General features: G+C 42.4%; 2 protein-coding genes across 2 annotated transcripts; one reads left to right on the top strand and one right to left on the bottom strand.

Moving 5' to 3' along the window:
• Positions 1-12,640: 12,640 nt before the first annotated feature.
• Positions 12,641-46,189, top strand: LOC136395499 (solute carrier family 5 member 4). Its single transcript, XM_066370411.1, has 15 exons — positions 12,641-12,796; positions 13,491-13,562; positions 14,869-14,973; positions 17,624-17,683; positions 19,425-19,529; positions 22,988-23,093; positions 31,079-31,159; positions 33,779-33,999; positions 35,604-35,743; positions 37,290-37,393; positions 38,826-38,976; positions 41,380-41,548; positions 43,611-43,826; positions 45,313-45,415; positions 45,797-46,189. The coding sequence occupies exons 1-15, from the start codon at positions 12,662-12,664 to the stop codon at positions 46,009-46,011; spliced, it is 1,983 nt and encodes a 660-aa protein (XP_066226508.1). The 5' UTR covers positions 12,641-12,661; the 3' UTR covers positions 46,012-46,189.
• A 6,386-nt stretch (positions 46,190-52,575) lies between these two features.
• On the bottom strand, positions 52,576-115,429 carry SLC5A1 (solute carrier family 5 member 1). Its single transcript, XM_066370413.1, has 15 exons — positions 115,144-115,429; positions 108,271-108,342; positions 86,358-86,462; positions 84,967-85,026; positions 83,685-83,789; positions 73,389-73,494; positions 72,179-72,259; positions 70,319-70,539; positions 69,950-70,085; positions 68,368-68,475; positions 65,255-65,405; positions 63,639-63,807; positions 59,711-59,926; positions 57,325-57,427; positions 52,576-53,204 (listed from the first exon to the last, which is right to left on the bottom strand). Exons 1-15 carry the CDS (start codon positions 115,276-115,278, stop codon positions 52,987-52,989), a joined length of 1,986 nt encoding a protein of 661 aa, XP_066226510.1. The 5' UTR covers positions 115,279-115,429; the 3' UTR covers positions 52,576-52,986.
• Positions 115,430-144,179: the final 28,750 nt, after the last annotated feature.

Genomic DNA, 144,179 nt, shown 5'->3' on the forward strand with positions numbered 1-144,179 from the left:
ATGTTTCACAGGTGATAACAATTAAATATATGCTACTGAATAAAATGGAAAAGCATATCTGTTACCTCCATAGACATCTACTCCGTGTTCACTGTCCAACACAGAAGTCAATGTTATCTATTTTATTATTTTTGTAGGTGCAGCGCCCATTTTCTGATCCTCATCCCTATAGCAGTCAGAATGGGCTATGTTGTGCTGCTATGACAGTTCACACCAATCTCAGTGACGTACAAAAACAAAACTTTACTGCTCACTATGCACCATGACCACCCCTGGCTGGTCATGGCTCTGCTCCACGTAATTGTCATCCCAGGATGGAGCTGACAAAGAAGATTCTACAGAAACACTGCTGCCCTCACAGCAGAGAGACCAGAGAACTTGGCAAAGCTCATGCTAGTTCTTCATCTCCTGCTCATTAATGACATTGGTCACTTGTGCTCATGTCATTGGCCAATGCTAGTCACACATCAACCTGAGTTCAGTGTGGTGGGGAGGTACAATATAATACCCCCACAGAGAGATGTGATAGAGATTGTGAAGAGTGGTGGAGTTTTACATGTTTGCATTTTACAGGTGGGGAAACAGAGTAAAGAAAATGGTAAGTGATTGTCCAAGTCAACACTGTCCAGTGCACTTCCTGCCATGGTGGGAAAGTTCTACTGCTGCACTTTCAAATATGGCTGCTACGAGGCACAGAAAGTCATTAGGCAGTTGAAGCGCAACTAATGTTAGTGAGAAATAGAATTTTAATTTTACTCAATTTAAATCAACTTAAATTTAAGCATAAATACCTACATTCTGCTAATGGAGACTATACTGAACGGTGGAGGTCTAAGGACCAAAATTTGAACAGAGCCAAATAAAGGCACAGCTAAAATTTGAACCTGGCACACTGGTGAAAGAAAGGACATTATTATGCATTCGTCTATGCTGCTGTTCTTGGGTCTCAATCCCATCTAGTCTGGCCACAAATTGTATTCCACACTCTGGTGGAGAGATTCCATGTGACTGGGTCACAGGCTCTCTGACCTTAGGTAACTGTCTATGTGTAACCGTCCTGTCAGATGGGAACGCGGAAGCACAGAGAGATGACACATCTAGTTTCTAACCAGCTGAATGGCATAAGCAGGACTGAAAGTCCAAGGTGTCCAAGAGCTGAGAACATGTCCTTTTAAACCAGCAGTTCTCAAACTGGAGTAGTTACCCACCGCCAGGAGATATTTGGAAATATCTGAAGGTGCTTTGTTGGTAATGACTTAGAGAGCAGGGTGCTACTGGCCTGTGATGTATGGAGCCCAAAGGATGTTTCTAAATGCCCAACATGCACAGAACAGCCCCCTCCACAGACAGTGACCCTGCCCTCATAGTCAGTACTGTCAAGCCTCAGAAACCTGTTCTGAACTAAATCACCTCCATGAAGTGATTTCAAAGAGATTAAGAGATTGTTCACCAAGATGCGGAATGAACTCCTCTTTACTTTTTGGAAGAGTTTGAGAAAGATTCACACTAATTATCCTTTAAATATTGGGTAGAATTTACCCATTAAATTCTAATGTCACTATATCTTTTGAATTTCCTTTTGACTCCTTCATTGACCCATTAGATTTTCAAGAATGTGTTTTTTAATTTCCATATATTTATAAAATTAAAATTTTTTCTCTTGATTTTAATTTCTAGTTTCATAATATTGTGGTCAGAAAGATACTTGATAAGATTTCAATCTTATTAAATTTGTTAAGACTTGTTTTGTGTCCCTGATACAATATATTATGCAGAATGTCCTGTGTGCAGTTGAGAAGAATGTGTATTCTTTTGGATGAAATGTTCTGTGTATGCCTGTTATGTTTATCTGGTCTATATGTTGCTCAGTCTGTTTATTCCTTATGATTTTCAGCCTGGATCTATTCATTGTTATGGAAGTATTAAAGTCTCCTAATCTTAGTGTATTGCTATTTCTCCCATAAGTTCTGTTAATATTTGCTTTATATATTTAGATATTCTGGTGTTAGGTTCCTGTATGTTTATAATTGTTATATCCCATGATAAATTGAGTACCTTTATCATTATATAGTGACTTTCTTCATCCCTTGTGATGGATTTTGACTGAAAGTATATTTTGTCTGCTAGAAGTTTAGCCACCCCCACTCTCTTTTAGTTACAATTTGTGTGGAATAATTTCCCTATCCCTTCACTTTCAGTTTATATGTCTTTAAATCCATTAAGCTTAAAGCGAGCCTCTTGTAGGCACTAGTATTTTGCTGGATCTTGTGGAGGGTCTTTTTCTTTTCTTTCTTTCTGTTTTTTTTTTTTTGTTTGTTTGTTTTTGTTCAATCAGTTCCGCTACTCTATGTTTTTTGTTTGTTTTTTGTTTTTTTGTGTGTGTGTTCTTTGTATTTTTCTGAAGTTGGAAACAGGGAGGCAGTCAGACAGACTCCTGCATGCACCCAACCAGGATCCACCCAGAACGCCCACCAGGAGGTGATGCTCTGCCCATCTGGGGATTTGCTCTGTTGCAACCAGAGCCATTCTAGCCCCTGAGGCAGAGGCCACAGGGGCTATCCTCAGCGCTCGGGCCAACTTTTGCTCCAGTAGAGCCTCGGCTGCGGGAGGGGAAGAAAGAGACAGAGAGGAAGGAGAGGGGGAGGGATGGAGAAGCAGATGGGCACTTCTCCTGTGTGCCCTGGCCAGGAATCAAACCCTGGACTCCTGCACGCCAGGCCGACGCTCTACCACTGAGCAACCGGCCAGGGCCTGATTGTTTTTTGTTTGTTTCATTTAATTTAATTGGTAGAATTACTAATTATTTCAAATGACTTGTCTTTGAGTTCACTGACTTTTTCTTCAGTATAATTAAGCCTGCTGTTGATTATTTTTTTCTTTTCTGGCCTTTGAATTTTTCAATTCAGTAATTATATTCTTTAGCTCCAGGAATCCTGCTTGGTTCTTTTTTAAGATTTCTATTTCATTGTTAAATTTCTTATTTTGTTCATGTACTATTTTCCTGGTTTTGTTTAGTTGTCTATCATTGTTCTCTTGTTGCTTATGAAGCTGATTATTTTGAACTAGAAAGCCTGGCGGTCATACGAAATGACTGCTGTTCTAGATATTATAAATTGTAATTAAAATGATTTGTGCAAAGGTGTCTGCTAATTCAAACTGAATTACCCAGGGCAGGCGACGAGGACGCCCCTTTGCTTAGTGCCCCACGGGGTTTCCCCCTTCTACTTGCTTAATTGCTTAAAGTAGAGTGCAATGAAGGAAACCACTGGCGGTACATTTCTTAAGAGCCACCGCTAGCTCAATAAATAAAGGTGATTTAAATAATAAAATGTTAATTCACATGTCAAAGATCTCTTTGTACACAACATTTCTTGTGTAGATCTTTCCATCATTTTTAAGCTCGCCTTACAGAGGACCATCAATTATTTTTAATTTTACGTCCATTCTTTCACACGCAAAAGCAAACAAACTATTAATGGATCAAATGCTATCCATGTACTGTTTGCTATTTGGATGCTGATTAGTCAATAATTTATTCAAGAGTGGTGGATAATTCTCAATTAGTGGAACTACAATGTTTCCGTACTTGCAACATTGAGAAAATCCTTTCTTGCCATGGTCAAATCGATTAGTTTCTAACTTGAAGTTTAAGGACTAACAGTGTTCACATTTCATATTCATGTCACCAGAGGAATGCTCAAAAATTAAAGTTTCTCCATTTGAAACTGTTTTAATCCTTTTTGCGTTTCGGTCAGCATTACTCTGTCGTTTTTTTGCATTTCTCTCCTGTCTTTGTTCAAGGGACTCATTTTGTTGAGGCAGGCTTTTTTGTCTTGCATCTGAGGCAAGCCTTGTTTCTCTATGCTCATCAGTCTCATTTTGCCAAGAAAGACGCATTTGCTCTGCGACTGAAGCAAGCCTTGTCTTTCTCTGCTCAGTGGTTTCTTTTTGTCGAGAAAGCCGTTTTTGTGCAGCTTTAGCTCCTTTTCTCTCCTCTTCAGTGCTGTATTTTCTAGGAGGCATTCTTAAAAGAAATTACGTTAAGACATAGTTTTTATGTAAAACAGATGATTGCCAATGCAAACAAATGTTCACCTTCCCCCTGACACGCTCAATTTGCGTTCAGCCTTAAATTGTTTCAAAAGCAGATAATTGCCAATGCAAACAAATGTTCACCTTCCCTCTGACCTGCTCAATTTGCATTCAGCCGTGGCAACTTCACCCCATTGGCTAGTATAGTTATGCAAGCAACCAATAAGCTATCGGCGACAAACAGACACTTAAGCCGCATATAATAAAGATTCTTAGTCAAGCAGTTCATGGATTTCCTTTTCTTTAGGAATAGTTACTGGAGCTTTTTTATTTTTATTTTTATTTTTTTGGTGGTGTCGTCTTTGCCTGATATTTTTCAATCCATGGAATGCTGCATTGGTTTCTATGCATTTAAAAGAGCAGCTGCCCCTCTCAGTTGATATGACTACTTTTGGCAGGTAAAGACCTGTTATCCCAAGTCCTTAATCTGATGGGACCATCTCCAGGATTTCAGTCAAGCAGGGCTGAAGCCCAGACTCACAGCTATTTCTGATTCCACATTTGGGGTCATGAATGACAGGCTTATTCCCAAAGGTGCAGTCAGGTGTGCCTCATACCAGGTCTCTGAGAGTGTTCCTATCAGGTCACTGGGCTAGTTCCTTGTTAGACAGGACTGCCTCTGGACCACAGCAGAGCAGGGCTGGAGCTGGGTCATGGGACTGGTTCAGGGACCACGCAGTTGGGGTCAAGGTTGGTAAGGCTGTTACCAACCGTGTCAAAGTGTGTGGCTTCTGCCAATTCCCCTGAGCAGTCCCCAGGGAAGACAAAACCACCTCAACCACATTACAGCAGGGCTGAGCCAGGTCCTAGTACAGCTTCACGGACCGCAGTCAGGTCCAAGCTCAGTGGGACTGTTAACCAGTGGCACTCGGAGGCAGGGCTCCTTCCAGGTCCCCTGATGAAAGGGGCCAGAGACACAGTACTGCAGACAGCCAGGCTGAATCTGAGTCTCAATTCTCCAGCAGGGACAACAGATAGCAGCCTGCCTCTGATGCATGAGTCTGCTTTCCAAACTGACCCTCCCCAGTCTCAGGGTCCACTAGGGCTTTCAACCTTTTACCAGGATTCCAAAGCTCCCACCAAAGCACTTTTCTCTGTAGATGACTGCCCAATACCTGTTTCTGTGGGGCAGTGTGGGTTGTAGATTTCCCATCCACCATCTTGCTTATGACACTCTCCTTTTTCCAAAATTTAGAATAAAAAATTCTGGGAAGCTGAGATAATGTCCACCGAGGAAATTTGAAGTACTTGCTATATTTCTTTAAAAATCCATGCTCAAGAAAAAGGTGAAGGGATTAAGCAAAGAAAAAAAAAAGCACTTATAGACACAAACCACAGTGTGGGGTTGGAGAAGGGAAAGGGGGTGGGAGGAGCTGGAGGAGGGGAGAGGGGGTCGATGGTGATGGAGGGAGACTTGACTTGGGGTGGTGATCGCACAGTGCACTATACAGATGATGTGTTGTAGAACCATGCACCTGAAACCTGTATCATTTTATTAACCAATGTCACCCCAAGAAATTCAAATTAAAAATTTTTAATACGTGCTCAATAAAAAAAAAGAGGACAAATGAAACTACACATCACCCACATTCCCACTAAAACAATAAGAAAATGTTCAGACTTCAAATTACATGTAAGGAAAATGCATTCATAAGTAAGTGGATACACAGATACCAAATGCCTGCAGGCTCTCTTTCACTCTTCCACCATCAGCCACAGTCGAAGCAGAAAGCAAGGTCAGTCAAGAAATCTGTGGAAGATGAAGGGGAAAGCTAGCTGTGAGCAAGTCTAATATTAATTCAAAACCACCACTGAAAGGGGGAGATACAGAAAAAGAAGGTGGGGAAGCCAGAGCGCCGACATTACAGTAAAGGACGGTAGGACACGTAATGCTTTAGGTGAAGAGATAATTAAAAGGAAAGCGAGAGAGCTCTGTGGGAACCATCAAAATGAAGCAAAGGGGAAATTTTTAGAGTTCTTCTCAATACAAGATTTTAAAAAAACAAGTGAGAAACAACCATCTCCCCATCACAATAAAAACAACAGTTTATGGGGTAGAGGCTAGGAAAACATTAGATCAAACTGACACATCAAAATTCTTTTTTAAATGATAGAATACAAAAATTATTTACTAACTTATTCAGTGAAAATGGATAATGCAAATATATGAAAAATATTGAAAAATGAAAAAAATCCAAATGTTAACTTCTGTTCTTAAAAAACTACTGGATGAAATGCATACTTTTTTTTTTTTTTGGAAAAAGTAAAACTGGTTTTATTAAAGGTAAAAAAATTTAAGCAGATCAATATCTTCAGGAAAAAAAGAAGGTGTTATCATTGAACTACTCTACAGAAAGACATGCGACTCAGGTAATTTAACAGGACATTTCTGACCAATCTTCAAAGATCAGATGATTCCAATCTGTTTGCTTCATAATTTTTTGCAAAGCACTAAAAAATGAGAGGAAATTTTCTCATTCTCATTAAAAAAATAAACATATAGCATATACTTAAGCAAAACAAAGAAATATATAAAAAGTACATTTTAAGACCAAGTCAATAAATATTGATATAAAATTTCTAAATAAAAAATTAACAAATAAAATTCAATACCAAAATAGTAATACGACTACCAAGTGGGATTTATTTCAGAAATGCAAGTTTGGCTCAATATTAAGATATATTTGATTATAAAACACCATATTAATAGATCAAAAGATAAAATCTTATTGTCTCAACAGATTCAGAAAGAGATACTTATTAAACTTAACAACTATTCCTAATAAAAAACAGTTAAGAAAATAGAAACAGACAGATGCACTTTTAATATGGTAATATATGTTCTCACACACACACATATAATTTGGTCCTAAAGTCAGCATCTCTGTTAATGAGGGATATTCTCATTAAGATTGGGAAAAGGGAAAACTGTCCATTACCTTCATTATTATTCAATATTGTTGGTAACTATTATTAGACAATGCAAACAAAAGTTATCAATGGTCAGGTCTAGGCCTTGAGGGGACCGCACAAGTAGACATTGCTAAAGACCTAAGATGCCTTATATCTTCAGGTGCTGGTGGCAGAAGTAACAGCAAACATACCCCCAGTGACCCAGTGTTGCTCATAAGTTGTGACAGGGGAGCAAATGGCTAGGCAAAGGATGCCAGGGGAGGGCTTAACCCACCTCCTGGGGCCAAGATCACAGTATAAGCTCTGAAGCTATTATTTAAGATCTACGCTAATAATTAGTCTCCCTCTCGGGCTGAAGTTCAGGGAACAACAATCGCCTCATTTATAGTGCTTCTTGATGCCCGACTGCATCAAAATTACCTATGTTTCTAAGGCTTCCATTGCAGAAAGCAGTGGCCTTCTAACCAAGTGACCAATACAGTGAGACAGAGGCTTGTGAGTCTAATATCACAGCCCACCTGCTTCCTGGGGGCCAGAGGAGAAGACAGATCCTGTGTGCTCCCAGGGACCCCTTTACTTTAACCCCTTGCAAATGCCCCGTTTATGAAGGACTGAGGGTGGGAGCTCTAGAGAATGTTAAGGATGCCTCAGAGCTCTGCCTCCAGAAACCTGACTGTGGGGATAATGCCCACCAGCTGTGCCTTACAGACCACCCCCACCCCCAGCAGCCAACTTACTCTACCCACATGTATTCTGGATCCTCACTATCTATCAGCCCTTCCTGGACCCGATATGGGCATATAAAAAAAGATGACCCAAATCTGCAACCAGACCCAGGAGCTCATGGGTGATGAGGGTGAGGGTATCACAGGCGAGGAAAGTCACACACCAGTGAGGATACAGTTTGCCCAAATCCCCTAGAGCCCCTGAGTGGTTTACCAGCTGTCACAAACCTGCACTCTCAGAACATCACACAGTGCCCCCTGCTGGCCACAGGACCCACATTGTCCAGCCACTTGTGATAACACTAAGCACATGGGTAGAGCGTCTTTTCTGAACTGTAATTATTCCTGATGTCACTGCCCAAGACCACGGAGTGAGAAGAAGCCTCATTAGATGCACCATTGTAACAGTGATACGCTCACACCTGGGTTTTTATCTTATAGGAAAACTATCTTTTCTTTTCAAAATGTCAATCTCTGTCAACTGTAACCCTGCAGCCCCAACTTTGCCTGCTGTTTCCAGATGCTGCACATGTATGTAACAAGACAGTTAAGGAGTGCAACAAGAGCACGCCTATGGGGAAATGGCCCTGTGTGCATATTGAGGGGTGCAGGGAAGTTGGGCCAGAGATTTCAAAAAGACTGATGCATAGGTTTGGATTTGTAGGGTGAGTCAAGTGATCTCCTTGGCAAAGAGGAAGAGCAAGCCCTTGGATCAGAGTTCAAGGCAGGTGCCAAGACCAAGAAAGGCGTGGAGGTCAGATGCCAGTGACCTTGGTGATTGGTTAACCAAGTCAGAGAGGTGGGCCCTCACAGCGTGTGAAACCAGCACCTTCAACTGGAATAGAAAAAAAAATCTGGAAAAATATATATTCCCTTAGTTAACTCTATATTCCTTTTCACCTTTTTTATGAGTATACATATTTTAATCACCACAAATATATTTGCAATGGTGTTAGCTATATACATTTGCCGATTATGTGGTTCCAGACGTTTTAATATATTGTTTTTAATATTCCTGAATAGCATACATCATTGTCATTTGAAACCCAGCCCTTGTCCTTCCATGAGCCAGTTAAATGGTGCTCTGTGAGGTCCCCACATGCTAGGTGAGGCCAGGGGAGCTCAGGGTTTGTGTCTCACTTCCCCACCAGCCTGGAGCACTGTGTGAGTCCTGACTGGTGAGCAGTGGTCATCAGCCTCCACCTCAGGCTGGAGCCCAGAGATGGTCAGAGAGGCCATACTCTGACCCAAATGATATCGTATTATGTCATATCATATCATATCATCATATCATATCATATCATCATATCATATCAAGTAATACATTAATGATGCATTTGGGAACCCAAAGAAAGAGAATTCTGAACCACAGAAAACCACAGAACCAAGTTGCTTATTTTAGAACCAGTAAAATCTCGAGAAAAATTGAGTAGAGCTCCCAGACTTCTGCTGGAATTCAGGCTTCTGTTATCCAATTCGAAAAATACCACCTATGATTCCATTGATGCCCCTCCTCAGGGGACACAGCTGCAAAGCCCCCAACAGTGAACAAAAGTCTCTGCTTGCCACTGTCTTGGAATTGATCCAACTGGGAGTGGCCACTAGCCAACTCTCCATGGTTAGTCCCACAGCGCCCCCTGCTGGTTCCATTAGAGCTGTCTTTCCTCAAAAACTCTTACTCCTGGGACTTTCCTGGTTTTAACTGGGTTACCAGAGTTTGCAATGCACATTATTTTTATGATTCCAATGTGCCCACCACTATCTTAGGCCTTAATGTTATGATGATCAACACAGCCTTTTACTACGTGACTCTTAATATTTGGGTCTTCCAAAGGAGGTGGAACTTGATCTAGCTCTAAAGGAATAGCAGAAAAATCATTGTATGAAGAAGAAACAGAAGGCATAAAACCCCTGTAACATTTAAGATCAAGGGACATCCAAGAGGTGGCAGAAGTCCTCTGTGCATGCCACCTGTAGAAGGTGGTGAAGTGGGAAAGACTAGGAAAAAAGGAAAAGAACAAGAGAGAGTGCAGCTGAGAGGGGGAAGGATGCTTTATATGCCCCTTGGGATCTGGGGCTTCATATACTTGAAAGACATTGAACACTTTAAACATAGCAGTGACATTCTCAGGTTTCTGTATTTAAATATTCTTTTAATAACGTAATTTTTAAAAATAACATAAATTGGAGAAACTCAGCAAGGAGAGGGTGTAGTTGTGTGCATTGGTCCATGGCAGGGAAACCACGAGGACATGAGCTTGAAATGTGATTAGGAGTAGAATCTAGCAGGCTGGTGAGCACACGAATCTGACAAGTAAGGGGAAAAAAAGGTGCTCAACATCACTAATCATCAGGGAAATGCATATCAAAACCAAAATGAGATATCACCTTATGCCTGTTAAGATGGCTATTATCAAAAAGGCAAGAGGTAACAAGTGTTTGCAAGAATGTGGAAGGTACACTGTTAGTAAGAATGTGAACTGATTCTGTCATTATGGAAAATACTATGGAGCTTACCCAAAAACTTTAAAGTATCGATAGATCTAACATGTGATCCAGCAATCCCATGTCAGGGGGTGCATTTAAAGGAAACAAAATCAGTATCTTACAGAGTTATCTGCAGTACCATGTTCATCACAGTATTATTCACAATAGCTAATATGTGAAAATTATCTAAGTGTCTGATGACAGTCAAGTGGATAAAGAAAATGTGACATACACAATGGAATATTATTTGGCCTTAAAAATAAGAAAACCCTCCCATTGTAATAACATGGATAAAATTAAAGAACATTCTGTTAAGTAAAATAAGCCAGACACAGAGCTACAAATACTATATGATCTCACTTAACATATGGAATCTAAAAAAGTCAAACTCAAGTAACATCATTAAAATCTCCATATTACCCAAAGCAATCTATAGATTCAACACAATTCTTATCAAGATACCAATGGTATAATTCACAGAACAAGGCCAACTATTCAAAAAACTTATATGGAACCAAAAAAGACCCCAAGTAGCCACAACAATCTTGAAAAAGAAGAACAAAGTTGGAGAAATCACATTTCCAGATATCAAACTATGCTACAATGCCATAGTAACCAAAACAACATGGTACTGGCATAAAAACAGACATATAAATCAATGGGACAGAATAGAGAGCCCAGAAATCAACCCACACCTTTATGTTCAATCAATATTTGACAAAGGAGGCAAGAACTTACAATGGAGTAAAAATAGTCTATTCAATAAGTGGTGTTGGGAAAATTGAACAGATACATGCAAAAAAAAAATGAAAGTAGGCCATCTTCTTACACCCATACACAAGAATAAACCCAAATGGATTAAAGACTTAAATATAAAACATGAAACTATAAAAATTCTAGAAAAAAGACATAGGCAGTAAAATCTTGGACCTTTCTCATAGAAATATTTTTCAGATATATGTCCTCAGGCAAGGGAAATAAGAAGAAAAGATAAACAAATGGGACTATATCAAACTAAAAGTTTTTGCACAGCAAAGGAAACCATCAACAAAATGAAAAAACAATCCACTGAATGGGAGAACATATTCACCAATACATCTGATAAGTGCTTAATAGTTAAGATTTATAAAGAACTTATAAAACAACATCAAAAAACAAACAATCTGATTAAAAGATGGGCAAAGGACTTGAATAGACATTTTTCTAAAGAGGACATACAGATGGCCAATAGACATAAAAAGATGCTCAACATCACTAATCATCAAAGAAATGCAAATTAAAACCACAATGAGATATCACTTCACACCTATCAAAATGACTATTATCAATAAATTAACAAACAACAAGTGTTGGCAAGGATGTAGAGAAAAGGGAACCCTCATGCCCTCTTGATGGGAATGCAGATTGATACAGGTACTATGGAAAGCAGTATGGAGTTATCTCAAAAAATTTAAAATGGAGCTTCCTTTTGACCTAGCAATCCCACTTCTAGGAATATATCCTAAGAATCCCAAAACACTAATTTGAGAAAATATATGCACCCCTATATTCATTGCAGTATTATTTACAATAGCCAAGATCTGGAAACAGCCCAAGTGTCCATCAGTAGATGAGTGGATAAAAAAGCTGTGGTATATTTACACAATGAAATACCTTGCAACCATATAAAAGAAGAAAATCTTATCTTTTGTGACAGCTTGGATGGACCTGGAGAATATTATGCTAAATGGAATAAGCCAGTTAAAGAAAGACAAGTACCTTATGATTTCACTCATATGTGGAATCTAATGAACAATATTAACTAACAAGCAAAGTAGAGACAGACTCACACATGGAGAGCAGGCGGACAGTTGTTGGGGGTAGGGGATTGGGTGAGGGAGGTGGAGGGATAGAACAAAAAAGGACCAAAAGAAGGAAAAACTCATGGACACAAACAACAGTGTCGTGATTGCCAGAGGTGTAGTGGACAAAGACTTGACTTGGGAAAGAGAGATAGGTAAACACACAATATTGTGTACAGAGATATGTTGTATTTTGCACCTCAAAACTGTATAATTATGTCAACCAGTGTCACCTCAGTAAATTTAATCTAAAAAATAAATTTAAAAAGTCAAGCTCTAAGAAACAGAGACTAGAATTATGGTTTGCCAGGGGGTGGTCAAATCCTCATAAAGACTCTGTATTTCCACCCAGTGAAAACCCCATTCTCCACCTCCAATTGTCACCTTACTTCTTGTCTCTCTCCTTTCATTCTCACACTGCACTTAGCCCAACACTGACTGCTGGAGGCCAGGGTCTCCGAGCTCTGGATAATAGGTTTAAAGGTCCCATGCCCAGGAGCTAGTTCTGATAGTGTGCCTCACGTGCTCAAGGCTGATCATTAACCCAGATCCTATACAAGGAAAGAGCCATTCCTGGGCATGGGGATAGCACCACCTGCAATCATGGCCAGCACAGTAAGCCCCAGCACCGTGAATGGGACTCCTGGCCCTCCTGAGATGTCAGAGCGCCTCAGAAATGCCGCCGACATCTCCGTCATTGTCATCTACTTCGTGGTAGTGATGGTTGTTGGACTGTGGGTATGTAGAAGTCCAATGGGGATTTAGGGTGGGCACACGGCTTGAGGGTAAGCATCTAAGGGAGGCAAAAGTGTGGTGTGACAAAACTCAGATAACAGTAACTACTGTCACAGATTTTATTGTCTTTCTCAGAATCATTTTCTTGTGTGTTGCATCAATAACGCTTACACTGACTTAATTTATTCTCCCTAACAGCTCCATTGTATGAATGGGGCCAGCACTAGGTACATTAGACTTAATCTGTTCAGCATCTCCAACATGTGGAATAATGAATAAGGACATTATTTTTCTTCTCTCACTTCTTTTCCTTTGTTATTTGCTCACTTTCTAACTTAGTTGAGTTGGATACTTAATTCACTGATGCTAACTCTTTCTTTTAGTAATGAATGAATTTGGGGCTACAGATCTTCTTCCACCAAGTTTCAGTAATACCTCACATTGTTTTCATAAATGAAAGTGAATAGAGCAATTAGGACAAACATTGAGAAATATAATTTCCTGAAGTTCCTGGGTTTCTATGAAACTATGATTTGGAAGTTCTTTAAAAATTGATGCTATATCACAGTTTCCAGGAAAATGTTTCTCTCTTCAGGAGAGCTGGAAAAGATCACTTTCGTAAGCACCATGACCACAGTATTTGGGGCGTCTTGGGTACATTGGATGTGGTCTGTCACGTGTCTTCCCTTCTGCCCAGGCTATGCTGAAAACCAACCGGAGTACTGTCGGAGGCTTCTTCCTGGCTGGTCGAGATATAGCCTGGTGGCCGGTGAGTGGTCAGAGTTTCTAAGAGATGAATTTCCTGTGTGTGTGTCTAAGAGTAAATGAAGAAAACATTGGGAGGCCCTGGCTGGTTGGCTCAGTGGTAGAGGATCGGCCCAGTGTGTGGAAGTCCTGGGTTCAATTCCTGGCCAGGTCACACAGGAGAAGAAATCATCTGCTTCTCCACCCTTCCCCCTCTCCGTTTTTCCTCTATCTCTCTTTTCCCTTCCTACAGCCAAGGCTCCATTGGAACAAAGTTGGCCTTGGTGCTGAGGATGGCTCCATGGCCTCCACCTCAGGTACTAGAATGGGTCCAGTTGCAATGGAGCAACGCCCCCTGGTGGGCATGCCAGGTGGATCCTGGTCAAGCATGAGCAGGAGTCTGTCTCTCTGCCTCCCCCCTTTCACTTCAGAAAAATACAAAAATAAATAAATAAATAAAACTGGGTGAAGAAAACGTTGGTTATGTTGATCATTTCTGATATGTGTTGGTTGCCTACTTGCTAGTGTCTCTTTTCCTGAATCCCTCACCTTGGGGCTTTACCCCATCATTCCATTAGATGACAGTGTGTCACCAATTATGTGAGCAGGTATAGTGTGGCATTGGAATATATTAGAATTTATGGGCCGATATGCAACTCCACCACTAAAGCACAGAAGCAGCCCTAGTCAATACATAAAAACAAAGAGCATGGTTGGGCTCCAATAAAACTATTTATGGGCACAGAAATGTGAATTTCATATAACTTTCCATATGACAAAATAATATTCTTTCGATTTTTTTTTTTTTACAGAGACAGAGAGTGAGTCAGAGAGAAGGAGAGATAGGGACAGACAGACAGACAGGACCAGAGAGAGATGAGAAGCATCAATCATCAGTTTTTCTTTGTGACACCTTAGTTGTTCATTGATTGCTTTCTCATATGTGCCTTGACCGTGGGCCTTCAGCAGATGGAGTGACCCTTTGCTGGAGCCAGCGACCTTGGGTCCAAGCTGGTGAGCTTTGCTCAAACCAGATGAGCCCGCACTCAAGCTGGCGACCTCAGGTTCTCGGACCTCTGCATCCCAGTCCGACGCTGTATTCACTGCACCACCACCTGGTCAGGCTTGATTTTTTTTTTAACTACTGTATTCAAAAATATAAAAGATGTTTTCAGTTTACCAACCCAGAAGCTGGATTCAGCTCACAGCTTATAGTTTGCTGGCTCCTGCCCTAAGCAGTAGTGAAGGAAACATCTCAGCATTTACTTGCTTTTAAGAAGTCTGATTTGAGGCTCATAACTCTGATCCTAGTCTCTTCTCTTGGATTCCAGATGGGCGCCTCTCTCTTCGCCAGTAACATCGGCAGTGGCCATTTTGTGGGTCTGGCTGGGACCGGAGCCGCTTCAGGAATCGCCATTGCAACATTTGAATGGAATGTAAGTGACATCATAAGCTTTTTGCTTAAATAAAAAGAAAATCTAAATAATTTATAAACCTCTATCCAATGTTTTCCTAGGAGTCTGCATGAGATAAACTCCTCTTGGGTGTGATTTCTATACTTTTCTCTTTGAGCACATTCCGTGTTTGAACTTCCTGCCTGGGCCACTCCATTCACGCTCCTGCCTCTGAGATTTCGCTGAAGTAGTTATTCCCACCAGGAATGTAACTTCTATATGAGTCGGTTCCCACTTTCACTTGACTCCCTTGATCATTTTAGCTCTCACCTGTTTCTCTTCTCCTCGAGCTGTTACACTATTTGTCCGGCTCTGATTTGGATGCAGGCAACAAAAAAAAAATTGTAAAAGCAACAGTCCCTTCTTTTGAGAACTTACACCCTCGTGGGAGAGACAGGTATGCATTTACTACAGTGTAGTAAGTACACGGAGAGCAGCATGTGTGAGAGATCTCACACAGGACAGTGTCCATCCCAGATAATGGGTAGGGCTGGGCACCTGAGGAGGGAGCTTCCGGGTGCTGATGCCAGAAGGACACCTAGAAACTGACCAGGGGGGCCTGACTAAGGAAATGACAGCAACAGTAGGGTGATTCTACAAGACTTTTGGTAATTGAGTTCTTAATCATTCTACTGCCATTTATTTCATCAGTAGGAGCTGTGTCCCCTTAATTAGACCTTAAGTGTTTTAAGGACAGGGACCACCTCCTCTCATGTCACTTATAGCACCCCATCATCTAACACTTGGCTGAACACATGCCCTAAATATTTCTTGAGCTGCGTGAGATTTTTCTGTTCTTCTCTCTTATCCTTTCTAGTGTGTGCATGTTCATGTGTCTGTGTATCAGTCAGAGGAAGGTGCTTATGTGGAAGAAAGTTGGATCATAGTAGTAGTGTGGACAGACAATCTCTGGATGAACTCTGGAAGTGACCTTGAGTCCTTCCAAATACCAGTGCCCCTCCTTTGTTGCAGATTTAGCCCCTACTTTTACTCCAGCAGTATCAGGGACTCCAGAATGGAGCCAGTCTCCAGAGATAAGAACAAAAGGCACTATGGCCCCAGCAGGTGTGATTATAAGGCTGCCAATAACCTGGCTCTTTTAGCCTGTGACCTTGGGCTTTTATAACCTCTTTGAGGCTCATATTTCCCTTCCATAGGACAGGATTAGTTGTGCTTGTCATATCTGCCTTACCTGGTTGTTTCACGAGCAGCATGAGTGATATCTGTGAAGACTTTGTAAACATTAATATTAATGTGAGATTATGCCACTATCATTATTATAAGGGAAAAGACTTGGGAATCACCGGAATATCCTGTATCTTCACATTTCTTTCTTATTGTGTTGTCACACTATATGTAATTCCTGCCATTCAATAATAATTCCTTTTGACAAAGATGGTATGACCTCCCAGTGGTCTCTTACCTTCTGTTTATTTTTCACTTTGCATCTTTTGTCACATCCTGAGCCCCAGGAAATGGCCTCTGGGTCATGAAAACAGAGATGGGCTCTGTCTGGTTGGCTCAGTGGTAAAGCATCAACCCAGCAAGTGGATATCCCGGGTTTGATTCCTGGTCAAGGCACACAGGAGAAGTGCCCAACTGCCTCTCCATCTCTTCCCCTCTTCCTTCTCTCTTTCTAGCTCTCTCTTCTCCTTCCGCAGCCATGGCTTGGTTGGAACAAGTTGGCCTTGGTGCTAAGGATGGCTCCATGGCCTCGCCTCGGGCACTAAAATCGCTCCATTGCCAAACAACATAGCAATGCCCCAGATGGGCAGAGCATCTCCCAATAGGGGGATTGCTGGGTGGATCCCAGTCGGGGTGCATGCGGAAGTCTGTCTATCCATCTCCCTGCTTCTCACTTAAGAAAAACTTTTTAAAAGAAAAAGAAAACAGAGATGAATCATAATTGGTTGAGTGGGATTGGATCTGAGCAAACTTATAGCAATTTGTTGAATAACATCATTTTATTCAATGTTGCTTCATTGTGTTAATGAAAAAAAATTGATTCCCGGCAGAGGTTACTGTCTGTGTAGAATTTGCATATTCTCCTCACATCTGTGTGGGCATTCTTGGGGCACTCCTGTTTCCTCCTATGTCCCAAAGATTTGAGGTGAATTGCTGTGTTTACGTTGTCCCAGTCTAAATGAATAGGGATGGGTGTGAGTGCACCCTGTGACAGAAAGGCATTCTGTCTAGGGTGGCGGTCCCTCTCAGCACCCCAAGCTGCTGGGACAGGCTCTGGCCACCTGTAACTCTGAACTGGAATAAGTGGTTTGGAAAATGCTGATCTTACTCATGTTTATTCATTTTTCTTAAATATACGTATAGCTCACATTTATTTTAATGTTTAATATTAGAAGTATTTGGAATCTTTATTTAGAAGCTTGGTGGTGTTTTTGTGACTAAAAATATGCCATAGGAACTTAACTCTTGTGTATATCAGTTAGCCTGTGGGAAACTTGATACACATCAAGTTATATATCATTTTGTTTAAAGTCGCAGTTCCAAGAATCTACCTGTGACATCAAGTAAGAACTTAGCATATTTTATTTTCAGACTCAGAGGTCATGAAGTGACAAGGTCCACAAGCCAAACCTCTCTAAGTTCACACTCTTTTGTTGGTTTCTTGTAGGCCCTGCTGCTGTTGCTGGTCCTAGGGTGGGTCTTCGTCCCCATATACATCAAGTCAGGGGTGAGTGTCCACAGGTGTTCTCAGCACATCCGTCAGGAGTTCATTTATTTGTTCATTCCTTCTACTCCTTTATGAAACCTGAGTAATGCCATTTGTACCAGGTGTCTGGGCTTACCTATACAAAAATCCACTAAGTACTGCTGCTGCCAGCAGTGCCCTGGCCATCCCTACTGTAATGGTACCCTTTTTCCCACAGCCGCACCAACACATGGCATTTGGACATTTGTAAAGAGGTTTCTTTTTTAATGATGGGCGGGAGAGACCACAGCTATGGTGGCTCCCCTTCAATCTGGGTGTCTCTGTCTCCGTGAGCCTCACTCCTGCACTTATTCCTTCTGCTCCGGTGCTCAGACCATGGGTGCTCTAGCCTGAAATAAATCCCGAGTTTGAGGGTATTGGTGGGCAAGCCTTCTGGCTAGTCTCCTGCAGGAACCCGAATATTCCCTATTTGCTCATCCCGAGTCTCTTCTGGCTCCAGGCTTAAACAAGCTTTGTTTGATGGTGCTGTCCTTGGTGCAAGGACCTATAAAAATAATCATGACTGGCGCCACCTTAAAGTGGAGTTGGGGCTGCCATCCCAGAGGAACCGCCTTGCCCATCTTATGCTTCAAACCTTTGGGATATTCAAACAGGGCAAAATAACCATTGGACTGGGCCTAAAGCAACTTTGCATCCCAAAGAACTGATTGCAAAGATAACAAGAAAGCAGATATTCTGACTACTGGACTGATGACTATAGGACTGAAAACTAAAAACATTGTTTAGAATTAGTATCACTGTTATATTAACAGCAGCACCAATAGAAATGCATTCCTTCTATTTATGCAATCGTTCCCATTCCCTTTCTCATAAATACCTATTGCCTTTGTCTCTTAATCAGAATACTGTTTGGGCTTCTGCCTGTATCAGTGCTTCCCAAGTAGCTTTTCTTTGATTAAAAATAAATGCTTATTGCCTCTCACTTCACAGAACTCCTGCATGTGTTATTGGCTTACCACCTTTTAGGGGTTCCTCACAGTTTTGAGCCACCAAGGATTCCCTTTCTTGTTTTTGGTGATATTGTATAAATATTTATTTAACGTCCTTTTATACTGGGGAAGATGATGATATCATGAGCTCAGTCTGCTGTGATGCAACCAGAAAGCTGTGCCTTTTCTGCTACCCAGTCACAGTCGCTCTCATATTTCAGTATTGACAACCACAGGCTTTTCTCTAAGAGAGAATTTAATGTAAATCTCTTCCTGCCAATAAAAAAAATCACAAAAATATATAGCCAAATGTATATTGGCAATTTGTTCGATTATCAATTTACTGTGTAACCATAATTGTGGCTTATTATTTACAAGTAATGTTTTTACTAAACCGTCACATTATTGGTGAAAATAATAAAAGTTATTTGTTGCATGTTTACTATGCATTTGGCAGTGGTATGGATATTTTACATTACTGTCATATGAAAACCCTACTTTACAGATGAGATAGTGGAAATTCAGAGAGAGAGTCATTTGGCAAATGTTATACTTCTAGTGAATGTCGGCCCTGGAAATATATCCCAAGAAGTCTGATTCCAATGTCTATGTTCATTCTAGGCTTGCAGCTCTCTCAAGACATTGTACCTTTTTATATTGATTTCCCACGATGCCACACTCAGGCTTACCTGCCCAAAGGTGCTTTCTAAATGCTGAATAATCTGAATGTGCTTGAATCTGCAGGTAAATCCCAGTGATGTCTGTCTCTGCAGGTGGTGACCATGCCAGAATATCTAAGGAAGCGATTTGGTGGGAAGCGACTCCAGGTCTACTTCTCTATCCTCTCCCTCTTCAACTGTGTGGCTTTGAACATCTCAGTGAGTTCAATGCTCCTGGCCTTTTAACTTCATGAGATTGAGGTGATGGGATCAGAGTGCTAAAATCACAAAGCTGGGTGTGTGTGTGGTCTATCAACTATAGACAGGGTTAAGCAAAGTGAATGTCTTAAACTACCTGTGGTGTCTCTACCAGGTTTTTATGGGGGGGAAATAGCTTCAGAGATCCTGCATACATAGAGTAAAAGACTTATGATTCATGAAAGGTTGCAGAGTGTAAAGCCATCCTTTTATTAAGGATATGAAAAACTGGATGTACAGAAAGAACAATTGTCTCATTCAAGTAGCACAGCTATTTAGCACAAAAGAAGAGGATCCCCTGGTCCCCTGCTCCTCCACTGCACATGAACTTCTTTGCTTTCTTTGTCTATGTTTTCATTTTCAGCTTGATTTCTGACATGTGAGAGAAAGTGCTTTGTATTATTATACTGACTTTTCTTACATTTATTTTATCTAAGACTGCCTTTGTACAAAACATGCATCACAAATAAGTGTTAAAAGAATTCTAAAATTCATTTAAATTAAATTTCTTGAAGATAATCATTGAGGAAAGAAAGGGAATCTAAAGATTCAGCAGCACGTGAGAAAACAAAGAGTAACTCATTCGCTTTCATATGTCAGTGACTAATGGAATAATCTCCTCAAGTTCATAGTCTATGCAGCTCATGAAAGAAGCTGACCCTCACTATTGCTGTTGATCTGAATCGTTGGAAATAAACCAGCTGCTTAGATTAGATGGCATGAACCTTCCTAATGCAGAGTGAGCATTTCCCAGCGCTTATCGCATATTGTTGAGCTCCATGCCAGGGGTATCAAAGATTCCTTTGCACGAGGAGTTCACAGTGTGGCTAAGGAGATAAGAATTTAACCATGAAATTGTTAGCGCTTTGTGACAGTATCTGAAAATATTTCAAATGTGAGCTTGAGTAGAGTGTGGACAAGTGTAAGAGATATGCTATGGATACCCAGGAAAGGGGTAGGAATGGAAGTCATCCTCGTGGAGTACTGGTGGGGGGGGGGGGGCATTACACAATTGCCCAGCAAAGGAAAGAGGAGAGGCCAAGGGAAGCAGAGAAGCTTGTACTCTTCCACAAGTGGGTGAGAATCAGTGATCTACCAGTTTTCTCTGGCTTGGACCTCAACAGCTTTGTGGTCCTAAAGGTCATGAACAAGGTGCTAGAACAGGATGAAGCCCTGGGGATGCAGCCTCTTGTGGCAGAAGAATCCTGGTGGGAGGGAGAGATGCAATGACAGGGAGCTGAATGGAGGAGCAGGGAAGGCCAGGGGCATATGTGTGACTGACTGTGCAGGCCCTGTGGTCAGCTAAAGAGATACAATAGCAGGAGTCCATTCTTACCTACAAGGTTATGCTTTAAGTGATATTAATAATAATTAATCTTATGTACAACCTTTTGTGTACTATTACACTCTGATACAGATTCTGTCCTGGTTACTGATTAAACAGATCATTATAAGGAGTTAAGACAGGTCAGTTGTCACAGTCCTCCCCTACCCCAGGTTCAAAAAAGATCATCTGGTTCATTGGTTCTCAACCTCCAATAATACATATATTGAGAATTTATTGCATACAGATATTCTTTCAAAAAACCACACTGCAAATTTTAAAATCCAGGAAATTAACTTTAATACTAATTATTATGTATCTTACAAACTTTGTTCAGAAATTGACAATTGTCCCAATGTCTTTTTAAAAAAAAAGAAAATCCTGGATTAAAAATGGTCCTTTTTATTAAAAATATTTTATAATCATAGTGAATATAATTAATTCCATCAAATTGCACAGGATAAAATGGCTACAATAGCAAGTTATGTATAACCAAAAATTTTTTTAAATCATTGGTAATATAAGCTACTTACATATAATTTCAAAACCATAAATTTAATGCCTTAATTATATTATATAAAGAAACAAATTTTAAGAAATACATAATAAGATAATGTTTGTTAGTATGTAAATGATTAGACATGAATACACAAGTCCTAATGCTGTGGTTAAATAGTTGCCTCACCCCCACTGCCAACTAGATCATTATAAATGCATATAGATGCAGGTACATTTCATGGTAGCTCAAATACAATGAGTGACATCTCAGTAGGTGATATCTTTTCTAAAAAGGGAAATAATTTTTTTGGTAAATATCCAATTTTGTAAAAATTTTTTCTCTGTTTACACAGTCATTTCATTTCTTGAAAACCCAGAGATAACAAAGTTGTAGGAAGTTCTTTGTGTATGTAACACAGAGTTAGGTTCTAAGCACAGATCATCAAGAACAGACTTTTCACCAACACGAACATCCGGTGAGATGATAAAAAGACAGATTTTATTTCAAATCTAAGAGAAGAAAAAAATCTACCATCTCCTCTGACACCCTTTCCAAACCCAAGTTCTACAAGGAAACCTGCCTCTAATTCTGATTCTGAATCCTGCCACCTTATTCCTGTCCCTCACCTCACTCATGTTTTCCTGCTCCTTAGATTCGATGGTCCATCAGCACATCGTTTCTCTCTCCTTCCATTGAACTCCCCAAGCAGAACTCTAACCCTGGCTAAACCTAGTTTCCCACGTACTCTGTGCCTGCACCCAGGGATGTTACTTCTGTGTTTCTAGCTAACACGCTTATATGCTACTTCTCAGGTTTTGCTTTGGTTTGGTTTTTGATATAGAACCTGCGAGGATCAGAGTTGAAGGGACAAATCCAAGTGCCACCATCACAAGTTGCTGAAGAAAGATCAGGGAAACTGGGGAGGACACTTTGGGGACCCAAGGGTCCAGACAAAGCTGGGTGGACATTACCTTTCAGCTTAGTACTCTTCTGTAGAACTTTCTACCACTCTTTAAACCTCAACCAATAATCCTTTTGTCTGTGTTTTTTAATGATATTCCTCCCAACACATACTCCATCCTCTCAATGACCATCTCAAACTCTCCACATTTTTAGCTCTAGATCTTTGGCCTCTTATCAAAAAGCCTTGTCTCTTGCTTTACTTAGAAAATTTAAGCATGAATCACTCATCCCCTCCCACATCCTGTTTAAATAATCTACATTTGCCTCATTCTTTTCTTCTTCTACTACCCTAAACATGCTCAAATATTTACTGAACAATAACCATTGTTTACTCTGTGACTCCTCTGTCTATTACCCTAGTTCTAATCGGTGTTTCTCTGCTGACATTCATAAATAGTAGTCTGTACAAGCTGGGGTGTAGACGTTTCTCACTTTCCATTCACTCACTCATTGTTCCTCTCTATGGTCAGTCCTACAATGATCCTCTGAGGATAAGATCTGGTTACCAAGGAGTTCATAACTAGACTTTAGTAAGAACATGCATGGCTACAGTAAATGTTAGTGGGAGGTCATCAGTGAAGAGTTAAGTGATGCAGTGTGTTTTTTTTCCATTGCCGCCTATTCCCTTAATAGTCAAACATATTTTCTGGAGCCATATTCATTAAACTGGCCCTGGGCTTGGATCTTTACCTGGCGATCTTCATCCTCTTGGCTATCACCGCCATCTACACGATCACTGGTGAGTTCACCACATATTTAGCTCAGTCATGCTATCCTCCGCTCATGTAACCCAACCTGCAATTAGCAACCTCAGCCTTAGCCTTTTCACTGCCAAAGTATGGATACCCCTTTATTCCCACTCTGAGAGTCAGGCACAGCCTAGAAACACAACTAGAGCAAAAGAAACAGAATCCTCAGTATTAGGTATGAACACCTTGGTCGAGGATAATGATGTGGTAGGTAAGTCAGGGAAACACTAATTTGGTTCAATTATGTGTTCACTACCCAGATTGGCATTTGGAGTCCAGTATATCTTACCAATGGGGGAGGGGGGTCAAGATGAAATAGCAGCTCAAACATGTGACTAACAAATCCAAGGCAGGGCCCAAATGAGTACAGGATACCTGGGCAAGGTGGTGGGCTCTGAATGGCAGAATCAGAAAAGGAGAACTGGAACCGTGGGCTGGTTGTGGGGAGCTGTGTGGCAACAGTCCAAGCAGGTTTTCATGAACCAGATACACTGGGGTAGTGACCCATGCATACTAATTTATGAAAATTAAACTATCCCAGTTCATTTGGGAAAAAAGAAAGAAAACTTGAACAATAAGACAGTTCTGGGGCTATTTTCATGGATTGAGCATATGTTTCAGAATAAGTGAGAGATGAGGGCATGAACCTCCTGTTTCCAGGATCGATCATGTTTCCCCATGACCCTCTCCTAAAGGAAATGTCTGGTTGATTAAGAGTCTAGCGCAGGCAAGGCCAACATACGGCCCGTGGGCCACATCCGGTCCGCATAATGAGTTTATGCGGCCCGCGATTAAATTTTTAATATTCTTCGCTAATTTAAAATCTCAGCTACTCAGAAGCAGAAGCGTCTTTGATTATTGGAAATCGAGATATTTGAGAAGATAGTGATATGCAGAAAAGAATTCCGCATGTGCCTAATCTAGGGTTAACTTCCAATAATTGGTCGAATGGATTCGCGATACTTCTATATTTCTTTTAAAAATTCCATTATAAAGATTTGCGACTTTTGTACTCATCTGTACTTGATATGAACTGTTTGACGTTTAGCAGCGATGTGAAACCCACATTCTTTTAGGTGGAGTTTGCCAGTGCGCACCCAAGGTCAAACAATTCGTTATTTTTGTGGTAAAGTGTGCTGAATCAAGTGGCATTGTAGCATAGACAATAGCTGCAGTTGATAAATGAAAATGTGTCCAGGCTGTTTGTAAAACGAAATAATTGTTTTATTTGTGATATAACCCCTTCAAGCTCATTCTATTAATTAAATATTGTTTTGATTGATTGCAATACAGTTTGGATATTTATACAGTATGTAATTATATTTTTATTAAAATGATATTATATATTAAAATTTTTTTCACTCACATTTATTCATAAACAAATTACATAATAAAATTTTGTTTACTTAAATGAATCGTTTTTTGTATTTAACATTTAAAAAAATTTTTCTTATTAAATTTAATGCAGTGACATTGATAAATCAGGGTACATATGTTGAGAGAAAACATCTCCAGATTATTTTGACATTTGATTGTGCTGTATACCCCTCCCCCAAAGTCAAACTGTCTTCTGTCACCTTCTATCTGGTTTTCTTTGTGCCCCTCCCCTCCTCCACCCCTTCTCTCCTTCCTCGCCCCATCCCTCTTCCCCCCAACCCCCCACCCCCGTTGTCATCACATTCTTGTTCATGTCTCTGAGTCTCATTTTTATGTCCCATTTATGTATGGATTCATATAGTTCTTAGTTTTTTCTGATTTACTTATTTCACTCTGTATAATGTTATCAAGGTCCATCCATGTTATTGCAAATGATCCGATGTCATCATTTCTTATGGCTGAGTAGTATTCCATAGTATATATGGACCAAAGCTTTTTAATCCACTCGTCCTCTGATGGACAATTGGGCTGTTTCCAGATCTTCGCTATTGTGAACAATGCTGCCACAAACACGAGGGTGCATTTCTCCATTTGGAGTCGTTCTATGGTGTTCTTGGGGTATATTCCTAAAAGTGGGATAGCTGGGTCAAAAGGCAGTTCGATTTTCAGTTTTTTGAGGAATCTCCATACTGTTTTCCACAGTGGCTGCACCAGTCTGCATTCCCACCAGCAATGCAGGAGGGTTCCCTTTTCTCCACATCCTCGCCAACACTTATTCTGTGTTGTTTTGTTGATGAGCTCCATTCTAACCTGTGTGAGGTGATATCTCATTGTGATTTTAATTTGCATTTCTCTAATGATTAGTGATGTTGAGCATTTTTCATATGCCTATTGGCCATCTGTATGTCCTCTTTGGAGAAGTCTCTATTCATTTCTTTTTCCCATTTTTTGATTGGATTGTTTGTCTTCCTGGTGTTGAGATTTACAAGTTCTTTATAAATTTTGGTTATTAACCCCTTATCAGACATATTGTCAAATATGTTCTCCCATTGTGTAGTTTGTCTTTTTATTCTGTTCTTATTGTCTTTAGCTGTGCAAAAGCTATTTAGTTTGATATAGTCCCATTTGTTTATCCTGTCTTTTATTTCACTTCCCCATGGAGATAAATCAGCAAATATATTGCTCCGAGAGATGTCGGAGAGCTTACTGCCTATGTTTTCTTCTAAGATGCTTATGGTTTCACGGCCTACATTTAAGTCTTTTATCCATTTTGAATTTATTTTTGTGAGTGGTTTAAGCTGGTGATCTAGTTTCATTTTTTTGCAGGTAGCTGTCCAATTTTTCCAACACCATTTGTTAAAGAGGCTGTCTTTACTCCATTGTATTTCCTTACCTCCTTTGTCAAATATCAGTTGTCCATAGAGCTGTGGGTTTATTTCTGGGTTCTCTGTTCTGTTCCATTGATCTATATGCCTGTTTTTATGCCAGTACAAGGCTGTTCTGAATACAATGGCCTTGTAGTATAACTTGATATCAGGAAGTGTGATACCTCCCACTTTATTCTTCTTTTTTAAGATTGCTGAGGCTATTCGTGTTCTTTTTTGGTTCCATATAAATTTTTGGAATATGTGATCTATATCTTTGAAGCATGTCATTGGTATTTTAATTGGTATTGCATTGAATTTATAGATTGCTTTGGGTAATATAGACATTTTAATGATGTTTGTTCTTCCTAACCATGAACACGGTATATGCTTCCACTTGTTTGTATCTTCTTTGATTTCTTTTATCAATGCTTTGTAATTTTCCAAGTATAAGTCTTTAGTCTCCTTGGTTAAGTTTACTCTAGGTACTTTATTTTTTTGGTTGTAATAGTGAAGGGGATTGTTTCCTTAATTTCTCTTTCTGACTGTTCATTGTTGGTGTATAAAAATGCCTCTGATTTCTGAGTATTGATTTTATATCCTGCCACTTTGCTGAATTCATTTATCAGGTCCAGTAGTTTTTTGACTGAGACTTTAGGGTTTTCTATATACAGTATTATATCATCTGCAAATAATGATAGTTTTACTTCTTCTTTTCCAACTTGAATGCCTTTTATTTCTTCTTCTTGTCTGATTGCTGTGGCTAGGACTTCCAGGACTATGTTAAATAACAGTGGTGAAAGAGGGCACCCCTGCCTTGTTCCTGATCTTAAGGGGATTGCTTTTAATTTTTGCCCATTAAGTATGATGTTGGCTGTGGGTTTTTCATAGATGGCTTTTATCATGTTGAGGTATGTTCCCTGTATTCCCATTTTGCTGAGAGTTTTGATCATGAATGAGTGCTGGATTTTATCAAATGCTTTTTCTGCATCTATTGAAATTATCATATGGTTTTTCTCCTTCTTTTTGTCTATGTGATGAATCACATTGATTGATTTAAGAATGTTGTACCAGCCTTGCCTCCCTAGAATAAATCCCACTTGATCATGGTGTATGATTTTTTTCCATATATTGTTGGATCCGGTTTGCTAATATTTTGTTGAGGATTTTAGCATCTATATTCATTGGAGATATTGGCCTATAATTTTCTTTCTTTGTGTTGTCTTTGCCTGGTTTTGGAATTAGAATTATGCTCGCCTCATAAAAGGAGCTTGGAAGTCTTCCTTCCTCTTGAATTTTTTGAAATAGTTTGAGAAGGATAGGAGTTAGAATATTTGGGAGTTTTCTTTGTTGGGAGTTTTTTGATAACTCTTTTGATCTCATTTGGTATAATCGGTCTATTTAGGTTTTCTGATTCTTCCAGATTGATTTTTGAAAGATTGTATGTTTCAAGGAATTTGTCCATTTCATCTAGGTTGTCTAGTTTTTTGGCATACAGTTCTTCATAGTATTTTCTTACAATATTTTGTATTTCTGTTGTGTCAGTTGTTATTTCTCCACTCTCATTTCTAATTTTATTTGAGTCCTCTCTCTCTTTTTCTTGGTGATTCTAGTTAAAGGTTCGTCAATCTTGTTTACCTTTTCAAAGAACCAGCTCCTAGTTTCATTGATCCTCTGTATTGTTTCTTTAGCCTCTATGTCATTTATTTCTGCTCTGATCTTTATTATTTCCTTCCTTCTACTACATTCGGGCTTTACTTGCTGGTTTTTTTCTAGTTCTTTTAGATGCAGGGTTAAGTTGTTTATTTGAGCTCTTTCTAGCTTCTTCAAGTGTACCTGTAGTGCTATGAACTTCCCTCTCAGTACTGCTTTTGCTGTGTCCCATAAATTTTCAGTTGTTGTAGGCTCATTGTCATTCGTTTCTAGGAATTTTTTTATTTCTTCTTTGACTCATTCTTAATCCATTCGTTATTTAACAATCTGCTATTTAGTTTCCATGTGTTTGAGAATTTTTGAGCTTTTCTGTTGTAGTTCATTTCTAGTTTCATGCCGTTGTGATCAGAGAAAGTGCTATGATTTCAATCTTCTTAAACTTGTTGAGAGCACTTTTGTGCCCTAACATGTGGTCTATCCTAGAGAATGTACCATGAGCACTTGAAAAGAATGTATATTCTGCTGCTTTAGGGTGATAGGTTCTGAAGATATCTATTAAATCGAGTTGATCTAGTGTGTCCCATAAGTCTGCTGTGTCTTTGTTAATTTTCTTTCTTGAGGATCTATCTAGTGATGTTAGTGGGGTATTGAAATCTCCTTCTATTATAGTATTGCTGTTGATCTCGTCCTTTAAATCCATCAAAGTCTGCTTTATATATTTAGGTGCTCCTATATTAGGTGCATAGATATTTATAATAGTTATATCTTTCTGTTGGATTACTCCCTTTATCATTATGTAGTGGCCTTCTTTATCTCTTACCATATCCTTTGTTTTAAAGTCCACTTTGTCTGATATAAGTATTGCTACCCCAGCTTTTTTTTCATTTCCATTTGCATGAAATGTTTTTTTCCATCCTTTTACCTTCAATCTGTGTGTATCTTTTGTTCTAAGGTGTGTCTCTTATAGACAGCATATGTATGGGTCCTGTTTTCTTATCCATGCAGCTACCCTATGTCTTTTGATTGGATCATTTAATCCATTTACATTTAAGATTATTATTGATATGTAATTGTTTATTGCCATTTTATTCTTTAAAGCTGTATTCCTTTTTTGCTATATTCTTTTCCCCCTTTGATCTGTTTACAACAGGCCCCTTAACATTTCCTGCAGCATTGGTTTAGTTGTAATGAACTCCTTGAGTTGTTTTTTGTCTGGGAAGCTTTTTATTTCTCCTTCAATTTTAAATGATAGCCTTGCTGGATAAAGTAGTCTTGGTTGTAGGTTCTTGTTCTGCATTACTTTGACTATTTCTTGCCATTCCCTTCTGGCCTCAAGTGTTTCTGTTGAGAAGTCAGATGTCATCCGTATGGGAGCTCCTTTGTATGTAATATCTTTTTTTTCTTGCAGCTTTTAATATTTTCCTTTATTGCTTAGCTTTGGTGTTTTAATTATGATGTGTCTTGGTGTAGGTTTCTTTGGGTTTCTCTTTAATGGAGTCCTCTGTGCTTCTTAAACTTGTGAGAGTTTCTCCTGCATTAATTTAGGGAAGTTTTCAGCTATGATATGATTGAACAAAGTCTCTATCCCTTGTTCTTTTTCTTCTTCTTCAGGAACCCCTATGATGTGGATGTTATTTCTCTTCATGTTGTCACAGAGCTCTCTAAGAGTTTCCTCAGACTTTTTGAGTCTCTTTTCTTTTTTCTTCTTTGCTTTCATGTCTTCATTCCAGTTGTCCTCCAACTCGCTGATTTGATCCTCAGTTCTACCTATCCTGTTTTTAATTCCTTCCATTGTGGTCTTTATTTCTGATATTGTATTTTTCATCTCTGACTGATTCTTTTTTATACTTGCTATTTCTTTGTTTAGGTGTTCATCATGACCATCCATTGTTGTTCTATGATTCCTAAGCATTCTTACAATCATTATTTTGAACTCCGCATCTGGAAGTTTGATTATTTCCATATCACTCAGTTCATCTCCTGAAGGTCTCTCTTGTGGTTTCATTTGGATTGCACTTTTTTGTCTTCTCATTATGTCTATGTTTGGGTGTTTTGCTTATAGAGCTGGTTGAATCTAGGCTTGGTGTTGTCTGCCTCCAGTTTTCAGTTGTGTTATTTCTAGGTCTTCTTGGGTTGGTATCAGCTATTATTTGTAATCCACTTCCAGATTTGGGCAGCTTTGAAGACTTGATTTGTTTGTTTTCTTAACAGGTGATAGTCTTGTTTACTGATCTCAGCAGGGGGCTTCCTTGAAACTGTATCCAGGAATGCGATGGGTGTAACCTGAGACTCTGAAGGCCTCTTTCGCCAACTAATCTCTCTGGGGGCAGGGCGTTTTCTCAGCTTCAGTAGGGGGGGTTGTATCTCAGATCTCCATGAAGACCTGAGTTACTGTCCCTCCTCCCCACTTCTTGTTTTCAGCTGTGTCTTGTTGCACTGATTGGAGCTGGAGAGATGTCTGGAGATCTCTGATCCGGAAGCAATTCAGTACTGTTTTGTGGGGAAGGATCAGTCCCTCCCCCAGCTATGGCATGAATGATTCAGCTTTTTTTAGATTATCTCCTGCATTCCTTAGCCCCTCACAGTCTGTCCCTCTCTCTTTCCTTTCCACTTGGGAGATAAGCTGGTCTTTTCAACACACCTCGCTCCCTGGTCACCAGGCAAGTAGCTGTGAGCAGTATTTTCTGCTCTTTTCCCTGAAATGAGATCCCCTCTGGGCTCTCAGCCTCACCCCTCCCCTCCATTCCTGTAAGCAGGGGAGATTCAGGCGTTCCCTACCAGGTTTGTTGTGGCTTCTTCTTTGCTCTTTGGTTTTTGAGAGCTGTTCTTGTAGTCCAGAGTTGGTTTTTCATGCTGATTTTTCCTAAATTGATTTGTATTCCAGTTTGGTGGTGAGAGCTGGGCATCTGTGCATCAGCCTACTCCGCTACCATCTTCTAGAGACCAACATTTTAAAATTTTAATATTTCGTCCAGCCCATGAAAAAAGTTTTCTTTCTAATCTGGCCCGGGGGCAAAAACTGTTGGCCATGCCTGGTTTAGCGAGTATACAGTTGAAAAAGAAGTTGTGGTCAGTGCTGAAAGTTGTACAGCATTGCAGCAAAACACAAGTCAACAATAGTATCTGATATTTAACTAATGAAACAATGATATGTCCCAACACTAGAGCAAAAATGGCTTCACCCAATATTTAGAGAGCAGGTATGCTGCGTGAAGTAGAGCAAACTGAGGGATTTTTATGGGAAACTTTCAGAATATTAAAACATTGCCTTTTCCCCTACTTAATATCCAAAACTCACACAAAGGTAGAACTCCTCTATCAAGTCATACCAGCAAGTATCGTTGGTGAATCTAATATACAGCTTGAGCCAGAGTTAGGCTGGGAAGACAGAAGAATCAACAAGAGACAACACTTCTAAGGAAATAGTGATGCCAAGAGGAACTTGGTAGCCCAGCCAGGAGCTTTTGGTGTGTTCTCTGTTGAATCATTTCCAGGGTTTGGGAAACGGAGGACCTAGGGGTGAAGGCAAGTAGGTGATGGCACATGAATAAAACATTCTGGTTCTTTTGTGCTCTCCACAGGGGGCTTGGCCTCAGTTATTTACACAGACACCCTCCAGACCTTCATCATGCTGATTGGTTCATTTATTCTCATGACGTTTGGTAAGTGAATGACAGTGTGCCTCAGCAGCCAGAAATCATGGGACTTGTATCTGTTCAGTCTGTCTGTTCATTATTGCTGCCTTCTGGTTCTATCTGGTCACATTTTCCCTTCATTTATATAATTCACATGATTGAAATGTCTATTAATTTCTTTCTTGCTGTTCTAGGGCAACATGAAGAAGTGAGGGAAAAGAACTGAGTTTCCTTTAAAAAAATTGCTCAGGTTAATGATCTTGTTTAATCTTACTACCTTTGTGTTCAGAATAAACAAAATTAGTATGACTGAGTTGATAATTTTACACAATATTGGTGCATTGAACTCATGAACAGAAACCCTTCATTCACATAAAATTTTCATAAAATAAAGGCTTAATTAAATATTAGAAAAATTAGATAACTGAATATGAACTTCATTAAGACTATTTTGTTTTAAGTGGAAAATTTTAAAAGATATTGCTAGAGTCTGTAAATACAGGTTGGATTTTTCTCTGTGACTCTCACGTATTTAGTGTCATCAGTTTATTCTCATGAGAAAGTCATACCAGCAAGTATCGTTGGTGAATCTAATATACAGCTTGCTAGTTTTTATTTACTTTATTATGGTATTTGTTTATCCTTGCAAAGCAAATACATGCATGAAGTAAAAAGGTTATGGGGTAAAAAATGTCTTTTCATCCCTCCCCTGTCTTGCAGTGATCATATTCCACACACTCAAGCTCCTCTGTGTACAATTCTGCATATGCATGCACCTAATCACAAAGCTTGAAAACATATGAGGCAGCCCTGGCTGGTTGGCTCAGTGGTAGAGAGTCGGCCGGGCGTGTGAATGTCCCAGGTTCAATTCCCAGTCAGAGCACACAGAAGTGCCCATCTGCTTCTCCACCCTTCTCCTCTTGCTTTTTTTTTTCTCTCTCTCTCTCTCTCTTTCTTATCCTCCTGCAGTCATGGCTCAATTGGAGCGAGTTGGCCTTGGGTACTGAGAGTGGCTCCATGGCCTCCACCTCAGGTGCTAAGAAGAACTCAGTTGCTGAGCAACAGAGCTATGCCCCAGATGGGTAGAGCATTGCTCACTAGTGGGCATTGCTCACCAGGTGGATCCTGGTCAGGGTGCATGTGGGAGTCTGTCTTTTCCTTCCCTCCTCTTACTGAAAAAAAAGAAAAGAAAACACATGATGCAAAAGCTGATAGATTAGGTGGTGGGCACATAATGCAATATACCGATCATATATCATAGATATGTACACTTGAAATCTATATGATCCTATTAACCAATGTCACCCCATTAAATTTAATTTTAAAAAGCTGAGAGGATTGCAAAGACAAATTCATAATGATAGTTGGTTTTGACATAACATGGGTACCATTAGTCACATATGGCTACTTATATTCAAATTAACTAAATAAATTTTAGTTTTTCATCTGCATAGCCATATTTTAAGTGCCCAACATATGGCTGGTGGTTTCCATATTAGACAGCACAGATACAGAGTAGATCATTGCAGAAAGTTCTGTGACCCAGTTCTGTCCCAGAGGCAACTGTTAGTACCAATTCCTTGTTTCTATGTAGTCAGCCAGAACTTCTATGCTAGGCTTGCTCATAGTTCTTTGGGTTCTGGCCCCAGTGATGCAATACTTAGCACCAACCTCTCGAAGTCTCATGTCTTTCATCCTTAGGATGAGCAGGGAAGAGTCTCTCACATCCTAGGGTCCCTCATGTGTTTTTGTTACAAACCATATTCCCCTCATCAGAACAATTTCTTTGCATTGTCTGTATCCTCCACTATGTTGAGTTCCTGCCTTACACATTCGTTTTGCACAGAATCCCAGCACCATGTTTGGTACATACAAACATACTGTACTCAAATACATGAAATAAATTAATGTCAGCCTTAACTCTACAGCAATGATACTCCAATGAATTTTGCACAATTTGAACTTATACTAAGTGGCCCTAGATGCCTGGGCTCATCTTTCTAGGATTTCCATCCATTTCGGTTCTTTTCTATACCGCTCTAGCTTTTCTAGACCCTCAGTGGCTGAGTCTCACCATTTCCCCTCACCACACATAATCTGCTTCCTCCAATTTCTGCTCCTCTTTTCAATTTTTTATTATAACATAGGTAGAATACAGTATTACTCCAGAAAATCTGACTAGGCATAAGGTCAGACTAGCCAGGCTCTGTGTCAGAAAGAGAGGCCATTGCTTCCTGGCCCTTTCAGAGGCATTGGGACTTTCCAGTGACTGATTTTGGTAGGCTCACTCTGTTAGTTCACCTTCAGGTTTATTTCTGCTCTGATGGTTATGAAACATCAACATCTGGCTGGTGGCTTGCAGTTATGTTTTTGTTATAAGGTGAGGTACTAAATCAAATTTTTCAAAAGCACCATAACAAAAAAAGTTAAAAGGTGGTTTGCTTTCTGAACTTTGTGAAAGGAAATCTGATAGCATAGTTGGTACCAATGGAGGTACTGGAAAAACATAGATCCTGAGAGAAGGATAATGAGACTATGACCAGGCTGATCAGAGGTGCTGAGTATCTCCACCACAAAGGAATAATTACAAAAACTGGGTATTGCATTTTTTTGTAAAACATTTTATTTCATCGAATGCTCTTTCAGCATTTGAAAAAGTTGGAGGTTATGAGAGTTTTACCGAGAAGTATATGAATGCCATCCCATCCATCATCGAAGGGGACAACCTGACCATCAGCCCTAGGTGCTACACTCCTCAGGCAGACTCCTTCCACATTTACCAAGATGCTGTCACTGGGGATATTCCATGGCCAGGAATGATAGTTGGAATGACCCTCACAGCTCTATGGTACTGGTGTACAGATCAGGTAAAGTGTGTGTGTGTGTGTGTGGTGTGGATATGTTATGTTGTTCTTTTTCTTCTCCTAGAAAATCATATAGTTTCTATTTTGTATACACACACACACACACACACACACACACCATTTAAAAAGTCAAACAGTTCTACAAACCTTGTGCAAAATAATTTTCTGATGTCCCTCTTTCTACCATATTTCTTGCCCTTCAAAGGTAAACACTTTTGGCTCCTTCAGTCACTTGTTTTGGGGTCTATTTCTCTTCCCTAAATCCTGGTACTCATTGTATGATCTGTGAACCATTGGCATGAATGACACACCTTGGAGCTCATTAGAAATAGATACTCTCAGATGCTACCTAGACCCATTAGATCAGAATTTGATCATAAACTTGACCCCCAGGTTGTTCAAATAAATATTTTTATTGCTACATCTTAATTTTCCAGTGTTAGGATTTTTCTATTGGCTTCCCATAATGAGAGCTGAAGATTTAGCTTTTCTAATGTTCCATCTTCAACCTCACACAAGCAGACCTCTTATCCTCCCATCCTCCCAATAAATCTAATTTGCAATTTTGGTGAGATCAGTTACCAGGTTAATCAGGTATGCAGTGACTCATCACAATGGACAAAAATAGCTCCACACACAACAGTACTTTTTAGTGAATGCTGAGGACAATAGAAAAACAGGTCACACCCAAAGGTTCAAGAATAACTTCCAGCTTCTCAACAGTACTAGTTGAAGTCAGAAGACAATAAATCCACGACTTTGGGGAAATTATTTCCAACTTATATATGTGTTTCGGGAAATTGGAGCGTTTTACCAAATATTCAGGATGCCCTACAAAAGATACCCTTATTTAGAGGTGAGAAACCTGAAATTCACAGGAGTCAGGTACTCATTTAAGAGGAGTACGGGCCCTGGCCAGTTGGCTCAGCAATAGAGCATCAGCTTGGTGTGTGGAAGTCCCGGGTTTGATTCCCAGCCAGGCACACAGGAGAAGTACCCATCTGCTTCTCCACCTTTCCCCCTCTCCTTTCTCTCTATCTCTCTCTCTTCCCTTCCCACAGCCAAGGCTCCATTGGAGCAAAGTTGGCCCAGGCGCTGAGGATGGCTCCATGGTCTCTGCCTCAGGCACTTGAATGTCTCTAGTTGCAATGGAGCAATGCCCAGATGGGCAGAGCATCGCCCCCTCGTGGGCATGCCAGGTGGATCCAGGTCGAGCGCACACAGGAGTCTGTCTTTCTACCTCCCTGCTTCTACTTCAGAAAAATACAAAAAAAAGAGAAGTAGGGATTCAAGTCCAGCTTTTACTCCAAAGCTCATTATTCACTAGTCATCATCCCATTTCTTTTTTTTTTTTTTTTTTTTTCAAGCAAGAATAATCTTTATTCCTTGGGAACACATTTGTAAAAATGTATCAATAAGATGAAAAGCTTCAGAACACACTTATTTGTACACTGCACATACACTGAGCATCAGGACATCTGCTGAAATGGAATATTCCTGTAAACAGGAATATTTCTTATTGTAACATTAATCCCTGGAAAGAGGCACACCCCTTCTTTAAAGTCATCCTCTGGTTGTTTCATGACAAGATCGTATTTTCTTGGCAGGTCATTGTACAGCGTTGCCTGTCAGGCAAGGACATGTCTCACGTGAAGGCAGCCTGTGTCATGTGTGGGTACCTGAAGCTGCTGCCCATGTTCCTCATGGTGATGCCAGGGATGATCAGCCGCATCTTGTTTACAGGCAAGTCCTGAATCCACAAATGTTCGTTTGCTCGTTTTTTATGCTTGAGTTACAAATAGTGGTTTCAATGTATGAAAAACCTTAGTAACTAGAAAACACATTATGTTTGGAAGTAAACACAAAATTCCAAGAGGATATTAACACATTGTGCAGAAGGTCAGAGCAAAAAAGTTTTCTGTATCGGACATTCTATTCTCTTATCTATTTTATACAGCATGCCTGTCTCTTTGTAGACATTTGAGTTTGTTTTGTCTTGCTTCCATGAGTAGCTAGGATTTAAGCAAGTCTAGAGGATAATGCAGGAGCATGAGGTAGAACTGGGAAAATGGGAGTTATAGGTGAGTTGAGGTGGTTCAGTCCGGGACGTCACTGACTGAGAGGGTCTTGGAGATGCACTGTCACTTCTTGGTCCCTCTAAGCTGATTGGAGAACTGTACCCACCTTCACTACTTTGGAATTGGGTTATTGGGAATGTTTTAATTTCTGAGTCAGCTGAGAGTAACTACTAATGTTGAAAATTTTCCTTAAAAACGTTTATTATGAAGAGTTAAGGAAATATGGCAGAATATTTCTTAGCTAATCCAGATTTCTGATTTCTTTTGGGGCAATCTATCAGTTAACAATGAATTCACTTCATGTTTTCTCAACTGGGCATCAGTTTATTTAGCTGAAGACTTGTTAAGATGAACATCAAGTGACCAATATCCCTTCCTACTGCAACATTGTAGTAAATACTGGGTGGATATCCAACAAATAGGGAGTAGCCAAAGATATTATTGTATACTATCTCAAAACTCAGTAAAAAAACAAAAACAAAACAAAAAAACTTGGTGGAATGCTGAAGTTATTATGTTAGATGTAAAAAGCAGACTGTAAACTATTATTTCAACAATTACTATAGTTATGCAAAAAGGACATTTCTCTCCAGAAGAAGATTAGAAAGGAATAAAAAAAATCTAAAAGAAGCTAATGTGCTAAGGTATTAGTATTATGGGTGATTTTTTTATATCAATTTTTGCTATCTGTTTTCATAATGTCCTTTAAGCAAAAATATCACCAAGGTACTATGCAACTACCACAATGAATGAGACATCGTCCCACATGGACAGTCACCCCAACAACATCACAAGTGACACCTCTTCTTAGATATGGGAGAAAAACACTAGGCTAAATGATTAGACGAAGGATTAACTTCCTGAGTGGTGGTGCTGTTGCTTTATCACTGGAGTTCTGTGCTCCTGGGAGGATTTATGCTCTTGTACTTCATCCGAAGTATGGAATCAGCTCCTTCTGTTTGCTCCTAATGCTCTATCTGGGCCACATCCCAAGACAGAGCTCTGCCCCATAGGTCAGTGCAAGGAGAGCTACATCTGTGAGACACTTAGAAAGTTGTGTTCCTGGCAAAGGGGAACCAGACTGGTTGTATAAAGTTTAATGCCAAACCTTCAATTTCCAGACCCATGATCTTACAACTTGCCTCTGTGTTGGTAGATGTTATGTGTTTGGGCCCCACTCACTGAACCCACTTATCTGAATTTCTTTTCAGATAGGGTAGCCTGTGTTGTACCTTCTGAATGTGTGAAACACTGTGGCACTGAAGTTGGCTGCAGTAACTATGCCTACCCAATACTGGTGATGGAACTAATGCCTGACGGTAAGAAAATGTTCATGCTCAGATAAATGGATAAGGGAAGTGTGATGATAAATAAATAGGTAGGTAGGTATGTGATAGATAGATAGATAGATAGATAGATAGATAGATAGATAGATAGATAGATAATAGATAGATAGTGAAACTTTTTTCATCCTTAATAAGGAAGGAAATCCTGCCATTTATGACAACATAAATGAACCTGGAGGACATTACAGTATGTGAAATAAGCCAGACACAGAAAGGCATGATGTCCCTTGTATATACAGAATCTAAAGAAACAGAGAAATTGAATGGTGGTTTCCAGGGGCTTTGGGATAGGGGAAATAGGAAGATGTTGGTCAAAGGGTACAACCTTTCAGTTATAATATGAATAAATCTGGAAATCTACAGTATAGCATGGGGACTATAGTTGATGTGTTGTATACTTGAAATTTGCTAAAAGAATAGATCCTAATCATTCTCACAACAAAACAAGATAGTAATGACTATATGAGATGATGAATATTTTAATTAGCTTGACTGTGATAATCATTTCAGTGTATATATACATCAAAGCATCATGTCATACACCATAAATACATACAGTTGTTATTCATCAATTATACCTCAGTATAATTGTGCCTACTATGTGCCAGAAACTTCCCTGGTGCTTAGAAAACATTAGTGAGGTAGGCACAAGGTCACCTACCCCTTGGAACTCACATTCTAGTTTCATGAAATAGGAGATCAAACACACACATGAAGCAAGTGAATTACTAGGATGCAGAAGGTGATCTGCTGTGATTAGAAACAGCAGGTCATGTGGTTCAGAAATGACCAAGTGATGTTGTACCTTAGGCCCATCAAAAGATAGCTAACCTTTCTATAACATTTCTTCTCCCTGACACACATGCACATTGTCAGAAAGAAGGGAGCATAACCCACAAGGTACATCACCCATCCACCTATTCAACGCTTCATCCTAGGATGTTCAGTGGCATTATTCTAGGCAGAGGAACCTGGAGGATGAAGTTGCCGTAATATCTCAAAACTTTTTGCTTGTCCTACTAAAAATTTCTTCAACAGAACCACCTACTAGGCTTTTCCTTCTTCAGTTCCCTAAGTCTCCAAGAATCTAGCAGTTCTTCCACATAAAAGGAAAAAAGACAGTATAACACTGTTTCCTTTCTTCCAAACACAGGTCCCAGCCAATGATCTCTAAATTTATATTTAGAATTAAAATTCTATACTGGATTATTATCAAATCACCCCAAGAAATATACAGAAAATGCTACATGATGGCATGTGTTGATAAGCACATCAGTTAATAAATGTTCCAGGTGACACTTTCATCTTTGAATGACTCTAGTTTGGCAAGGTAACCATAGATCATGGCAGCCAGTTTGCATGTGATTGCATCCTAACCAGTGATTGCATCCTCTTCTGGCCCCAGGACTGCGAGGCCTGATGCTGTCAGTCATGTTGGCCTCTCTCATGAGCTCCCTGACCTCCATCTTCAACAGTGCCAGCACTCTCTTCACCATGGACCTCTACACCAAGATACGGAAGCGGGCATCAGAGAAGGAGCTCCTTATAGCTGGACGGTGAGAGAATCCTGGCTTCCATCTAAAATTTTTCTGAAAAAGTAGAAATATGGAAGTGAAACAGAGCTTCCTCATCTTTGGGTTTCCAGAAACTAACCGTAGAGTTCTAGAGTGGGTAAAGGAACATTAGAGGTCATTTGATCCAACTTTATCTCCTTCTAGATACAAAATTTAGGATCATACTTTTAAGTGAAATAGTTATTTTGCAGACTTCCAAATAGCTCTGATTGTCTCTTATTCTTCCCTTCACACCCTCTCCCAACCACATCTTCATGAAATTCCATCAATGTTTTTCCTGGGGTATAAAGTTTCTACCTATTCTCATAGGTTAATGCATCATTTCTAGAAGTTTCCATGCATATTACGTGAAGAAAATAACAGATTAAAGGGCATCCACACTGTACTGCAGAGGAGTTTACCAACTGTTTTTATTTTAAAATGAAATGTTGAGAGAAACTAACCACCTATTTAAAAGACTGTGCTTTGTTGAATATAGCAACAATTGTTTTTGGTAAATTAAGCACTTGGAGAAATTCCAAGGGTTCAGTTAATCCAAATCTTGACTTTGGATAAATGCTCCAGGAGAGGAAGACCAGTAAGCATCTGTGTTTCTGTGATAGAGAAAGTATTGGACTAGAGGTCAGTAGGCCAAAGATGCAATAGCCCACTAATAGGTATACAATCTTGTATATAAATCCCTTTTAATTCTCAATGATCAATTAATGAGTTTTTCTTTTTCTCTCTTTCATATTAAATGTCTACTATTTCCCAACATCCAAATATAAAAAAATGACATATATATGGAAAATAATTTTATGCTGCATAGGACTTATGCCTTTGTGGAGAAGATAGACAATAAATATATTCTATATCCAGTGGTAAAAAATTCTAGGAAGAAAATTAAAGCAGGATTAAAGGATCAGGTTCCTTATGACAGATGCTCAGAGAGGCTTCCCCGAAGAAATGATATTTGAGCGGAGCCCTGGGAAAGTGTGCCGGGAACCCCAAGGCTCAGTAGGGAGGAACAGTAAGTGCTACATTCCTCCACAGTCACGTGGGGTGCGTGTGAGAACAACAGGAGATGAACTTGGCCCATGACGAGAGTGATAAGAAACAAGGTCAGAAACGTAGTGAGAGGGGAAGTGATGCAGGCCATTTCAGCTATAACAGGACTTTGGATTTTATTGTACACGTGAGTGAAAACAACTGGATGTAAAAGAGCAAAAGAGGCACCTAATTTGCTTTCCAGTGATGATGACAATAACGATAGTAGGTGTTATTTATTGACTCTTTACTGAGCTCTAGTGTGCTTGGACTTTGCGTGGTTTATCACATATAGTTATCGAAAGGGTTACAGAGGTTTTGTAAAGCTTAAATGAGACATGGGCCTCAGTCTTCTGCCCAAATGTTTGTTCCCGGTTCTCCCTACTCCCACCTCTCTGTTTCAGGTGGGCACAGACAAGCAATGAGCTTTCACAGAGAGTCCAGTAAACTGTTATTATTGGTTTATTCACATGACAAGTACAAAAGAATATTGCAAAGCTTTAAAAAGTGACTCAGTCATGGTCCCTGGACCCCGGGAGCCTCTAATAGATTTGTACTGCATATCAATATTTTAACCCATTCTTTCTACTTGCCAAAGGACTCAAGTAGTAAAATGCACAAATTAGCATTTCTGGTCAATTCACTCAGCATTCTAGGAGAGAAGATATTTTTATTCTAAAGTGTGCAAACTGACTCAGTTTCTCTCAAGCTAGAAAAAAAGAGCAAAATAGGAGTTTAATTTTTTTAAGATTTTATTTATTGATTTTATAGAGGGCAGGATGGAGCAAGAAGTATCAACTCATAATTGTTTCACTTTAATTGTTCATTGATTGCTTGCTGTATGTACAATCAGCCTGGGGTTTCAAACCAGCGACCTCAGCATTCCAGGTCGACGCTTTAGCCACTGCGCCACTACAGGCCAGGCTGGAGTCTAATTTCTTTATCATTCAAATAATTATTTAGAAATGGTGTTGTGTTTTTCCTAATTGATACAATGTATAAACTACATTAGAGAATTATTAACCACATGCTGATATTTAAACTGTTTTTATAAATGGATTTTTAATCTCACAGTTGAAGCTATTATATACATATGTAGGTAAACTATTGCTTTATTGACATTTTACTAATGAACAGTCATTAAGCATGATATGGCCTGATGTCAAGAAGCTTGACTTTCTATGGAAAAATCAATGAATGGCCACAAGAATGAATTCAAGAACTATACTGCTCACAAAAATTAAAGGATATTTTATCACTTCATATTCATTTTGAAATATCCCTTAATTTTTGTGAGCAGTATAAACAAAACCAGCAATGCTTTTGATTAACACTGAAATTATTCTGTTTTCTTCCCAGGTTGTTTATCATTTTTTTAATTGTTATCAGCATTTTGTGGGTCCCTTTAGTACAAGTATCTCAAAATGGACAACTGTTTCATTACGTGGAATCAATTTCTAGCTACCTTGCACCTCCAGTCAGTGCTGTCTTCCTGCTTGCCATCTTCTGTAAAAGAGTCAATGAACAGGTAAGTGAAAATGAGGGAGCATTTCCTTCCTGCTGGAGGGAGAAAAAATGTCTTTCACTAGTAGAAAAATGCCTTCTTTCCACCAAATTTATACAACTCAAGGCACATCTCCATTTTTAACTGTGATCAGCCACAATTCCGGACTCTCATCCAAGTGTGAAAATAGGTACTGCACACTCATAGTGGTTTTTGTATTTCTTACAAAATATATACATACATGGCACAGTGCCAAAGAATACAAGAGTTGGAGTAAGACTGCCAGGATCTAATCCTGCCTCTACCACTTAATATCATTGTGACCTTTTTATTATTATTATTATTATTATTATTATTATTCAGTGAGAGAAGGGAAGGCAGAGACCGACTCCCGCATGTGCCCCAACCAGGATCCACTCGGCAAACCCACTAGAGGGCAAAGCTCTACCCATCTGGGACATTGCTCCGTTGCTCAGCAACTGAACTCTTCTTAGTGCCTGAAGAGGAGGCCATGGAGCCATCCTCAGCACCCTGGGCCAACTCTCTCCAATCGAGCCATGACTGTAGGAGGTGAAGAGAGAGAAAAGCAAGAGCAGGAAGGGTGGAGAAGCAGATGGGCACATCTCCTATGTGCCCTGACTGTGAATCGAACCTGGGACACCCATATGCCAGTCTGATGCTCTACCACTGAGCCAACCAGCCAGGGCCTATCATTGTGATATTAAAAAAACCATTTGACTCTGTAAAATGAAGATAATCACAGTGCCTGTCTTATAGGATTGCTGTAAGGATTTAAAAAGATTTCTTTAAACATGAAATGCTTAGAAGAAAACCTACCTCACTATAATAGTTTGAAATACATTAATGTATAATTGCATAAAGAAACAATTATTATGGACCACGTACATTTCACACCTTAATTGTCCCCAGGTGTTAGCCTTATTGTCATAATTTTCAGATGAGGATCAGATACAGGAAATTAATATCTATGTGTTCTCCACATGTTACTTTGTATTAGTAAGTGGGATCTTGGGATTCAGACTCACGTCTTCCTCCATCCAAAGCATATACTCTTAATCTCTATGTAAGACAGTATCCACTAAACATAACATCTTAATCAAGGGAACAGGGCACACATCTCTCCACCCCCACCACTTCACAGAGAAAATGAATGCTTTTAATTGTCAAAGGCTTAATAGAAGTATCATAACTAATGTCAACTCTGTAAATTGTGTAACATAAGGCATAGTTCTTTTTATTCTACAAAATGTTGCCAGTTTTTAAATCTATATATAAAATAAAAGTCAAGGTAAACATAAACTTGGGTTAGAGTAGACAGTACAGGTTTCCCCTGCTATCCACAAGGATAATATTTTTATGAAACTTTACCTAAGCCTAAAAAGCATAAAGTGAAGAAGTTTACCACTAATTTATACGGAAAATTTTTTGAGCATTTTCAAACCCAAATAATAACCTCTCTTAGGCTTTTCTGATACATTGGGACTTATCTTGCTAATGGACGCATGAGACAAATCAAGATAAAGCACGATACTCACAAACACAGTTCAAATCCAGGGCATCCTGATGCTGAGAAATGGAGTGTGGTTCCAGGGAAAAAGCTTGGTGGGGTCACTCTCATTGCTCCGGTCAGTGCACGCCACCTCTATAAGGGTGCACTGAAAAACAAGTGTTAAAAAACTATTTCCACATTTTGCCTTTTTTTGTAAAAGTGAAAATCCTCTTTGAATTTTTTTCAGTTAGCGGAAACGAGTCCTAATAATGTAGATTTTTCACAAATGCAAAGTGACACATAGTGTAAACTTGAAAAGTGGGGGATACCTGTAGTGTCCTGGAAGTTGGAGAATTAATAGTGCAAGGATGGTTCAAGACCACGGAGAGCAACAGCCCACTAGTAAACACATGCACTGGCGAGTTTTCCCTACTTTCTGGTGACCTTGTGTTCAGGGTTAGCCATGTGTTGGTTCTAGGCGGAAAAAGCAAGTAGGATGATAATTGTGACCTACTAAATAAAATGAGCTTCTCCTCTTTTCTAAATATCCTGATTTTGTTCTTGCTTCTTTTGCAGGGAGCCTTCTGGGGTCTAATCATTGGACTTGTGATCGGCCTTATACGTATGATTACAGAATTTGCCTATGGAACAGGGAGCTGCGTGGCTGCCAGTGACTGTCCCAAGATCATCTGTGGAGTGCACTATCTGTACTTTGCCATGATTCTATTTGTAATTTCCGTACTTGTCATCCTGGGAGTCTCCCTGTTAACAAAACCCATTCCTGAGATACATGTGAGTAATGACTAATAGATAGATGCTCATTTTAAAATAAGAGTTCTTTGCCTTCTAAAGTTTCAATTGGTGTATAAGTCCCAGGCAACAGAATCATAACACCATTAGACCTAGAAGGAACCTAAGAGATTATCATGCAATTATTCAACTAAACAATAATTTGCACCTGATATATTAAAAGCATAGTGAATTAAGAAATGTGTAATTAGCCCTGGCCAGTTGGCTCAGTGGTAGAGCGTCGGCCTGGCGTGCAGGAGTCCGGGTTCGATTCCCAGCCAAGGCACACAGGAGAAGCACCCATCTGCTTCTCCACCCCTCCTCCTCTCCTTCCTCTCTGTCTCTCTCTTCCCCTCCTGTAGCCAAGGCTCCATTGGAGCAAAGTTGGCCTGGGCGCTGAGGATGGCTCTGTGGCCTCTGCCTCAGGCACTAGAATGGCTCTGGTTGCAACAGAGCAACGCCCCAGATGGGCAGAGCATCGCCTCCTGGTGGGCATGCCAGGTGGATCCTGGTCAGGTGCATGCGGGAGTCTGTCTGACTGCCTCTCCATTTCCTACTTCAGAAAAATAAAAAATAAAAAGAAATGTGGAATTAGGATATGGGCTTCATCCTCTAATAACTCCAGAATGCATTTAGGAGGTAAATCTGAACACTCACTAAACTGAGCAATGAGTGTTGCCTAAGAGACTGAAAACTACTTCGTAGGAGGGCTACCATCTGGGCTGGACCTGTTTGGGGGTAAGTAGAATTTCATAGACAAGTGGATTATATTTTTAAAAACCTATTTGACACTAGAAACAATTTTCTTAAAATGACCTAGAGCTGGTTGGTATTTATTCATTGCATCCAATCACAGATTTTAGATCTATGGGACCAAAAAAGTTGTGTCATAGCATAAATGTTATTTATTTTCAAATTTTTTAATCAACATACAGACTAAGCATGTAAATCTTAATTATATTTACAGAAAACAATTAAAATTCTACAAATTTTGACAGTTTTAAAATCATGGTCAAGTTGACAAAAGTTTGGATGTGGTCAGGAAAACTGGCGTGTAAGGGTATAAATTTCTATCAGAACTTAATAAGAGTACCTAGATACTATCTAAACATGATGGATCCAGAAATGAAACTTAAGAATAAATTTAAAAGTTATCAAAGTAATAATGTCTAACCAGACAAAGTAATAATGCTTTAGCTAAGAGCAGTTGAGTAACAGAACAGTGAGTAAAGCCAGGTTATAGTGTGTCAGATAAATCTTTGACTTTTATGAAATTATAAACCCAGCAGTAGGAGTTTTAAATATATTAGAGAAATAGTTAAAAATAGTGTGTTTTGGTGAATGAGTGTATAAGACCTTCTCTTGGTTATCTATATTTTCCTGTGCTGTTTGATGTTTTGGGGTTTTTTGCACTGAACAATATATGTGCCATTGTATTAATGTAAACATTTGCTCATCACTAATGTGCTTGTCTGTGTCCCCGGGGCAGCTGTATCGCCTATGCTGGGCTCTTCGGAACAGTACAGAGGAACGAATCGATTTAGATGCAGAAGACAAACGACATGAAGAAGCTGATGACGACGTTGATGAAGGTAATATCTGGTTCACATTTGATTTCAGAACTACCATTCTTCTTTGAACTGTTTATTCATCTCTCTGGTCCATTTACCTGGAGTTGTTTGTAGGATTTTCTCTATTTCAAGAAATTCATTCATACTAAGGATATTAAGCCCTGTTTTATATAAAATGTGAATGTTTTCCTCCAGTTTGTCACTGGTTTAGCTTGGTTTTTTGGACTTTGTGTTATGCAAAAGTGTTCTATTTTTATATAACCGGAGTTATCTGTATTTTCTCAGGACATTCTCTAACACATAGAGGTAGCTGTGATTATTCTTCACAGTCATCTGTACCACCTTGACGAGAGTTTTATTTCCCGTGTTTTGTGATCATTTGTTTATCTTTCTTTGTTGCAGACAATCCTGAGGAAACTCGCGGATGTTTCAAGAAAGCTTATGACATATTCTGTGGTTTTCAGAAGAAAGGCCCCAAGCTGAGCAAAGAGGAGGAAGAAGCCCTGAGGAAGAAGCTGACGGACACATCTGAGAAGCCATTATGGAGGACTGTAGTGAACATCAATGCCATCCTCCTCCTGACTGTGGCCATCTTTGTCCACGGCTACTTTGCCTGAACTCATCTGAGCCACTAGAATACTTATTAAGCAAAGGATATTTTTTATTTTTCATCTCTAGATTTTGTTGTGTTGAAAAAGGAAAATAAACAGTTTGTAATTTTATAACTATAGACCTGACTTTTAGCTTTTGCTGTTCCTTTGTGTTAATAAATAAAGAGAAAGAGTTGGTAATTCAGAAAGCCAGTGAAATGACTGCATCTGCGTGTGTAAACTAGGAGAATTTGGATCTCAATCTTTGATTTTTATAGTTCACCAGAAGATTGTCCTATGTTAAACTTGTTTTCTGTTATTTCCAGAGGTTTCCTCTTGGAAAGCAATGCTTCTCCCAACTCTGCCTCCCTTAGTAACCTCCTCATCTGAAAAACAGTGACATTTTCCTCCCATCTTTACCTCACTGATCTCAATGATTTGACAAATAGAAATATTTCCTGGCCCTGGACAGTTGGCTCAGCGGTAGAGCGTACCGGCATGTGGAAGTCCCAGGTTCAATTCCCAGTCAGGGCACACAGGGCACACAGGAGAAGCGACCATCTGCTTCTCCACTTCTCCCCCTTCTCTCTCCTCCCCCTTCTCCTCCTGCAGCAGTGGCTCAAATGGTTTTGAGCAAGTTGGTTCTGGGCGCTGAGAATGTCTCCATGGCCTCGTCTCAGGCACTAAGATAGCTCAGTTACTGAGCAATGGAGCAGTGGCCCTAGATCAGCAGACCATCGCCAAGTAGGGGACTTGCCAGGTGGATCCAGTCAGGGCGCATGTGAGAGCCTCTCTGTCTGGACTTCCCCCCCACCCGCCTCTAATTTAATTTTTTAAAAAAACCAAAAAATAAAGATTTCCTAATTGTTGAGGGGAAGTGAGTGAGAAATGCCTGTTGTAAATATTCTCATAAACTTATTAGAAATTATTAGCTTCTGCCTTAAAATAAGTCATCCCCCACTAAAAGTTAGCATATCAAGCCATGGATTTTTTTAAACTGCTTTATTAAAATATAAATTACATATCATAAAATGTACTTTTTAAGGGTACATTTCAGTGTATTTTAAAATAGTCTTAGTTGTGCCTATTACCACAATCTAATTTTAGATATTAACAATTTATTTATTGGCATTGTTACTTAAATATATATCTTTCTCTGCCTATTTCTGTGTTGGGTTTTTTTTTGACATTGTAGATGTTAATTAACTCTATGTAAGACTATATACAGATTTAAAACACACTGTTGTAAAAGGAAATCAACAAATATAAATGTTTTTATAAATTACACAAAAAATACCTACCTAGGATATTGTTATGAAAATTTAAACAATGCTTTGGTCTATAGAATTAAATATAATACTTTCCACTGACAACTCATCTCTCCCGTCTGCCCCATTACTTTCAAAATAGTTGTTAGTTTAAAGCTAATATTAATTTTTCTAGTCGTTTGTATGTATGTCTAAATATACTCATATTTATACATAATGCAATCTGACTTTGTGTGTTGATCCATGACTAACTTTTTTATATATAATTTATCTTGGCGTTCTTTGCCTATTAGTAGGTATAGGTATCCCTCCTTTTTAATAGTCACATGTTATCCCATAAAATCGTTTACCATAATTTGACCATTTTTTCACTGAGAAACTTTCAAGTTGTTTTCAATTATTTTCACCAAGAATATTTGACCACCATAATGTATATTCACCTTTAGCACATTGGAGAAGTTGTTTTTCTTTTAATGATTGATTCTTACAAATAAAATACTGGGTCAAGCGGTATAAACATTTACTTTTCTGATAAAATTTTAAAATTTGTGTTCCAAAAAGGATTCACCAATTTATCCTCTCATCATTACTGTATGAAAGGCACTATTACTCACACACTCACACCCTTAATTACAGAGTGTATTATAAGTCTAATTTAATACTTGTCAATTTGATGACTAGAAAATAATTTTATTTTTTGTGGACTTATTTATAATTTTTATAATTTATTTTTGGTATGTTATGTTTCCATTTTTGTTTCAAGATATTTTTAAGTCTCCTTGATTGTTTCATAATAATTGATTCCTCCCCAGATAATATTTCCTCTTACGTATTATCCACAGAAGGTGACAGATACCTCTCTTACTGCTATTCTATCATAAAATTGAAATTTTGCCAGCCTGAGTTTTGTTTCAAGATACTTTTTTTACTTCTCTTTGATTTCATCTTTGACCCATTGGTTGTTCAGAAGTGTATGGTTTGATTTCCACATATTTGTGACTTTTCTAATTTTATTCCTGTCACTAATTTTTAGTTTCATGCCATTGTGGTTGGAAAAGATACTTGGTAAACCTTTAAATTTGCTGAAACTTGTTTGGGACTTAACATGATGTGTCCTAGAGAATGTTCCATATGCATTTGAAAAGAATGTGTACCCTGCTGTTGCTAGATGGAATGTTCTGTATATCTCTGTCAAGTCCACTTGGTCTGAAGTGTTACTTAAGTCCAATATTTCCTAATTGGTTTCTGACCTAGGTGATCTATTTATTATTGAAAATGCATCATTGTACTTCTTTATTATTGTTGTATTTTTATCTATTACCCCATTCAGATCTGTTTGTATTTGTTTAATATATTTAGGTCCTCCAATGTCCAATGCATATATACTTACCGTTGTTATATCCTCTTAATGAATTGACCCTTTTATTATTATATAATGACCTTCTTTGTTTCTTGTTCCAGTTTTTAACTTAAAGTCTATTTATCTCATGGCAAATATAGCATGATTTTCACTTTGATGGAAAATTTTGAGACTATATGTGTCCTTGAAGCTGAAGTGAATGTCTTGTAAGTAGCACGTAGTTGGGTCTTGTTTTTTATCCATTCAGCTACTCTATGCCTTTTGATCAGAGGTGTAAAGTGGCTGAATGGATAAAATACAGGGGCATAAATTTAATGTTAATTTAATCCATTTACTTTAAAAGTAAAAACTGCAGGCACACTAGCAGTTGTGAGGGCTCTGGCTACCAGTGTAGTCTACCATGGCCACTGCGTCTTGCCACAGTTGCAAGGAGGTGGAAGCCAGCGCCAGTTGGGACAAGGTGGTACACAGCTGCAGAGGCTAGCTAGAGATGAGCCCAGCGGTGCAGTCCAGGGGCAGAAGACAGGGCCAAATCCAACCCACAATCAGCTGCGGGAGCCCTAGCTGTCAACATGCACTTCTGTGGCTTCAGGCTCTTGACACAGGTGTGTGCATGGCGATGGATGCTGGTGGTGGGCATCAGGCCAGCAGCACACGAGTGCATAGCTAGAGGAGACAGCTCTAAATGCACACATGGTGGTGGGGACCAGCTTCCTAGGCTGGTGTCCTGTACTCTTGCACAGCCACAGAAGACTGAGTTGGCTGCTAGTGCAGATCTTGAGTCCTGGCAGTGACAGGCAGGGGCTGGGTGTTCAGGGAGCCAGCAGGGATTCAGGTAGCTGTCATCAGTGAATGTGAATATCTGTGAGGCAAAAACTGGTGGAATCTGCAGGAGCCAGTGGCAGCTAAGCTGATCATCAGTTTCTTCAGTGTGTAAAGCTGCTGGGATCCTCTGCAGAGAAGGTCACTGGGAACTACAGTTGCTCTCTTTCAGTGTGGCTGAAACTGGTAGCCTCTGCTTTTCTTCTTCGATCTGAAATGTCATGCTTTTGCACGTCTCTGGATGGAATAAAACTAAAGCACTTCCTTTGTGCAGTGCCTTAAAGACTGAAGAAGATGATCCCTCACTCCACTCTCCCTTTCCCAGGAAGAAAGCTCTTTCTAGTTGTGGAGTTCCCTTTTGCCACTGAGTAGTGCCAACTTCGGGGAATGGGATGATGCAGGCAAAATGAAGCTGATCCTTCATCCTTTTTATGCAGTTCTCCAAGTATTGAGATGAATTGCATCAAATCTCCTGTTCTTTGAGTTGTTCTTAAGACTACAAAAACTGGCTGGGTCAGGGATGCAATGTGGGGCTTTCAGAATGAACAACATTCTCCTGTATCCTGCAGAACCATTCAATAATGCTGCCCAATTAACCTCACCCACCCCTCCCTAGTCCCATTCCCACCAACCAACCAAGGCAATGGTGCCTCATTCAAACAGTTCGATTTACTTAAATTCAATATGAAGATTTGAAGGTGGGGTTTTTTTTTGGGGGGGGGGGCAGAGGTAATATTAGGAAACCTCTCTCCTCCAACTAAGCATATAGGTGTTTTTCTCCCAAGGTTTGCTTTTGTGACATAGAACAGGCTGCAGAGCACGTTTAGGAAATGATGACTCCAGCACTAGCAAAGAATGAGTTCCAATGAGTTTCAAAGGCAGAAATCTCTCTAAGTAAACCCCAATGCCTGGCTCAGCTACACAAGTAATCCATGCTCCCAAACAGGTCAAGGGCTCCAGGGCCAACTTTACTTTGCAAGGTAGGAGGTCTGTCTCTTCATTTTGGGAGTCATCCATATTTAAAGAAGCTTGTTTTGCTTGATAGGGCATGGTTTTTTAGCTCTATAAACTGAATATTAATAAGCAATCACTCTGCCCCCTAACACCCATCTTCTATTTGAAGAAAAGAATAGATCTTCCCTGTACCCTGAAATTATTCTAGTACAGTTTATCACTTACTGGTCCCTGGTTACCCAAATGGCTCAGTCTGTTCTAACAGGATATTGTGCATTGCAGGTAGAACTACTCACTTCGTGCTTACTAGAGAGTTTGAAATTGAAATCATTCCCAGACTTTGCTACATTTTGTTCTAGTTGCTATGTTCTATCCTCAGTTGTCTTGATGCCTGCTTCTTAATCCGTATCTTACACCAACTAAAGACACAGTCAGTATTTGTCTAGAATATCTAGAAAACAGGAAATCAGGATGTCGTGGTTTTTAAATGTTTATTTTTATCAAAGTAATACATTATAATTATGGAACCAAATGCAGCCTAATATAATATCTGTATGGAATCTTTTATGTATGTTTCTTCCATCCCCTCTTCCAAGCATCAAACCCAGAGAAGGTAGGTAGCTACTATAAGCACCAAGGTTCCCTTTTAATTTTTTTAAGAAAAAAATTACACAGTTGAGACAAAATAATTTACCTCAATATACATGATGAATCATTGGCAAAGCCAGACACAGAATCCAGGACAATCGAGATACGAGATACTTTGTACCCACTCCACACACCAGCTCTCAATCTTCTCCCTTTATCCTCTCAAAATGCAAAAATACTACACAAACTCCACACAAAACTGAGTACGCTGAGCAACGCTAGCCATGTCAAATTCTCCACTTTCCCCTCTTCTCTTCCTAGCTCAAGGGGAATATAAAGTTCTCATCAGCTAGTGATCTCTGGGTTTCCTTCCACAAGAAGAACAAGCCACTCCTTCACCTGTTGAACCATTTTTACACCCAGGAACCACTCTTAGCTCCCTAGCTCCTCAGAGCCCAGCTGTTTTCCAAGCTAGCCTGAAATCAGTCAGTACTAACATCGTGACCTTTTCTTCACTTTAATGAGATTATATCACAATATAATTGAGATTTCTCAGGTAGAATTAAAAGAATGATAGGTAACTCATTAAATTTAAGTTAAATTTTAAAAATTTCTTCCCCAGTAAACAAACAAGTTCAACAAGAAATACACTCTACTCAGCTAAAAGTGTTGATCACCACCACCCAGAACAGAGACCACCAACCCTAACCTTGATCAATAGATGACCGCCAATCTAGACAACTGGAAATAGCAAGGGCTGTGGTCATGTGAACTCGTGGGGAGGAGGATCTCGGGCTAATTGTTTCAGTATTTCAGGAGAGTGTGGCTGCTTTAAGATGACGGAAGCCCCCAAGAGGCACATTTGCTCTGTAATGTGATAGAGAGTCAACTCCTAAACCCATATGTCAGCATCCATACCATGAGGAAGAGTGGCCTTTTGAAAATGCATTCCAAGTCATGACAGCCACCACAGGTTATATTTTGTGCAGCCACAGAAAAGGTTAACCAAAAACAAAGCATCTGTTTACAAATAATGCCCATATTATTCATTCAGTCCACAAATACTGCTGAGTGGCTAAAACATTCCAGGCACAGAAAATGCCAAAATGAGTGAAATCCCAAATACAAGGAATCCCCAATAGATATTTTTTAAGAAGACCAGAAAATGTTCTCAACCCAAGGGTATCTTTTATCCCCACTGACCTTGACATTTGTTGACAGTTTGCTCAATATTATTACTTTTGACTAACCACCTTTGAAAGATTGTCTTGTTGGTGGTAGCTAGCATGTTGTCTTTTCTCTGACCTCCCTAAGTAGTAAAATGCCTATCTTGTGATAGCAGTTTTCCATCTGGCTTTGTGTTGCTTTAGGGTAAGCACGACTGTCAGGTCCCAGTTCTCTCCTTCATTCAAAGAGCAAACACTCAGGATAGGAACCCTTAAAGCACCCATACTCAGCTTCAAGTGTTCATCAGTTTATCAGATTGATATTTTTCTTGTGAAAAAAAAATTGACAAGGATATAATGAGGTGTGAAATTTTTCTTTAAAAAAAAAGATGAGAATCACTTCTCGGCCTTTTGGCTAAGATCAAGTGTAAAAAAAAAAAAAGATGAGGGGGATCAGATAGGGAAAGTGGCAGGAACTAGGGAGGCCACAACTCTGAAAAATATTGAAAGACCACAATGTTGGCAAGCTGCATCCACCTGAGACAAACATGCATCAGATTTCACAGGGCTTCTGTTTCTTAGTCTGCTTTTTTATGAATGAGTGGATTTTTCTTCTGCAGCTTTAATATGTACAGCTAACTATATCACACTGGCCTTAAATACATAAGTTAGCAGCAAATTAGTTCCTTTTATCCAGTTATCCTATAATTATACACGTACACATTTATCAACCGGGAAAATTTACAACTGGATGGTTTCCCTTCAACCTCCCAGAATGGGAGTCAAGGGAGGTGAAGTAAATAGTCTGGCCTTTATGAGAACAGCCTGCAGCAAAAAGTAAGACTCAGGCAAAATATGCATGGCAGAAGACGGCCACAGCCAGCAGGATGATGCCATTGATGTTCACCACTGTCCTCCACAAAGGCTTCTCAGAGGTGTCTGTCATCTTCAGTTTCATGGCTTCCTCCTCTTCCTTTGTCATCTTGGGGCCCTTCTGCTGATCCAGGCCACAAAACAGGTCATAGGCCTTCCTGCAGCATCCTTTTTTCTCCTCAGGAGCTTCTGTGTTTGGGGAAAGAAATAAAATAATTCTTGGATACAGAAGCTGGAAGAACTGTGAAAGGTTTTCGGGGGGGTGGGGTTACACAATGGAACATCTGCCAGATGTTCTACAGACATTTCTCGATGGTCATATTCACAGGAATGGAAATGGTACAAATGTTCGAGTGATGAAGTCTACATCCTTATGATCATTTAGCATACATTTTATCTTTGTCAGACCAAATACATGTACACTTTGATTTAGAACCATCAGAAGGGAATAACAGGTATTGGGAGACATGTGTTAACAATGAGCTGGGGAGCTGTGACACTTCTGAAATATAAAAATGTATCTGTTTGCTAAATCACTGAAAAACAATGAAAATTTCATGACTCAGGAGTTCATTGGTTACACCTGGAAATTCACAGGCTTCACAACAGATCTAGCCATGCAGTAAGAACTGGTCTAAACAGGGCAGCGGTAAGCAACACTTCCAGGGATTAAGATCTAATATTGTACATCAACACTGCTGACTCATACCATCCAACTGTCCTGTCAGTCAAAGTGGGTGCTCACCAAGGTAACTGATTCTCTCCTCTGACTCCACATATGGTATTAAAGATAAACAAATTGGCCTGACCAGGCAGTGGCACAGTGGATAGAGCATCGGACTGGGATGTGGAAGACCCAGGTTCGAGACCCCAAGATCACCAGCTTGAGCATGGGCTCATCTGGCTTGAGCAAAAAGCTTACCAGCTTGGACCCAAGGTCGCTGGCTCGAGCAAGGGGTTACTCAGTCTGCTGAAGCCCCGTAGTCAAGGCACATATGAGAAAGCAATCAATGAACAACTAAGGTCTTGCAATGAAAAACTGATGATTGATGCTTCTCATCTCTCTCTGTTCTTGTCTGTCTGTCCCTATCTATCCCTCTCTCTGACTCTCTCTCTGTTCCTGTTTAAAAAATTAATTAACTTTAAAAATGATAGACAAATTGGAGTTAGAATGCCAGGTTTATAACTCACCAGATATGAAATGAAGCCAACTGTGCTTTTAGCACCAATGTCAGGGACCATGGCTTTCAATGCTACCATTTTTAAGTTACAGAATTTTAGAACTGAAAAGAAACTTCATAGTGATGAAACTTCATACATATGTCAGAACTGGGACCAAAACTCAATTTTATAACCTTATTACTTTGCCTCTCCTCTTCTGTATCTGTAAAACTGGACAATATAATGTCTTCTTCATTATAAGATTGAGTGAGCCTGACCAGGCATGGTGCAGTGGATAGAACATTGGACTGGGACAAGGAGGCCCCAGGTTTGAAACTCCGAGGTCACCAGTTTGAGTGCGGGCTCATCTGGCTTGGGCACAGGCTCACCAGCTTGAGCATGTGATAATGGACATGACCCCATGGTCTCTGGCTTGAGCCCAAAGGTCGCTGGTTTGAAGCCCAAGTTCACTGGCTTGAGCTCAAGGTTGTGGCTTCAACAAGGGGTCACTTGCTCTTCTGTAGTCCCCTGGTTAAGGCACATATGAGAAAGCAGTCAATGAACTAAGAAGCCTCAATGAAGAATTGATGCTTCTCATCTCTCTCCCTTCCTATCTGTCTGTCCCCATCTGTCCCTCTCTCTGACTCTCTCTCTGTCAAAATAAAAAAAAAATCTGAATGAGAGAGCACCCAGTATGTAGTAGGTGTTAAGAAGTGTTAGAATGTCCCCCCAATAAAGTCAATTAAAAAGAGAAATGGGCCCTGGCCGGTTAGCTAAGTGGTAGAGCATCGGCCTAGCATGCAGGAGTCCTGGGTTCAATTCCCGGCCAGGGAACACAGGAGAAGCGCCCATCTGCTTCTCCACCCCTTCCCCTCTCCTTCCACTCTGTCTCTGTCTTCCCTTCCCGCAGCCAAGGCTCCATTGGAGCAAAGTTGGCCCGGGGACTGAGGATGGCTCCATGGTCTCGCCTCAGGCGCTAGAATGGCTCTGGTCACAACAGAGCAACACCCCAGATGGACAGAGCATCGCCCCCTGGTGGGCGTGCCGGATGGATCCCAGTCGGGCACATGCGGGAGTCTGTCTGACTGCCTCCCCGTTTCCAACTTCAGAAAAATGAAAAAAAAAAAAGAGAGAGAGAGAAATGTTGGTCTCCTTCTAGTTTCTCTTTTCACTTTCATATACATAAGAAAGAAGGAAAAGCCTCCTTGTACCCTTATCTTTGGTCTATTTGACCAAAATAGGAGAATGGGAAGGTTCCTTGACCAGTCCAAGTGAAAAACTCATGGTTGTTTGGGCCATTAAAATGTTGGTGGCCTTGAGAAATTTTCTATGTCTCATTTTACTCATTTCTAAAATTAGAAGAAATATACTTGACTATTAGTAGAGTATTTGTAATTAAAATACATTATGATCACATCATTATCTGTCATGATGATGGTAGTGGTGGTGGATAATGATATAAGGGTGAATTCTCATACTGCTGTTTCTTAGTGAATGATGAGGATGACACCCATTGTCTATAAAAACCCTCTAGAGATCTTAGCTTGCTATACTTTAAGGGCAGGGTGTTCAGTATGGTTTCACCATGAGTTAATCAGGAAACAATAGAATTCAAGTACTGCAATGAACCTTAGAAGTCACTAAGCCAATTCTCTAGCTGGTGTGGGAGTCCCCTCTAGGCATCCTTGATAGATGTATACTTGCTCATCACCTCTTTCCAGAAAAACTCAGAAAATTTTTCTTTAGTTGCATTCATGATGGTATAATTACAGCCAGTTCTATTGTGGGTATTACTTAATTCAATGTTTCCAACAGTGCTAAGATATATGCTATCATTTAGAATACTTTTATGTGATGAGCCCGAGCTTTAGAAAAATTAAATCACTTGCACAGGATAGTAAATAGAGAAGTCAGGATTTAATCTCAGTTCTTCCTGAATCCAAACTCCACATTCTATCTCTATACTATCTTGCCTCTTTACTTTGAATTAAAATTGGATGAGTTCTTTCCAACCATGTCTTAACCCCACCCTCTGGTGCAAAATAATAATAATAATAATCTCTGCTTCCACATGAAAACATTCAAAATACTCCTCATGCATGCCCCTTTAAATCTGTGATATTCACACTCAATGTGGGGACATTTTTGGAGGTGGGAAAAGTATGGGGCATGTTCATTCCTGCTTGCTCCAGGAAAGCTGGAAGGGGCTGCCATTTTCAGCACCAGGGTCAGCTGCCTATGGCTCCAGCCTCCTTCAGTTCAGCACTTGTGGAGGCACAAGTTTCAGAATCAAAAGCTCTTTAAAGATCAAAAGCAGACTATATCAGAGCTGGGACTACCAGCAAAGCCTCTCCATCCCAGGCCCTCAATTTACATGTACTCAAAATGAGGCAATAAGATCTTACGGCCCTTTCCAGAGCTAGGAGTCTACGATAGTCTTAATGGCCGATTCAGAACTCATTCTGCTCTATTTGTGCACCCTTCAGATGGAGAGGTGAGATCTTTGGCCCAACGCCAGGTTGAGAACATATGACCTTGCTCTGCCACACCTCTCTACACCACACATCTCCACAACCACTCTCCAGGCAAGGAAGAAAAGATGCAACATAGAAGTTGAGGAAAGCATTTCTCTATGATCAGGATGAGTCTCTGAGCACTAAGATTTATCTCACTGGACTTCCAGAAAATTTTTTCTAAACCTGATGCTGTAAGTTAGTAAAACATAAGACCTCTGAGCCTCTATCCCATCCCCCTGGTGTCATTAGAACTAACTATAGCTTTGATCCTGTCTGCTTTCAGGCCACAGGCTGTCAGAAGAGTTCTGACTCTTCCCTTGTCCCTGGTCATGCCCCAAACCAAGTCAGAGTGGCAAATTCCTCACCACCCTTAAGCACTGAGCACTGTAAACTAGGAGGGGTCATGGAGCTAGAATGATTCTGGACCTCCCTCCTCCTTTTGACTGAGCTTCAGAGTGAATGTCCCAAACCCATTTACTTATCTCACACACACCCCACCTCACTCCCCATGCTACTGTAGGAGAAAATCTGAGCTTTGATGAAGGCACTTAGTGAAGGCTTTGGTAAAATGGCCTTGCTGTTGTAGGAGTAACTTTTTAGGGCTTGGGGATAGCCTCTGAGTCATATGTCACCTATTTCCATGGTCTCCTCTGGGGCTTCAGGGATGTGCTCTTCTGCATCCAGGTCAATACGCTCCTCTTTGCTGTTGCGCAGGCTCCAGCACAGGCGGTAGAGCTGTGGAGAGAGCAGAACAGGTTAGCAAAGAGCCAAACGGTGTCTTGGGCCAAGAAGTTGGGAGAACAAAGATATATTCATCAAGAGAAAAAAAAGGAACGTGGCCTCTCATAACAATAAAAATATAGATAACTGTTTCCATCCATAGCATTATATCTAAACACATCAGAAACTTATATGTAAATCACACATATGTTAACACTATCCCCTGTGACATATGCACACTCTGAGGCTAAGAGGCTGCCTTGAATACAGATATGTTTTAAATGAATGAACTCTTGCTACATATGACAAATGAATTGTTCCTCTTAGCACTGGTTCTGGGAAGCAAGACTAGTCACCCATCTGTCCACACCAGCACTATAAGATCATATTTTATTTATTTATTTATTTATTTATTTATTTAGGCAGAGAGAGAGAGACAGAAGAAGAACAGACAGACTGGAAGGGAGAGAGATGAGAAGCATCAATTCTTTGTTGTGGCACCTTAGTTTCTCAGTGATTGCTTTCTCATATGCCTTGACTGGGGAGCTACAGCAGAGAGAGTGACCCCTTGCTCAAGTCAGCGACCTTGGGTTCAAGCTAGTGAGCCTTGCTCAAACCAGAGGGGCCCGGGCATTCAAACTGGCGACCTCAGGGTCTCTAACCTGGGTCCCTCCACATCCCAGTCCAACGCTCTATTCACTGCGCCACCACCTGGTCAGGCAAGATCATATATATTTTTTTTTTATATATATCATAAATATATATTTTTTTTTAACCAAGACAGAGAGACAGTCAGAGAGAGGGATAGATAGGGACAGACAGACAGGAGTGAAGAGAGATGAGAAACATGAATCATCAGTTTTTTGTTGCAACATCTTAGTTTTTCATTGCTTGCTTTCTCATATGTGCCTTGACCATGGGCCTTCAGCAGACCGAGTAACCCCTTGCTCGAGCCAGCGACCTTGGGTCCAAGCTGGTGAACTTTGCTCAAACCAGATGAGCCCACGCTCAAGCTGGCGACCTCGGGGTCTTGAACCTGGGTCATCTGCATCCCAGTCCAACACTCTATCCACTGCACCACCGCCTGGTCAGGCCAAGATCATATTTTTGTAGTATGTGTTTGTCATATTATGGGGAGTAAATCTGTAGAGTCATGAGCCATTTAGAATAGGGAAGTCTCTGTTGACAAGAAACCAGAAACTTGAAGAAGTCTGAAGATCAATGAGTGTGTTCATCCCAATTATGCCCTCTTTGATGACTACCTTGCTTCCTCTACTGCAAGAGGAAGCATAAAGCCTAAATGTGTTTGGGGCTGCAATGCTTCCAAAGACTGAAATGTCAGGAAGAATTAATATGACAGAAAGCTTGTGACAGATTCAGCAAATAAGCTTGGTGGTTGTGCTTCTATACGAGCAGTTTTTGTTTAACATTAGGGTTACTCACAGCTTTGAAAATCTGATAATGAAGTTGAAGGTCTCTTACAGATTTCTTCAGTTTGTGTATTTATGTACGTCTAATGGGTTAGTTAACAAAACCTATTGTCTTTCTCTATGGACACATATGATCTTGGCTTAACTCTAGCTCTGTTACTTGGAAACCTAAAAAAGGTAAAAGGCCAGCTATATTGGGTTACCAGACTATATCGCTTATGGTAAAAATGGCCTATAATTGGTACTCTTCATCTGCATTGAGAGGGCTATGAATATGCCTTAAACCAAGGGCGACAAATAGAGCAAAAGAAGAAAATTGCTATTTTTGAAGTCTTGAATCAATTGAATTTTAGTATTGTTTGAAATTTCTTGAATTCTATGGGCAACTGTCTAGAGGCTTCATTGGGAAAAAAAATAATCAAGGGTGAATCATACTTCAGATTTCCATTACTGCGATTTTGTAACTAAGTACGTCCCTTGCTGGGAACCTTGGAAGTTCTGACCATGAGACTGCTACAAGAAATATAAATTCCATTTTGGGACATGAGCCTCTAAGCCAGGGTGGCCCCTGCACCTGCCCATGTGATCTCATACCCTTGAATTCAAGCTGTCACTTGGGGAATGTGACTCAGAGAATATCCCCTGGATGGAAACATAGAGTGCTTGAGGACTACTGCTGAAGACACGTGCCTGATATCCCACTGGCACACCAAGCTATCCTGTGTCCTTCTGCAAGACACCAATGGCAAGTATGGGCTATTCAGTCACATGAGTGTAAGATGTCTAACTGAGCTGAGGACAACCAAAATGGAGATTGCAGCATGAATGTGAAACATGAGCAGGACAGGTCTCCCAAGTGAATACTCACATGAACATCTGGAATGGGCTTGGTGAAGAGGGAGATGACCACAATGATGATGATAGAAATGACAAAGAGGATGATGGCAAAGTAAAGGTAGTGCACACCACAGATAATTGTGGGACAGTCGCTAGGCTCCATGCAGCTCCCAGTTCCATAAGCAAACTCGGCAATCATACGGGATACCCCAATCAAGAATCCTATGATCAGTCCCCAAAAGGCTCCCTGTGGAAACAAACCTTGGGTTACCAAATGCTGAACACACTTCTGAGGGACAGACACAAAAGAGTAAAGGTAAGAGAAACAGTAGCTCCAGGCCACGTGAAGCCAAAACACTGGAATGGTGAGGAGTGTTAGGTCAGGCTGTCACGGGGTGTCGTGTTATCATGTCTTAGTGATGTGAGTGACCCCCATGTCTTTTACCTGGGTCGTAAGACAAGGACTCTTAATATAATTGGATAAAGTGTCTAACAACTGGTTAGAATATCAGCCTTGAAGTTTTCCTTCTGAAAATACCCTTTAACTTTAAGAATAATTTGAATATATCTGCCTGCAGCTCCTATTCCATCAATCTCCAGATTTAGACCCATTTAAATATACAGGGCGGCCCTGGCCGGTTGGCTCAGCGGTAGAGCGTCGGCCTGGTGTGCGGGGGACCCGGGTTCGATTCCCGGCCAGGGCACATAGGAGAAGCACCCATTTGCTTCTCCACCTCCCCCCTTCTTCCTCTCTGTCTCTCTCTTCCCCTCCCGCAGCCAAGGCTCCATTGGAGCAAAGATGGCCCGGGCTCTGGGGATGGCTCCTTGGCCTCTGCCCCAGGCGCTAGAGTGGCTCTGGTCACGACAGAGCGACGCCCCGGAGGGGCAGAGCATCGCCCCCTGGTGGGCAGAGCGTCGCCCCTGGTGGGCGTGCCGGGTGGATTCCGGTCAGGTGCATGCGGGAGTCTGTCTGACTGTCTCTCCCCGTTTCCAGCTTCAGAAAAATATAAATAAATAAATAAATAAATAAATAAATAAATAAATAAATAAATAAATATACAGGGGGTCCTTGAATTGCTACAGTCTCAACATATAACATTTCAAGTTTATAATGCCCACTTCCATAAAAACTTGTAAAAATTGAAATTTAAGTGTTTAGGCTTACCGTTAGCGGCATACTTACAGGTTACGTGGGCAAACTAGTTTGGTTGTGCACTGTGGAAGAATATGCAGTATTCTTTTTCTGTGGCTTAGTTGTGTTTTTATGTTATAGATTATGATTTTACAACTGTGTTCGGATAGGTAAGTGACTTAGGCTAGGGTGTGTTTTGACTTACACCAAAATTTGGGTTATGTCACTGTCATAGGAACAGAACTGTGTCCTAACCCAAGGACCCCCATACTTACTTGTAAAAAAGATTGTATTCCTCAAAGATATAGGGAAAAAAACGGTCTTTCGGGGAGAGAGGAGAAAGGAAATTTTTCATCAGCCCCTTTCATAAATTCAAAGTCACTGTTTTTAACTTGAGAACATAAAATTATATTATGTGTTTATACATTAAATTTGGGGTTTGCATATTAGAAAAAAATGGAAGCCTTTAAGAGACTAGGAAGGTTGGGGGGGTCATTTTTCAAGTATTTTAACCCATTTTTTTCGTCCCTTCCTTCTTTCTCTCTTGTGAGGCTTTAGCTATAAAACTAGGTAGGTCTGAATCTAGAGGACACGCTTTAAAGGAACTAGTGACAAAGTAGAGTTCATAGAAGGGTGGCCTAAAAGAGCCTTCATGAGTTTGTCAAGGGTTGATCTGAACAGCACCTTTGTTAGCCATCGGTGCCCCTACACTTTACATTCCAGGTACACTAAATTTTTTAAACATGTCATGTATGTCTATGTCCCAGGTCTTTGCACAGGTCATTCCTTCTACCAGGGGAAGCATGGGCTTTTCTCTTTCTGGTAACCTTGTTCTAGCTTGAATGTCCACTCTTCTCCCCAGACAGAAGTAAGTGGGCACATTCTTCTTGCTGAGGCTGTAGCACTGTGTGTGGACACCCCCAGCTAGCACTGACCATACGTTCATGTCTTAGTCTTCTCATCTTTCCCAGGGAAGGAACCAGTATTCTCTCCCTTTGTGCTGCTAGTGCCCAGCCCTATGTCTGGCATCAGGAAGTGTCTGCTAAATGAATGTATGAACAAGGAGAAAGGAAAAGATGTTCCCCATTCATTCTCTATACATTTATGCGGTCAAAAAAGATTTCTTGACTTCAATTTGTATGAATAATATTAATAAAACTTATTAAGGCTTTCCTTCACTTCTAGCAATTAGCCTCTTCCTATATGTTTAGTCTTTGTTCTCAAGAAGTGCTTGAAAAGTCTGAGAGCCTTTGACATTTTCCTCAAGACTTAGAGTCACCCCTCAGCAAACACAGTGTCAGACCAGTCCTGAGAATCGCTTTGTAGTCTCTATGTGCTACACTCTGAAGCCTCTAGGTCAGGGTTTCTCACCCTCGTCTCTGTGACATTTGCACTAGATAATTTGTTGTTGAGGGGGGCTGTCTTGCATATTATAGAATCTTTAGCAACATCCCTGGGCTTCATCACTAGATACCAGTAGCATTCCCCAAATCATAACAATCAAAAACATTCCCAGACATCACCAAATATCCCCTGGGGAAGAGCAAAATAAATCCCCCCAATTGAGAAGGTCTACAGCCTTATTTTTTTTTAAGTCTTGGTCCATTGTTGAATTAAATCTGCTTGTGACCCACTGTAATACCCAGCTGAGATAGCCACATGTTCCTAACTTGTACTTTAGAAATCTCCCACAGTGAACCAGCCTCTGCCAACCCCTACTGAAACTTATCTCATTGTGTGCCCATTTCTCTAATTTGTCAAGATCACTTTCTGGTTCAGTTCTGTTCTCTCAGGGGTCTTTATCTGTGCACCGGGTTTTGTGTCACAATCAAATCTAGACTATATTCCTAATGGCAAATGGCAAATGAAGAGAGACACATATGGTGATTTATGCACTTCAAAGCTCTCCTGTGAGATATTTCCCTGGTATGTATTTGTTTCTCTCCTAGTGGGAGAAAGGGGTTGTCTCCAACCAAACATAGGTCACCATTTCCATTGTTTCAGACAGTGGGCTACACTGTCAGCATCCCCATCACTTCCCAACCCTCCACAGGTATATAGATGGTTGGATACAGACATTTATGCTACCCTTGTCAGACGGCATGTCCAAAGAAATCCTTTCCATGATGCTACAAAGCCTGCAAAGGCACCCCACTGATGATCCAACTCTTTGCCTAATCTAACCTTAATCTGCCTCTCCAATTGCGTCTTCTATTGTTTGTGCACACAAACTCAACCTAAAGACAGGTGAGATTCCTGTAAGTCGTTCACCCTCTGCCCTACCCTCCCACTTCCATCTCCAAGTTCTGGTCAATGTTTTCTCTGCCTTGAATGCCCTCTCTTCTCTCTCAGTTTCAGCCCATGTTGATGCAGTCTTTCTAAGAATCCCTCCTTATTACCATTTTGTGCCATGTTTTACCCCTCAGTTGTCATCTACCTTCTTGATCATGGGCACCTTTATTGGACTCTGGTAAGTGCTGGCTGGAAAGTAGAGCTCACTGAAGAACCACTGGAGATGGCCTGTGCTAGGACTTCCTCTGGAGCTGCTTGCCCAGGAAATGCCATGTGGTTGGGGGAAATCACCAAGAGTGGATGAAAAATGTACATCATTAGGTGGGAATCAGTTTGTAATCTGCAGTAAGGAGCAGAGGGGTGCCCAAGATAATGTGAACCCATGATAGAAGCATTCCCATACAAATCCTCAGCAACACATCCACTCCAGTGAGGTCTCTGGGAAATACAATCCCTTCCACTAAGAATAGGCACATCCAGGTGGAAATTTCTGCATCAGAATGGGTTTTTCAGTTTATGCATGGATGATACCTACCTGCTCATTGACTCTCTTGCAGAAAATGGCAAGCAGGAAGACAGCTGCAATGGGTGGTCCCAAGTAACTGGTGATGGACTGGATGTAATCGAAAAGCTGCCCACTTTGTGCTGACTGTACAACGGGCACCCAGGCGATGCTGATGCCAATCAGCACCAGGATGAACAATCTGAAATCAAAGCCCCACAAGAGAATGTCAATAATTGGGAATCCATTTGTAATCTGCAGTAAGGAGCAGAGGGGAGCCCAAGATAATGTGAACCCATATAGTCCATGGTCCCTGGAAGCATTCCCATAAACTAGTCCTCTATTTAAACTATCTGATTCATGGATAATCATGATAATGAGTACACTGACCCATGTAGCAATGCTTTGTGCTTTCCATATCCTGTTGTGTCTACTAGTCAATAAGTATATATAGTTATATATCTAATATATATAACATAACTAGCATACACACACTTTGTATGACCACAGCAAGGAAACATATTTTGAAAATTTATTCTTGAGGCTTTTTTCTTTCATATTCTGCCTCCTCTGGAAAGTCATCTGTACCTTTGAGTAAGTGCAATACACGAAATGCACAAAAATGTGCCTCAATACAATCTCAGGGTCAAGGGTCTGTCCCAGAGCAAAGCAATAAAATGGCTCTCTTCCCATGTTCCATCCTGAGCCTTATAAAGAACAGAAAAATCCAGTAAACCCCTATCTGAGAAAAAATTAGTCAGGATAAGTGTTGCTTCCTGTGAAGCCAACCAGTAGACTCTTGCCTGGTCAAGCTGCTCCTGGACACATCTCATCACCTAAGAGTGACCTGTTACTTTTCCTTGACTTCCTTTGCCCTAATCTTGATCATGAGACCAATGAGGTAGAGCCCTTACCCTTTCTGCACTCATGAGGAACCTCTCCCTTGACTGACATTGCAAAAACTTGCTCCACCTGCCCAGAAGAGGTTGACCTGCCACAGCCCCATGGAGAGACATAGAACTCCTGCTAGTCCTCTATTTAAACTATCTGATTCATGGATAATCATGATAATGAGTACACTGGCCCATGTAGCAATGCTTTGTGTTTTCCATATCCTGTTGTGTCTACTAGTCCACTGACAATAACAAATGTGCACAAGATTGGTGTTTTCAATTTTACAGAGTATGTTCCTCTGAATAATATCACTTGATCCTGCAAACTGTTGCAGCAAAGGGTCAAGGCATCAGAGGCACCAGGACCTCAAAGATGGCCAGTAAGAAGAGCTGCAATGTGGAGGGCTGAGGAAGGCAGCATAGGGCAGTATAAAGGAACTTGGACAAGGACTCAGTTGGCCGTAACTCATTCCTAACTCCACCATTGTCCCAGCTGCCTAGATTTAGGCAGGACAAGCTTCATTTTGCTCATTAAGAAATTGAAGGTTAGATGAGATAATCCCTGATGTCACTTCCCACTCCAAAGGGGTATTGTTTGATAATCTCCAATTTAAAGTAGATGTCATTGGAGGGCAGATATAACTAGCTACAGAGGTCTCTCCCGTTCTACCCAGGCTTCTATTTGTCTTCCCTATCTTCAGGGACCTCTGAGATTATTCAAGCTTCTGGTGCATGGCAGAGTGAAGCTGCACTGACCTTCCTGCAATCATGAGCTCTTTCTCGGTTGCTCTCTTCCGGATCTTGGTGTAGATGTCCATGGTGAAGAGAGTGCTGGCGCTGTTGAAGATGGAGGTCAGGGAGCTCATGAGAGAGGCCAACATGACTGACAGCATTAGGCCTCGCAGCCCTGGAAGAGAAGGAGGTTCTGAGTGGCACACGCAGCATCTTAGCTCTTTCTCACTTGGAATGTGTGAGGACTCATTGTTTGCCTTCTGAAATCATGCCGTGGTTGGCCTTTATTTATCTTTCCAGGAAGACTAGACATTTTAAGAAATGGACTGTGGTTTTTTATTATTTTGTAAACTCATAGCAATCAACAAAGAGGTCGAGACGAAATATATCTGAGGTTAACACATTGCAGTTGGATGATGATGGTGATGGTGATGATGATGATGATGTATATGTGTGTATGTTTTCATCTGAGGTAAATTTAAAAGATCTCTCACCCAAAATATTTATGATATAGCAGAAATATTTAAACTAAGATTCAAGAAAGTAAAAAGACAATCTATAGAATTGAAGAAAATTTTTGCGAGTCATATATCTAATATAAATCTAGTATACAGAATATATAAAGAACTCCTACAACTCAATAATAAAAAGGCAATTCATTTGCAAATTGTCAAAGGATCAGAATAGACACTTCTCCAAAAAGATAAACAGATAGTTAATAATCACATTTAAAAATGCTCAACATTACAGAAATTCAAATCAAAACTACAATGAGATACCACTTTGCACCCACCAGGGTAGCTATAATAACAATAATAATAAAGACAGATAATAACAAGAGTGAGTGGGTATGTGTGGAAATAGAAACCTTCAGACATTGCTGGCAGTAATGGAAATTGGTAGAGCTACCACAGAAAATAGTTGAACATTGAGTTACCTTATGGCCCATCAATGCCACGCTTAGGTATCTAGCCAAAAGAAATGAAAGCATGTGTCCATACCAAAATTTGTACATAAATGTTTATACCAGTATTATTTATAATAGCCAAAAAGTCAATAGAAACAACACAATGTCCATCAACTGATAAACGGACAAAGAAAATGTAGTATATCCAAACAATAGAATATTATTCATCAACAGAAAGAAATGAAGTACTGATACCTGCTACAACCTGGATGAACTTTGAAAACATTATGCAGAGTGAAAGAAGCCAGACACAAAAGGACAAATATTGTATGATCTCATTTATATGAAATGTCCAGAATAAGCCAATCCATAGGGACAGAAAGGAGATTAGTGGTGGCCTAGGGCCGAGGGGACTGGGGTGAAATATGGAGTGACCGCCAAAAGATACAAGATTTCTCTGGAGGATGACAAAAAAATTTTTTAATTGATAGTGATGATGAATACTCAACTCTGTGAATATACTAAAAACCAGTAACTCTATACCTTAAGTAAATCATATGGTATATGAATTATAGCTCAGTAAAGTTATCTGGAAAAAGAACAGAAGGCTCTATTTCCAACTGGCCTTAGGCAAGTCATGCCAACCCATAGGTCTCATTTCTTGATGTGTTAAATGGGTATAATGTGTTAAATGCCCAAATCAGAATAAGGGATTATTGGTTTAAACTTTTCTAGTCATGAGAAGCATAGTTGGCTATAATCTCTACTACTCTTTTCATAACAAGGAGAGCACAAGTGTGTCCCTGATGAGGCTGGAAGACCAGGCCATGCTGAAAACCTACCATGGAGAGCCCAGTCTCAGAATTAAAAGTAAACTTAGGGTTCACTAGGTCCTAGGCCTACCATTTGTCTGATACATGAATCCCAGCCACATTTCCTTCCTAAACCCTCCAGCAACAGGGGAGCCACTACCCCCACAGGGAGTCTGTTCCCTCTTGGACTGTCCTGACTAGTCTGATATCTGCCTCTTGGACTGTCCTGACTAGTCTGATATCTGCCTCTTGATGGCCTCAGACATAGTCCTGTGTGCCACACCTCTTTCTACCATGACAGTTTGCTCCAGCACCGTGTGCAGAGCCACAGTCCTCACCCAGGGTCTGTCTGCTAATCTACCGAAATAGCATAAACACCATACTGAGGCCGGTGTAATCTGAGCCAGCACTCTGAAAGAGCCATGTGACTCTTCCTAATTGCAACCTTAATTAATAAGCAGCCCAGCTAAATGGAATAGTTAACTATTACTCCCATGTTTATAGAATTTGAATCTAAATGGTTTGCCCAAGGTCATGCATCCAGTCTGTGGTTAAAAATATATAAATTTTTTTAAAAGACCATCCCAAATTCCTCAATTCCAGCCTTGAGCAGAGTTACACAAGCCAGACACTGAGTTGCCGGGTGGCTTGCAAAGTCACTGTCTTTCTGTAGGCCTCAGTTTTCCCAACTGTAAAACGAAGAGGTTTGACTCAGATCTCTGTTTTCTTTTAGTAATAACATCTTATAGAAGTTTATTCTAAATTTTCCTGATCCAAATACCTGGGAATTTGTGATATCCTGAAACCTCCTACCCTACCTAAATCAGAATGTCTTGAGCCAGAATTAGATTTTTCTTCAATATGAAATATAAAAAGTAACCCCAGAGGTCTATACCAAAACTCTAATCTGGGCTCTATATCCTCAAGCTTCTAGGATAACACATTCTCTATAGTGAAACCCCCTGTGTCCCATTCATCGACTGCCTTAAACATCCTCATTCTAGAGCTAAAATCACTCCTTGCCTTTCTCTCCATGTTTTTCCTTGGGACAGTCTAGAGTCAATTCATTCTCTGGGTAAAACTCCTCTTAGTTCAAGCTATCATGTTCATGTCAATTGGAGAGCTTGCAAAGACTGTCCAGAGGAGCGTGGAAAAGTCGTGTTTTTCCCTAATACATTTTCAGATCACCTCCTTTCCTGATTAACAAACAAGTGCCCCATCTAAGAGCCCAACCAAGTCCTACATCTCCTTCCCACTAAGGGAAGACATATTCAGAAACTGGGGACACCTGAAAGGAGGCTTCCCCTACCAACCTCCAGGCTTGGAACGGCTTGGCCCAGGAGGCCCACAGAACCCACGGACAGCCTAAACCCAGCCAGGCTCCCAAGAAAGAGCCCACCAGTGAGGACGAATCTCACCGTTGGGCATGAGCTCCACCACCAGAGTCGGGTAGGCGATGTTGGTACAGCCAACCTTGGTTCCACAATATTTCTCACATTCGGAGGGAACGGTGCAGGCAACTTTTTCTGCAGAGAGATCAGAGCTGTGTCAGCAAGTAGACGTCAGGGTAATACTTCCAAACAAGGCTTCAGACAAGACATTTCTATATCTAAGGTGCAAAAATGGATCCACAAAGAGTGCAGCTCCTGGCTGGATCCCTTGATGATAAACTCTTGCCCTGCTGATCCTGACTATCTCCAGGCTCTGACTGGGAAGAAAAGACAGTTTCTAGGCAGAGGAGAAGGAAGCAAAGAAGTGCTCAGAGTGGGAAGGGACAGGCACATCCTTAGACGTCAGCTAGCTACCCTGTGGCTCAGGAGTAACAACTGTCTTATTTGCCTGAAGATTAGGTGGCTCCTGATTTTGAAGCTTATTTTAAGCAGCTCTCTCAAGTAGGGTTGAATGCCCAGACAATTGAGGGCTGCCGGGTCATACTTCCAAGATGTGGAAAATCTAGGATAAAGATAGAAAGGAAGTGATCCGGAAGGGGACAGGAACATGATCTAGAGACTTGGAGAAAATTCTAGAAACTTTTATAGAATTTAGCTCAACAAATATTAGGTACCTGTTATAGGTGTATCATTTAGGGCTGCCCCTTAGAACACTGATTCACCTCAAATATTTTTGTGTATTATAACCAGTATAATGTAAACTAGGAGCATGCAGCAGCCAAAGGAAGCAACTCCTCTGGACTGTCTCATCTTCATTTTGAAGGATTCTCACCAAACTTTCACTTCATGGTGCTCTCTCTCTCTCTCCCTTGTTTTTAAATTTCCCATTATGTCATACTCCAGCAAAGTTTTTTCTTTAATGAATGATTGATTTTTAGAAAGAGACAAAGGTGGAGAGAGAAAGAGAGACATCAATTTATTTATTGTTCCACTTATTTATGCATTCATTGGTTGATTCCTCCTTGTGCCCTGACCAGGGATTGAATCTGCAACCTTGGCAAATCAGGACTATGTTCTAACCATCTGAGCTACTCAGCCAGGGATATTCCAAGGAAGTTTTTACCTACAATGGCTGACCCCCTCCAAAAAAAAAAAGCAATAGCAATGCTGGAGAGACCACAAAAGAGCCAAAACATAATCTGTCACCCTAAAAAGCAAAGTGCTCCTTCAAGGAAATGGTCCAGGAAACAAGGATCGAAGCAGCAGATAATTAGAGACCCGCTGGAGTCCCCTGGCATTAAGGATACCGTACACACTACTATAGTCCACGTGGAACTGAGCAAGAAGTGAGCAAATATTAGCTGGAAGAAGCTACAACTAGAGGCATATCAGGACTTCAGAGAATTTGCAAAGAACAGAGAAGGCAACTCCGTGGGTTCTGTGACCTCAAGTTGCTCACTGACTAGGGGGAGATTGATAATGTTTGGTAATGCATGGCATAAAGGAAGAAAGTGGCAGAAAGGAAAGAATTGGGAGCTTCAGGACTTTTGAAGTGACTCAGAGCCAGGAATGGGAGAGAGTGAACACTGAGTCCAGCAGAAGATATCACCTGTGTAGAGGATGCGGCTAATCATTCCAGGCATCACCATGAGAAACATGGGTAACAGCTTCAGGTACCCACACATCACGCAGCCGGCCTTCACGTGGGACATGTTTTTGGCTGAGAGGCAGCGCTGCACAATGACCTGCCAGGGAGAGCGTGGTGAGGGAGGGGTGCAGGTCATGACACTTTCTGGCTGCCCCAGCTCCCCTCCCCCGCATCCTGCTTCCTTGGCCCAGCACTCCCATGTTACCAAGGCTCCGTGACACCCCCCCAGACCACGTGAGCCTTGCCTCACCTTTCCCAACCCCACAAGCAGACAGGAGACCCGGCCGTGCCCTGGGAAGCCCGTCCTCCCCGCCCGTCCAGTGTGGGTACCTGGTCCGTGCACCAGTACCACAGGGCGAGGATGGACAGCCCGAAGATGAGCCCAGGCCACGGCAGGTCTCCCTTGAGGGGATCTCGGAAGATGTGGAAGGAGTCGGCCCTGGGGGTGTAGCATTCCTCCTTGATGGTGGTGTTTCCATCAGAAACCACGGTTGGAATGGCATTCATGTACTTATCCACGAACGCTTCATACCCTCCCACTTTCTGAAAAGCTGGAAAACATCAGTAACAAAAATCAACATCCCAAAACTCTCCACTTTTCACAGCAGTTTCCTCCTGTGGCCGCCTGACACACTGCAGGGACCTGACGACCGGCAGCCAGAGCCCTTGCTGTGTGGTCTTGGCAAGTCACTCTCCCATTCTGGGCCCCAGCTTTCTCACTCATACAGGGGATTATTAACCCAGCCCGGCCCCCTCCGGGGCAACTGTGAGGCTCCAAAGCAAGAACCTGTGAAAGGAGACTCCAACCGTGAACATCTTTACAAAGGGAAAGTGTTTGAATTACTAACAGAAAGACCTTGGTTTTGAACCATGTACAAAAACTCTGGGTTTTTTTCCTTCACCCACCCCCTACTGTCAGCAGTGGCCTTTGGGACCTCAGACACAGACCTAGAGACATGTAGACTGGGCTCTACTGCCCCTGGTCCCAGCCATGCCGTGGGATGTACAGAGAATGGGTGAGGAGTCTCGAGCCCTGTGGCCTATTGACTGTGTCCTTGAATAAGGTATCCCAGTCCTTGCCCTGGAGACCACCCCCCCCAAAAAAAAAAACCCAATGGAAGCTCTTAGATAACAGAGTATAGAAAGCGGATAAGAGGCTTCACAGGACTCACAGAGAATCCAGGCCCCATTAAAAATAAAATGAATTTTATATCCTCCCAAACTCTAGATCTAGGGTTTCTAGTCTCATCTTTAGGATTTTTTTTTTTTTTTTTTTTTTTTTTTTGGTATTTTTCCAAAGCTGGAAATGGGGAGAGACAGTCAGACAGACTCCCGCATGCGCCTGACCGGGATCCACCCGGCACGCCCACCAGGGGCCGACACTCTGCCCACCAGGGGGCAATGCTCTGCCCCTCCGGGGCGTCGCTCTGTCGTGACCAGAGCCACTCTAGCGCCTGGGGCAGAGGCCAAGGAGCCATCCCCAGAGCCTGGGCCATCTTTGCTCCAATGGAGCCTCGCTGCGGGAGGGGAAGAGAGAGACAGAGAGGAAGGAGAGGGGGAGGGGTGGAGAAGCAGATGGGTGCTTCTCCTGTGTGCCCTGGCCGAGAATCGAACCCGGGACCCCTTGCACGCCAGGCCGACGCTCTACCACTGAGCCAACCGGCCAGGGCCTCATCTTTAGGATTTTATAGGCAAATAAAATTTTACAAAATTAGAGGGTCTAACATAGACTGGCTGATTTTTCAAGTTTTGTCAAATAAGGACATAAAGAAGAAAATGATCACTTATCATCATCAATTCATAAAAGAAAAGATATTGAATGTCAATATGTAGACAAAATATAATCTGAAATTTAAGACATAACTTTCGAATATATTCAGCCTGATGGTTATTTAGTCTTATCCTTTTTTTTTTTTTTTTTTTTTTTTTGTCCAGTTTTTCTGTGGGGAGAAGACCATGTCATCACAGGCCTACAATGGGGACCACTGCCCAGACCATCTAGCAGGGAACGTAGGTGTTATCTGGGCCAGGCCCACGCTGAGTCCTCCAAGGCTGAGGAAGGTGCTGCCTGCACAGCCACAGTGATGGCCAGTCAGGACTGGACCACTCCCCTGGGGAAGGCAGGCAGAGAAGCTGGACTCGATTTTCTCTCCCTGGACCTCTACCTCAGCCTGCCCCAGCCCCACTTACCAAACCCGGTCAGAATAAAAGATCCCACCAGCATGATCGCGGTCTGCAAGGTGTCTGTGTAAATCACAGCCGCCAGGCCCCCTAAGCAAACAAAGAGACAATATATCTGATCTCACGTAGGAGAGCAACCAGTCAGCCTGCCTCCTGTCTCCACTGCTGCCTCTCTCCCTCTGCACACCTGCAGAGCACGCCCCTCGGTCACCCGCCTGCCCTTCCTTCCCTCCTTCTCTGGTCCTGTTACAGCAGTCTGCCAGCCATCATGATCCAACAACTCTACCCTTCACAGAAATACTGGGAAGGCCTTGAGGAAAAGAGAAATGTTCCTCCCTATTTGAGGAGGAGGAGCTTAAACCAGGAGATGGCTCTTCTGAGGTAAGAAAAAGCATCTTCCACAAGTGAAGGCAGGGAAGAGCAAAGAGCTGACATCTCTACAAGATGCCTGGGAACATTACCAAATCAACACATTTAAAGGGCTACTTGTATGTTGACTCTATTCTCAGACCATGTGGCTCCAGCTGAAAAGCAAGTTCTATCATAGACCCTGGGCCCTGACCGGGGCAGAGTCACACCTCTGCACAGGTGTCCCCATTGTTACTCATGTCATCAGCTTTGCCAGTCACCTCTTAATCTCCTCTAAAATCTCTTTGCTTGTGTTACTTCCTCCCTTCTTCCCCACAGTACCTCTCAGTCCCTGTCACATCAAATCCAAGACCTCTGTCTGGCTTCCAAGGCCCCTGCCCTGTGACCTCATTTGAATTATTTGCCTTTATCACCCATACACACACCCTCAACTACATCCCGTAGACCACCCTCCTCCTAAACACATCTGCTGCTCACACCCTGCCCTGACTGCACGTCATGCTCATTTCTGCCTCCTTTCTTTGCTCTCACCTGTCCCTACGCCGGGCACTCCCTCCTCAATTCTCCCAACTTAGCCAAGTTCTCTTAACAACCTGCAAGGCCACGCCCTGCCTGCCTCCTGGAAGGAGCTGTCTTGACTATTCCAGCCAACACTGGAGGTTTCTGGGGCAACCTCCATAACTTGTTAGGTTCTGTGATTTGGGACCAAGCAAATGCCCCACCCTTGGACTGTTTCCTGGGCATATCTCTCCTCCTTGAGAGAAGAAGCCTTGTTTCCTACTTTCATTCAATCCTGCCCAACTGCCTAACCCCGGGCTGGGCTTGAGCCGAGTCATGTGAATGGACTCACCTGTGATTGTGTAGATGGCAGTGATTGCCAACAGGAGAAAGATGGCCAAGTACAGATTCAGGCCCAAGGCCAAGTTGATGAATATGGCCCCAGAGAAGATGTCTGCCTGGAAGGAGAGGAAAGGTGAGTTAGGGGTGAGAGATACCAGTGGCTACAGGGCCAGGAGAAAAACTTGAAGAGTTTAGAAGCTGTCTCCTGGATAGTGTCAATGCTTGTGATTTCTAGGGTCCAGTGTTAGCCCATATCCCCTGAAATAGCACAATTAAAGATTCATATTTTTATCCCCAGTTAAGAACATAAAAGACAAATACTACACAATTCCATGTATATAAGTACTGAAAGAGCCAAATTAATAAAATAAAAGACTGGAATGTTGGTTACCAGGTACTGGGGTGAGGGGGAAATGGGGAGTTATTAGTCGATAAGCACAGAGTTTCAGATAAATAATATAAACAGGTTCTAGACATGTGCTGTACAGCAATAGGCCTAAAGGTCAACAGTAATGTACACTTAAAATCCATCAAGAGGATAGGTCACTTGCTAAATGTTCCTCTCACAATAAAATAATATTAGAAGGATACAAATACCTGAGAGTCATACTCTATTCCTACATTTTCCAATAAGCTTTATATAAGATCACAGCAGTTATTCCATAGAAAGGAAAGGATTCTATGGTCAAAGAGGTCTGTGAAATACTGGATTAAACAAAGTTAAGGCAGTTTCTTTACCACGCAACTCCTCTGAGCCTCTAATGCACTGCGTGTGCTGTGAATCCCCAGGAGGGAAGCATGGTAAATGACCCCTCACAAACTATTTAACTATGGAACTCTGTTTGCCAAGGAATAACTATTAATACTTTGAGGTTCCTCCCAACACACCTGTAGATTCCTGCTGTAAGCTATTATTTGCTGTTTACACCTTAGTATGCAGAGTTTTATCAGATCTATTCCAAACAGCAAGTTTGAGCACTAGACAGTCTTGGGGAGGGAAACTCCAGCCCTACCCTGGAGTGGAGAGAAATTTTAACATCATCATAATTTTATCTCTCCTGTCCAGATGGAGTCTACCTTGACCCTAACACAACCAGAACATCACCATGAACCTCTTGCATGACCGGCTTGGTGCTAGGTGTTTTTATCTAGATTAGCTCATAGAACTTGAGGGAGAACTGCTCCCTGTTCACCCCTGAATTCACCATTTCTTGCTACAGTTCTTGTTCTTCACCTTGCTTCATTTAGTCCCATGGAAAATCTTCTATGTGGCTGGATGGTGCAGTTGCTAACTTAAGCCAAGAGAGAGCGTTGGAGTTGCCCAAAATGAGTTTTCATGGCACCTCCAAAATACTACCAGGAAGGGTAGGATTAAGGGAAAAAGAAGTGACTCATTTTTGTTTTCAAATCTCTGGGTAGGAAAGAAACTAGACTTCCCCTAGATGCAATGCACAAGTTGCTTTATTGCATAAAACCAAATATATTTCAAGACATGCACCAACCAAATCTCCTATTCCCTGCCTCTTCATTGTCTGAGAGTTTGTCTCACAGACCAATTCCAAGCCTATGTATTCATGCATGACCACCTCCCCCAAGATGGACCTCCTGAGGACCCTGTGCCTTGGAGTCTCCTACAGATTCTCTAGCCCTTGGAAACCTAATGTCATTGTGTTGCTTGGTGAAGGAGAAGAGGCAGAAATAGGAACTAGGGAGACATGTGGTTACTAAGAGATGGACCCGCCTCCAGCCTCAGGGCTAGTGGTGAAAGGACTTGGATGTTAACCCCAGCACTGCCACTATAGGGCTGAGTGAATAGATAAAACACCGTGCCTCTCCATGTCTCAGTGTTCTCGTCTTTAAAGTGGGGTTGTGACCATCAGTGGCCGGAAGTAGGAAGGTCCTGCCATGGAGAAGAGAATTTTCTTCCCAGGTCCCAGACCTGTCCCACCCTGCCCTCCGCAGCAGCTGAAAGAGAGGAGAGGCTCCAGCTGCACCTTAGACTTGCTGAGGGTGAAATGGCCGCTCCTCCCTGATTGTCCGCACTGGGCCACTTGAAATTGTGATGAATAATCCTAACACCTGTCCCTCCCCTCACATGCCTTGTACCATCTCATAAAGTAACTTTAATTTAAGGGCCCCATTCACTGATTATTACAGTAAAATGCTATTAAGTATGCACTTTTTCTGATTCAGTAGATTAGCAAATAAGCACAGTAAGCAAAATACATACGTATTCCAAGGCTCCTACTGCCTTTAAAATGCCCTTGATTGGTTTATTTTCCAGAGAAGTTAATTTGTAATGCTTTATAATAACATGTCATAGTAGACTGTGATAGCTTCATTAATATTTGCCTTGCTGTTATTAGTCACAAATAGATAACACATAACTCTTAAGGTAAGCTATAAACAAAGTCTATAAACACTTATGAGAAGTACTGGGTTAATAGAAGTCTTGTTTTTATAATGCTCTATTTCTGGCTAACAGGGCAGATAAAGAATGCTAAGAAAAACCTTCTCATGAATAGAAAAAAACCTGAGATAAATTCTTCTTCCCATGAGTCACTCTTGATTTCAGGGATGAATTCCTTCTGCCCTTGGAACCTCGAAAGCCACCAGGTATGCTTGGGGATACCATAGGAAAGCCCATGTTAGCCTGGGTGCTCTGGCATTGGTCTTTGGATCTGCGAGGTGCCCAAACTTTATCCTGCTTCAGAGGGTATTGTTTCCTTCCACATCCAGGTGACTTTACAGTTTACCAGGAGCTTTTAGACATATGCATTGTTTGGATGCTCAAAATAAGGCGATAGAACAGGTAATTTGGCTCCACTTTTCAGGTGAGAGAAACAAAGTCAACGACTTGCTCAAGGGCTAAAATCCAGATTTCATGTCTCGAAGTCCAGTGACCTTCTCACAACTCTGAAAGGTAAGGACCCTCCTTTCTAGAATAGAGGGCCAGGTCTTTTTTTAATCCAAAAAGAACTTTTTTGTTTTAAAATAAAATCATTTATATATGGTTTAAAAACAAATAGCACAGAAAATTACACATTGAAAAGTAAAAGTGGCCTCTTCCTTGACTAGGCCCAAATGTGACCACCATCGAGAGCTTTTATCCACCAGAGAATTTTGTAGATGGCTTGATGAAAATTACACATCACCAATTCTGTTCCACAGCCTCTAAAAATAGTAATTCTGAAGATGAAACGTGGGAGAACGTTTATAGTTTGATGCTAAGAGAGGGGAAAAAAGACCACAAGATGGTGTGTATATTCTGTTTGCAACTTGTGGAAGCATGCACTCATGCAGGCAAGGCCAGACTATGAAAATGTCTGTATTAGAGAGACAATTATAGGTGCTTGCCCCTCCAGATTTTCTTAAATACCGTTGTTACAATATTTTTACAGTTTTAAAGGTGAGGGGAGCAGACGTTTTAAAACACGATATATTCTTGATGGATGTATGGATATACATATAGGTTAAAAAATGCAAAAATGTGGACCAGAAAAATACAAACCAAGTTCAAGACAGTGTTTACCTTTTAAGAAAGAAAGAAATAGGTCAAGAAGGGTACGGGTAAACATTTGGTCATATTTCTAATGTTTCATTTCTTTTTTAAAAGATGGTAAACTCTTTAGATCTCTAGAATCTGGGTAGTGGCATTTTCTATATTGTAATTTTCTATATGTTTAAAGCATGTCATTACTTGTTATTTATAAGAATAGGGAACTGGATAGGGCATATCCCACCAGCTTTGATATAGAACTCTCCTATAATTTTATGAGACTGTTTCAAAGCTCATCCCAGATTGCTCCTTCTCTAAACTATTAGCCTTAATAAAGGAAGAAAAAATAAAAGGGAGAGATGGAAGAAAGAAAGGAATTTTCCCAATGTTGCTAAGCAAAAACAACTTGAAGTGAAATAGAAAATTATGGTCCTCTAGTTTAGGAGTCAGCAAACTTTTTCTGCAAAGGGTCGGATAATAAATGTTTCAGGCTTTGCAGACCATAGAGTCTCTGTCCAACCTGCTCAACGCTGCCACTGAAGCATGAAAGCAGCCATAGAGTGTGCCTGTGTTCCAATAAAACTTTATTTACAAAAACAGGAAGTTGGATTTAGCCCAAGAGCTTTCTTTTCATCATTTTGAAAATTTGAACAATTTCCATGGGACTCATAGGAAACAATAAAAACACAGACCCAGCTGTATTTTCGAGAAAAAACCTCTTAGAGTAACGGAGTCTCTGACTGTTAGCCTTCAGTAAGTTGATCTGTGTCAACTCTGATGCTTTGAGATCCTGTGATTTTATGTGTGCTCGCTGCCCATTCTGGTCCTGGTCATGCCTGAGCACTCAATAAATCCTATTTGGCACTGGGGTTTGAGATGGGAAGCCCCACTGCTCAAACTTCTCTTTTCATTTGTGAAAGTAAATGGCCCAGGTGATGAGCAATTAAACCTTGAGCAAAAGCCAAAGCTCTTATTTTCACCCAGTGATTCAAATGGACAGTGAAGCTGTAAAAGTTTATTGCAGTCATGATGTGTGATAATAGGAGCCCAGGAAACATAAACAGGGACATCGGTCATCACGCATAATTCATAAAATATGAGACTTTATCACAAGTGATTGTGCACATTTGAATAATATAAATAATGCCAGGAAATTTTACAGAACAGAATGATTGTCAGAACTCAATAGGACAGGGTGCTCAGGCAGAGCCAAAAATATTCAGAGGAGTGCATGGAGGAATAAAGTCTGGGCCTCAGAGTCATGACCCCACGGGACCACAGCTCAGTAGCCTGGGTCACATCTGAGTCTGAGCCTGCAATACATTTCAATTTTCTCTCCCATCAGTTACATACCCACCAGATCCCTTCATCCTTCCCAAGTCTTCCTATTAGGTCCTTGGTTGTTCTCTGTCTTGAAACACGGGGCCACCCTTCTCACCCATCACAAATTATCCAAGCCTCTCCACGCACACACAACAAAACTGATTAATATCTGTGTGCAAGGTAAATACCTGACTTTCTTGTTTTGTTGACTAGCAATTTTTTCCTTTTGACCATGAACCCTGAACTCCTGTGTATCAATGGAAGTGCCTAGCAGGTATGGTCGACATCAGCATAAACCTTTTCAAGATTTCGAGCTCTGTGACTCATGACAAACCAAGAGCCAGCTAAGTTTATAAAGACAAAGCCTCACTGTCTGACTCTTCTCTTCCCTTTCCTAATGCTGAAGGTCCCTCCTTCAGCTGCTTCATTTACCCAGTACACAGCTTGTGTTCTCTTCTCACGTCCTCTCAAATCCCACTCTCAGGAGCTCATTTATATTGTAAGCTCATTTAACTGCCTATCTTAATTTTTCCCAAGGTCTTGAATTTTGACCTACTCTGTACTAAAGAACAGAAAGACTTAGAACGTGGGGTGGGGGGAGGAGTCACATACTGTCCAAAGCTTTGGATTCAGTCTCAGGGACCCTGCTTCTCATCCTAGTATTGCTATTTTTTAACCCCCCAATCAGGACCTCAGTTTCCCTATCTGTCAAATGAGAACTTAGGACATAGGACTAGATGACCTATCCCATTCTTTCATCCTATGCATTTGTCCCATCCAAGCACAGAGCAGAACTGTGCAGAGAATACAGACCTTGGGATGAGAGACACCCAAGATTCAATCCTGGCTTTGCCATACACCAGCTGTGTGACTTGGGACAAATTACCTAATGTTTCTAAGACTCAGTTTTCTCTTCCAGGAAATGGAAAATAAAATGAAAATCCCTACGCATGCAATACTCTTATGAGAACTGGAAACAGAATAAGCAAAGCCCCTACTGGAGACTAAGTAGAGAGTGGCACTGAACAAGGAGCAGCTGTCATCCTTCTTGTGCATTATTCAAGGGATCGCCGGCTCTGGGAAGCAGGTAGAGCAGGCAGGTCATTGGGCAAGGCCTCCAGTGAGGAGCCGCAGAAATCACGTGGAGAGGGAGCAGCCTGCACCAAGTTCTACTTCAAAGCAAAAGTCCAAAACAGCTGACTGCCAGGGGCTGGGCTCCACCAGGACCCGTGCTGAGGGCGACTGCCCCTCAGCTGCCTGGGCGCTCCCATGTCCAGGGAGGTTTAATCAGTAACCTAACAATAGGTGAGGCAATTTGGAAGGCAAGGAGTGAAGTTGGGCACTTCATTTATAATGACCACCCTTATACTAGCTTTGAGGGCAAAAAGTGCCCTTTCCATGGCAACTACAGTCCACAGACTTTCACCCAGTTGAACTGTGGACTTGGAGCAAGTCTTGCTTCTGAGAAGGGGAGTCCAAGTGCCGTCCGCTACGTGTTCATTAAACAGGTGCACCTCACCTACAAGCTGAACTGGGGAACTGTTCCCTTACCAACTTCCAGCAAGTTCCAGGGTGATCTCCCCACCCTCCCTGCTTACATTTCGTTTTCTTCTCTTACATTGCTGCCCTTCCCCCCTCAACCCCCCCCCAGGAAGACAGGCTTCTCCACCTCTCCCTGCCCTTCCCCCCTCAACCCTCCCCCAAGGAAGACAGGCTTCTCCACCCCTCCCGTCCTTCCCCCCTCAACCCCCCCCCAGGAAGACAGGCTTCTCCACCCCTCCCTGCCCTTTCCCCCTCAACCCCCCCCAAGAAGACAGGCTTCTCCACCCCTCCCTGCCCTTCCCCCCTCACCCCCCCCCAGGAAGACAGGCTTCTCCACCCCTCCCTGCCCTTCCCCCCTTACCCCCCCCAAGAAGACAGGCTTCTCCACCCCTCCCTGCCCTTCCCCCCTCAACCCCCCCCCAGGAAGACAGGCTTCTCCACCCCTCCCTGCCCTTCCCCTTTCACCCCCCCCCAGGAAGACAGGCTTCTCCACCCCTCCCATCCTTCCCAGTGCAGTCTCTGCACAGGGATCACTAATGAAACAAGATTGTAACTAAAAACTACCCCTGAAGGAGGGAAGGCAAAAGTGAAGGAGGCAGAATCATCACACTGGCAGGCAAGCACAGAGATGCCAACCAGGGCTGTAGCAGTTTGAGGCAGAAAGCAGGGGCAGGGGAGGAGCAATAATCCTGCCCGGCAGTCCCAACTCTAAGACAAAGCTCTATCGGCCCTGTGGGCAAGAGCAGGTTTCCACTGAGTTGTGTAAAAAACACATGTGCAAGACTGATCAGTGGGGAAATGCTAGTCTCTTCAAAAATGGTGCTAGTAGAACTGGATAGCCACATGCAAAAGAATACAGTTGGGCCTGACCTGTGGTGATGCAGTGGATAAAGCATTGACCTGGAATGCTGAGGTCACTGGTTCAAAACCCTGGGCTTGCCCGGTCAAGGAACATTTGGAAAACCACTACTATGAGTTGATTCTTCCCACTTCGCACCTCTCTTTCTCTCTCTCTCTCTCTCAAAAATCAATTAAAAAATAAAAAATAAAGAATACAGTTGGACCCCTATCTCATATTATACACAAAAATTAATTCAAAATGGCCTGACCAGGCGGTGGCGCAGTGGATAGAGCGTCGGACTGGGATGTGGAAGGACCCAGGTTCGAGACCCCGAGGTCGCCAGCTTGAGTGCGGGCTCATCTGGTTTGAGCAAAGCTCACCAGCTTGGACCCAAGGTTGCTGGCTCCAGCAAGGGGTTACTCGGTCTGCTGAAGGCCTGCGGTCAAGGCACATATGAGAAAGCAATCAATGAACAACTAAGGTGTCGCAATGCGCAGTGAGAAACTAATGATTGATGCTTCTCATCTCTCCATTCCTGTCTGTCTGTTCCTGTCTGTCCCTTTCTCTGACTCTCTCTCTGTCTCTGTAAAAAAAAAATAATAATAATAATAATTCAAAATGGATCAAAGACCTAAATGTAAGAGCTAAGACTTTAGAAATCTAAGGATCAAATATAGGAGTTAATGGAAATTTTTTTTTTTTTTTTGGTGTCACAGAATCGGTGAATTCAATGATAACACAAGCATGAGCAACACAAATAAAAGTAGAAAAAATGAACTTCATCAAGATTCCAAACTTTTGTGCATCAAACAGCACTATCAGGAAGTAAAAAGACAAACTACAGAATGAGAGAACATATTTGCAAATCATGCATCTGATTGGGGTCTCCTATCTAGAATATATAAAAACTCTTTCAACTCAACAGCAAAAAAACAAACAACCATAAAGAAAAAGGAACCCTGTGCACTGTTGGTGGGAATACAGATTGGTGGCTCCACTATGTAAACAGTATGGGGGTTTCTCAAAAAATTAAAAATAGAAATGCATTATGATCCAGCAATTCCACCTCTGGGTATATATTTGAAGAAACCCAAAACACTATTGCAAAAGAACATATGTTCACTGCAGCATTACTCATAATAGCCAAGATATGGAAACAACCTAAGTGCCCATCAAGAGACAACTGGATAGAGAAGATGTGGTACATATACACAATGGAATATTATTCCACCATGAAAAAATAATGCCATTTCTCATCTGAGCTTTAGGTAATCATGAAAATAAAAACACTAGCAGCTATTTTTTCAGCACCCTTCCTAGCAACAACAGAAGGCTCAATTCAGATTCAGCCTGACTCAGGATTCAGCCAGGAAAAACCTCTGACAGGATGGGGACTGGAAGGAGGCAGACAAGAAAAAGGAGGAAAACTGACCGTAGCCAGTGAGTGACCCCCTGCTGGCTGAGGGGGGGGGAAGCTGGAGCCACTCCCTGTGAGTTCTCAGAAAATGTCACTTCTCTCTCTGTCCTTGGATTTGGCAATGGAGTCTTAGACATGATACTAAGAGCATCAGCAACAAAAGAAAACAAGATAAACTGAACTTCATCACCATTTAAAACTTTTGTGCGTCAAAGGAATTACCAAGAAAGCGAAAAGACATATTTGCAAGTCACATATCTGACAAGGGTCTAGTATCCAAGATACACAGCCTTCTTCTCTAGCGAGGTTAGGGTGCTGAAGCCATCCAGGGAGCAAGGGTGCTCATGTTGGCCATCATCTTATCTTACATTCCAATGACACTCCATGTTTTTAAATAAATCCATTTGAATGTCCCCACCACCCAGGGAGGTAGGCAAGGCAGCACTTGTTAACCCCACCTTACCCACGAAGAAGCTAAGCTTTGGGGAGGTGAAGCAACATGCCACTTGCCCCAGGTCCCTGCTGGTGAGCAGTGGAGCAGACAAGGAGCCCAGGCTTTTCCACAACTGCGTACTTCCTCTAATTATTCTCCTTGGTGGCTTTCTTACCAAGGTCCTATTTTCTTTCTGTTATCCTTTATCATTAACAATATCCTTTCTTTTCACTGCTATTTTAACCTTTATCAGACTGACAATCAACTAGGGGATTAAAAAAAAAAAGAAAAGGAAAAGGCTAGGCCAAACTTTTCTCTTCCCATCATCCTTTGGGGAAGGAAAGGAATACCTTAGAATTTCATTGGTTCCTTGGATCTTTTGCTTTTTGTTTTGTTTTGTTTTACCATCAAAAGAAGTGTTGATTTGCACACTTTTAAGGTAAGAAAGGTGAAGTAAAGAAAGAATACAGTCTTGCTCCAGTGGGTCGGCCCAGCTCTGCACAGTTCTCAGGTAGACCCCTCATGGCCAGACAGTCCCTGAGAAATCTCAGCTGTGCACAGTGGATCCTGCAGCTCCAGGTTGGTAGGGAGACGGGCTAGATGATGGGGGAACAACCCCGATAGTTGGGTTCAGAGAGAGTAGAAATACCCCAGAGAGTGAATGACCAAAGGTCCTGGGAGCTGATTCCAAGCAAACATAAGTCTTCTGCACTGAAAAAGACAGTCAGCTGGAGCCAGAGGTCAAGGTTCTATTTCTGATTCAGGATCATGAGCAGGGACTTTCCAACCCCAGCATTTTTGTTTCTTCATCCATAAAAGAACAGGGAGAATCTCTGAAGTACTTTCAAGAGTTGTCTTGTCACTGACTGCTCAAGTTTAAGTGCATCAGAAATGTCACCTGGAACCAGAATCTGACCCTGAGAAAGCACAAAGACCACAGCAACCTCTGAGTTTGGGACCAGCCTTCAGACATCCTAATTCCCATTTAATCTTCTATTACAAACAGCTTCCACTGAACCTTCTTGAACCTGTTTACGTGTTCAACCTTCTCCATGGTGGCAGATAAGAAGTTCCATGTGTTGGCTCTTTGAAACATGAACTAGGGCTTTACTTTAAGGAGCAAGACTACTTAAGGAACCAAGTTAATAGAAATGTACAGCGCTGCCCCTTGGTAGACCAGCACATGCTGAAGATTGAGAGTGGGAAGGTTTTGAGACATCTAGTGCCCACCTTGCCATGCGGTGGACTCACCGAGATCTTGGTGAAAATGTAGAGCAACAGCGACAAAATGGAGAGGTAGACCTGGATCCGCTTGCCTCCAAATCGCTTCCTCAAGTACTCTGGCATCGTCACCACCTACATGGGATGGAAGTGGGGTCACTGCCAGCCAGAGTGACCAGAAGGCCCAGAGCCAGCAGAGCAGTGGCATCCACCATGGTGGCAGAGGTGTGATCAAGGCTTCACCCTTGTTGGTCAGAGAAGTCTGCACTGTGGCCAGATGGCTGTCCTCAGCCATTTGCTCATCTCAGTCCCACATGCCTCACTACAAAGGTAGCTGCATTGATCCCAGGATATAGAAAGTGCCCCATAAACGCTTTTTTAAATTAATACATGACTATATATAACCAAGAAGGTAGATCCTTGCCCTGGAGGAGGCGGGGATAGGTAAACAGATATTCCTATGCAAAGTGCCTACTGTGAACAAGACATCATAACAACAGCAGCATCTTCTTAATGCATCAAACCAGGTGGCCAGGCTGGATGTTTGTCACCCAGCTCTGCACACAGGCCTTACCAAGGATTGTGGCTGCAGGCCCGCTCAACTGTTCTCCCAGTTCCTTTCTGCCAATTCCAACCACGTTCTATCTTGTTCCCTCAGCCCTGAGCCTGCTGTCTCCTGGGATCAGACAGCTGTCACCAACAGCCTCCCATTGCCAAGCCTGCTCTGCGTTTCTTCCATATTGCTTTCAACAGACTCACACATAGTAGGTGTTCGTTAAATCTCACTGAATAGATGATGCTACAGCTGCCTCAGGTAAAATGTCAGAGAGTTTTCTTCAAGAGTCTGGCATGCATTTGATAGTTAAGTACCAGTTGCGTACTCAGCAAACCAATCTGCTGATGTATGTTTGTTTTTTCACATGCTGCTTCCCTTCCTGGGCAGAGGCAGTTACAGATCAGGGGCAAATGTGGGGCAATGCCTGTAAATACATGGCCAGTGCAAGGGGATGATGCTCCAGAGGGCTCGGAGCAGAGTGAGATTAAGAGGGCAGAGAGAAGCCTTAAGAGGGCTTCCTAGAGGACAAGTCATGGCTTAGTGGAGCTAATGTCCTCAAAAGCCGTCAGGAACTTTATAACCTGGGAAAGAAAGGCAAGGCCCAGGCTTTCTCTGCCATTCATTCTGTAAAGTCTCCTCTGCCTTCCAGGATGACAGAGGTGTGTGTGTGTGCATGCGTGCATGCGTGTGTGTGCACGCACACGTGCACGCACACACATGCACACATGGACAGTAGATGGAATAACCAATACTTACCCCAGCCTTGATGTAAATAGGGACAAACACCCAGCCCAGGACAACCACCAAAATCAGGGCCTAAAACAAAAACAAAAATGGAGTCAGATCGTGATGCTTGGAGACCCCCCAACTATTGCAGAACAATCACCCAGCGTTTTCTCTTTGGGCTCTGAGGACAACTCCCTGTGTGGCCATCAGAGCTGGAGGATCTTTGCTGCCTGACTGGCCCGTAGGAATGGTAGTAAAGCAACAGTGGAGGGGACCCCTGGTGACTTTCTGGTGACATCATAACTCCTTTTTCCTCTTCCCTAGTTTACAAGGAGTAAAGTACCATTTAGAGACCTTTTTAAAAATAAGTAAATGATCATAATAATAATAATGGAAATCTGGTGAAGAGCTTTTCCAAACCTCCAGTATGGCTGAAAATGTAGAGGAGTTTCTTGGCCTTTCAAAAGAAAAAATAATATTTTCATCATTTCAGTGGTTTTTCATGCTACTCTTGTGGAAGGAGAGCAGGCCATGGGGCTCCTGGAACTGGGCCCTGCCTTCATCCACATCACAAGGTAGCTGAGAGAGGTCCGCTAACATCTACAAGTCAACCTGGTCCCTACCACCCACTAGTGGGCATTTCAGCTTTCATGGTGGGTGGTAGCGGAGCAACCAAAGTATAAATAAAAAGATAGATTTAACTATAGTAAGTTGTTTCATAAAGATTTATTCTGGCCCTGGCTGGTTGGCTCAGTGGTAGAGCGTCGGCCTGGCGTGCAGGAGTCCAGAGTTCGATTCCTGGCCAGAGCACACAGGAGAAGCACCCATCTGCTTCTCCACCCCTCCCCCTCTCCTTCCTCTCTGTCTCTTTCTTCCCCTCCCACAGCCAAGGCTCCACTGGAGCAAAGTTGGCCCGAGCGCTGAGGATGGCTCTGTGGCCTCTGCCTCAGGTGCTAGAATGGCTCTGGTTGCAACAGAGCGACACCCCAGATGGGCAGAGCATCTCCCCCTGGTGGGCATGCCGGGTGGATCCCAGTCGGGCACATGCGGGAGTCTGTCTGACTGCCTCCCTGTTTCCAACTTCAGAAAGAAAAAAAAAAGATTTATTCTGCCAAACTTAGCGAAAATCCAAAATAAAGTACTTGGTAAGTAATTATTATTATATGCTTTAACTTGCTATAACTCTGCTTTATGAAGTTTATAAAGTAAAGTTATTTCCCTACTTTATAAATCACCATTACTGTGGAACCGGTGGGAAGTTAGAAAATTTTACTACTAACAGAGATACAAAAGTGGGTGGTAGGTATAAAAAAGTTGACTACCCCTGATCTACAACATCTACCTTTGAGTGTGGATTGAACTAGTTGAAAGCTAAAGCCCCTTCCAGCACCAGGACATGGTGTCTCAGATGTGTGACTCACATTCCATTCAAAGCCCCCGGTGGCAATGCCTGCAGCTGCTCCGGTCCCGGCCAGCCCCACAAAGTGGCCACTTCCGATGTTACTGGCGAAGAGAGAAGCTCCAATCTGGAAACAGAAAGATAAAGTAGGGTGAGGACTCTACGCTCCATCAGGACACTCAGGGGTGAGCCAAGGAGAGAAGAGATGTCAGCCAAGAGGACACAAAAGAGCAGAGGTGGGCCAGGAACAGGGCTTAGAGTCTGTCAGGACTGCTGGTCCTAAAGGTGCTCGTGGGGACTTGGGTAATAATAGTGAAGATAAAAGAAAAGGAGTAAGGAGCGGCCAGTAGGCTGCATCCCCCCATCAGACTGTCTGTGAGTCCTTTGTGGGCTCAATGTACACAGTAAAGAAGACGGGCAAAGCCCCACAGCCCACCAGGCCTCCCATAGAAGTCTCCCAAGAGGCTGTGGGCCCAGGAGCAGGGCCTATGTCAATCATCTCTGCATCCTTGCCACTCCTGGCTCAGGACTTTGATCAACATAAGTTCTCAGTAAGTGGGGACATTTTGATAAAGGAACCATTTTAAAGGAAGCCTCTTGGCCTCAGTCCTGTCACTTTTCAGAGAGAGAAGGCATTGGAGCCAATGATTTCCAAGGGACTTCTACCTGTTCAATTCTGTGATTTCATGTGCTCTCAAGTAACAAAAGATGATATGAATAACAACTCTTTAAATTGGTATAGTATTTTTTTTTTTTTCATTTTTCTGAAGCTGGAAACAGAGAGAGACAGTCAGACAGACTCCCGCATGCGCCCGACCGGGATCCACCCGGCACGCCCACCAGGGGGCGACGCTCTGCCCACCAGGGGGCGATGCTCTGCCCCTCTGGGGCGTCACCATGTTGCAACCAGAGCCACTCTAGCGCCTGAGGCAGAGGCCACAGAGCCATCCCCAGCGCCCGGGCCATCTTTGCTCCAATGGAGCCTTAGCTGCGGGAGGGGAAGAGAGAGACAGAGAGGAAGGAGAGGGGGAGGGGTGGAGAAGCAAATGGGCGCTTCTCCTGTGTGCCCTGGCCGGGAATCGAACCCGGGTCCTCCTCACGCTAGGCCGACGCTCTACCGCTGAGCCAACCGGCCAGGGCCTGGTATAGTATTTTTATTTTCCCAAAGGTCCCAGAGACCCGGCAGATGTATGCACAAAATACTACATTTTTCATTGTCTCGTATGTCTCAATACATAGGTCAGAAGGCAGATGGGAAGAATGTATATTAAATACCCAAGAGTAAAAACATGGTGGGGAAAATAGCAGGTGAAACAAGATAAGGCTCTCACACTGACCAGTCAGATCACTGTGCCATCAACTCAATTGCATCTGAGCCCCAAAAGAACTCTAGGAAGTTCTAGAGTCCTCTTATGCCCAGAAGAAGGTATAGCCATATTTGATAAATACCAAACTAGTATAATTATCCCCATTCTTTCTAAGCAAATGGTAGGGAGAGGCTTGTAGTTATCTGTCTATCCCTAAGAGGGTCCAAATATGGAACAAAAGACATATTTCCCAAAGCACAGATCATTCCAAAATACCACCCTAACTGTACCAGACCCTACTCCAGACATAAGAAAGTGGGTGCTTGGTGCCAAGTCAGTGTACAGGGAGATCCTTGAAGGCCGGGCTGGAAGGAGATCTCTAGAATGATGGGGAGATAGTGGTATAAATATCTCCATTCATTCATTCAACAAATATTAATATAGCATGTGTTCAATGTGTCAAGCACTGTTCTAGACACTTGGGATTCTGCTATGAATAGCACAGGCAAAATCCCTACTCCCAGCAGCTTATATTCTAACAGAAGAAACATAAATAAGTAAACAAATAAGCAAAACCATCAGAGAATGGTTAGTGTTGTGAAGAAGACAGAGAAGGTGTGATAGAGGGATTACTTTACATTGGAGAGCTGGAGAAAGTTTCCTCTGTGGGGGTTAACCTCTATGCTGAGGTCAGAAGGCTAAAAGAAGTTGATTATTCTGAGATCAGAAGGGTGCCGGCAAAGCAAAGACCCCCTGCATGGGAAGGGCATCATGGTTGAGAAGCAGGGTGAAGGTCAGAGTGGCTGGAGTGTGGTGGGCAAGCAGAAGGGTGGTATGAGATGAGGCAGGAACGCTGGGCGGGAACACACGACATAGGTCCTAACAAGCCAGGATAAGAGGGATAGATTTTACTGCAAGTGTGATTGACAGCCACTGGAGGGCTTCAAGCAGGGCAGGGACAGGCTCTAATTTGCTTTTAAAGACTGCTCTCGAGCATGCGGAAAGTGTAATGTTGAAGGCAAGGGAGAAAAGAGCAACCACATGGGAGGCTACTGCAGCAACTGGGTGAGAGAAGACAGTGACTTGGTCTTGGGTGGCAGCAGCAGAAACACAGACAACCATAGAAATTAGGGTCTGTTTTAGAAACAAAGTTGAAGGGCCTGTTGATGGGTCAAATGTGGGAAATGAGGAAAAGAGTAATCAAGGGTGACTCCGAGACTCAGGACTTGAGAAACAGGATGGATACCATTCATCTAGAAGGGGAAACTGCGTACTCTGATTATTGCCACTTAACAGTTTTAATCTTCGGTCATCGGTATGTTAAAGGGTGCTGTACAGTGTAGGCATGCTTGCCTTTGTTAAAAAAAAAAAAAATAGGACCCAGCCTGACCAGGCGGTGGCGCAGTCGATAGAGCATCAGACTGGAATGCAGAGGACTCAGGTTCGAGACCCCGAGGTCACCAGCTTGAGCCTGGGCTCATCTGGTTTGAGTAAAGCTCACCAGTTTGGACCCAAGGTCACTGGCTCGAGCAAGGGGTCACTTGGTCTGCTGAAGGCCCACAGTCAAGGCACATATGAGAAAGCAATCAATAAACAACTAAGGTGTCGCAACAAAAAACTAATGATTGATGCTTCTCTCCGTTCCTGTCTGTCTGTCCCTGTCTATCCCTCTCTCTGACTCTCTCTCTGTCCCTGTAGAAAAAAAAAAAATAGGACCCAATAAAGTTTGCAAAAAAAATAAATTACTATTGCCTCTGCCTATAAGTGGAATTCTCATGGCGTGAAAAGTTATATTGGCTCAGACTGCCTCTCATCCTCCTTATAACATAAACATTAAAATGCTTTGTGTGTTTGAAAAAGAAGAAAAAAGAGAAGGAGGTAGAAGAAGAGGAGGAAGAAGAAGAGCAGGAGAAACTGGGAAGAAAGCAGGCTCTTTAGAGAACCAGCATTTTCTCTTCCAAGTCTGATGGGAATAACAGTCCACTTTCAATCAAAATTCCCTTATGCATGCAGCCTACCTATCCTGACCCATTATCTTTTCATTTATCATTGCTCATTTAATAAATTATTAAGCCTAATGTACTATTAGGGCATAATTATCAGTAATGATTAACTGCATTAGATTAACCATAAGTTCAAGACATTTTCTCCAACATCCCCCCAAAGGGATGTTTTCTCTAAGCAGTTGCAGTCTTTCTTGAGGTACTTCCTCACCACCTGATGGTATGGGGCCAGGAGATTTTTGGGGGTACCAGATGCACTGGGCCCAGGTTCAGTTCATTTCTGTCAGGGCATGGCTATCCTCCCAGTTTCTCACCTTAGCCTCACCCTGGACTACCTCACTTTGCCCCATGGCCTGCACTCAATCATTTACCAAAACCATGACAACATCATGGGAACCTGGCACTTTTTATATTGCCCCTGATAGCTATCATTATCTCTCAACAGGACCATGGTACTAGGCCTCTAGATGATCTCCAGTCATCCCCACCCATCCACATGGCCACTTACCTCCCCAAAACACAACTCCAATCACATCACTTCCCTACTCAGAGACCCTCTCAGACCCCCATATGGACCTGCCAAGTAGCCTTCTTGGCAATTCCAAGTTTAAAGACATAAATCTCTATGAATTCATCAAGGTTTCAATTAAAGTCCCCTCCAATGATATGGTAGCATGAGCTTATAAATTAGAATTTGAATGCTTTATTGATCTCTTACTATCTGGGTGATCATAACATCTATGAGCTTCAGTCTTCTCTCATGACAGGGTCATGCAGGAGTCAAACAAGATCATGAACCAGTGACAACTGACACTCCACTGGCCCTCAATCAGGGGTCCTTTCTCTCCTCCAAGAAGACAATCACTTCACCCTTAAAGATAGTTTACAAAAAATACAACAAACACTATTTTGGTCTAAATTATGTTTCTCCAAAATAATTTATATGTTGAATCCCTAACCCCCAATGACAATATTTGAAGATAGGATCTTCAGGGGTAATTAAGGTTAAATTGGGTCATAAGGGTGGTTCTCTAATCTGATAGGACTGGTCCATATATACACAGAGAGGAGGCCATGTGAATGACCAGAGAGAAGGCAGCCATCAACAAGCCAGGAAGAAAGGTCTCACCAGAATCCCACCCTGACAGCACCTTGATCTTGCATTTATAGACTGCAGAACTGTAAAAAAAATACATTTCTGTTGTTTAAGCCACCCAGTGTGTGATATTTTGTTGACACAGTTCACGCGAGCTAATATAGACACCATTACTTGATTGCCTGCACTCCCATGCCAAGATGTCATTCTGCCCTTCCTCTCACTAGAGTTTATTAACAATGCTTACATCACTCTGATTTCCCAAACCTCTCCCTCTCCATTCCTCACCCATTTCATGCCCATTCGGGAATCATGCCCCATCCAAGGAGTCATCCAGCAACATGTTCTTCTCTGCCATTTCCTCCTACAATCCTTCTGAGCAGGATTGTAGGCGTTACTTAAAATTTTCCCAGTTTGACCTTACTTCTGACTAACTTCTTTCCAAGCCTTCCTCATCCCCTGAGGGGACTCAAAAATTCATTACGAGTATGAAGATGGTTTTGCTGTCACTGTGCAAGATGAGCTGGGTCTAACCCAGCCCAGCAGGTTTGATAGCATGGTAATTGGAAATAACATCCTGTCACATCACGAAAGGCAAAAAGTCTGTTTTCCTTTGACTTTAGGGAATTCACAATCACGTTTTACTGCTTCCATTGTCAGTCTTAGAAAGTTGGCAGGAAAGGAAACATACAGAGAAATTATAGAATCCTAGAATCTTCCCGAGTTGGATGGACCCACAGACATCACGGTTTCAATGCCCTCTGCACCCCCGCAAGTGATGGTCAGCTTCGGGATGCGTACCTTAAGAAACAGAGAACTTCCCACCTTACAAAGCAACTGAGTCCATAATGGAACAACTTTAATTGTTAAAATGTCCATCTTTACCTTGAGCTAAACTCTGCCCATTAGTCCTTGTGCCCTCTGGAGTGATACAGAGCAAGTTAAATCTCTCTTCTACAAGCTAGCCCTTCCAATATCTGTGGACAGAGGTTGTACCCACCCTCAACTCTTCTCCAGGCTAAGCTTTCTCTTCTAATGTGTCTGCTTCTTACTCCCCATGAACTTAAATCTTACCAAACTTGTTGCTCTCTGCTGCCTTCAGTCCCGACTGTCCCTAAGTGGGCCTCAGACCCAAATGGGCCACTCCAACCATGAGCTACCCAGAACAAAGCAGGCCACTCTTCTTGACTTCCTGTCTGGTTTTAACATCAAGTGGTTCCAAATCCTCTTTTAAACCTACCACTCAGCCATGAGGCTTTGGCAGTGCCCAGGACTAAGCCAGTCCCTCTCATCCTCTTCACTGACAGAGAATCAGCCTCTAAATTACTGGACCATTTAACAAAAACAGATTTCCTCTTATTGCAAGCTAGATTCCTGACAATGCTAATTTAGTTTGTCTTAACAATACTGTGACTCTATCACTGAAAATTTTTCCACTTCAGTCCTTCCAGGGTTTGGCATAAATTTGATGTTTTTCTTATGAGCCTTCTCTAAAGGTAAAACTACTTAAACCACCAAGGAAAACAACTGGCCAAATTTATTACTCTCTATCAACTACTAATGTCAGAAGTCAGAAGCAGGAACTATATCTGTCTCTTGAATTAAAGGCAGACATTAGTCTATGTAATGACCAGTCCTTCAGTGTTTAACTTAGCCCTAGAAATGGGCTCTCTGAACCAAAGCTACTGCTGGAGTGTTCTGCAGATCAGAAGCATCAGTTTCCCCAGCTTATGAGAAATGCCCATCCTCAGTGTACATTCCAGACCCACTAGTTCAGAATCATCGGGTGATTCTGTGTACAGTAAAGTTTGAGAAGCGTGCCTAGACTGTATTGAAAGTTACTGTTCCCTCCTGAAGCTTGTTTTGACCTCTCTTGCAGAGCAGGAGCACAATGCCTAACTACAAAATTGAGAGGCTAGGATGTGGGAGATGAAATGTTCGGGGTAAAAGAGGCTCTCTTTCCAAAATCCCCTATATAATCTCCAGAGTTTTAAAGGTCTGTTACCATGGCACTCATGCTACCCATTTTCCCACGATGAGTTTGTGTAATTATATAATCAGAACACAATTTTTTAAAACCTTTAAAAATAAAGGGCAGCAATTCAAGAGCTGTTTCAGATTCATTCACACATCCTGAAGCCTGAGAATAAGGCATACAGGGAAGTTATCTGTTTGTTTGGGGTGGAGGTAGGGGATGTAAAAAAAGACATAAAAATGTCATTGAGTGCTAACTAAAATTATGTTTTGTGTGACAGGAAATAGAAAATAGGCATCTTAGCCCAGGCATCTGATGTTAGAATTATCTTGAAAATCATTAAGGTTAACCTTTCATTTTCAAATAAAAACAAAACAATAGCCCAGAGGAAAAAACTAATTCAAGTTTATTCATTAATTTTATTTTTACTTCTATCCCCTCGGGAAATTGAGCTAGCATGCGTACACCCAGGAGTCAAGAATTGCCTAAGTCATGGCTGCAGGTCTTGACCTGCACCTTCTGGGAGGCCCCAGGGCCAGCACACCCAGTAGACAGCTTCAGACCACATATAAGCACCAAAAGTAAAAAGAATCCAAAAAAAATGAAGATAGTGTAAGGAGCCTCTGTGACAACTTCAAGCATACCAACATTCACATCACAGAGGTGCCAGAGGAGAAAAGAGAGAGAGAAATTGAAAACCTATTTGAAAAAATGATGACAGGAAATACACATGCAAGTCAAGGATGAATCCCAAACAAGATGGACACAAAGAGGCCCACACCAAGACACATCATAATTAAAATGCCAAGGGTTATAGACAAAGAGAGGATGAGAAAAGCAGTTAGTTACCTACAAAGAAGCTCCCATAATACTGTCAGCTGATTTCTCAACAGAAACTGCAGGCCAGAAGGGATTGGCAAGAAATAGTCAAAATGGTGAAAAGCAAAGGCATTACAACAAAGATTACTCTACCCAGCAAAGCTATCATTTAGAATCAAAGGACACATAAAGAGCTTCCTAGACAAGAAAAAGCTAAACCAGTATTATCAAAAATGTTAATGGGTCTTCTTTAAGAAAAAGGAGAAGAATAAGAAAAGATTTAAAAATATGAATAACAAAATGCCAATGATTAAGTATCTATCAACAATTGAACCTAAAAACCAGAATAAACAAACAAGCAGAACAAAAACAGATTCACTGATACAAAGAACATTTTGACGATTGCCAGGTGGGAAGGTGGTTAAGGGAATGGGTGTAAAAGTTGAAGGGATTAAGAAGTACAAATCTGTAGTTACAAAATAGTCACAGGAATGTAAAGTACAGCATAGGAAATATAGTAAAAAATATTGTAATAACTGTACAGTATCAGTTGGGTGCAATATTTATCAGGATGATCAGTTAGTAAGTTGTACAATGTCTAATCACTGGACTGTACACCTGAAACTAACATAATATTGTATGACAACTGTAATTGAAAGATAAAAAATAATTTAAAATTAAAAAAAAAGAATTACCTAAGTCAATGGACAACAGCTGTGTGTCTTCCTAGCTTCACAATCAGAGGTTGCCAATGAATTTCAAAAAGCATCCTATAACCCTGGCTGGTTGGCTCAGCAGCAGATCATCAGCCTGGCATGTGGAAGTCCCAGGTTAGATTTCCAGCCAGGGCACACAGGAGAATAGTCCATCTGCTTCTCCACCCTTCCCCCTCTCCTTCCTCTCTTTCTCTTCCGCTCCCGCAGCCAAGGCTCCATTGGAGCAACGTTGGCCCCAGTGCTGAGGATGACTCCTTGGCCTTCGCCTCAGGTGCTAGAATGACCCCGGTTGCATCAGAGCATCACCCCCTAGTGGGTATGCTGGTTGGATCCCGGTCGGGCGCATTTAGGAATCTGTTTGCCTCCCTGCTTCTCACTTCAGAAAAATACAAAACAGGAAGAAAAAAAAAAGAAGTATAAGGATGTGCTAGATTTCTGAAACTAATACAATTGCTAATATATTAAATCAATTTTTAACAGTTTGACAAAAAATAGATGCTTGCTGAAAACAAAACAAAACAAAAAGGCATCCTATATCACACTTGAAAGCATAATTAATAGTGTGGACACCCTCTTCTTGCCCTTCTAAGTACACTGGGAGGCTTCTGACATGGTCCTAATCTTGGCTCTGCCAGAGCAGATTATGTGACAGTGAGCCAATCACTTTACTGCCTTGATCTTCAGTTTCCTCCGCTATAAACCCAGGATAAAAATCCTCTTAACCGGCCCTGGCCGGTTGGCTCAGCGGTAGAGCGTCGGCCTAGCGTGCGGAGGACCCGGGTTCGATTCCCGGCCAGGGCACACAGGAGAAGCGCCCATTTGCTTCTCCACCCCTCCGCCGCGCTTTCCTCTCTGTCTCTCTCTTCCCCTCCCGCAGCCAAGGCTCCATTGGAGCAAAGATGGCCCGGGCGCTGGGGATGGCTCTGTGGCCTCTGCCTCAGGCGCTAGAGTGGCTCTGGTCGCAACATGGCGACGCCCAGGATGGGCAGAGCATCGCGCCCTGGTGGGCAGAGCGTCGCCCCTGGTGGGCGTGCCGGGTGGATCCCGGTCGGGCGCATGCGGGAGTCTGTCTGACTGTCTCTCCCCGTTTCCAGCTTCAGAGAAATGAAAAAAAAAAAAAATTATAAAAAAAAAAAAAATCCTCTTAACCGCCTGACCAGGCGGTGGCACAGTGGATAGAGCGTCAGACTGGGATGCGGAGGACCCAGTTTCGAGACCCTGAGGTCGCCAGCTTCAGCGTGGGCTCATCTGGTTTGAGCAAAGCTCACCAGCTTGAACCCAAGGTCCCTGGCTTCAGCAAGGGGTTACTCAGTCTGCTGTAGCCCCACGGTCAAGGCACATATGAGAAAGCAATCAATGAGCAACTAAGGTGTCACAACGAAAAACTGATGATTGATGCTTCTCATCTCTCTTCGTTCCTGTCTGTCCCTCTCTCTGACTCTCTCTCTCCTTGTAAAAAAAAAAAATTCTCTTAACCTACCTCACAAGAGTGTACCCATGCTTACATTGTCCCAGGTGACAACACGAGAAACTTTTGCACACATAGGCATGTGGTGCTTTTAGGGAGTGCCCTGAATTTCCTGAAAGAGTCCAAATGGCCATTTTCCCTTGGAGGGAACAAGATCCTCACAGTTGGCCCTGGCCGGTTGGCTCAGCGGTAGAGCGTAGGCCTGGCGTGCGGGGGACCCGGGTTCGATTCCCAGCCAGGGCACATAGGAGAAGCGCCCATTTGCTTCTCCACCCCCCCTCCTTCCTCTCTGTCTCTCTCTTCCCCTCCCGCAGCCAAGGCTCCATTGGAGCAAAGATGGCCCAGGCGCTGGGGATGGCTCCTTGGCCTCTGCCCCAGGCGCTAGAGTAGCTCTGGTCGCGGCAGAGCGACGCCCCGGAGGGGCAGAGCATCGCCCCCTGGTGAGCAGAGCGTCACCCCCTGGTGGGCGTGCCGGGTGGACCCCGGTCGGGCGCATGTGGGTGTCTGTCTGACTGTCTCTCCCCGTTTCCAGCTTCAGAAAAATACAAAAAAAAAAAAAGATCCTCACAGTTCACATGGCAAATGCACTCAGCTAATTTCAGGAAACTGCTTTCTTTGTTCATGGGATATAATATTCCAAATATCCAGAGCTCTGCAGATGGCATCTGCTCCCAGCTTCTGTCTCCCTTTTAAGAAATCATACGAGGATACCTGAAGGTCTCCTCTCACTCCTTCTCTGGGCTATGCTAACAAGTCCCTTGAGATATCCTCAGACAGTGGTTCTCAAACTAAGCATGCATCAGAATCTAGAGTAAAAAATACAGAAGGCCATTGAAATCTGAATTTCAGATAATCAATATTGCATGAGACATACTTATACTTTAAAAAGTGTTCACTGTTTGTCTGAAATTCAGATTTAACTGGCCCTCCTGTATTTTTATTTGCTAAATCTGACAACCCAAATCAGAATCAAATGGAGAGCCTGTTAAAACAGAAGGCTGGTGCTACAGAAAACAATTGGGGTTTTCTAAAAAAAATTAAGAATAGAGTTACCATATGACCCAGAAATCCCTCTTGGATATCTCCCCCCAAAATTGAAAACATTTATTTGTAAAGCTATATGTAACCCTTTGTTTAGTGCAGCATTCTACACAGTGGCCAAGACATGAAAACAACCTAAGTGTCCTTTGATAGATGACCAGATAAGGAAGATGTGGTACATGTGTACAATGGAATACTCCTCAGTGATCAGAAAAGATGAATATTACCATTTGTGACAACATGGATGGATCTTGAAAGTATCATACTAAGTGAAATAAGCCAGATGGGAAAAAGACAAAAACAATATGGTTTCACTCATGTGGGATTTAAATAGCAAATGAACAAACGAACTCATAGACACAGACAACAAAGGAAAAGGGGGTAGGAAGAGGAGGGGAGGGTAAAGGGGTCAACTATATGATGACAGAGGGAAATTAGACCTTGGGTGGTAGCACACGATGCAATGTACAGATGATGTATTGTAGAACTGTTCACTTGAAACTTATATAATGTTTTTAACCAATGTCACTCCCATAAATATTTTTAAACAATATGGCTTATGGCTGAGCTCCATCCCCTCAAATTTCAATAGGTCTGGGTTGGGACTGAAATTTTTGCATTTCTAATGAGAGTCTTGCTGTTGCCGCAGGTATGAGTACTGCACTGCTAGAGCCCTGTCAAGGGAGAATAAGAGAGAGACAAAGGATGACGAACTACTATAGAGCCTCCTTTAAGCCAAGTGTGAGGCCAGGCATTTCCTTCACTTGATCTTATTTCAATCTCACAACAGTCTGTGAGGTAGGTATTATTTTCTTATCTTAATTTTACATGTGGGAAAACTGAGGACCAGAGCAGCAACATGATCTGCACGAGGTCCTACAGCCCAATGCGGCCGACATCCAAGGGACAGAAGGGGGAGACTCCAGCACCATGCTGACTTTCATCCTTGCCCAGGAATCCTTCCCTCTGAACTTCTGTGAAGGGGCACAGTAGAGTCAGGCCCCCTAGCCATCCCACTGTAAACTCAGGAACTACATGTGCGTGTCTGCATCGTGTTTGTATTTCAGATTCCTCTTTTCTCATCTGGAGAACTGGTCTGTAACATAAATTAGCATTATTTTATTCCCTTCCTAAGAGATCTTCTTATGGGGGTCAAAGGTTTGACTTTGACCCTTGCCCTCTCTCAGGGATCACACTTCCTGGTTTGTTACAGAGAGGAGAGGTGGGGCTTGTATAATCAGACTATTTTATTTCTGGGACATTAGTAAATATTTAGACACAGGCTTTGCTCCAGAGTCATCATAATCTCTGTTTACTCTACATCAGCTCACATCTCTCCAAAGACAATGGGTGCCTTCACCATACCTCTCCTTGCTCTAAGAGCCAAAGAAATTAAGGTGCCACTGCCAAAGCTGGTCACTTTCCCACAGGTTATTTGCCCAAAAAACAAATAAGGGTTTCTGTTGGCATCTGTAGGTCAAGGAGGCCAGAGACCATCCTTCTTACCAATTCAAATGAGCTCATCTTTGTGATCATCAGCAACGGGGGGGCCTTCAGGCAGAGGGCCTGATTGATACTCATGATCTCTCCCCCGCACTGGCCCCTTTCAGTTCAAGTATCCTAAACTCCTTCCCACCTCAGGCCTTTGACCATCTTGTTCCTGTGGATAGAGTGCTCTTTCCCCAATCTTCACATGGCTGCCTCCATTTGGTCCTTCAGCTCTCAGTCCACACGCTCAATCCTCCATGAGGCTTTCCCTGACCCTCTTATGTAGGTTAAGAAAGACCCCTCTCCTTCCCTTTCACCCTTGGCTCAAATACATTTCCTGCTTAACACTTACCATTATTTGTCATTTTGGATGTATTTTATAAGAATGTGTATGTTTCACACACACACACACACACACACACACATATTCAAGCACCTAACACATAATGTGACACACAGTAGGTAATCAACATATAGGTATAGAATGAAGTATTAACAATACACTGTTCTAACAGATTTACATATATTTACTAATTTATTCAAAACAACTTTATGGGGTAGGTGCTATGATCTCTATTTTCCATTTAAGGAAATTGAGGCACAGAGAAGTTAAGTAACTCACCCGAGTCACACAGCTAGGAATGGGTGGATCTGGAGTTCAAACCAAGGCTCCACAGTCCATGCTCTTAATTTCAACTCTAAACCACTTCTCTAATAGAGCATTCACCCCAAAAGATACATATAGCTGCGACCAACTCAAAACATTCCGTGCCAACCAGTGGTAGACAGGGAAAGTCCAGGTGTCTATCTTCCAAACTCATCCAAAGACTTCATCATAGCTGACAGTGTCAGCGCTCTTCTGACTTCAGCCAACTAGAAATACTTATTACACAGTTATGTGCTGCATAGCGGACCACATATAAGTCATTGATCCCATAAGATTATAATGGAACTGAAAATTTTCTTTTGCCTAGTGACGTCAGGTCACAGCACAATACATTCCTCAAGTGTTTGTGATGCTGCTGGTGTAAACAAACCCACTGCATTGCCAGTCGTATAAAAGTACAGCACATACATTTATGCACATACATAGTACTTGATAAGATAATAAATGGCTGTGTTAATGATTTATGTATTTATTAGACTATACTTTTATCTTCATTTTTTACAGTGTACTCTTTCTACTTATTAAAAAAAAAAGTCTGGGCCCTGGCCAGTTGGCTCAGTGGTAGAGTGTCGGCCTGGCGTGCAGGAGTCCTGGGTTCGATTCCCGGCCAGGGCACACAGGAGAAGCACCCATCTGCTTCTCCACCCCTCCCCCTCTCCTTCCTCTCTATCTCTCCTCCTCCCGCAGCCAAGGCTCCAGTGGAGCAGAGTTGGCCCAGAGCACTGAGGATGGCTCCATGGCCTCCACCTCAGGCGCTAGAATGGCTCTGGTTGCAACGCCCCAGATGCACAGAGCATCACTCCCTGGTGGGCATGCTGGGTGGATCCTGGTCGGGCGCATGCAGGACTCTGTCTCTCTGCCTTCCTGTTTCTCACTTCGGGAAAAAAAAAAAAGTCTGCTATAAAACAGTACGCTGTGTTACACACACCAGCAGCACCTGCTACATCTTGTTTCCACTGCATCTCGACTGTCATTTTCTCTTGTGCTTGTGCTGTTTTATGCATTTAGTGTAGCTTGAGTGTGTGGTGTCTAGAGGGGACAATGATGCCCTAGGCTTCACATTCTCTCCGCTCACTCACTGACTCACCCAGAGCAACTTCCTGTCCTGCAAGCTCCATTCACGGTAAGTGTCCTAAACAGGTGCACCGTATTTTATCTTTTTTTGTTTTTGTTTTGTTTTGTTTTTTAAGATTTTATTTATTCATTTTAGACAGAAAGGAGAGAGAGAGAGAGAGAAGAGAGACACAAAGGCGGAGGAGCAGGAAGCATCAACTCCCATATGTGCCTTGACTGGGCAAGCCCAGGGTTTCAAACTGGCAACCTCAACACTTCATCCACTGCGCCACCACAGGTCAGGCTTATCTTTCATACTGTATTTTTACTGTACCTTTTTTATATTTAGATACACAAATACCTACCGTTGTGTTATAGCTGCCTACAGTATTCAGTCCACTGACATGCTGTACAGACTTGTAGTCTAAGGGCCATAGGCTATACCTTATAGTTTATGCGTGTAGTAGGCCAGACCATCCAAGTTTGTGTTACGCTCACTCCATGACATTCGCACAGTGACGAAATCGCCTAATGACGCATTTCTCAGAACATATCCACCTCATCAAGTAGTGCGTGACTGTGATTTACTTTTTCCTTTCTTTGTCTGTGGAAGTGCTAATGTGTTAGAAGATGATGGGACAGCAGCCAGAGGGACAGGAGGAGGCAGGAGCTTAGGTACCAACTAGATGACAGGAAGTTGGCTACACACCAGTCAGCTGACGCCTTAGGAACACAAGGAGTATATGGGGTGGTGAGTGGCTGTGTATTAACCAGAGAAACTCTGCGGAAGAGACTAAGCCATAGAGAATGGAAGGGAAATGGCCCCATCCTAGAGAGAGAGAGAAGGAGAGAGGGATGGAAGGGGGAGCAAGGGAGTGGGAGAGAGAGAGAGAGAATGAAGAGGAAAGGGCAGGGGAAGAAGAGCAGGCACGAGACATAGGAGAGAAGGAGGAGAAAGAGACAAAAGGTGAGGAGGCGGTAGAAGAAGAGGAAAAGGAGGAGACTAGAGGGAACAGGTTGTTCAAGAGCAAGGCAGCAATGGGCATACTAAGCAACAAAAAAGAAAACAACCTCACCACAAGACAGATATACACCACTGGGAATGCCACGCTTCGCAAAAGCTTGACTCAAACGGAAAAAAATCAAATGTTTTAGACAGTGAAGAAGTATGGCCACACCAGACTTTACCGAGGGGTCTGGTGTGGGCTGAAATTGGGCACTCTGATTTGGGCCAGGCTTGCATTTCAGGCCTTATTATCATGAGCCTAAAAAAACCCTTCTCTGTACATAGGAACAGAGATGTGCAGCCCTGCTGGAGGCAGCCTTCGACTTGGACCCAGCACCCTCCTAGCCTCCTGAATTCTGACTGCTTGCCTATGCGTTGTGGTCACTGCCCTGGAGAACAGAATACAGGCTGTTGACATCAACAATGGGGTCCAGCATGAGGGTCTGGGACAAGGGGTAAGTTCCTCTCCTCCCTCCCATTTATTTAATTCAGGGCATATTTGTCAAGTGTCTGCTAGATGCAAGGCCCGGGACCAGGTGTTGGAAGAGATTAAAAAAAAAAAAGATTGTGTTCATTTCAGCAGCACACATACCAAAAAAAAAAACACGGGCTTGTCCCTAGGCTAAAGGAAGGCATGCACAGCTACATGCCAGTGGAAAGCCATCAGAGCAAGAAGAGAGGGCCACCTGGACTTGGCAGTCACCTCCACCCAAGCTCATGTATGCCAAGTACCCATCTGTCTTCTGTCTTAACCTTCCTGAGCCTTGCTCCCTTGCTGAGCTAGCTCTCTGCCTCTTCTGTGTCCATTCACCTTATTTCCTTTCTTCCTTTCTCCTTCATGAGCCCCCTAGGTCTTAGGCTTGCTAGGCTCTTCCAGGATGCCCAGTGGCCCCCCTGGGAGCATCTACTTGGTTTAATTTTGATGGGATCTTTAACTTTTAGAGACTTAAAGATACCATCAGATACATTTTACTCAAGTGCATTTAAGAAGTGTGAGAAGCTATCTTATCTTCTTTCCTCAGAGAAAATTTCCATCAGGGTCTCTGGCCAACCCTAAATGAAAGAATTTCTTGGTTTTCAGATAAACCTTTTAGACCATACAAATATTGATCTACTTACGACCTATGCAACTTACAACCATTCGACTTTATGACCACAATCGCTAGCCACGACTGCTTCGTGTCTGCCAGCGCAAGCGTTGCCTGGCTGGGCGTAGGACAGTGCGGACCAGCTTCCGGCAGCACTACCATCTCCCCATGCACCATTTCAACTGTTATCCCAGACTCGGTACAGCAATTTGTGTTTTGTGTCTTGGATATTTTTCATCAAACCCCTCCCAAGATGTCTACCAAGAGGAAATTGTCTGCAAATATTAAACCAGTTGTACTGGTAATGCAGTGTTTTACATACACCTGACGAATGTAAAAATAAGAAACAAAATGGTATAGAGATGATACAAATGGCATAAAATGAACAAAAAATTATAATATATAATAATAATGAAAGAAAATTATGATAAAATATGACTTAAAGATTTTTATAACATCATTTCACAGTAGTGTACATATAGCCTACTCACCTTACGACCAAATCATGTTACGACCAGTCTGTCAGAACCAATCATGGTTGTAAGTCGAGCACTAGCTGTACCTATTAATCTAATCAATTTCCATCTCAAAGGATAAAGAGGAAGAGACCTGAGTAACCAGATAAACAGAGAGAGTCCTAGCTCTGGCTTTATCTTGTGTGAACTTGGGCAAACCCTGGGCTTAACCATCATTCTGGCTGGATCACTGAGGAGTCAATCAGATCAGTGATATGACAGTCCTTCAACAACTTATGGTTGAAAAAAAACAAGAGCTAAAACCAAAGTTTACTGTGAGCCAGGCACTGCTTGAGACTGTGCGTGTGTCCTCACAACTTAGAGGAGGCACTATTATCCCTGTTATAGAGATAACAAATGTAAGGCACAGAGATGTTTAGCAAGTCATCCAGAGTCACACAGCTAATAAGGGGCAGAGGCTGGATTCAAACCCAAGAAACCTGACTCCAGAGCCCAGGACTGAACAAGAAGTCAACAAGTGAGGGTCTATGGGTCAAATCTGGCCCTCCACCTATAAATAAATTTTTGTAAATAAAGTTTTATTGAAATATAGTCATGCCTATCCATTTATGTATTATCATGGCTACTTTCATGCTAGCAGCAGAGTTGAATAGTTGTGATAGAAATTCATATAGCCTCCAAAAATATTTATAATCTGACCCTTTACAGAGATAGTTTTCAACACCTGCCCTAAACCATTTTGATACACTCCTCTAGGATGATTCTGTAATAATAAAGGAAAGAAAGAAACTGTGGCTATTGGGAGACACATAGGCATTCCATTTTCAAGACCCTTGCTGGTGATGGACTGACCAGCACGCCCACACCCATCTTCCTCATGCTCATTCTCCCCTCTTAGAATTTTATTCCTGGGGCATCTTTGAGAACCTCAGCCTGACTGTCTCCCATCACAGAGGAGACTCTCTGAGACTCAGAGTGGTTAATGATATGCTCAATGTCACAAACCTGGAACAAGCCAAGTCCTTTGGTTCCTGTGAGGTCCCCGTTCCCTTTGGTGTGCTTATGCATGTGTTGAAGGAGGTTGTGGACGGGTCGGCTCAGCCCCATTGTACCTGCCACTCCTGTGGTCTGTATGACCACAGTCTCCTCCAAAACAAGAGTCTTCCACTGGGTTGTATACCTGGGGCTGTGCCACTCTCAGTAATTTCTGGCACCACTAGCCAAGGAGTGGGGAATTCCCCTTTCCAAGCCACATTCTGCTCTCATATCTCTCCCATCCCACGGACTCATTACAACACAGTACGCAGGCAGCTGTTTGTTAAAGGTGCCAAACCACAGTGCCATCAAAAAAGGGAATCCTGGGCCCTAAACCAGTCCATGGTTACGAAAGGCATAGCTTCATGGTTTCATGTTACTCAGTTGGCTTGGTTAGCCTCATGTGTGACTCAGGTTGCTGTGGGACTACCTGGCTGGCTCCCCTTGGGAGCTGACTCTTCTTGTTATCCAGCCCTGGAATCCTTCTTCCTCCTCTCTGATTGTCTCTCACTTCTCTCCCCAGGCAAAGGTGCAAGCCGTTTCTCTCACTGAGCCTTATTAACTATTTTAGAAACAAAGTCTTTTTCCAGAACTCCTGGATCTTCACCTGTCACAAGTATCAACCCAAGGTCAACTCAAGTCCTCCCTTCCTAAAATCCCCTAGGACTCTCTCCCAAAACTCTTCTGGTTGCTCACTCCTCCTATAGCACAGAGTAGGGGGCAAAGCAGATGAAGGGGGCAAAGGGTCCCATTGGAGGGTTTCTGCCTCGTCCAGTAAGCTGAAAGAGATGTCAGCTTCAGAGGCCCTGAGGCCCTGTGATGTTCTCCTTGGGCCAACACATTAGAGAACCAATACTCCAGTTAGAAACTTCCAGCCCAACAGACAGGCTTGAACTGACTTTGTATTTGGATACCAAGGGAAATTTAGAAGTATAGGTTTAACACGGTTTAAACTATTTTTCAGTTTGGGAGAGAAAGTGCTTATATTTGTATTTTCTTGCATACCGTATTTTCCTTTCAAGTATGTGTTACAATGTTTTAATCCATTTTAAATTTTAGAATAGAAGTCCCCATGCTTATTTTTCTTCTAAACTAGCAGTTTTTAAACTTCGTAAGTCAGCAGAACTTTGTTCTCAAATGAAATCTTAGCAGATTTCCTTTTTATAAAATAAATAAATGTTGGGCTGCCCTTGAGGCATTTCTGTAGCACCTACAGGTTGTAGTGAACCAATTTTTCAAAACCACTATTTTGGAATACAGCCATACTTTACTGAATCTAAAATGTCAACTATTATTATAAGACATACCAGGAAGTACAAAGAAAGAAAAACATTGTCACTTAAACATGGCACACCCCTGATTGATTGGTACACACAAACCAACTTCAAAGATGTTAAAATGTGGTCAGTGTGCAGTTAGAATTGATGATTTGCAGCAGTATAAATAAATCTGCACACAAGGCATGTTCATTGAGTCACACAGTCAATCTGAAAGTTCACGTAAGTGAAGTGGCAACAATAGCTTTATGTAAATGCTAACTTCCATAATAGCTTTACGTAAATGTTAACTTCCATTTTAGTTCGCAGCAGACAGACACCACCCGTGGGGTGGCCTTGGCATCCCTGGCCTTTCTTCCATGTCAGAATGCCCCCATTTATTGAGCACTTTCCAAGCACAGGGCTGAGTGCTGTACGTGCATTATCTCATTGGCTGGTAAGAACCCTCCAAAGCAAGAAGCTCAGGGAAGTTCAGCCACTTGCCCAAAGTCACGCAACTGATAAATGTGGCAGGTCAGACATGCTGACTTCAAAGCCCATGCTCATTCTACTTCTTAGAGTAGTCTAGAAAATTCTAGAGTTAAAGGTCACTGGTTTCCCATTTAAGAATCTCTCTTCCCATTATCCCTAACAGATGATGTTTCAGTAAGCCTGACCAGATAGAGAAGAGTCTACTTACACCAGTGATTAGCAAACCTGTCTGATCATCAAAAGCCTCTAGGAAGCTTTTTTTTTTTTTTAGAGGCAGGGAGAGGGAGAGAGATGAGAACCATCAACTCATAGTTGTAGCACTTTAGTTCTTCATCAATTGCTTCTCATGTGTGCCTTGACCAGAGGGGCTAAGGCTGAGCCAGTGACCCCTTGCTCAAGCCAGCAACCTTGGGCTTCAAGCTAGTGACCTTTAGGCTCAAACCAGAGACCATGGGATCATGTTGATGGTCCCACACTCATGCTGGCCAGACCTGCTCAAGCCAGATGAGCCCGCACTCAAGCCGGCAACCTCAGGATTTCGAACTTGGGACCTTATTGTCCCAGGTCAATGCTCTATCCACTGCACCACCACCAGTCAAGCATCTAGGAAGCTTTTTAAAATGCAGATTCCTGGGACCTTCTTGTAAGGTGTTTCTTTTTAAGTAGGTGTGGAATGCAACACAGAAATCTGTATCTTTAGAAAGCATGCTCAGGTGATTCTGATACATGGGCAGGTTTAGAAACCATTAATGCAATCTCATGACAACTCAGACAGAAATTATGATTGGAGGAAGAAAAGTTGAATTATAACCTAATCAAGGAAGCAGTGACTTCAGCACAAAAGAGAATGAAGCCATATTTTTTTGTTGGTTAGAGTAATTCAATCCTGAGACATGAGTAAGGAAAACACCACTTACAAGAAACCCACATGAACCATTGAACTCTGCCTGCTTTGGGTGGGGCTAATTCCTCTTACCAAACAATTCTCAGTCCAGGCACCAGGGCACTTTCAGGAAGAAAGACATCATTGCCGGTTAAAGTGTGAGGCATTTCCAAGCCTAGCTCAAAATGCTTATATCCTAAGGGTGGTTCTGCCCCATGCTTCCCCCCTCATTGGCTTCCTCCCTCATTGGCTTCACCCCTCATTGACTTCCTCAAGACCCAGAGATTGAAACTAAGATCCTCTCCCCAATAAGTCAGTGCTAGAAATTTTACATGAGAAGATATGTTATCTATCATCATGGGGTGAGGAGGAAAGGAGAAGAGAAGGGGGCAGACTGAGGCTGGATGAGCATTTGGTGAGTTTACCATAGGGGACACTGAAGCATTAGATGGGGTGGGGGTGCACTGCTTCCAAAATAATTAAAGTAAACATCGAGGTCCTATTTAGCTATCTAATTCAGCAAATCTCAAGCCCACCAAGATTGCACGCCAGCCTTGGCTCTGAAGCCTGTAGAGCAGCACTGTCCAACAAAACTTTCAGCAATGGGAAAAATGTTCTAGATCTGCACTGTGCAATATGGTAGCCACTATCCACATGCAGCTATTAAGCACTTGAACTATGGCTAGTGTGATATAGGGGGAAATGTTTACTATTATCTAGTTGGAATTTCCATTTGAATAGTCAATGTGATTAGTGGCTACCATATTAAACAGCGCAGTTCCAGAGGGACTATCCCAGCCTTGTCTTGAACTTTGTGACCCAAACTGCCTATTCAACATCAGCTTTTAGGAATCACCAAAGTCCCAAGATAGACCTTTGACAGAAGTTCGGGCAAAGAACAGAAAGGAGGCATCAGAATACGTGCGCCTCTACCCGCATGCAGTATCAGGAGAGACCACCATGAGGGACCCACCACAGAAATCAGCCTCTGCCCAGTATTCTTAGCCACCTTAAAGATAAAGCAGAAATAACTTCAGGGCAACCCAAGCAACAATAGTAAAGCCAATGATTAAAATTCATCTCAAAGCAACCAAAGGCCAAATGTGGCGTGATTTCCTCATAATCTCTCTCTGTGCTGTGCATGACAGTGACTTTCCTTTTTTTACTGTATTGTTTCTCTTCCTCCAATCAATTCATAGCTGTCTATCTCTTCTTCCTGTATATATGCTTTATTACCCACTCATTCACCAGCTAGTATTGCTTGTATCCCAAGCCCAAGGAATTGCACAAATTAGCCAATGCGGTCAACCAGTCCTTTTGGTGAGAACTCTAGATCAAAATGATCATTGGGTTAAACTGATAAAGTGGCCAGAGTTCTGCGCTGATAGGATGGAAGGGACCTCCCAGTTTCTGTATGGTCCATGCACATGTCTTTTGATTGGGATAGTTCTGCCCTCATATAAGCATCAGGGAAAGTGCCTCTTAAATATACAAAATACAAAATTCACTAAGAGATTAAAAAAACTGTAATTGGGAGCAGTAGGGGGCTCCTCTTTCATCATTCAACAAGTATGTCCCAAGGGTCTCCTGTGTATCAGGCACTGCATTAGGCTCCCACAGTAGGACAGATGGTCTTTCTTCCATGGGACTTATAGTAGCAAAAAGGTAGCAAAAGAGCTACTATATATTGAGTTTCCACCTCATAAGAGGTGCCCATTTCTCATAACACTCCTGGAAGGTAAATATTACTGTCCTCATTTTACAACTACAAAAGTGGAAGCTCAGATTTGCCCCAAATCTTCTCAGTCTGTTTGCAATTGTTGATTCTCTTTGCTGCCTGCTTGTGCATTCTCTTCCTCCATCTCTTCAGATTCCGAACATTATTTTTTAAGGCTATTTTCTTACCACAAGAAACTAAGGCTACCCAGGAGACCCTGTGAGCCAAAGACCCATTATCAGGAGTCTCAGGCTTGAAGAAGGGATCACCGCCACCCCAACTCAAAAAGAATGTTGCCTCCTACAGGTAACATTGTAGTTAAGCAAATGGTATTTAAAAGAAAACTTACCGGCCACCACACCATACTTCGTCCTGCCAGGAAGAAGCCTCCAACAGTCCCACGATTAGTGGAAAACATAGCCTGAGGAGGAAAGGGTCAAAAGTTTAATAGAAAACTGGAACAGGGTGACCTTGCCAGCCAAAAGGACATGCCTCTCATATACTCTCACTTTCTTCTGCCCACTTCACTTTCTGAAGCTCTTCCACATTCCTCACTCCCCTGGAGCTCAGGGATACTCAGACAGAGGAGGCAGGGACTTGATTTGATAGACCAGGAGACTGAGGCTCACAAGGTCTACATAGCTTGTCCTATGCTGACTTAGCAGTGAACTTATGGCGTGGCTTCGAGCTATTCACTCCATCTGGGTCTGTTTGTTTCTCTACAAAGTGAAGGGAAATGGAAGTGTTTATGGCTTTTTTACAAGCATACTCAAGGTGCTTGATGAAATATTATAGGTTTTAAAAGCACCATTCGGTATGCAAATTATATCTCAATAATGCTGAAGACAGAAAAAGAAACAGAGAGAGAAAGACAAAGAAGGAAGGAAGGAAGGAAGGAAGGAAGGAAGGAAGGAAGGAAGGAAGGAAGGAAGGAAGGAAGGAAGGAAGGAAGGAAGGAGGGAGGGAGGGAGGGAGGGAGGGAGGGAGGGAAGGAGGGAGGGAGGGAGGGAAGGGAGGGAGGGAGGGAGGGAGGGAGGGAGGGAGGGAAGGAGGGAGGGAGGGAAGGAGGGAAGGAAAAAAAAACCATAGGAATGCACAGTGTTCATACTAAATATTACATAAGAGTAAATATTCAAACTCGATTCAAGACTTTCCTCTTTGGGGATGTAGATAGGTGTTTGCTAAAAACATTACTTTTCAATATGTTATGAATTCTGTAGAATAATTATTATTATTAATACAGAGGAAAGAGGAGATTCATTGTAAATGGGTATCAGGAAATGCTGCACAAAGCAGGCAGCACCTCAGCAAGTCTTGAAAAAAGAAGAACATTTACTAGTCAGAGAAAAGAAGGAAAGAACATTTCAGACTTCGGGAACAGCATGAGTGATGACCCAAGATAGAACTGCACCGGTGTGGAGAGGAGGGATAGGGAATAATATTGTCTGATGGACCTCGTTAAAGTGTATAAATGGGGAAAGTAGTAATAAGTGGAGACAGGCTACAGGCCCTCAAATGCCAGGCTAAAAAATATAAGCTTTATTTCATAAGCAATAGGGAGCCACTGAAGGTTTGAGAAGGACATGCATTTCAATTAATGATCACCAGCTGTTCTCACAGCTCCTTGGAATGTTGTCTCTAAACCTTCAGCTTATTCCTAGTCCATCCCAGCCTTCCAGCACAAAAAAGGGACAGTGTCTCTGCCCTGGCCTCTTGTCCCCTTGCTCTCTCTGTGTCAATGGCCTTGCCTTAGCTGAAGCTTGCTAACGTCCCTGAAAATGCTAATGGCTAAGAATGACTTGGACCTGTCAGAGGTGTTTTTCATAAGGGACCTCTGAAGTTAAAAGTATCACTGGCCCAAAGGTATTAACCCCTGATGATGGCATTTCAGGCACTTAGAAACCCATCATTTATTCAGCAAATATGTCTGCTACAGATAGCACATTGCTGCGTGCTCAGACTGCAGAGACGCACCAGACTTAGTCCTTTGTAGGATGCATCCAAACAATCAACATAGATTTGGTGCACAGCCCTGTGTACTAGACAGTGCCAGGGAGAGCACGGGGCAGATCTTTCTGGATCCCTGGCAAGGAGTGGACATACTCTAGCAGACATACTCATACTCATACTCTATAATGAGTGGACAAAACTCATTATAGTTTTTCTGAGACTAGCAAGAAGACCAACAGACAGATCCAGGAGCAGAGAAGGTAGCTAGGACTGAAACAGATATGTCTCAAGAACCCAGGCCCCAGAAGTTTACTGGGAAAAGACCATTCTGAAGGTTGTACTTAAGTTGGAAAAGGTTGATACCACCACCTCTCCTTGCAAGTTGGAGAGACAGTGGGTTTGGAACCCACACACAACACTTCCAAACTAGTTCGAAGAGCTTAGAAAAAGAATATGAGAGCAGAGACTAGAGTGGGAGGCTGGAAAAATGCAGAAAACATGGGGATGGCTAAAGGCTAAGGAGAGGTATACCCACCCCTAGCCTTTTCCTCTCTGGAATAGTCATCCTTTATCAGCACAAGGTTGGACCCTATACACCTATCCTTCAAGGACCCTCCAGATGCCTCCTTCCCCAGGAAGCCTCACGTGGCGCTCTCTGACAGAAGTCTCCACCTCCCCTCCCTGAACAAAATAATCTCTCTATCCTGTGAACATCTAGAGAAGTCCATCTATATCTGTACACACCTCTTAACAATTGTTTTACTTTCTATTATATTACAAATTCTATTTCCAGCTTTGTTAAGGTGTCTTAACAAATAAAAATTGTATATTTTTAAGGTGTACAATATGATGTTTTGATACATGTATTCATTGCCAGAAGCTGGGGAGTGGGAACTATGGAGAGATGTTGGTTAAAGGTGCAAAGTTTCAATTATAAAATGATTCGGCCTAGCGTGCGGAGGACCCGGGTTCGATTCCCGGCCAGGGCACACAGGAGAAGCGCCCATTTGCTTCTCCACCCCTCCGCCGCGCCTTCCTCTCTGTCTCTCTCTTCCCCTCCCGCAGCCAAGGCTCCATTGGAGCAAAGATGGCCCGGGCGCTGGGGATGGCTCCTTCGCCTCTGCCCCAGGCGCTAGAGTGGCTCTGGTCGCAACATGGCGACGCCCAGGGTGGGCAGATTATCGCCCCCTGGTGGGCAGAGCGTCGCCCCTGGTGGGCGTGCCGGGTGGATCCCGGTCGGGCGCATGCGGGAGTCTGTCTGACTGTCTCTCCCTGTTTCCAGCTTCAGAAAAATGCAAAAAAAAAAATAAAAAAATAAAAAAAATAAAAAAATAAAATGATTAAGTCCTGGAGACCTCATGTACAGCATGGTCACAGTCATTCATAATACTGTATGGTATAGCTAAGTTTGCTAAGACAGGAAATCTTAAGTGTCCTCACCACAAAAATATATTGAAACCATGTGAGGTGATCAATGTGTCAATTAGCTTGATTGTGGTCATCATTTTACAAATATTTAATCCCCCACAGTGCTTAATATAATGCCTTGTATGTGGTGCACATTCAGTAAAAAGTTAAATGAATGGATTCTCAGTTCCTTCAGGCTCTACTCCTCCCCCATATCCCACCCTAAACACTCTTTATGGAAATGAGCAACCTCCTCCACCCCAGGAGGGCATTCTGCAGTCATCTGTCAGGAGCATTCAGTAGGTGCTTCCTGGGCCATGCAAGGCAGCTCAGATACCCTGCCTCCTTTCTCCTCGCTGTTCACGCCCTACAAATAGAAAGGCACAGTCTCCATGAGCACAGGATGCTCAAAGGAAAGCTCTAAGGTTCCAGACCCCATTTTGCAAACCATGGCTTTGAATATGCCTGTGTACCCTGCAACTAGAAGAGGATGATTTCACTATTGCAAGCCACAGAAGCCAAAAAGCACAATTAGTGCCCCATATGTTTATATTTTCTCAATGGAATAAAAATATCATTGAGCAAAAGGAAGATGCTTCACTTGACCAGGCTGTGGCACAGTGAATAGAGCATTGGTCTAGGATGCTGGGGACCCAGGTTTGAAATCCCGAGGTCTCCAGCTTGAGTGCAGGCTCACCAGCTTGAGCGTGGGCTCACCAGCTTGAATGCAGGGTCACTGGTTTGAGCCAAAGGTCACTAGCTTGAGAAAGGGGTCACTGGCTCGGCTGAAGCGCCCCAGTCAAGGTACGTATGAAAAAGCAATCAATGAATAACTAAGGTGCCGCAACTATGAGTTGATGCTTCTCACCTCTCTACCTTCTTGTCTGTCCCTGTCCCCTCTTCCTCTCTGTCGCCAAAAACAAAAAACAAAAAAAGGCCTAGAACCATCCATCCAATCAGCCCTCTGTATTTGCAAATTCCCAATATAGGATTGAAAATACTGTTTTCTATCTGCAGTCCATTAAATCCACAGATGTGAAAGACTAAATATTCATTGAAAAAAATCCATGTGTAAGTAGACCCACAGAGTTCAAACCTGTGTTGTTCAAAGGCCAACTATACACTAAAGAATAAACTCTAGCCTCTAGCCCCAATATGATAGGATGAGGCACCACTGAAAGAGGAAAAAACAGAACTAAATAATGTTGGAAGAGATGGGGATGTGATGACAGAGGGACATCAGCTGTGTCTTTTCTAAGTTGAGGAAGCACAGTGGGGCTGGCTCACTCTGTCTCTGCAGCCCAGAGATCACGCAGGAGTCAGGACCTGTCCCTGAACCAAGCCCTAATGCTCCAGGAGGAAAAGAGAAATGTAATTGGAAGAAATCCAGCACGCTGAATGATCAGGGTCCATAGGCACTGATTAATGTGGACAAATATATACTAGCAGGCTCATAAAATAGCATTTAACAGGACAAGTGACTCTGATCTGCAGATATTTGAAAAGTGTAAACACCATAATCATAAGGACTGGCAGGGCTAAATAAAATGAGATTGCTTAAGGGAAATGGAGATTGTCGCTATCTGAGAAACAGGCAATTCAACACAGCTAGCCAATGATCGATTCACATCTTGGCTCCAACATTTAGAAACTGTGGAGGGGTCGGGAAAGGAAGGCAGGCAAGATAGCAAAGTACCTGGTACCACAGAAAAGAGATCTAGTTCCAGGAATAATTCCATGAATTGCAGCCTCAGGCAAATCACAACCACACAGGGCTTCAATTTCCTCTTCTGTAAAATGGGGACTAACATTCCTGCCCTCTCTGTCTTGTGCCTTTTTGTCCAGATATCTTACTCTGTGGACCACTTTTGTCCATTTTAGTTAAAAAGAACAAAAATAATTCATACCCTCAAAAGCAAATAATAATAGTATTTTAAAGATACCTAGCATGGCCTTGACTGGTTGGCTCAGCAGTAGAGCATCAGCCTGGTGTGTGGAAGTCCCAGATTAGATTCCTGACCAGGGCACACAGGAGAAGAGCCCATCTGCTTCTCCACCCTTCCCCCTCTCCTTCCTCTCTATCTCTTTCTTCCCCTCCCACAGCCAAGGCACCACTGGAGCAAAGTTGGCCTGGGCACTGAGGACAGCTCCATGGCCTCCACCTCAGGCGCTAGAATGGCTCTGGCAGAAATGGAGCAACGCCCCAGATGAGCAAAGCATCGCCCCCTGGTGGGCATGCTAGGTGGATCCCGGTCGAGTGCATGTGAGAGTCTGTCTGCCTCCCTGCTTCTAACTTCAGAAAAATACAAAAATTTTAAAATAGGCCCTGGCCGGTTGGCTCAGTGGTAGAGCGTCGGCCTGGCGTGCAGAAGTCCCAGGTTCGATTCCCGGCCAGGGCACATAGGAGAAGCGCCCATCTGCTTCTCCACCCCTCCCCCTCTCCTTCCTCTCTGTCTCTTTCTTCCCCTCCCACAGCGAGGCTCCATTGGAGCAAAGATGGCCCAGGCGCTGGGGATGGCTCCTTGGGCTCTGCCCCAGGCGCTAGAGTGGCTCTGGTCGCGACAGAGCGACGCCCCGGAGGGGCAGAGCATTGCCCCCTGGTGGGCGTGCCGGGTGGATCCCGGTCGGGTGCATGCGGGAGTCTGTCTGACTGTCTCTCCCCCTTTCCAGCTTCAGAAAAATACAAAAAAAAAAATTTTTTTTTAAATAAATAAATAAGGTGCCTAGCATCCATAATGAGCTTCCAGATTCTTCTCTGCAAATACAGCAATCTGAGGGAGTCATAATGGTAAGACTGTGTCCATTTGGCACTTAAGTAAACTGAGGCTGGAGTGGGTTACACAAAGTCAAGTGTCTGAAACCATGTCAAAGCCATTACTAAAATTGAGACTCCTAGTTCCTAATTGGACTCTTCTGGGAAGTTGAGGGTTTGGAGGAAGAGTCAGCCATGCCAACTCCTTCTGATACTTGGGGAGGCTTTTAGTCACATCTGATTTCTACAATTACTTTTTAAAAAATCTTTTTATCCCTAAAAACAAATCTCTGTGGCCATGGAAGGGTTAATGTCCACCCTCCTCTCCTCCTGGCCTGCCACCCCCATGAAAGACTTTGAGAGTGGCTGGAATTTTTGCAAATTTAAAACACCTCCTCTGCTGGTTACTGGGTGTGCCAAAGTCTGTCACAAGTGAAATTTCCATGTTTCAGGCTGCTAAGAACAAGTTTCTCTAGTTTGGTGTGTCCCCAGAGTCCCAAAAGGAAACTACACCTCTTCCGGGCCAGGCCACCCTCTAATCTTCCTCCTTCTCCTCCTCCTCCTCCTTCTCAACCCAGCTTTCCCAGCTGGCACTCACTGCAGCCCCTGGGATCCCATGGCACAGGGCCTTCAGCCAGCCTTTCCAGGAGGAGGACACCAGGCAGCTCCCCGACCTTAGGCTGCCCCATGGCACCTGCATCTGACAGAAGCTTGTGTCCTTCCCCATCTACACTGTTTCTTTTCCATTTGAAACTGGATGACTAAGAGGCAGGACAGTAGTCACCTCCTCCCAAGCCTGGGACCCTACCTGCGGCTACAGGCTGGCTCTCTCCTGCCCCTCACAGCCCGCCCCCCATCTCTCACCCTCTCCTCGGCTCACAGGTCCCTGGTGTCCGTTTGTCGTGCTGGCCAGCACCCCTGTCACTTGCTTGTCCTCATACTTTGCCCCTCTTCTTAAGTGTTTCCAAGTCATTTCTACTCCTCTCCACACACCTTTAAGGCCATCCTTCCTCCCCTCCTCGCAGTTCACCCAGGCTCTTGCTCCACCGTGCATCCCTTGTCCCTCCCGGTGGCTCTCGCTCCATCAGCGAGTGTCTCAGGGCCCCCACATACCCACAGCCCGACAGCCATCACCACCACGAAGTAGACGACGATGACAGAGATGTCGGCCGCATTACGGATGCGCTCGTGCGGCGCGAGGGGCGCAGCAGTCGTGATGGTCTCAGGGCTCAAGGTGCTACTCTCCATGGCGGCGGCGAGGTGTCCCTCCCGCCGGGGCCACTCGTTCCTTATACGGCCTCCGGGTTAATGATCAGCCCAGCAGAAGGGCACCTGCAAATTGGCGGCAGCCGGGCGGTGGTGCGGACCCCTGCGCTGCGCCGTCGGGGAGCAGCTCTGGACGCACAGCACGAAATGAGGCTCGCGCTGAACGGCTGGTGGGGCGGCGGCAGCCCGCAGGTAAGGGCTTAACTGCCGGCGGGGAGGGGCCGGCCAGGGGGTGGTGCCCGCTTGGCACAAAGGCCCGCTGTGCTCCCGCAGCGGGCACCCAGCCGGCCTCCTGGACTGCCGCGGGGCCACTGCCGGAGCGGCGCCATTGAGGAACTAGGCTGCCTGGGGCCAAGCGCCTACTTAATGTCACCTGCCACCTGTTCTTAAACTAGTCCCACGACCTCCGTGAACCTTCGTTCTCCGCGTGTAAAATGGGTACAGGACTCACTGTTCCCAGGAAACAGCGAAATTCTTGGTCTCCCTGGAAAACATGCTGCGGAGGACCAGTTGTTGGATGTTGCCCTTACAGGTTCAGCACAATTGCAATCTCTTGGCCACTGGATGGCCACCCATCCACCTACCTTCTGACTCCCCTTCCACAGCCTGCAGCCATCAGGCTCACTGTTACCCGCACCGAAAGGAGGAAGAAACTGAGGCTGGGAAAGGGAATTCCACTAAAAGCTATCTGTTTGTCCTATGCTTCACCCATTAGTGTGATTTGGGGCCCTTCCTAGGCAGACAGGAGGAAAGATACTAGAAAATCCTTTCCAAGGATCTCACCAATCCCTGACCTTTCCTACAGACTTAGCCCATGTGGAAACACAGATCTAAGCCGAGAGTCAGGGTTAAGAATAGAGACGGCTAAGAGAAGAGTCATGACTCGCTCAAGGTCACACAGTGCTCCAGTGATAAATGTGGCACTGCATCCCAGGACAAGGCAGGCCTAGTTCAGAGGGTGGTTGAGGGATGCTCTCAGGGCTGGTGCTGGAGGCCGCAGAGCAGCCGCTTTTAGAGTGGGGAAGCTTCACTGGGATGATGAGATACAGAAGGGGAAAGACCACACAACCCCTGCCAGGGTGCTGTTCTGCCTGGGGCTCTCCCTCCCCACCACCAGATAACCACCCAGGGCACAAAGGCCAGCAGCACAGCGAGCTCTTTTGCACCTTGCTGCCTCTGAGGTCCACTTCCCTCATCCTTCATCAGTGCTTGATCTTCCTACTGAAGCTGCAGTCTTCCCTGTTTCCCACTGTCCACCCCCAAAACTGTACACTGTATAAGGCAATGTCCAGGGTTTGTCATAATGCCTGACCACAGGGTGCAGCTCTTCTCTGTGGATGCCTCCATAGCTTGGAGCAACTTGCCTTTCATTGTGTCCATTTGTTCCTGCATTCAGCAAAGATTTTTTTACCTGGCTCTGTGTACCAAGCAGAGTCCCTGCCCTCAGGGAACTTCTGGTCTGATCTGGAAGTAAGCCCATTCACAGAAAAAATCCAGCCCTGTACCCCCAGCTGCAGGCAGCCAGCTCCTGCCAAGTTCCAAAAGCAAAGCTTGTGGAAATGAGCAAATCTAAAAAGTGAGCAGGAGTGAGGACTAGAAGATGCCTTGACAAATGTTCAACTGGTGATTGCCCGGGGGGTGAGAGGGGTCAGTGGAAGAAAGTATGGGGGATAAATGGTGATGGATAGAGACATGCCTTGGGGTGGAAGACACACAATACAGTGTACAGATGATATGTTGTAGAATTGTGCACTTAAAACCTGTATAATTTTGTTAACCAGTTTCAGCTCAATAAATTTAATAAAAAGGGAAAAAAAAAGAACTCCTGGCAGGAGGTAGCCAGAGGCCAGCAGACATTAGCTGAGGATCTCACCAGAGCTCTCACCTGTGAACCTGTGAACTTTACTCCCTCACCTTAGCCAATTACCACCCATCCATCAACCGCCACTGAGGCTAGGATTCCAGGAACACAAAAACCAAGCTCAAAAATCCTTGAGAAACCAAAAGACCCATAAAGGTAGCAGTGGGCATGGAAAGTCATTCTTGTATTCAACAAACACTGGGCCCTGGCCTGTTGGCTCAGCGGTAGAGCGTCGGCCTGACGTGCGGGGGACCCGGGTTCGATTCCCAGCCAGGGCACATAGGAGAAGCGCCCATTTGCTTCTCCACCACCCCCCCTTCCTCTCTGTCTCTCTCATCCCCTCCCGCAGCCAAGGCTCCATTGGAGCAAAGATGGCCAGGGCGCTGGGGATGGCTCCTTGGCCTCTGCCCCAGGCGCTAGAGTGGCTCTGGTCTCCGCAGAGTGACGCCCGGGAGGGGCAGAGCATCGCCCCCTGGTGGGCAGAGCGTCACCCCTGGTGGGCGTGCCGGGTGGATCCCGGTCGGGCGCATGCGGGAGTCTGTCTGACTGTCTCTCCCCGTTTCCAGCTTCAGAAAAATACAAAAAAAAAAAAAAAAACACTGGTTGAACATTTGCTGAGGCATCAGGAGTACAACGTGAACAAGACAAATGTAGTCCCTGCCTTTCAGAAGCTTAGAATTCATGCACATACTTATTGTGTATGGGGTTAATCTTTGGGGTGATAAAACATTTTGAAACTGGATAGATGTGAAAGTTTCATGCACTAGATGCTGCTGGATTCTTTACTTTAAAATGGTTAGTTTTATGTTATGTGAATTTCACCTCAATTTTTTTTATATAAAAGAAATGCACAAGGCAATAAGCCAGAGATCATAACAATTTAATTCCCCACCCAGTTACGTTCTCCCCAACCTACTGACTGGTCCTAAAGTTTTTATGAGTTTCATTCATTTATTCAACAAGTCACTTGAGGAGAATGAAAAGGTAAGTTTATTTCATCATCAAAAGAATAATTTCTCCCATCTAATGATTGGTCCTGATAATTTTACATGGAGAATTTCATTCATTCATTCATAGTATGCACTCTACACCAGACACTGGGGTTACAAACTTGAATGAGACAAAATGTTTGCAATGAACATGGGAGTGCAGCTATTGCTACAAGACACTGACTTCATTTCCTTTGGATATATACTCAGAAGTGAGATTGCTGGGTTATATAGTAGTTCTATTTTTAAATTTTTGAGCCCCCTCCATACTATTTCTATGGTGGCTGCACCAATTTACATTCCACCAGCAGCAGCACAAAGTTCCCCTTTCTCCACATCCTGGCCAGTGCTTGCTATCTTTTGTCTTTTTAATAATAGCCATTCTAACAGGTGTAAGGAGATATTTCATTGTGGTTTTGATTTGTATTTCCCTGAGAATTAGTAATCTTGAGAACCTTTTATATGCCTGTTAGCTCCTTGTATATTGTATGAGTTCCTTATATTTTTTTGGATATTAAAAAATGGTAACGATGTGAGTTGATCTATGCATTGTAGTAAGTCATTTTATAATGTACACAATGTTTATATATATATATATCAAACCATCACATTGAATGCCTTAAATATATATAATTTTGTCAATTATACCTCAATAAAGTAAGGAAGGAAGAAAAGAAAACATATCTTAGCAAAAAAAAAGAAAAGGACACAATCTCTACCTTGGGCCCTCCCAGTCCACCAAGGAAAGTATACATCCACAATGCAATGCTATTCCTTGTGCAAGAACACTTTCTCCCTGTTCTTCACCTGCCTAACTCTCATAACCCTTTTATCTCAGCTTAAATTTCTCCCAAGAGGTCTCCTGACTCGCACTTCACCACTGGCCTAAAAGCTTACTGAAAACCCTGTTCTCAAGACCTATACTCATCCTTCCTACACCTTTCTCAATTTTAATCTACATTTGGTCATATAACTATACCCTAATGTCTATAGCCCCCCCCCCAGGCTATAAGCAGGAGAGTGGTGTCAGTGTCTCTTGGTCATCACTGTTCCTAGGACTGGCGCTGGCATATAGTAGATGCTCAATAAACACTAGCTGGGAAAATAAATGAATTAAAATAATTAACATAAACAATTGTAACATAATAGATGCTCTGATAGTGAGGGAGAGGAGCAAAAGAAATAATCATTAAGAATAGGGTATTTGGCCTGACCAGGTGGTGGCGCAGTGGATAGAGCGTCAGACTGGGATGCAGAAAACTCAGGTTCGAGACCCCGAGGTCGCCAGCTTGAATGCGGGCTCATCTGGTTTGAGCAAAGCTCGCCAGCTTGAGCCCAAGGTCGCTGGCTTGAGCAAGGGGTTACTTGGTCTGCTGAAAGCCTGCGGTCAGGGCACATATGAGAAAGCAATCAATGAACAACTAAGGTGGCACAACGAAAAACTGATGATTGATGCTTCTCATCTCTCTGTGTTCCTGTCTCTCTGTCCCTATCTATCCCTCTCTCTGATTCTCACTCTGCTCTGTAAAAAAAAAAAAAAGAATGGGGTATTTGGTCATATATACCTCGATTTTAAAAAGGAGATATTTAGCCTGACCAGGTGGTGGCGCCAGGCGGTTGTGCAGTAGATAGAGAGTCAGACTGGGATGCAGAGGACCCAGGTTCGAGACCCCAAGGTTGCCAGCTTGAGTGCGGGCTCATCTGGTTTGAGCAAAAGCTCGCTAGCTTGGACTCAAGGTCGCTGGCTCGAGCAAGGGGTTACTCAGTCTGCTTATGGCCCACGGTCAAGGCACATATGAGAGAGTGATCAATGAGCAGCTAAGGCGTTGCAACGTGCAACGAAAAACTAATGATTGATGCTTCTCATCTCTCCGTTCCTGTCTGTCTGTCCCTGTCTATCCCTCTCTCTGACTCTCTCTCTCTGTCTCTGTTAAAAAAAAAAAGAGTTAATTCTTGGCCCTGAACAGTTAGTTGGCTCAGTGAATCAAGTGTCAGCCCAGAGTGCTGATGTCCTGGGTTCAATCCCTGGTCAGGCTACACATAAGAAGCAACAATCTTCTCTTCCACTCATGCAGCCAGTGGCTAGCTTGGTCTCAATGTCAGCCTCGGGCACTGAGGATAGCTTGATTGATTCGAGCATCAAGGATGGATCCTGGTTGGGAAGCATGCAGGAGTCTGTTTCCCTATCTCCTCTCCTCACACTTAAAAAAAATTAAATAAATAAAATAAAATAAAAAGAAGATATTTGCACAGAGTCTTAAGGGCTAAGTAGGAATTCTTGAGGCAATGCAGTTGGGAAAACATTTTGAGATGTGAGAGCACAATGTATGCACATTCAGAACATGCTGAGTGCTTGTGGTCTGCATGGCTGGGCAGAACAGCAGGAAATAAGGTCAGAGATGTGGGCAGCAACTGGACCTCAGAGAACCTTGCGTGTCATACTAAGAATCCTAGAATACAGAATTTACCCTACAGAACACTTTTAGGCTAATAGAACCTTCAGAGATGGATTTTAAACATCCACAGACTTCATAAAATCCTATGTACAATTATGGTCAAATTTGTGTTTTCTTGGAGAGGGAAACTATGGCTTTCATCAGATTCTCAAAAATATCAATGACTCAAAAAAAAAAAGGTTAAGATCCACCACCTTCCCTTACCACATTAACCAAACAGCCCCATGCTAGTTCATGACTTGCATAGTACTCATAACAAAATTTAAATATGTTGCTGACTTACTTGTTTAAATGTTTATTGTCTGCCTTCCCCTCTGTGAGGGCAGGGATTTTGTCTTTCTTCTTGGAGGATCTATCTCCAGTGGCTAACACACATGCCCTGGAATGTACAGAGCTCAATAAATAGCTGTTGAACAAATAAACCTTACTGTCAGTGTTGTTTTTCATTGTAGTAAAATATACATAACGTAACCATCTTAACTATTGTTGAGTCTAACAGTTTGGTGATATTAAGTACATTCACATTGTTGTGCAGCCATCACCACCATCCATCCACAGAACTTCCTTCATCTTACAAAGCTAAGACTGTGTACCCATTGAAATAACTCCACATCTTCCCACCTCCACCAAACCCATGGCAAATATCATTCTACTTTCTGTCTGACTTTGACTACTCTACATACCGCACATAAGTGAAATTATACAGTGTTTGTCCTTTTCTGACTGACTTAATTCACTTAGCATAACGTCTTCAAGGTTTATCCACGTTGTAGCGTATGTCACAATTCCCTTCATTTATTTTGCTTGGCCTGTGGTGGCGCAGTGGATAAAGCATCAACTTGGAATGCTGAGGCCGCCAGTTCCAAACTCCAGGCTTGCCCTGTTAAGGCACAAACATGAAGCAATCAACTAACAACTAAAGTAAAGCAACTGGGTTGATATTTCTCACTACATGACCCCTCCTCCCTTTGTAAAATCCATAAATAAAATCTTTTTTAAAAATCTCTTTCTTTTTAAAGCTGAATAATTCCATTGTATATATATGCCACATTTTGTTTATCCATTTACTCATTGATGGAAACTTGCATTGCTTGTACCTTTTAGCCATTGTGAATAATGATGCAATGAACATGGGTGTGTAATTTTTTTATCCTATTTTTTTAATCTATTGTGTTGACTTGGTTCGCCAAACCATACAGGTTTCAAGTGTACAAGTCAAAATAACACCTTCTACATACTTCCTCATGCCCCCCTTTTTCCACCCCCATTTCTCCAATGCCTTTCCCTTTCTCCCCTACTTAAACCTCCCTCTTTCCCTCTGTTATTTGTATCTATGTGTTATGTATATATGTTTTTTGGCTAACCTTTTCAGTTTCTTTGATCCAGCTTCCTTTTCCCCCTTCCCTCTGACAGTTGTCCATCTGTTCCATGTGAATGGGTGTGGGGTTTTTTAGCCCTTTTTGAAATACAAGGAGTCAAAAGATGGATGGATAGAAGAATGGCTGGGTGGCCGGATGCATGGATTAATGATAGACAGATGATTGAATAAATGAAAGAGTCTGAACTAAGAGTTAGATCTGTTTCCTGTCTTGCCTGTAATACTTCCCATCTGCATGACACACCAGGCATCACAGATACAGTGAGGTAAAAAGTGACACCACTGTAACAATAACAGTAGTATTGAGTTAAAGACGATTTCAAAATATTTATAAGGATGAGTAACACTGTGCTATTTCATGATTACAATTGGCATGTGTCAGTAAAAGAATTATGAACAAGACCTTAAGGCAGTGGTTCTCAAAGTGTGCGCCAGGGCGCACTGGTGTGCCCTAGAAGATTTCCAGGTGCGCCCTGTGGTATTCCAGAGAAATATGTGCCTGTTGGGGACCAAAAAACCAACAGGGTTTTTGGAGTTTAGATTTTGGGGGGACAGAGGTGTGGAGAATTGGTTGTAAGCTGACAGTCTGCCCAACCCCCCACCTCACTTGCCTGATTAGGTTGCAAAAGGCTGTTAAGCAATGGTGGTGGACTGTTTACACTACTCCCCATGTTCCCCAGAAAGACTGGAGGCAAGTTCCTTCTATCCTTTGATTGGTGAAACATTAAGATGATATGTATGGTGGGGGTTTTTCTGCATTCAACATAATTAAGAGTAAAAAGAGAGGAATTCTTCAATGTATTGACGAGAAAATGAGAGTTTGCCTTTCAAATATATGCCCAAACATTGAAGAAATCGCTAGGACACATCAGGTTCATGTTTCTCATAAACACAAGAATGAAAAAACTTAACACATTAGTTCCAGGACCTGCTGAATTTACTAAATCTTACTAAGAATGTATCTATATATATAAAAAGATAACTTTTTGGCATTTTTTTCATTTTTTAACCCCTCTTTTTTACGAATTCTAAAAAGCATAACTCAAAAAATGTAACATAAAAATGTTTTTTAATGTCAGAATAAGTTTAATTTTGTCATATTTATTTTGTTTAATTATCATAAAAGCACGCTTAGACTTTATATTTTTTCTTTAATATTTAAATTAATTATTATAACATATTTCTCAGAAATTTGTATATAGTGAACATATAATTATTTGTAGAATTTTAAATGTGCTCGACTTCAAACAGTTTGAGAACCACTACCTTAAGGTGTTGCTGACTAAGAAGAATGGGACTTCCTGAGTGGTAATCCTAAGTAGGAAGGGAGTTATTCATGTTGGGAAAATCACATTCAGTGTCAAATATGGGGGGATAAAAATCTGTCAAAACAGCAGAAACAGAGTTACTGAAATTTCAGGACCTTGAGCAATAGAATTCCAAATATCAAAGAAGCACATATGAATGAAAAGCTCAAAGAGAGGAGATTTTGAGAATATTGAGCTCTGCTGTGAACTGATCCCCAGTATTTGCTCATCCATGGTCTCATCCATTGGCAACCGCAGTAGAAAAAAAATAAAAATAAATTGTTTTTATAAAAAGAAATTCAGCCTGACCAGGCAGTGGCACAGTGGATAGAGAGTTGGACTGGGATGCGGAAGACCCAGGTTCGAGACTCCGAGGTCGCCAGCTTGAGCGCGGGTTCATCTGGTTTGAGTAAAAGCTCACCAGCTTGGACCCAAGGTCATTGGCTTGAGGAAGGGTTGCTTGGGCTGCTGTAGCCCCATGGTCAAGGCACATATAAGAAATCAATCATGCCCTGACCGGTTGGCTCAGTGGTAGAGCATCGGCCTGGCGTGCAGAAGTCCCGGGTTCGATTCCCGGCCAGGGCACACAGGAGAAGCGCCCATGTGCTTCTCCACCCCTTCCCCTCTCCTTCCTCTCTGTCTCTCTCTTCCCCTCCCACAGCGAGGCTCCATTGGAGCAAAGATGGCCCGGGCGCTGGGGGTGGCTCCTTGGCCTCTGCCCCAGGCGCTGGAGTGGCTCTGGTCGCAACAGAGTGACGCCCCGGAGGGGCAGAGCATCGCCCCCTGGTGGGCAGAGCGTCGCCCCCTGGTGGGCGTGCCGGGTGGATCCCGGTTGGGCGCATGCGGGAGTCTGTCGGACTGTCTCTCCGTTTCCAGCTTCAGAAAAATACAAAAAAAAAAAAAAAAAAGAAAGCAATCAATGAACAACTAAGGTGTCGCAACAAAAAACTGATGATTGATGCTTCTCATCTCTCTCCGTTCCCCTCTGTCTGTCCCTATCTATCCCTCTCTCTGACTCTCTCTCTCTGTCTCTGTAAAAAATAAATAAATAAATAAAATTTTAAAAAATAAAAAGAAATACAAATGGCACATAAACATATTGAAAGATACATGAATTTCTCTCTAATAAGAAAAATGCAAGTTAAAACTACTGTGACAAAGAAGGCAAGAACATACAATGAGGTAAAGACAATCTCTTCAATAAACAGTGTTAGTAAAATTGGATAGATATGTGCAAAAACATAAACTAAACCACCTTCTTACAAGAATAAACATATACAAGAAAAAACTCAAACTGGACTAAAGACTTAAATATAAGTTGCAAAACCATAAAAGTTCTAGAAGAAAACATAAGCAGTAAAATTTCAGACATTTCTTATAGAAGTTTTTTTGCTGCTATATCTCCTCAGGCAAGGAAAACAAAGGAAAAAATAAACAAATGAGACTACATCAAACTTAAAAGCTTTTGCACAACAAAAGACACCATCAACAAAATGAAAAAGAAACCCACTAAATAGAGAACAGATTTGCCAATGATACATCTGATAAACTATATGAAAAAATTATACAACTCAAGACCAAGAAGATAAACAACCCAATCAAAAAATGGGCAAAAGACCTGAATAGACACTTCTCCAAAAAGGCCAACAGACATATGAAAAAAATGCTCAACATCATTAATCGTCAGAGAATATCTATCAAAATTATATTGGCCTGACCTGTGGTGGCGCAGTGGATAAAGCGTCGACCTGGAATGCTGAGGTCGCCGGTTCAAAACCCTGGGCTTGCCTGGTCAAGGCACATATGGGAATTGATGCTTCCTGCTCCTCCCCCTGTTCTCTCTCTATCTATCCCTCTCTCTCTCTCTCCACTCTCTCTCTAATAAAAATGAATAAATAAAATCTAAAAAAGTAAATAAATAAAAAAAATTCAAAATTATATCAAGAGAATGAGAAGACAAGCCACAGGCTTGAGGAAAAATTGCAAAAGACACATCTGATAGAGGACTTTTGCTAAAATATACAAAGAACTCTTAAAATTCAGCAATAAGATTAGGCCTGGGCCTGACCAGGCAGTGCCGCAGTGTATAGAGCGTCGGACTGGGGTGCGGAAGACCCAGGTTCGAGACCCCAAGGTCACTAGCTTGAGCACAGGCTCATGTACTTTAAACAAAGCTCACCAGCTTGGACCCAAGGTTGCTGGCTTGAGTAAGGGTTTACTCAGTCTGCTAAAGGCCCACAGTCAAGGCACATATGAGAAAACAATCAATGGACAACTAAAGTGCCGCAACAAAAAACTGATAATTAATGCTTCTCATCTCTCTGCGTTCTGTCTGTCTATCCCTATCTATCCCTCTCTCTGACTCTCACTCTGTCTCTGTAAATAAATAAATAAGATTAGGCCTGGCCAGGTATCTCAGTTGGTTAGAGCATCATCTTGATACACCAAGGTTGTGAGTTCAATCCCCAGTCAGGGTACATACAACAATCAATCTATTAGTGCATAAATAAGTGTAACAACAAATCAATGTTTCTCTTTTTCCCTCTTCCTTCTTCTCTTTCTAAAATCAATAAATAAAATATTTTTAATTCAACAGTAAGAAAATGAACACCCATTTTAAAAGTGGGCAAAAGATCTGAACAGACACATCATCAAAGAAGATATATGAATATCTTCTGATATGCAAATAAGCATATGAAAGATGCTCAACATCATGTATCATTATATAATTGCAAATTAAAATGAAATATTACTATACACCTATTAGAATGGCCAAAATCCAAAACACTGACAACAACAAATGCTGACAAGGATGTGGAACAACAGGAACTTTCATTTATTACCAGTGAGAATGCAAAATGGTACAGCCACTTTGGATGAGAGTTTGTAACAAAACTAAACATGCTTCTACTATATGATCCAGCAGTTGTGCTCCTTAGTATTTATCCAAAGAAGTTAAAAATACATTTGCACAAAAACCTGCACACAGATGTTTTTAGCAGCTTTATTCATACTGCCAAAACTTGGAAGCAACCAAGATGGCCTTCAGTAAATGACTGGATTAAAAAACTGTGGTACATCCAAACAATGGAATATCATTAAGTGATTTTTTAAAAAAGCTATTACACCACAAAAAGACATGAAAGAATATTAAATGTATATTAATAAGTAAAAGAAACCAGTCTAAAAAAGCTATATACTCTTATAATTTCAACTATATGACATTCTGGAAAAGGCAAAACTATGAAGAAAATAAAATGATCAGTGGTTGCCAGGGGTTAGAGATAAAGTGGGGATGAATAGGTGAGCACAGAGAATCTGAAATTTTAGAGCCGGGAAATTATTCTATATGATACTGTAATAGTGGATACAGGCTGCTATACATATATCAAAACTTATAGAATGTACAATGCCAAGAGTGACCTCTAATGATGGAGGGGGATCTAATGATAGGAACTTTCTGTACTTTCAGCTCAGTTTTGCTGTGCACCTAAAACTGCTCTAAAAAATAAAGTCTACTAAAAACTTAAACACGCATATACCCTTGGACTCAACTATTTTAGAATTTATGCTCCAGAAAGGCTTACGTAAGGGCAACACGACCTTTGTTCAAAGTTATTTATTGCTGCACTATTTGTAATGGGAAAAGATTAGGAGCAACCTAAATGCCCATCCATAAAGGACTGGTCAAATATATTAAAGTTTATCCACTTAATGGAACAATACTTTCCAGCCATAAAAAAAATGAAATCTCAGTCTAGCATATTGATATGGATTGGTCTCAAAGGTATTTTGCTAGGTTAAAAGGCAAACTGTGCAAAATATATAGTGTGCTAAAATTCATGTAAAATATCAGCAGTGGGGAAGAATATAGGTACATATTTGTTTATGTGTGCATTTTAAAAATCTCTTGGATACACAAGACACTGGCAAAGTTGATTGCCTTCAGGGAGAAAATTTGGAAGACTAGGAAGCTTTCTCTATATATGCATCTGTAGTATATGAACCATGAGAATGTATTACTTACTAGATCAACAGATAGGAGGGAGAGAGATAAAGAGAGAAAGAGAATAAATATCATCCTTGGATTACTGAATATCTAAGCAGTCTGGGACCTCAGAGATCTTCAAACTTGACTCCATAATATATTCACTAATTCAACAAATATAACCTGAGTGTCTTATATACATATATGCCTGGCACTGTTCCAGGTGCTGTAGATAGCAAGATGCAAAGATGTGGGAGTACACAATCTAATGGGGAAAGATCTTACAGTTTACCAGTGAGAAACCGAGGTCCAAAGAATGGACAGGCCTTGGTCAAGGTTACTCAGATGGCTGATGGGAGAGCTAGGACTGAAATCCATGTCTTCAACCTCCTGTTTGGCTTTATTATTTAAGCCTGGGCTTAAAGTACAGCGAAGGAAATGGACTTGATGACACAGGCAATGCTTACAAACATAAAGATAAACGAACCACAAAACTAGCTTCCCAGGAAGAGCTTTTCTCCCCTACACATGGTTTCTGGTAGTCATTGTTCCTGCTGAGACACCAGAAATGCTAAGGACAAACAATAAAGCAGAGACTCGGCTACAGAATGACCTTCTGTCTGAGCAAGAGGGAAAAAATCTTAATGCACAGTCAAGGGTTCCTGATCCCTTGGATTTTCTAAGGGTGTTAGGCAAACTTCTCAACAAAATTTTTCCAAGTTTGGGCAATCCTCTCAAGAAGCAAGAAAAGAGGAGTGTCATCCTCACTACCTTGAATGAGAAAGATGCAGCAAGCAACAGCCTGGGGCTTAGCCTGATTTTTTAGTTAATGTTGATTCAAGTACATATTATATAATATGTACAAAAATGAAACTATATGTACCCAAATACATATAGACATTCCCACGAACATATACTGACATAGACATACACACAAATGTTAACCCCAAAGCCTAGAATAAAAGTCTAAGATCTTCATCTTAGAACTACTCATTCTAAATTGGCTACACTTAGTGAAGGAACCACCATGATGCTCCAAAATGCAAAATCCTAAAATTTGTTTGTCTTTGGAGTGATTCTGTGAGTGGAAGAAGACCTGCTGGTTGACCTTCCAACTTCTATTTGGCTCTGACAAGTAGGGGGAAAAGGAATTGATCCTTGGAATTCCTCACGGGTGAGAGATGGAAAAAAGTAAAAAAGCCCAAGTAAGGATTTTTGTATGAGTTCAGAACGTGGATCTCAGCATGGGGCCTCATTTTTAATGGAGGGCCACTGCAATGCCCATTTGCTCTGCTCTCCAGCCAGCAGTCATCCCAGGTGCCAGCTTAAATCTTGTTTTGACTCATCCTGAGTCACTCACTCTCTGCATGTTTTGCACTTCCACTTCTTGAGAAAGTACCTGGGCTGGGAGAGCTTCCTTCAGTATCTCCAAAGTCATCGTTCATGTGAAAGAGCTGTGAGCTCTTTGGGGCAAAGGTCTCTTTAAACTATAACTGCCATTAACATTGTTACTACGTCCACATAGCCCTGATATGGGAGGGCTGTTTGTGCCTTCTTGAGCCCTGGGAGCTGCTGGTGAATGGCTTTTAGAAACAGTTGTTTTAATGCCTGAATCAGGCGTGTGTCAGGTTATTTCCACCACCTCTAAGCATAACAGGCTCTTGGGCTACAAAGAGTTAAGACATTCAACCCACCCCCTTATTTTATAGTGGAAATTGAGACCCAATGAGAAAGGGTGACTTGTCCAAGGTCATGGCCTGGTCTCTGAATTCCTAATCCAATGCTCTGCCCTCTCCAAAATTATTGTTCAAAATAAACTCACAATTTCTTGTAAAATTAAACCTATACCTATCTTATGACCCTGCAATTCCACTTTTAAGTATTTACTTAAGAAAAATTAAAACATATGCTATGGTCTGAATGTATCCCCCTAAAAGTCATATGTTGAATCCTAACTCACAAAGGTGATGGTATTAGGAGGTGGGGCTTTTGAGAAATCATTATATCGTGAGGGGGAGCCCTCGTGGTTGGCATTAGTGTCCTACATAAAAGAGGCTCCAGAGAGAACCCTAGCCCTTTCCACCAGGTAAGAACACAGCAAGGAGGTGCCAGCCATAAACCAGGAAGAGAACCCTCACCAAAACTTGACCATGCTGGCTCCTTGACCTTGGCGTTTCAGCATCTGAAACTGAGAAATAAATTTCTGTTTTTTATAAGCTACCGAGACTGTAGTACTTTGTTATAGCAGCTCAATCAGCCTAAGATAATATACGGGGGTGGGCAAAAGTAGGTTTACAGTTGTGAGTATGTGAAACAGAGTTTATTCTTGTGTTATTATTTATTAATTATTGTATTATCTTCCATACAAACAACTGCAAATCTACTTTTTCCCATGCCTGGATATCCACACACACACACACACACACACACACACACACACACACACACAAACTGTGTACAAATGTTCACAGAAGCTTTTTTTTTTTTTAGCCAGAAACTAGATACAACCCAAATGTCTATTAACAGGTATAGGATTAACAAATTGTGGTATATTCATTCACTGGACAATAAAACGGAACAAACTACTGGTACACAAAGCAACATGGATGCATCTCATGGACACTGAATTAAGAAAAGAGGGCAAACATAAAAGTACATACCACATTACTCCATTTATATGTATTCTAGAACAGGCAAAACTAATTAGTCTATGGTGATAGAAAAATGAACATAGTTGCTCAGGGCAGGAGAGGGGTGATTGGCTGCATAGAGGTATGAGAGAACTTTCTGGGGCGTTGCTGGCTTTAGTCGGGAAGGCCACCAAAAGTAAAAATGTTATGTAATTGCACTTCTATGAGGTCGCTAGAATAGGTAAATTCAAAGAGGTTGAAAGTAGAAAGAGGTTACCAGGGTCTTGGGAGGGGGAATGGGGAGCTAGTGTTTAATGCTCAATTAGTATTTGCCACACAAGAGGCAGCCTGGGGTGGAGGCCAGAGTCCTGGGATTCTCTACCACAGTCATGGGATGTGACTTTGGGTAAGTCTCACCTCTGCCCTGAGCTCACTCACTGTCCTCAGGTGAATCCATGAGGTCAACCCCACTCTATGACACCAAGATTGGGAAGGAACACAGGGCCTCTGGACGGTACTCCTCCACGCCTCCAGCTGAGTCAGGCAGGGGCATGTTTTCACCTGCTCGATTCAGAAGGAGTTTGGTCTAAGAGGATGGTGCCACCCTCTCCAGCTCACACCTGTCTCTGAAGCAAGAAACATTAATCACTTTATGTGTCTTGTCACACCCTCTTCCTGGGAAATTTTCCTTTTTTACAGCTGGGGTGGGGAGTGCAGACACTCAGGGAGCCGCCCAAAAGCACAGGTAGTAAGAGGCAAAGCGGGCATCCGAACTCATATCTGAGTCTGTGCCTTTGGCCTAACCAACCATCATTCAAGTCTTTTATTATTATTATTATTATTATTATTATTATTATTATTAATTTTGGAGGAGAGAGAGAATTTTGGAACATTGATTTATTGTTCCACTTATTTATGCATTCAGTGGTTGCTTCTTCTATTTGCCCTAACTGGGGATTGAACCTGCAACCTAGGCATAATGGGATGATGCTCTAACTAATTGAGCTACCCAGCCAGGGCCATTCAATTCTTACCTAATTAACCCCACCCATCAGGGACTCAACCCTTATTGTAAATCTCAAAGCTGGCTTTTCTCAACCCTGGCTCCACATTGTAACCAACTGGAGAGTTTTTGTTGGATTTGTCATAGCTGTTAATACATCAATGCGCACGCCTCCTCTCTAACAAATTAAACAGAAAATCATGAAGTGAAGCCCCAGAAGTAGATTTTAAAACTGAGGAACTGCTTCGAGATGAAAAGAAACTAGAGAGATATGACAACTGAATGCCACTCATGACCTCGGGTTTTCTTTTCAATGAGAAACTTGGTAAAATCTGAATAAGGTCTGTAGATTAGAAAATAGTATTATACCAATGTGAATCCCCTGATTTGTTGTGGTTTTGTAAGATAATATCTGTGTTTTTAGAAATCACACTGAAGTATTTAGGGGTAAAAAAGTATCATATCTATAATACAACTGGGGTAAAAAGGTGTCATATCTATAATATAACTGGCCTGCAACAGTTGAGGAAAAAATTATATGTTGGTATTCATATATATGAACTCCTACAAGACAATAATATAGGAGAAAACCTGGGTGAACTTGAACTTGTATATGGTGATGACTCTTTAGATATAACACCAAAGGCATAATCCAGTGGTGGGACTCGAATAATTTAACCACCAGTTCTCTGCCCTAATGACTATTTTAAGTATAAAAAAATGATATACTGCCTGACCTGGCAGTGGCACAGTGAACAGAGTGTTGGACTGGGATGTGGAGGACCCAGGTTCGAGACCCTGAGGTCGCCAGGTTGAGCACGGGCTCATCTGGTTTGAGCGAAAACTCACCGGCTTGGACCCAAGGTTGCTGGCTCCAGCAAGGGGTTACTCAGTCTGCTGAAGGCCCACGGTCAAGGCACATATGAGAAAGCAATCAATGAACAACTAAGGTGTCGCAACGAAAACTGATGATTGATGCTTCTCATCTCTCTCTGTTCCTGTCTGTTCCTATCTATCCCTCTCTCTGACTCTCTCTGTCTCTGTAAAAAAAAAAAAAAAAAAGATATACTGAAAGGCAGTTTATTATTTCATGCATTTAATACTTAAATAAGAACAATAAGAGAGGTACACAAAACTAGATTGTTATAAGAAAAAGTTTTAAAATATTAATGAAAAAATATTAAGTAATACCTGAAAAAAAAAATAAAACAGTTATTTAAGATTATTTCTATATTGCTCCTTGATTGGCGTCCTCACTTGCAATTGTTTTCACCTATGGATGGAATGAACATTACTACAGGTACTTACAATAATACTCTGTTGCACAGATGAACGTTAAAAAGAGTAAGGAATATAAATTTATGACTTCCACATTGGGTGGCTTCCCAGGCACCCACCTTAGAGAAAACCCTGGTTACAGATGCCATTTTAACAACCAGTTCGCTGAACTCAACAAAAAATTAGGTGTTGGTTCTGCCGAACCAGTGAGGACCGTCTGAATCCCACCACTGCTCTTTCCCATATACACAAAGGGACAGATATAAGAATGTTCATTACAGCAGTGTTTGCAATTTTTTTAAAAAGGAAAAAGAATAACGTAACTGTAAACCAGGTAAGAACTTATTTTTAGAAGGCAATATTGTATAGCCATAATCGGTGCACACGTGGATAAACCTCAAAAACACAACAGTGAGTGAGAAAAACAGGTTGCAAAGAATTTTACAGTATGCTTCCATTTATATGCCTTTTAAAGTACCCAAAACTATACATGTGTGTGCATGTCTGTGGAAAGGGAGAGAGACCAAGAGAAAGAGAGGGTTAATGGGTACACACATTTGTAGGAGAAAAAAAGTATAAAAATAAACACTGGAATGATAAATGGCAACTTCAAGGTAGTAGTTACCTCTGGAGAGGCAGGAAGAAAGGGTGAAGGGCAGAGCTTTTATTGAACCTATATAATTATTTTTAACAAGGACAAAGAGTTTTAAACCAAAAAGAGCATGAGATAATATCAGAACAAGCAAAGAGCTATGAGAAAACAGAGAGATTCATGACCCTGGGAAGCTCTGGGAAGACTTCCTGAAGGGAGCAGTTTAGAGCTGAGCCTTGACGGATGGGTAGGATTTCACAGCCTGAGATAAGATGAGGGAGCAAATGAGCAAAGGCATTGTGTTGTGAACAGGGGAGGAGACTGAGGAAACCCAGGTCACCCCAAGCAGCTGAGGTGAAGGAGTAGAGGTGTGATAGGGTTCCTTCAGTAGATGAGGAGAGTGTTTATACTCTTTTTTGCTGGGAAGTTCTTCAGAAGGCTTTCTGAGCAACCTGGAAGCCACACCCTGCCTTTTCATGGCCTCACGGCATATATGATTGTATCTTATGCATACCAATCACTTACTAAGCCAATAAATAGATAGGATGAAAGTGACGTCATCTAAGGGGCAAGAGGGACCTATGTCTCTTAGACTTTTTCGAGAGGAAGGAAAAACCAGATTATTGCCACCCTTTTGCCTATTTTTTAGAGAGCTTACAGGAAGGAACCCAGGGTGTGGCAGAAGGTTCTAGAAAGTCCATATGTGTAAGGTTAAGGTTGGAGTTTAGAGCCCCTGTCCTCCTAGTGTAGCACACTGCCATAATTTCAAAGGTACCACAGGGAAACAAACTTATTTGTAACTGTTTGAAACCTGCAACAGGACAGCTGATTAAATCATCGATTTAAATCGTGAAGCCACACGTTAATCACAGTTTTATTTGTTGAGTTGCAGGATGCAGAATCAGACATTTCCCATCAAGATAGAAACGAGAAGCAAAGGAAGCTACATCGCCACCTTGTGATGAGACCCAGTGCTGCACTGAGATACTTCCCCACCCCAAGACCATTCAGCCACCTGTGCCTTGTCTGGGTCTAAAGTCACTAGATGGGGGTGAGGATCAGCAGAAGCTAAGAACTAGAGTAAACAACAGACATGACCAGGAGTCAGAGGGCCTCGTTCTGGGGACTCCTTTGAGGTACTGGAGGCCTCCCTTCTTCCCAACATACTTCAGGCAAGATCAGGACAGCCAAGATCAGAACTCCTGAAAGGTGGAGAAGTATAAAGACCACCGAGGTTCCCAGGTAATCAGGTGATGGAGCAAACTGATATTGATTATCTATGACCTTCTTGAAAAATAAATTAAGCTTTTTTTCTATAAAAACTGCATGAGAGGCCCTGGCCGGTTGGCTCAGCGGTAGAGCGTCGGCCTAGCGTGTGGAGGACCCAGGTTCGATTCCCGGCCAGGGCACACAGGAGAAGCGCCCATTTGCTTCTCCACACCTCCGCCGCGCTTTCCTCTCTGTCTCTCTCTTCCCCTTCCGCAGCCAAGGCTCCATTGGAGCAAAGATGGCCCAGGCGCTGGGGATGGCTCTGTGGCCTCTGCCTCAGGCGCTAGAGTGGCTCTGGTCACAACATGGTGACGCCCAGGATGGGCAGAGCATCGCCCCCTGGTGGGCAGAGCGTCGCCCCATGGTGGGAGTGCCGGGTGGATCCCAGTTGGGCTCATGCGGGAGTCTGTCTGACTGTCTCTCCCTGTTTCCAGCTTCAGAAAAATGAAAAAAAAACAAAAAACTGCATGAGAGCAGAAGCAGGATCATCAGCTGCAAATGGCCAATTGTCTTAATCTCAAGTGTCAACTTTCAACTAATTGTTGGTAACTAACTAGAACACGGTATTAAGTAGGATTCTGAGGCAGAGTTAGAGCTCTGCATATCCTAGTGAAGTTTCTATAAATGAAGATCTCTATATAGCTCTAACTTCTCTGAGCCTCAGTTTTTCTCACTATAAATTGAGGATAATTTTGCCTTCTAAGCCTATGATACAAAAAAAAAAAAAAAAAGGGAGAGAGAGACCATGGATCTGACAAGTCTTGAAAACTCTAAGAATATATATGAGGCTGACCTGTGGTGGCGCAGTGGATAAAGCATCAACCTGGAACGTTGCTGGTTTGAAGCCCTGGGCTTGCCTGGTCAAGGCACATATGGGAGTTGACACTTCCTGATCCTTCCCCTCTTCTCTCTCTCTCTCTCTCTTTTCTTTCTCTGGGAATGAATAAATAAAATCTAAAAAAAGAAAAAGAATATATATGCATGAGATGGTACAAGTGTTTCTGTTGACTTCCCTGAATGAACAAAAAAGTGGATGACTCCAAACCTGGTAGCTACCTTTCCCAACCTAAACATCCCTGAAAGAGCTCAAGGACATTGTTTCAAAAGTGTTGAGGCTCAACCAGATCATAACACTGAATCGACAAATTGGGTAAACTGGGGTCTAAAGAATTGCCCTGGCTGGATCGCTCTTTTGATTAGAGCTTCGTCCCAATCTGCAAAGGTTACCAGTTCAATCACTTGGTCAGGGCACATACCAAAACAGATCAATGTTTCTGTCTGTCTCTCTCCCTTCCTCTCTCTCTAAAAATCCATAAATATTTTTTTATATTGAATCATTAGCAATTTTTTAAATTTTTCCATTGATTTGAGAGAGAGGGAGAGAAGCGGGGAGAAGCATCAACTCATTGTTTCACTTAGTTGTTCCATTTAGTTGTGTCCTCACTGGTTGCTCCTTATACATGCCCTGACCAGGGAACTAACCCACAATTTCAGTGCACTGGGATGATGCTTTATCCACTGGCCACCTGGCCAAGGCCAATCATTAGCTTTGAAGCTGGTTGCAATTGTTTTAGGGCCAAAGAATGGAATAAAATGAAATCAAATAGCACCACTGAAGAACCTTTAGATTAATTCACTCAACAATTACTTATTAGTTATCCACTCATTTGTTCATTTTATAGCTATTTACTGAGCACCTACTATGTACCAGTTCTGTGATAAGGTTAGGAATAGAGTTGAGGATAAAATAGTTAGGAATCTGCCCAAATGGATTCACAGCCTAATGGGAAAGTCTGCAATAAACAAATAATTACCATAAAATGATGTGTTACGAAGAGGAATGTGGGGTGCCAGGAGAGCATCCTTCCAGAGAAGGGGCTTTACTTGTCCATAGGCCAGAGGATGCAAATTCCCGGCCCCGGGACAGATTCAACCACAGACAACTTGGCCAGCACCATGTTTCAAAAGCACCTGAATGGCTTCAGTGGAACATGAACTCTCCAGTTTGCCACAGTTCCCACCATTCCATACTGTGTGCTGTTCAGTACTCTCTCACGCTGATATAGCCTGGACCCTGAAAGACACACCATGAAGAAGGATGCCAGGCGGTGGAGTAAGAAATGGGGTGAGAAAGTGTTCCAGGTGGGAAAATGCCCAGAAGAGACAGAGATGACAGTGCATCTGAGGGATTGGAAGGTCCAGGTAACCAAAGTGTGGAAGAGACCAAAGGGTTCAATTCCCTTATGTTATATATGAAGAAACTGATGCTCAAAGAGAAGGGACTTACTCAAGTCACACAACTAATAGAGCAAGCAACAGACTCAAGATTAAACCGTGTTCTCCTGCTCTCCAATGACAATTCTTTCCATGAAACTCTTTCCTCTTACCCATTTAGGTAAAAATCCCAGGAAATACCCAGGAATCCAGGTTCATTCACACCATCTATTCACAGGGATTCAGACCAATCAGGCATGAGGATTGCCCCACAGCCTCCTTCTCCACATTCTTGACTGTGAGTCAGAGCCGACCTTAGGAGCTGGCAAGTTTCTGGGGCTGGGTTCAGGACCCACCTTATCTATACTTTCCTAGGGGTGTGATGACGGGAAATACCTCTCCCAGACACATAAGGAAGCCTGGCTTTCCACCATCAGATCTTCATTCCCCTGGCCTAAGGCTCTGTCCCACATTTAAATGCAAATATTCTTGGGAAAAGTAACACTACCATGTTAGTGTGAGTGGAGCATCAAATCCAGAAAGCCCAGACTAAAGATTAGCCAAGTCAACCCTCATAGGATACTAATAAAAAACATAAACCCAGAGAAAAGGGACTGGTCCATGATCATCCAGTGTCAAAGCCAGTGTGAAACCCTGGTCCCCAGATTCCTGGCCCAGGGCTCTTCCTACTGTTCCACACTGTTTCTCATTAGATCCTGCTCTAAGAATGGTCTCCTTGAGCAGTGGTCGGGAACCTTTTTGGCTGAGAGAGCCATGAATGCCACATATTTTAAAATGTAATTCCGTGAGAGCCATACAAGATGTTTAACACTAAATATAAGTAAATGTGTTCATTTTATGTAAGATCAACGCTCTTAAAGTGTAATAAGTCTCTGAATTCTTTTTAATAATGTTGTTATGCTGTTGCTAACCAATGATGAATAAAGTACTTCTTACCATTAATGCGACTTCTGGTGCTGCATGGTTGTGCTAATGGCTTTGTAGTCTGGTTGATACGTGGTGAAGTTAAGCTTCATGCAGGTGTTGAGACATCCATCCATTAAACATGATCGTAGGTTGGTCTTAGATGTGAGAAAGACTGCTCACATGCATACGTAGAGCCAAATATTGTCAGTACAGCAATACTCACACGCTGCAGTGTGTGGTATGTGACAGGAAGTGCATTCCAAGTTTTGACAATCAGCTGGTCCGCAGGTTGAAGTTATTTCATTTCTCCCCACTTGTGTTTGCTCGCCAACTCTGCTTGTTGTCATGCAAGTCTTTCCAAATCTTCATTCAGTGACTTGAACTTATTCACCCACATGTCTGAGGCCTTCAGGTCAGCAGCTTGTAGTTCAAAATCTCTGATGGAGACACCGGGGATGTAACTCAGGTCGGCGCTGTCCACTGAACACTCGTGTGGATGGGTGATGAACTTAAAAAGAGAGTGCGCTCACAAAATTCTCCAAAATGCACTTTGAATGACTGCAGGAGACTAGATGTGAAGACCGCTAGCTGCTGGAGATCAAGATGTTGAGCAGGGTAACTTACTGTGCATGCATCTTTAAACTCCCCCAGTTTTTCAAAGTGTAGTAAACGACCTATTTCAGTGTTGGCAATGAAGAGTTCCAGCTTGTTTTCAAATGCAAACACTGCTTGTTGAAGGGATAAGACTGTATTTCCAATGCCTTGCATTTTCACATTGAGCTGGTTCAGATGTTCAGTCATGTCTATGAGATAGTAGAACTTCAGGAGCCACTCAGTGTTAGCTAACTCAGGATACTCGACATTTTTCATTTCAAGAAAAGTCCAGATTTCACTCAGACAAGGCACGAAACAACTGAGCACCTTCGCTCTTGACAACCAACGCGCATTGCTGTGCAGAAGCAGACCAGGATAATTATTCCCTACTTCATTCAGCAGTGTCTTAAACTGGCGATCATTTAAAGCTCGGGCAACAATAAAGTTGACCACCCAAATGACCAGCGACATCACCTCACCAAGCTGCTCGCCACACATCTGAGCACAAAGCGCCTTCTGATGTAGGACACAGTGAAAACTTAGGATGCTCACGAAGAAGCACTACTAATACTCTGTTTTTCCCCACTGTGCACGGAGCACCATCAGTACACACCAAAATAAGTTTATCCATTGGTGGATTTTTTTCTTTAGCGAACTCAGTGAAAGTCTTGAATAAATCCTCCCCTCCTGTTGTCTCTTTCATAGGCAAAACAGCAAGACTTTCTTCACATAGTGTGTCACCAACAGCATACCTTGCAATCACACAGAACTGGGATAAATGGCTTACGTCTGTTGACTCATCCAAAGCGAGAGAAAAGAATGGTGCCGCAAATGTCCTTCACTTTTGTTGCCTCAATTTGATTTGCCATCATGATGGTACGATCATGAACAGTTCTTGCTGACAGAGGCATGTCTTTTATTCGTTTGATTATCTTGTCTTTATCCGAAAAATCGGCAAAAAGTTCATTGGCAACATCGAGCATGAATGTTTGGCATACTCCCCATCTGTGAATGGTTTTTCATTTCTCACAATTGCTAAAGCACCAGCAAAGCTAGCCGAATTCCAGTCACCTTGTTGGGTCCAAACATGGAGTTGCTGCTGACTAGCTTGCACTCTGCACAGTAGCTCTTGACATGCTTTCTTCCTGCTGTCCCCCGCTGGATATTTCGATGCAAATGTAATATGGTGTGTGTCGAAGTGCCGCTTTATATTTGACCGTTTCATCGATGCAATTTTATCATTGCATATTAGACACACTGCAGAACCTGCTCTCTCCACAAAGGTTAATTCCTCTGTCCATTCCTGCTGAAAAGTACGATACTCCTCATCTTTTTTTCTTTTAGCCATCTTCTTCGTCAAAAGGGTTTCTGAAATTAGCTAGCTGACTACTTGATTAAAAGGAGGGAAGTCTACTTCCTGACCTCACAACGACCCATGTATGTTATGCATTATCCAATAAAAATTTGGTGTTGTCCCGGAGGACAGCTGTGATTGGTTCCAGCTACCCACAACCATGAACATGAGCAGTAGGAAATGAATGGATTGTAATACATGAGAATGTTTTATATTTTAACATTTTTTTATTAAAGATTTGTCTGTGAGCCAGATGCAGCCATCAAAAGAGCCACATCTGGCTCGCGAGCCATAGGTTCCTGACCCCTGTCCTGGAGCAACAGAGGAAGGAAAGAAACGGGACATCACAGAGGTGAAGAAAGGCATTAGGAGGAAAACAAGAAGAAGGAGGAGAAGGAGAAAACTTAACTGGTTCAAGAATGCTCATCTATATATATTGAAGCATAATGTTGTACTCCTGAAACCTATATAATTTTATGTACCAACTTTACCTTTAAAAAAAGAATGCTTATCTAAACTATGTCTAAACCCATACTGAATCTCTTTGGTTTTCTGACTATAGCACCACTTTGAGATAATGCTTTACATTTGAACTCTTTGCCTGGTAAAAGAAGTACATATATACAATGGAATACTATGGGGCTATGAAAAAAAAGGAAATATTACCTTTTGCAACAATATGGAGGGACCTGGAAACTATTATGTTGAGTGAAATAAGCCAGGCAGAGAAAGAAAAATATCATATGACCTCACTCCTTTGAGGAATCCAAGGAATAATGAGTACTGAGGAATGGAATTGAGACAGAGAAGGGATCAAAGGGACCAGAGGGAAAGAGGACAGGGGGAAAGGGGATGATAGGATGGGATAAACCTGAAGGGAAGTGGGGAAGGCGCTGTAGAGAGGGGGGCAAGGGAGATGTTGAGGGGAATAGGGGGGAGGGGAGAGGCATTCAGGGTGACCCTAGAATCTAGGTAACACAATTAATTAAATTTTAAAAAGACATCTTTTTGGGTGGATCTTGAAAACAATCAACATTATATGAGGTACCTAGAATAGACAAATGTATAGAGACAAAAGTGATAATACTGATTACCAAGGGGTTGGAGAGGGGATGTAAAGGGGAGTTAAATTGTTTACTGGGCCCTGGCCGGTTGGCTCAGCGGTAGAGCGTCGGCCTGGCGTGCGGGGGGACCTGGGTTCGATTCCCGGCCAGGGCACATAGGAGAAGCGCCCATTTGCTTCTCCACCCCCCCTCCTTCCTCTCTGTCTCTCTCTTCCCCTCCCGCAGTGGAGGCTCCATTGGAGCATAGATGGCCCAGGCACTGGGGATGGCTCCTTGGCCTCTGCCCCAGGCGCTAGAGTGGCTCTGGTCGCTACAGAGCGATGCCCGGAGGGACAGAGCATCGCCCCCTGGTGGGCAGAGCGTCGCCCCTGGTGGGCGTGCCGGGTGGATCCCGGTCGGGCGCATGCGGGAGTCTGTCTGACTGTCTCTCCCTGTTTCCAGCTTCAGAAAAATACAAAAAAAAGAAAAAGAAAAAAAATTGTTTAGTGGGTACAAAGTTTCTGTTTGGGACAATAAAAAAGTCCTGGAAATAGTGGGGATGGTTGCACAACATCATGAATGTATTTAACGCCATTGACTTGTACACTAAAATGATTTAATAAGTAAATTGCATGTTGTATCTATTGTACCACAATTTTTTTAAAATAGCTATTCCTTCTAAGCTGAGGGCAATGGCTGTGGAAGATGTCTCGTGCTGCTATTCTGTAAAAGTTAAATCCATGTTTCTTCCGTTTCTTCCATGGAAATACAGATGGATAAGATCTTTGTGATTAAGAACAAATGCTCTCTAGTCAGAACACAGATGCATTCAAAATTTGCGTCTGTGATTTACTAGTTGTGTGACCTCAGCAGGCTATACCACAAGGCTTCCAATTTTTGATGGGCCTACAAATCCCCAAGGCATCTAGACTTCACCACAGCCTCAGTCATCCTGAGGGAAACAAGGGGATGCTGATATCTATTTGACATAATTGCTATGACGACTGAGTGAGACAGTATATGTAAATTGCTTAACTTACTCACCAGCACTCAGTGAGTACTCATGAATGGAAATTAATATTCTTATTATTCATTATTTTTTTCACTTAGTATCTGTCCTTCCAAACTTAAGAAGCATCTAAGGGTGTGTGTGTGTGTGTGTGTGTGTGTGTGTGTGTGTTATATTTTTGTGGGGTTTTTTTGCTATGTGTGCACAATTGGGTACATAAGATCTCTTGCCCATGCAGCAAGTTCCTTGCAAGGCTATTTGTGTTCCAGGAGTATGGGGCCAGTGTGGACACATGCCCTGACAGGCATGAGTCAGCATGTTAGCAGCTAAGCAGGGTGTGCATGTGTATCTGTGTATATATAAAAGTTTCCTTAGAAGACTCCGCTGTCAATGAAATAATTCAAAAGCCATTTCTTCTTTCTTATCATGATCTCGACCAAGGTTAGTAAGTGGAAAAATAATTAAACATGGATTGGTCAAAGGGGAAGTTTATGTTTTCATGAAGTCTCTTATCCTGCCCAAAGGTTCTAGATATTGAAGAGAATTGTGATGACTAGTTATAAATATTCTGGTATATGATTGGTGTAGGTCACCAGGCTGTAAATGCCACAAGGTCTCTCAGGTCCCCTCTAGCCTTCTCAGTCAAAGGTAGAAAGGCTGATCAGGATACCTTTTCTGTTGCCTTCCACAGAGGCCCTCTGCAGGTTCAGAAAGGCTAGTCTAGAGGCAGAATCCCTGAGTTCTGATCAGCCTCTGTAGCAAGTTCCCTTGGCTATATCAGGACTCCAGAGGGACTGCAGTGTGACACAATAGTTAAGTGCATCAACATTAAAGTTGGAAAAACTTGAGCACTGGCCGGAGGCTCATTTAGTTATAGCATCGTTACGAAGCACAGAAATTACCAGTTTGATCCCCAGTTAGGGCACATATAAAAGCAGATTGAAAATAAATAAAAGCAGATTGATACTCTTGTTTCTCTCTCTCTTTCTCTCATGCTAAAATCAATCAATAAAAAATAAAAAAGTCAGCCTGACCAGGCAGTGGAACAGTGGATAGAGTGTTGGCCTAGGATGCTTAGGACCCAAGTTGGAAACTCCACGGTCGCCCGCTTGAGCATGGAATCATTTGGCTTGAATGAGGGCTCACCAGCTTGAGCGTGGAGTTGCTGACTTGAGCGTGGGGAACATAGACATGACCCCATGGTTGCTGGCTTGAGCCCAAGGTTGCTGGCTTGGCTATAGACACCTGCCTCCACCCATGGTCAAGGCACATATGAGAAAGCAATCAATGACAAACTAAGGTGCCGCAACTATGAGTTGATGCTTCTCATCTCTCTCCCTTCCTGTTTGCTCTCCCTGTCAATCTCTCTCTCTCTCTCTCTCTCTCTCTCGTTAAAAAAAAATAAAAATAAAAATAAATTTTTTCAGACAAACCCAGTCTTAACTTCCAGTGCCTCCATCTCCCAGCTAGTAAATGTGTGACTCAGTGACTTCCTCTGGCCAAGACTCCATTTCCTCAATTATGAAACATGGACTTAAAAAAATAAAGGTTCTGTCTCACCATGTTATTGGGGAAATTAAGAACTTTCATTGAAAGTCCCTAGCATAATACTTGGTATAAGGTAATGTTTGAAAAGTAATAATAGCTAATATTTATTGAACAGTTACTCTGTCCCTATCTACCCAAGCATAGTCTTGTGAAGCATTTTACCTTCACAACCCAAAGTGGTAGATACTGTTATTATTCTCATTTTTCAAATGAGGAAACTGAGGTATTAGCTCAAGGACACACAGCTATTTTTTTTTTTTTTTTTTTGTATTTTTCTGAAGCTAGAAACGGGGAGAGACAGTCAGACTCCCGCATGCACCCGACCGGGATCCACCCGGCACACCCACCAGGGGCGATGCTCTGCCCACCAGGGGGCGATGCTCTGCCTCTCCGGGGCGTCGCTCTGCCATGACCAGAGCCACTCTAGCGCCTGGGGCAGAGGCCAAGGAGCCATCCCCAGCACCCGGGCCATCTCTGCTCCAATGGAGCCCTGGCTGCGGGAGGGGAAGAGAGAGACAGAGAAGAAGGAGAGGGGGAGGGGTGGAGAAGCAGATGGGCGCTTCTCCTGTGTGCCCTGGCCAGGAATCGAACCTGGGACCTCTACACGCCAGGCTGACGCTCTACCACTGAGCCAACCGGCCAGGGCCTAGGACACACAGCTATTAAAAGAGAAATTTCAACCCAGGCACTCTGACTTTTCACTGTCATTTTTAATAGTATTGTCATCAACAAAATTAATAACAGAAAAGATTCCAGTGCCTACACTTCAACTGTGGAGGGAATTGCTTTGCCCTCGGGTACTCTCCAGATCCCTTAAATATTAATGTGCGTCCTTGTCTCCTGCTTCATCCCTAGACTATAACTCCCTTCACTTATTCAGTCAACATTCATTGAGCAGCTGCCATGTACCAGACACTGTGCTTGGCCCCGAGGATTCAGCACTGAACAAAACAATCAAGGTCCCTGCCTTGTGGAGCTGAGAACTAAAGAATAAAAGGAGTCAGCCATGCAGAAAATCAAAGGCCCTAAGATGGAAATGATCTTGGCTGACATGATCTTGAAGTGAGAGAGGGCAGTGCGGCTAGAACAACAAGCAGAAGATGACATGTGGTGACCCCTGCCTCTCTCTGGAGCTCCAGACCACAGTTCACAAGGGGACTGCATACACTTCCCTGGGTGGTGCCCAGACCCCTCCAGTGCAATATATCCAAAACCAGAGTCTTTACTTTCTCTAGTCTACACCGGCCAAGTCAAGTAGCTGTGACAGAGACCCTATGGCCCACAGAACAAGATATTTACAATCTGGCTTATGGCAAAAAAAGTTTGCCAACCCTGCTCTGGAATTAATGAAGAGTGACAAGGAGAGGATGTTAAAACAAATTTCTGTGGCAGCTAAGCACAGCGGGACCTGCTTTTAGATACCCATGGGTAGATACTTTCCCA

The sequence above is a fragment of the Saccopteryx leptura genome, chromosome 2, assembly GCF_036850995.1.
Source record: "Saccopteryx leptura isolate mSacLep1 chromosome 2, mSacLep1_pri_phased_curated, whole genome shotgun sequence".
Lineage (NCBI taxonomy): Eukaryota > Metazoa > Chordata > Mammalia > Chiroptera > Emballonuridae > Saccopteryx > Saccopteryx leptura.

Coding starts and splice junctions, on each gene's coding strand:
- LOC136395499 (XM_066370411.1), top strand. CDS start 12,662: ATGGCCAGCACAGTAAGCCCCAGCACCGTGAATGGGACTCCTGGCCCT. Junction 14,974..17,623: donor TTGCAACATTTGAATGGAAT/GTAAGTGACATC, acceptor GGTTTCTTGTAG/GCCCTGCTGCTGTTGCTGGT. Junction 45,416..45,796: donor TGATGACGACGTTGATGAAG/GTAATATCTGGT, acceptor TCTTTGTTGCAG/ACAATCCTGAGGAAACTCGC.
- SLC5A1 (XM_066370413.1), bottom strand. CDS start 115,278: ATGGAGAGTAGCACCTTGAGCCCTGAGACCATCACGACTGCTGCGCCC. Junction 65,406..68,367: donor GGTGGAGCTCATGCCCAACG/GTGAGATTCGTC, acceptor CTTCTCTTCCAG/GGCTGCGAGGCCTAATGCTG. Junction 63,808..65,254: donor GAGCTCATGATTGCAGGAAG/GTCAGTGCAGCT, acceptor CTTTGATTTCAG/ATTGTTCATCCTGGTGCTGA.